Source organism: Bos grunniens, chromosome 29 (genome assembly GCF_055505025.1).
Source record: "Bos grunniens cultivar Pamir isolate PY7600 chromosome 29, Bosgru_T2T1.0, whole genome shotgun sequence".
NCBI lineage: Eukaryota > Metazoa > Chordata > Mammalia > Artiodactyla > Bovidae > Bos > Bos grunniens.
In genome coordinates, this window is record NC_141193.1 from 2,630,127 (window position 1) to 2,769,746 (window position 139,620).

The following is a 139,620-nucleotide window of genomic DNA, read 5'->3' on the forward strand; positions in this document are numbered from 1 at the left end:
TGATGGACATCTAGGTTGCTTCCATGTCCTGGCTATTATAAACAGTGCTGCGATGAACATTGGGGTACACGTGTCTCTTTCCCTTCTGGTTTCCTCAGTGTGTATGCCCAGCAGTGGGATTGCTGGATCATAAGGCAGTTCTATTTCCAGTTTTTTAAGGAATCTCCACACTGTTCTCCATAGTGGCTGTACTAGTTTGCATTCCCACCAACAGTGTAAGAGGGTTCCCTTTTCTCCACACCCTCTCCAGCATTTGTTATTTGTAGACTTTTGGATCGCAGCCATTCTGACTGGTGTGAAATGGTACCTCATAGTGGTTTTGATTTGCATTTCTCTGATGAGTGATGTTGAGCATCTTTTCACGTGTTTAAAAATTTTCAACTACTTTGTACACAATTGTCTATCTCACATAAAATGGGTATCCCTTATAATCCTCAACGTCAAAAAATTATTAAACGGACACATCAAACTCTCAAACATCAATTACAAAAACTAAAGAAGGGGGAATTGTATCTCAATACCCCCTCCAACTCTCTAAACCATGCTTTATTTGTTCTAAATTTTTTACAATTGGATATACGTGGCCGTTCAGCAGCACAGCGATTTTGGAACTTTGATGTGCAAACAATAAGACCTAAAGTCTTTTGGAAAGACCCACTTGTGGGAAAATGGTATGGACCAGATCCTGTAATAATTTGGGGACGAGGGCACGTTTGTGTTTTCCCACAGGATGCCGAAACGCCGCGCTGGCTGCCGGAAAGGTTGGTACGCACGGCAGAGACGATCTCTAGTAAACCAGATGAGGAGACTGACGATTCAAGAGCATGATGAATTACCATCTCGGCAACAACTCCAGGCATTGATGCGAGAGGCACAGAATCGTGTTGCTGTACAGGGTGATCCGATATCGCCTTTAAGCTTCCTGATAACCTTATTAATTATCTTAAATCAGATTAATACTACACATTCTGAAGAATATTCAAATGCTTACTGGGTTTATTTTCCCGACCCTCCCCTTCTCCAACCGGTGGGCTGGGAGGGTCGGTCCATTCCCATATACACTAACGATACTGTGGCTTCGGGGGGTTTTTCAGAAAAACATATTATTCCTAATCAAGTTAATTTCTCTTATCATGGAGTGTTTGATCGTTTACCTATCTGTCTGTCTAGATATTTTAATTCAACAGGATGCCTTTTTGTTGGGGAGGCAAGATATGCCAATTCTGACAGTAGTTAGAACCTGGACGTTCCTGGAGTAACAAAAAAATCTAGAACTCCTCAATGTCGTAATGGAACTGGTCCTTTAGATATCCCTTTCTGTGACCCTGAAACAAGGGGAAGAGCCACTGCTGCACCATGGAAACTGTGTCGAGATGGAACTGCTACGGTGTATAACATTTGGGACAAATGAGTCACTGTGGGATTGGTCTCTGGATTCGGACAAAAGCCCGGGAACTGGACAATAGAGACTTTGCTTCCTGTATTTGAAACTTGGGCAGCTCTAAAGTATTTCAAACAGAAATTTGGAAACTAGCTGCCGCCCTTGGGTGTGAAGGATCCTATCTTCAGGTGAGATCAAGAGAGAAATAGTCTTTTATGAAATCTTACCATGAGGTACCCTTGTGCATGTGTGCCTCACCCTTATGCTTTACTAGTAGGATCTATAAATATACAATCTAGGTTACGAAATTATAATATAACTTGTAACAATTGTACCTTAACTAACTGCCTTAGGAAAATTACTAATCAAACTAGGGTTCTAGTCTTAAGACAGCCTGCTTTTGTTATGATTCCTGTAAAGATCAATGGGTCTTGGTATGATGAAAAAACTCTTGAGCTTTGGAAAAAAGTAGAGGGTGCTTTAATGTGTTATCGCAGGGGAATAGGGTTAATAATTCTGGGATTTGTAGCTTTGGTAACCCTTATTGCCTCCTGGATTACTGCAGCCCTGTCCCTGGCACAATCAATGCAAACTGCAACTTTTGTTGATAATCTGACACAAAATGTATCCGTTACCCTGGGGACTCAAAAAGATACTGACAAAAAGCTAGAGGACCGATTGAATGCCCTTTATGATGTTGTAAAATTTTTAGGCAAAGAGGTTCAAGATATAAAGTTGAGATTACGGGTACAATGTCATGCCGATTTTCGATGGATCTGTGTTACCCCCAAAAAATATAATGATAGTATAACTGCTTGAGATAAGGTAAAAGCTCATTTAAAAGATATTTGACATAATAAAAATATTTCCTCAGATTTACTGCATCTACATCAAGAAATAATGAACATTGAAAATGCACCCAGACCTGATTTGGATGTTGCAAAAAGAGCTGAGTCTTTTGTTAAAAAACTTTTTCGACATGTACCTACCGCCAATAGTATTTGGCACTTGGAAGCAGCCATAGGAGGACTATTCTTAACAATTTTAACTGTTTTATTTCTTGCACCTTAATTAAAAAACTGATTGATGATCTATAGATGATAAAAGATTCCATTTATGGAAGTTGTCTGCAGTTAAAAGAATGTAAGCGTGCGCCTATATAAAAAGAAAGGGGGAGATGCGGGGAGCTGCCCGTGAGAACGGGGTCCTTTATCTAAAGGACACAGCCCTGGGAGCTGCCTCAGTCCTTGAGGGTTTGCTTGCAAATATAGCTCTCTGTCCCGCCACCCCAGAGATTAGGCGACTATTAACTGCAGACACCTGGAGTTCTGTGCAAACTTCTCACGCACAGGGAAATGTTATCTGGTGTAAGAAATAATAACAGGGTGCCATTCCCATGCTAGCAAAATTTCTTGTGACTTTTTGTAAGATGTATAGGTCAACCAAGAAAAATGTTAACTGTCTTGTTTTTCTCTTGCTCTCCTGTAAAAATATAAGATGCTGAATAAAGTTGTGCTCAGACCGCCTCCCTTTGTGGGGACGTGTCTGAGCCTCTCGACCCCGTATTTGCTGTAGTATTCTTTTGCTGTAGTATTCTTTCTCAGCCGCGTTGTGCACATTCTCGGGACCTGATCGAGTTTGCTGGCTGGCTCCGGCACACAAGTTCTTATTGATGGCTGTAAAAAAAAAAAAAAAAAAAAAGAAGAGTTTGTTTACATTCTTGGAAGACAAGAGTACCCAGTGACTCTGCCCTGGGAGAGTACTCCTAGAGGCGTTTCCACCTGCCCCAAGGGCTCGGCGTTGGGCTGCACACCACAGCCCATGACCTGGGAGGCCTTGTGCCAGCTCAGATGATCCTGAAGAAGGGACCAAGCCAAGAGGCCAGGAGGCCGTCTGGCTACAACCTGCCGTGTCTCCTTACATGTCCGTTGCTCATTCATTACTGGAGCCAGTGAGCTTAGGAGAAGGAGCCAAGGAAACTCAGGCAAGTCAGAAGCCTTGCGGATGCAGCATACGTGGGCACATGCCCTGCCCTGCCACCCAGAGATGTGCTGAGGGGCTTGGGATGGGGAGGCCTCCTGCTGTGCGTGCTGGGCCAGGTCAGGTCGTGAGAGCTCGGGCAAGTTTCGTAGCTTCTCTGAGCTTTGGGTGGTCATGTTTTAAATCTGTGTGATGGCATAGTCTCCCAGGGCTGTGAGAATAAGATTATAAAAAGCACCCGGCAGGAAGTATGTGCTCAATAAATCTCAACTCTTGTGGATTCCTGTGCCAGTGAGCACACAGCAACCCAGCCAACGGGGACCTGATAATCTGCAGTTAGATACGAATTGCGATCATGACTCATGTTTTTTCTTAAAACCAAGAATGTAGGGACTTCCCAGGTGATCCAATAGTTGGGGCTTCTTAATGCAGGGGTGCAGGTTCGACATCTGATGGGGAACTAAGAGCCCACATACCGTGTGGCCAAAAAGTCAAACATAAAACAAAGGTAATATTGTAAGAAATTCAAAAGACTTTAGAAACGGTCCACACTAAAAAAAAAAAACTTAAAAAAACCCCCACAAATGTATAATAAAATAAAACCAACATCTACCTTTTCCTGATGAACCTCACAGAAGTTCTATTTGACAAATAAGTGTTGCTCCAATGTCACTGGTGAATGTGAAAAGGTGGATCTTCAGACAAGAAAGCTCCCTAAGCTTCTCCTTTCTCAAACGGTGGCATTCTGCCCACCCTGACCATCCCAGTGTGCCCCACAGACACCAGCTGGGGGTCCCAACTTCTGCATTTTATTTGTCTCAGGCCCCTTGGAGAATCGGAGAAGGGGTCAGGCTGGCTCCCTGAGACGATGCGTAAGGGTGCCCGACTCACGGACTCCACTCCAGTCCTCTCTTGTGTTGTTGGAAGAGGGTGTTTGCTATGACCAGTGCATTCTCTTGGCAAAACTCTATTAGCCTTTGCCCTGCTTCATTCTGTACTCCAAGGCCAAATTTGCCTGTTACCCCAGGTGTTTCTTGACTTCCTACTTTTGCATTCCAGTCCCCTAAAATGAAAAGGACATCTTTTGGGTGTTAGTTCTAGAAGGTCTTGCATGTCTTCACAGAACCGCCCAACTTCAGCTTCGTCAGCGTTTCTGGTCGCGGCACAGACTTGGATTACCACGATATTGAACATTTGCCTTGGAAACGAACAGAGATCATTCTGCTGTTTTTAGATTGTACCCAAGTACTCCATTTCAGACTCTTGTTGACTATGAGGGCTACTCCATTTCTTCTAAGGGATTCTTGCCCACAGTAGTAGATATAATGGTCATCTGAGTTAATCACCCATTCCAGGCCATTTTAGTTCGCTGATTCCTAAAATGTCAATGTTCACTCTTGCCATCTCCTGTGTGACCACTTCCAATCTGCCTTCATCCATGGACCTAACATCCCAGGTTCCTGTGCGATATGGCTCTTTACAGCATCGGACTTTACTTCCACCACCAGGCACATCCACAACTGGGTGTTGTTTTTGCTTTGGCTCTGTCTCTTCACTCTTTCTGGAGTTATTTCTCCACTGATTTCCAGTAGCATATTGGGCACCCTACCAAACTGGGGAGTTCATCTTTCAGTGTCCTATCTTTTTGCCTTTTCATACTATTCATGGGGCTCTCAAGGAAAGAATACTGAAGTGGTTTGCCATTCCCTTCTCCAGTGGACCATGTTTTGTCAGAACTCTCCACCATGACCCATGCGTCTTGGGTGGCCATACACGGCATGGCTCCTAGTTTCATTGAGTTAGACAAGGCTGTGGTCCATGCGATCAGATTGGTTAGTTTTCTGTGCTTGTGGTTTTCAGTCTGTCTGCCCTCTGATGGAGAAGGATAAGAGGCTTATGGAAGCTTCCTGATGGGAGAGACTGACTGAGGGGGAAACTGGGTCTTGTTCTGATGGGCGGGGCCATGCTCTGTAAATCTTTAATCCAATTTTCTGTTGATGGGCGGGGCTGTGTTCCCTCCCTGTTATTTGACCTGAGACCATGGACTGCAGCACGCCAGGCTTCCCTGTCCCTCACCAACTCCCAGGGCTTGCTCACTCATGTCCATCACATCGGTGATCCAATCCAGCCATCTCATCCTCTGTTGTCCCCTTCTCCTCCTGCCTTCAATCTTTCCCAGCATCAGGGTCTTTTCCAATGAGTCAGTTCTTCACATCAGGTGGCCAAAGTTTTAGAGTTTCAGCTTCAGCATCAGTCCTTGCAATGAATATTCAAGGTTGATTTCCTTTAGGATGGACCGATTGGATCTCCTTGCTGTTCAAGGGACGCTAAAGAGTCTTCTCCAGCACCACAGTTCGAAAGCATGAATTCTTCCCAACTCTGTCTTCTTTTTATGGTCCAACTCTCATATCTGTACATAACTACTGGAAAAATCATAGCTTTTACTATACTGACCTTTGTTGGCAAAGTGATGTGTCTGCTTTTTAGCATGCTGTCTAGGTTTGCTTTTCTTCCAAGGAGCAAGCGTCTTTTAATTTCGTGGCTGCTGCCACTGTCCACAGAGATACTAGAGCCCAGGCAAATAAAGTCGGTCACTGTTTCCCTTGTCTCCCCTTCTATTTGCCACAAAGTGAGACCAGATGCCATGATCTTAGTTTTCTGAATGTTGAGTTTTAAGCCAACTCTTTCACTCTCCTCTATCACCGCCCTCAAGAGGCTTTTTAGTTCCTCTTCACTGTCTACCATTAGAGTGGTATCATCTGCATATCTAAGGTTGTTGACATTTGTCCCTGAACTCTTGATTTCAGCCTGTGATTTATCCGGTCCAGCATTCTGCATAACGTTAAACTCTGCACAGAAGTTAAATAAGCAGGGTGAGACTACAGAGCCTTCACATATCTCTTTCCCAGTTTTGAAACAGTTCGTTGCTCCTTGTCTAGTTCTAACTGGTGCTTCTTGCGCTGCATACAGGTTTCTCAGGAGGCAGGTAAGGCGGTCTGGTATTCCCATGCAGGACCATGAGACACTACAATCTGTGTTTGAACACCCACTCCCTGCCCGGGTGTGGGGTGGTTACAGCAGCCCAGGAGACTGAGGCGGGAACTCGGCAGGAGCCCCCCATACAGGCCTGCCTCAGAGAGCGCTCTGCCGCATGGCGGGGCCCTGGTTCACACTCACCGGACAGTCCAGGCACCTGCTCCTAGCCATCAGTGGAGGTGGATGGCTCTGCCTGGCCCGGTGGTCTCGAGCATTCGGGTCTGCTCTCCTGCTCCCCTGGCACTGCTAGACCTCCGTTGGCCCCCTGCAGCAGCTCAGCACCTCCAGGGCCCGTGGAGACCAGCAGGGCTGAGCTCCCCACCGACTCTAGGCTGATGTCCTCACTGGGGGTTGGTGGGCCCCTCTCAAGGTCGCTGGACTGGCTGATTCCTTGGGACTAAAGGATAAAGAAATTCCTTCTGTTGACAGGAGCCTGCAGGCCAAGCCCTTCTCAAGCCGCTTTAGGGAATAAATGGCAGGTAAGCGAGCGTGTGCAATTTTAGAAAGGAATACTGCCGGAGGTCAGGTTCCTCTGTGCCACCAGCTTCTGGGGGTCCCAGGTCAACCTGTGGGGGGCTGGATGGTGGTCCCCAAAGATACATTCACATCCTCACCCCTAGAACTTGTGAGAGGGCCTATGTAGAAATAGCGTCTGTGAAGCTGAGGTTCCACTGCATAAGACTGGGACCTACATTCCGAGACCAGTGTCCTCACAAGGAGAGACTCAGAGACACAGGCTCACAGCGGGAGAGGCCGAGGGAAGATGGCCGGAAGCAGAGCGATCACCCACCAACCGAGGAGCGCCAGGCACGTCCAGCCGCCACGAGGAGCAGCAGGGAAGAGCCCTCCCCCAGGGCACCCAGGGGACCACCCCGCCAACCCGTGCTTTCAGACTTCTGGCTTCCAGAGCTGTGGGAACGGTCCTGAGGGCCGCACGTTCTAAGTCCCCCTCTATCGGGGTCTGTCTGCAGCCCCAGGCACCCACAGGGCGCCCCCTGCCCCCTTTGCTTCAGCAGAATTCAAGTCATCCAGAACAGATGTCCCCGGGCCCAGACTCCACCGCACAGGCCTGGTGTGGATGCAGGAGGGAAGGCCTGGGGCTGTCCCGCCCACCTGGGATGTCTCCTGGGGCTCCCCTGGACAAATCCCGGGGCAATACTTACAGAGTCTCTTAGATTATCCCGACTTCCTGCAGATCAAAAAGGAGAGAGAAATGAAAACAAATCATATAAACTATTATAGTGACATCTGTGGGCGAGAGGAAGTACTTTAAATTTACAATAAAGAAAGTGTATTTACAGTTACAGCAAAAAAAGAAATTGACTGGAACACCTGTGCAGCTGGGAAAACAGGAGGGGCACTCACTCGGTAAGCCTCCCCAGCACGCAGGGCTGCCTTCCCCAGGACCCCCTTGGCTGGAGAAGCACCAGTTTCTCTCTGCTTCCAGGCCCAGGGCGCCCAGGACACCCTGTGTCCAGCAGCTGACCTGGGATTCTGGCCTCAAGCCTTGCGTGTCAGGAGGCACACAGCACGTGGCTCTGAGCTCACACACGTGAGGCCCCGTTAGAATGTGAACTGATCTGTATTTTATACCAGAGGCTCCTGCTCAGTAACACCGACCCCAGACCCCTTCTCTGAGCTCCTGATGCTCTTGTTGACCTAGCTTCCTCCAGGTCAACACAACTCGGACCAACCTTTTCTTCCAAGGTAGACAACAAAATAATACACAGCAGCAATGACGATGAGCACGATGAGGACGATGATCAGGATGAAAATGATGAAAATGTAAACCTCCACTCTCACACCCAGGTAGGCGCCGCGTGATGACCCCGAGTTTCCTGGAAGGAGGCAAAACAGAGGACATGGTCACAGGGTCAGGCACACTTTCCTCACCCAAGTGACCTGCTATCTCAGGAGTGGGGGCAGCACCGATGCGCTCCAAACCACCACGCACTCCTTCCCTGCCGCTGACGGTTGCCAGGACCTCCCCAGTGGGAGGCAGCCAGGCTCATCCTTCCTGCTCTCACGGAACCCTGGGCTCAGAGGCCGTGGGGTATCTCGCTCTGGTCCCTCAAAGCAGCAGCAGATCTGACCTGCCAGCAGGGCAGCAAGAGGCTCAGGGGAGAGTGGGGGCAGCTGCAGGTACACCCCTGGGCCAGCAGGTGGCAGAGCCTGGAGGAGCCTGGGAGAGCAGATGGCCCGTCTTCCTGGCACCCAGGCTGGGCCGCGCTGGCCCAAAGGGCAGGGCAGGGCCCGCCCTGGGGAGACGCGTGGCATGAGCACTCGGGTGTCTCCTCACCCTGCTGAGCTCCAAGCACCCACAGGAGCTGCGGTCACGCAGACACTGGGTGCAGTGCAGGCCCGTCAGAGCTCGGAATGCTTGGCCGCGATGATGTGGTCTGTCACCAAGGACCGAGCAGGAGGGAGCAAGTCGTCCACGCAGCACCCTCACTCTGCTTAAAGGCTTTTCTTTATTCTCAGAGTAGCCCTTCCTCATTCTGCCTTAGTTCTGCTGTTAAGAGAGCCTTTAAAAGTGTTTGCAGGTTATAGAGGGAACCTACCTCAAGATGATAATGTCACTGCAACAAACTCACAGCAAACATCACACTCACTGTGAAAAGACGAACGATTTCCTCTAAGATCAGGAACAGACAAGGGTACCCACTCTCACCGCTAATATTCAACATCGTCTTAGAAGGCCTCACCACAGCAAACAGAGAAGAAAAAGAAATAAATGGAATCAAACTGGAGAAGAGGTGAAACTGTCCTTGTTTACAGAGGACATGAGACTATACATAGAAAACCCTAAAGATGCTACAGAAAACTAACAGAGCTCATCCATGAATCTGGTGAAGGTGCAGGATACAAAATTAATACACTGAAATCTCTTGCATTCCAACACACCTACAATGAAAGAATGGAAAAAGAAATCAAGGAAACAATCCCATTTACCACCACATTAAAAAGAATACAATACCGAAGAATAAACCTACCTAAGGAGGCAAAAGACCTATACTCTGGAAACTATAATATACTGATGAAAGAAAAAGAAGATGACAAAAACAGATGTAGAGATATCCCATGTTCTTGGACTGGAAGACTGAACATTGTGAACACGACTGTATTCCTCAAAGCAGTCTACAAATTCAATGCAAGCCCTATCAAATTATCAATGGCAGTTTTCACAGAATCAGGACAAGAAATTCTACAATTTGTATGGAAACACAAAAGACTCCAAATTGCCAAAGCAATCTTGAGAAAGAAAAATGGAGCTGGAGGAATAAGGTCCCTGAGTTAGACTACACTACAAAGCGATGGTCATCAAAACAGTACGGTACTCACACAAAAACAGAAACAAAGGCTAATGGAGCAGCACAGAAAGTCCAGAGAAAACCCAGCACCTGTGGTCCCCTGCTGCTGCTGCTAAGTCGCTTCAGTCGTGTCCGACTCTGTGCGACCCCAGAGACGGCAGCCCACCAGGCTCCCCCGTCCCTGGCATTCTCCAGGAAGAACACTGGAGTGGGCTGCCATTTCCTTCTCCAGTGCATGAAAGTGAAAAGTGAAAGTGAAGTTGCTCAGTCGTGTCCGACTCCTAGCGACCCCATGGACTGCAGCCCACCAGGCTCCTCCATCCATGGGATTTTCCAGGCAAGAGTATTGGAGTGAGGTGCCTTTGCCTTTTCCTATGGTCACCTAACCTCTGACAAAAAAGGCAAAAATACACAATGGAGAAAAGACAATCTCTTTAAAAAGTGGTGAAGGGAAAACTGGACAGGTAAACACAAAAGAATGAGCAGAACACTCTAACGCTGTACACAGCAATAAACTCAAAATGGATAAAGACCAAAATGTAAGGCTGAGTGCTATGAAATCCTTATGGGAAACAGAGGCAGAAGAGGCGTTGATAAACCTCAGAGTAAGATCTTTTCTGATCCACCTCCTAGAATAAAAACAAAAACAAATGGGACCCAGTTAAACTTACAAGCTTTTCACAGCAAAGGAAACTATAGGCAAAATGAAAAAACAGCCTTCAGAATGAAAGAAAATATTTGCAAAGAAAGTAACAGACAAGGGATTACTCTCCAAAATACACAAGTAGCTTATGCAGTTTGCACCAAAAAAAACCAAACAAAGCAATCAAAAAATGGGTCGAAGATCTAAATAGACATTTCTCTGTGGAAGACATACAGATGGCTAAAAGGTACACGAAAAGATGCTCGACATCACTACTTAGTAGAGAAATAAAAATCAAAACTACAATCAACTATCATTTCACACCATTCAGAACGGTCATCATCAAAAACTACAAACAATAAATGCAGCAGAGGGCACGGACAAGTGGGAACCGTCTACACTCGTCTTGGGAATGTGTATCCGCGGATGCAGCCACTGTGGAGAAGAGTGTAGAGGTTCCTCAGAAAACTATAAATAGAACTCTATATGATCCAGTAATCCCATTTCTGGGCACATATCCAGAGAAAACTCTTAATTTGAAAAGATGCACGCACCCCAATGCTCATAGCATGACTATTCACAATAGCCTGGACATGAAGGCAACATCAATGTCCATCAACAGGTGAATGCATACAGAAAACGGGGTACATGCTTAAAATGGAGTATTACTCAGCCACTACAAAGAACAAAATAATGCTATTTACAGGAATTTGGATGGACCTACAGACTGTCACACTGAGTGAAGTCAGTCAGACAGAGAAGGAGAAATATTGTATGACATCCCTTACATATGGAATCTAAAAAGAAATGATACAAATGAACCTATTTACAACACAAACAGATTCACAGGATGAACTTACGGTTGCTAGTGGTGGGGGAGGACAGAAGAGAAGGGACAGTTAGGGAGTTTGGGATCAACATGCATATGCTGCTATAATTTAAAATGGATAACCAACAGGTCCTACTGAACAGCACAGAGAAATGTGCTCAGTATTACAAGGCAGCCTGGATGGGAGGGGACTTTGGGAGAGAATCTGTTAGTCCCTCAGTCGTGTCCAACTCTTTGTGACCCCACGGACTGTAGCCCATCAGGCTCCTCTGTCCACAGAATTCTCCAGGCAAGGATACTGGAGTGGGATGCCATTCCTTCTCCACTGGGAGAGAATGGATACATGTGTATGTATAGCTGAGTCCCTCTGCTGTCCACCTGAAATTGTAATGCCAAAACAGGCCCGTCTAGTCAAAGCTGTGGTTTTTCCAGTAGTCATGTCTGGACGTGAGAGCTGGACCATAAACCAAGTCGTGCACTGAAGAACTGATGCTTCTGAACGGTGGTGTTGGAGAAGCCTCCTGAGAGTCCCTTGGGCTGCAAGGAGATTCAACCAGTCCATCCTAAAGGAGATCAGTCCTGAATAGTCACTGGAAGGACTGATGCTGACACTGATGCTCCAAAATTTTGGCCACCTGATGTGAAGAACTGACTCCTTAGAAAATACCCTGATGCTGGAAAAGACTGAAGGCAGCAGGAGAAGGGGAAAACAGAGGATGAGATGGTTGAATGGCATCGCCAACTCAATGGACATGAGTTTGAGCAAGCTCCAGGAGTTGGTGATGGACAGGGAAGCCTGGCGTGATGCAGTCCATGGGGCTGCAAACAGTCAGACACAACTGAGCAAATGAACTGAACTGAACTGAAAACGATAATCGGCTATACTCCAACATGGGTTCCCAGGTGACACAGAGGTAAGGAATCCACCTGCCAAAGTAAGAGATCTGGGTTCGATCCCTCAGTCGGGAAGATCCCAGGGAGAAGGAAATGGCAACCCACTCCGGTATTCTTGCCTGGGAAATCCCATGGACAGAGGAGCTTGGTGGACTGCAGTCCATGGGGTCGCAAAGCATCAGCCATGACTTAGTAACTGAGCACGCACGCATGCATACTCCAATATAAAATGAAAAGTTATAAAAACAAACGAGGAATGGATAACAAAGATGTGCCACATATATACTATGGAATATTACTCAGCCATAACAAGAACAAAATAATGCCATTTACAACAACATGGATGGATAGAGAGATTGTCATACTGAGTGACGTAAGTAAGAAAGAGAAAGACAATTATATGTTATCACCTGTATGTGAAATCTAAAAGATGGTTATAGATGAACTTATCTACAAAACAGAAGCAAAATCAAGCTGCTAGTTACCAGTATCTGTGTGTTTGTGTGTGTGTGTTTGCGGGGGGGGGGGGGGCCAGCGGGCAGTGATAAACTGGGAGATTGGGAATGACACATACACATTACTATATATACAACAGGTGACTAATAAGGACCTACCGTGTAACACAAGGAACTCTACTCAGTGCTCTGTAATGATCTATGTGGGAAAATAATCTACAAAAGAGTGGATACAGGATTTCCCTGGTGGTACACTGGATAAGAACTAAGTCTGCAAACGAATGGGACACAGGTTCAATCCTGGCCCGGGAAGATCCCACACGCCCTGGGATAACTAAGCCCGTGTAGCACAACTTCTGAAGCCCGTGTGCCCTAGAGCCTGTGCTCGGCAAGAAGAGACACGACGGCGATGAGAAGCCCGCACTCCACATCTAGAGAGTAGCCCCGCTCTCTGCAACTAGAGAAAGCCCGCGTGCAGCAAAGACGACGCAGCACAACCAAAAAATTAAATAAATGATCTTTAAAAAAAAGAGTGGATATACGTGTAACCGATTCACTTTGGTGTACCCCTGAAACTAACACAATATGGTAATTCAACTGTACTCCAATAAAAAGTAAAACAAACACTTTTAGGTTATTCAAATCCGAGGGAAATTAAGAAGCTTATTTTAAAATGTAAACGTCTATGCTGAGTCCAAGGACGGCCTGATGACCTTGGAGAAGGAGACAACGGGTACTCCGGCCCCAAGGAGAAGGCCAGCAGGAGGGCGGCACGAACCCTGGAACAGAGAGACGCCCGGGGGCCGCGGTGCTCACGACAACCCAGTAACACTCAGGGCGGGGAACACTGGATCCAAAGAACGATGCGGTGTGGTCCGTGTGTGCAGCGGGAAAAACGCCTCCCTCACACCACACGGACACCACTGCGGTCCTGTAAGTGATAAAGAGGAGCTTCTGGCAGCTCATGAGACAGAACACCCTCTCCAGCTGAGCAAAGCTTCTCACTCAGGACAGGAGGAACACCAACCCTGGCAGAAAACAGCCACAAACCTGACTTGTTAAAATGAAGGACCTTTGTCCACAAGAGGCCCAGATACTCGACACAAAGAGCTTGTGTCCCACGTTTATAAACAATTATCAGTGTTTCTAGATAAGCATCACAAATGAGAAAATAAAAACCCAGACAGCCAATATAAAAATGGGCAAGACTTCAGCAGAGACCTGGATGAACCCAGAGATGGTCACACAAAGTGATGTCAGCGAGACAGACAAACACCCCGTGAAATCACTTATCCAAGGATCTAAACTGTGACACAAATGAGCTGACTTTGGAAACAAAGGCAGACCCACAGACTCAAAAACAAACTTATGGTTACCAAAGAAGTGGTGGTGAGAGAAGGATAAATTAGGAGTTAGAGATGAACAGATACACACCACCGCACACAAAACAGAAAAACAACAAGGTCTCACTGTATAGCACAAGGAACTACATTTAGTATCCTGTGATAATAACCACAATGGAAAGGGATATGAAAAAGAATATGTATGTATTTGTTGTTGTTGTTTAGTCGCTCAGTCGTGTCCAACTCTTCAGACCTGTGGACTGCAGCACGCTAGGCTTCCCTGTCCTTCACCATCTCCTGCAACTTGCTCAAACTCGTGTCCATCGAGTCCGCGATGCCATCCAGCCATCTCGTCCTCTGTCCTCCCCTTATTCTCCTGCCCTCAATCTTTCCCAGCATCAGGGTCTTTTCCAAGGAGTCAGGTCTTCTCATCAGGTGGCCAAAGTATTGGGGCTTCAGCTTCAACATCAGTCCTTCCAATGAATATTCAGGACTGATCTCCTTTAGGATTGACTGGTTTGATCTCCTTGCAGACCAGGGGACTCTCAAGAGTCTTCTCCAACACCACAGTTCAAAAGCATCAATTCTTGGGCTCAGCCTTCTTTACGGTCCAACTTTCACATCCATACATGACTATTAGGAAAACCACAGCTTTGACTATATATGTGTATACATATATTTATGGCGCTTCCCAGGTGGAGCTGAGTGAGCGAAAGTCGCTCAGTTGTGTCCACCTATGGACTATAAAGTCCACGGAATTCTCTAGGCCAGAATACTGGAGTCGGTAGCCTTTCCCTTCTCCAGTGGATCTTCCTGACCCAGGAATGGAACCGAGGTCTCCTGCGTTGCAGGCGGATTCTTTACCAACTGAGCTATGAGGAAGTAGGTGGTAAAGAACCTGCCTGCCAGTGTAGGAGAGATAAGAGACACGGGTTCAATCCCTTGGTTTGGAAGATCCCCTGGAGGAGGGCATGGCAACCGACTCCAATATTCTTGCCTGGGAGAATCCCATGGACAGAGTGGCCTTCAAGCTGCAGTCCATGTGCTCGCAAAGAGTCGGACACAACTGAAGTGACTTAGCATACACACACATGTACATATCTGTGTGTGTGTAACAGAACCACTTTGCACCAATGTAAATCACCAAGACTTCAATTTAAAAAAAGAAAAGGAAAATAGTCTTGCACAGATTTGCACAGATACTCAGTAGTGGAGCATCAATTCTGTTGGGGGTGTGCACCGAACTCACATTCCTAAGTCCCATCTGAGGTCCCGCCAAGCAGGAACGTGGCCAGGTGTTGGGATGTCAGGAAGGACAGGTCTCACAGGGCGGTCAGTCCCTTCCACCTGCTACCTGGTCAGCCTGGTGGGCTCACACTGAGCCCACACAGCCAGAACTCACGGGACAAGGACAGGGAAGCCATAACTTGTCCACAAGGATTCTGTTTACTCAACACAGGAGTCTATGAAGGATGACCCATGGCCCACAGCCCACTTTTACAAATAAAGTTTACTGACACGTAGCCAAGCACCTCTGATCACAGCCTCTGGCTTCTTTCATTACAGCAGCAGAGATGAGTTGTGACAACAGGGACTTTGGGACCCCCAGAGCCTCAATCTTTGGCCTTTATGAATTTAAGAGATGGAATCAGCCCCTTACCTGACTGTGGATTTATGGCACAAATGGTATTGCTTGTGGCATTGCAGGGCTGAAGGACGGCACTGTCTCCTTCACACCTGAGAGAAGAACAAAGAAACTGTGAGCATCCTTTCCCCTCGCTCGGGCCGACCCAAAGAATCTTACTCACCACCCCACCGGTCAGGGGTTAGAAGGACCAACCCAACCTCCTCAGCAGGCCCATGAGGTTTCAGGTCACCAGTGTCTGGCATGTGCCGGGCTATCTGGCCCACACTGAGTCAATGAGAAGAAAACTTAGGAATCTCTGATAGATGGGGGAAGTGCCCCCGTCTCTGTCCCCGATAGAGCTGTGTGTGGCCACGGGGACTGGTCCTGACGTGGCCGTACCTCTACTGGGAGGGAAAGCAGCCTGAGATGCAGCTCGTGGAGAAGGGGACCAGCCAGAGCTGACCGACCCAGACCTGGGGGCAGTCCTTCCTTTGAACTTGGCAGGTTCCTCAGCCAACAGCGCAAGCTGGCCGGGGTTGTATTTAAGAATCTACAAAGGCAGGTGATTTTACAAGTGGCTTTACCACTGTGAGTGTCTTCCTCAAAGTCTGCCCCAAATCTAAGCCCACCGGAAACCACAGAATGCAACCTGATGTGGAAACAGGGTCTCTGCAGATGTAATCCTTTAAGAGGAGGTCACACCGGATCAGGGTGGGCCTCAGTCAGTGAGCAGCGTCCTCACAAGAGGGAAGATGTACGCAGACAGAGAGAAGGCCATGTGAAGATGCTGAGGCAGAGCACACGGGAGAACATCCCTGGAAGGCGGAAGCAGAGACGGAAGGGATGCGTCCACAAGCCGAGGAGCGCCAAGGAGTGCCGGCAAAGCTGAGGAAGCGAGAGATTCCTCCCGAGAGCCTATGGAGGGAGCCTGGCCCTGCTGACACCTCGATTTCCGACTTCCGGTCTCCAGAACTGTGAAAGAATACATTCTTCTTGTTTTTCAAAAGCCTCCCGGTCGAGGTGATTTGTAACATCAGGGGCAGAAAACACGCACTGGCCATCCCACCCGGGCCCGGAGCCTGGGGGGCGCCCCCTGCCTACAGCGCCTCCCCCTGGACGTCCTGCGGCTCCACCCTGCGTCCCGCCCTCCCTGCCTCCGCTCTAGGGCCCTGTCTCCTGCAGCCTCTCTGTCCCTCGTGAGCCCATCACTGCATACATGTTGGGGGCTCTCCACCACTGCTGGGGCCCAGGCCTGCAATACGACCCCGCAGACCACAGCAGGGCTCACAGTCACGCATGAATGAGTGAATGAGAGGAGGAAGAAATGGATGAGCAATGACTCCAGTTCACCCCCACACGGAAACTTCCGGGTGACTCGTCTGCCTTAATCCTCAGGGCTCCTCACTGGGGCTGGTGTTACCATTAGCCCCATTACACAGATGGGAAAACAGAGGCTCCGGCCAGGGGGTGGCTGAGCAAGTGACCCGAAACCAAACAGGTGAATGGAGAAGAGAACCCCCGCCCGGGCCTGTTGGCCGGCTCCCACCGCTAGGTGGCACCTTGTACACCGGAAGCAGCTCTCTCTGCAGTCCACGGAGTCGCAGTAGAACTTGCCCCGCTGGCACTGGCACTCCTGGTCGCTGGTGGCGGAGCAGCGCTTCACCACTTCCTGATCTGCTGGAGGCGGGCCGAGGGTCAGTCACCGGGGCCTGGACTCTGTCCTGCCCCCGGGCCACGTCCAGGCTCAGTCAAAGGCTCAGCACGTGCGCCCACCTCCAGACCTCACCCCTGCCGTCTGGGTGTCTGCAGAGGAGCTGTGGGTGCCCCGGCAATCTGGGCTGGAGGCAGAGGGCCACCTGCTCAGACACACCCCAAATCAACGTGTCCACTCGTTTCCCCAGGAAGGTCACAACAGCCCTACTCGGTGTGGACGGAACACGGTCTCTCCGAGCATCGCTGGAGGGTTCCGCCCTTCCACCTGCGAAGGGCTGGGTCCTGGGGCTGCACCCACACCTCACGTCTATGCAGCTGTTTCCACGGGGCCAACTCTCTGCCCCCACGTGAATGTCACTCCGCCTCACTGTCTCTGCTGAGTCAAAGACGAGGGGCAGCTAGGGTGCTATCTCGTTTTTTCATCTTCCAAGAAGGAAGCTGTTCCAGCAGGCGTCAGGACAGCAAGTTCATGACGACTCCTGCTGGGATGTGTTTACCTTTTTTTTTTCTAATGCATTTGTTTCTGGCCGTGCGGCTCTGCCTGCTGTGTGCACACTCCCTAGTTGTGGCGAGCGGGTGCTACTCTCTGTTGTGGCTTCTCACTCTGGTGACTTCTCTTCCTGCAGGGCACGGGCCCTAGGGTGCGTGGGCACAGTGGTTGTGGCCCACGGGAGTCGCCGCTCGGTGGCATGTGTGATCTTCGAAAAGCAGGGGATGAACCTGCGTGCCCTGCATCAGCAGGTGATTGTTAACCACTGGACCGCCAGGGAAGTCTCTTATTTTTACCTCTTAAAAATAAAACCGTATCAGTTTAAAGTCTATGGCAAGATGAATTGATTTATTACACTGATACACTGAAATTTTCATTGGGAATGCACAAAATCTAAGCACCATTCCAGGAAAAACTGATCCTTACACAACACCAAATGAGTTCCCTGCTGGTCCAGTGGTTAGGAAGCTTTCACTTCCAGGGCCCAAGTTCAACTCCTGGTCGGGAACTAAGATGTTGCAAGCCACACACCACGGCCACAGCACAAGAAAGCAAAACGCTGAGCCTTCTGGTTTCCTATATTGTGGTATTTCTCTCTGTATTTATATTTCATTAAAGGTAGTTTTTTCACATATATATTTATACATGCTTTGCTAGATTTATTCCAAAAATCTTTTTTTTTTGCCAACGCAAGTGGGTATTTTTAAATTACATTTCAAGGGTCGGGGCGGGGAGGCTGAAGAGGAAGGGGATATAAACATACACTTAGCTGATTTACATTTTTGTGCAGCAGAAACCAATGCAACGTTACGAAGCAATTACACTCCAATTAAAGATAAATAAATTGGAAAATTACCTATTTAAACAATGTCATCGATACACAGAGATAGAAGAACTTCTGTGTACCATACTGATACTCAGCAAGTCTGAAACCCTAATGACTTGCAGCTGCTTCTTCAGGCAACACACACCGCATCGTGACCAACAAGCGCTCCCTGACGACGGCTCCCGCCGCGCTCCTCTGGGACCGTTCACTGCCCTTGGGGAGGTTCCCATGGGCCGGGCCAACGGGGCACGTGAGCGGGACTGCCACCACTCACCCTCTCTGCACTGGGCACACGGCGTGCATTGTGTCTGCTCGTTGGGATGAGCTCTGAAAGTTCCAGACTCGCACTGCGAGCAGGCTCCGATGTGGTGGTCCTGGTTTATGGGTCTGCTTACGTAGTAGCCTGCGTGAGACGGGACACGGAGGGCAGGTGGGGACCCCGCCCAGTCTCTGAGGCCTTGGCTGGAGGAGGTCCCGAGTCACCTGGAGACCAGACCCCCCGCACAGTACCCCCAACCCACCCCGGCCTCCTGGGAACAGCTGGACTGATCCCAGGCCACAGGTGTCCGTCCCAGAGACCAGGGACCCACATCACCCCCCAGCTTGTCCCGATGCCCTGCAATGCGTGGGCGCTGGAGCAAGGTCACAAGACTTCACTTTGCTCCCTACACGTGGTTCCTGCAGGAGTGCGTGTGAATGCAGAGACGTGTGCATATGAACGTCTATAGTGTGTGCACAGGTGGGCGGGCTGGGGAGTGTGGGGAGGGTATGGGGCTACGGGTCCAGGTACCAGGTGCTTGGGCTCTGAACCACGGGCCCCTGGAAGGCACGGCATGTGTGCAGGTGTGTGTGGGGGTTGGGGCGGGATGCCCGTGGTGACGGGCCAGCTGCCCCTCACAGAGGGGGCTGGGGAGGGACTTCACTGATCACATGGGCGTGTGTCTGTGTGTCTGGGCGGGGTTCAGGGTGCTGGTGGCTGCCAAGGACAGACTCTCCCCCATCCCAGACAGGCAGGTTCTTCCCGCAGGCTGCCCCCAGCTCAGCTCAACGTGTCCCCGACCTCCCCTCTCCCAAGCAGAAGTCTTCCCTGGAAAGCTCTGGAAATCACCCCAGACTCACCAGCCGGGCAGAATCTGCTACAGGAAAGGTCGCCTGGAACCTCATATCCGCCTGGGTTACAGGAGGTCTGCCCTGCTGCCACAGCCACCTTCAATGAGAGAGGGGACACGGGCATTCCAGATGTCTCCGCTCCTGACGGGAGCAGACACCGACACCCCTGAGCAGGGAGTGTCAGCTCCCCCGGGGTACGGCCTCCCTCGGGAGGGGACGTCGTCGGGCAGGCTCAGGCCGGGGACTTTCCTCGGGCTCCCTGCTGCCCCACTCGCAGTACAGAGCAGGGTTGTGTGGGGAATACGCTCTTTCATCCTCAGATGCGTGTGCATCTGTTGATACCTCCGTGGCTAACGTCTATTCCCTGTGCCTGGTCAGAAGTAGACCTTTTGTGGTCGTGAGCCTTTGGAATTTAGTGAGTCTTTGATTTTCTTCTAGCATACAGTTCATGTTTTCAGCAGGTGCACAAGAGTTTGTCAAGAGAGGACACCGTCTGTGTTGGGAATGGGGATCTGAGCGTCTGTATCTCAATGTGTGCATCATTGTGCCCATGAATGTGCACACGCGCGGACACACCGGAGCCCATCGATCACAAGGTCCCAGTAACTGCAAATCCGCACCGATTTCCTATCCTGCTTGACTTCTGGCTTTGAGGTATACTAAGCTCTCGTACCACGTCTGTGGGCTCTAGACTTCACCGTGTAATTACATCATTCTTTGCTTTCTGTACTTTGAGGTGTTACTGTTTACATACGGTTTCACGTCTGTTTCTCTAGGACAGTTGAGCCTCAATTGTTTGCTGAATTCTGTGTTTTTGAACTTGCCTACATGCTGAAATGTGTTCATTACCCCAATGTCAAGACCCCTGATGCCTTCCTGGACGTGCCCAGAAGGGCAAGAGTCTGTGCTCAACACATCCTGGAAACACAGGTCCAGTTCAGGCGCTGCTGCCTTCCTCTGCCAGCTCTCAGTGTAAACTGTAGAATTTCTGCACCTGGTTTTCATGTCTTTGGTTGGTGATTTTGACGTTTAAAATGGTCCCCTAGGGTCCAACGGTTAAGACTTTGCGTTTCCACTACAGGGGGTGGCGCGTGTACTATCCCTGGCCGAGGAACTAAGATCAAGCATGCCGTGTGGCTTGGCAAAAAGGAAAGAAAAGCAAGGTCTCCTGGCCAGTCTCACCTGGTGTTCTGAAGGACAGAAGGCTGGATGTGTCTACATATGTAGACAAAAGGCATCTTAAACTTTGTATAGGCAGCCTATACAGTGCCACTGGCTGTGAGTTCCCAGTTAGTGAATTAAGTATATATTAAATCAGATGTCTTTAAACAGAGACACACGTAAAGCAAGATTATATATTGACAGGTTGGTGAAAATGTGCTGACAGAGGCTCACAGGGACTGGACCGCGGTTTCCTTTCCGCGTGTGGTCAGTGTGGTTAATTCTGTACTAGAGCGATCCTATCACAGGGGAGGAGTAGAATGCAGGATCCGCGGTTATTTCCTCTGAGGCTTCTCCCTCTGGTCACTGAGTCATGGACGCTTTCTAGCCTGCACGCTCTCCAATCTGACTGTGACAAGGCTGTGAGTGAGAATACCCCTGGCCCATACCTCTGTCTGTCCGCCTGCACTGCAGGAGGCTGTGTTTCTGCTGTAAGACTGTCTCTTAGGTATAGCTCTGAACAACGCCGCATCGCTAGACTTTTCTAATTCATCCTGATAATTCATAAATGAGTTTAGCCTATTTATATGCACTGGCTTCGTACTCTCAGTCAATTTCTACCATCTACTTTTCTGTTCCTGATATCACATTTTCTCTGTGTGATTTCTTTTCTCCCTTTCTTTTCCGACTTCTGCTTCCCTTATGCCCTGTCTTCCCAGATCCATTTTTTTTTTTTTTTTTTGCCCCCAATGGCAAAGACTCTATTTGTATTTTTTTTCTGATTTATTTTTCACCTTAGTAAAAATGAAGCAAAAAGTCACAGAGAAAAAGTATTTGGATAGCTTTTTATCATATATGAAACGAGTTGCCAGTCCAGGTTCGATGCACGATACTGGATGCTTGGGGCTGGTGCACTGGGACGACCCAGAGGGATGGTACGGGGAGGGAGGAGGGAGGAGGGTTCAGGATGTGGAACACACGTATACCTGTGGCGGATTCATGTTGATATATGGCAAAACCAATACAATATTGTAAATTTTAAAAATAATAAAAAATAAATAAAATAAAGAAGAAAATCTACTTTACAAAAAAAGTAAACGATGATTCTTCTCTCAGGCAAGAATCATCAATAAATGCTAACATTCATAAATGAAAGTATGAGAGGAAAGAATAGTTCCATGATTTCAAAGCAACTCCACATAAGATACTTGGTAACAACACAGGGAAGACAGTGACCTCACAGCGAAGAAGCCTGGCGACCACCGCCTGAACTAAGCCGCTAGAGCACAGCACACCACCACCGGGGCAGTATGTTCACTGTAAATGAGAAGCCATGAGATGAACCCCAATTGAGAAACACGCTATTATACGATCGGTCCGTGCCGTTTGACCGTGCTAAGGCTACAGAATAAAGAGCTAGTTCCACAGAGGTTAAATATGAGCTCATTCATCTTTTGAAAAATTCAACTCATGCAACGAGCAACTGAACAGAGGGTGCTTTCGGTAAGGACGCACCACTAAACGAGCCAGCGGAGCCTCTCACCAGCTTGGTCACGCAAATTCTCCTGCTGAGGTAGACTCTGCAGTAATGACCCCGCAACAGCGACAGGTCAAGGGAGTCAGAGACAGGACTTCCTCGGCACTCCCAGGCTAAGAGTTGAGCTGCCAATGCGGGCGAGGGGAGTCTGACCCTAGTAGGGGAACTAATCCCACAGGCTGGGAAAGAAAAGAGAGAGAGAGAGGAATAAACAGCCCAAAGGCAGTTAGGACAGGATGCGAAGAAACGCAATCAAGATGAGGAGTGTGTCAAGACGAAGGTTCTCACAAAAGTGAAATTTTACTTTCTGAAGAAATATACTTCGGACTGCTTCAGAGGATAAACCAATTATTTTGAAATTTTTAAGAGATAAATAATCTATGCCTGTTACTCTCAGGGTGGAGGACAAACAAATGGATGTGAGACTTGGACCATAACGAAGAACTAACGCTGTCACGCTGTGGGGCTGGAGACGACTCTTGAGAGGCCCTTGGACAAAAGAGAGAAACCAGTCAATCCTAAAGGAAATCAACCCTGACCACCCTTTGGAAGGACTGTTGTTGAAGCTGAAGATCCAGTACTTTGGCCACCTGACAGCAAGGGCTGATTCACTGGAAAAGACCCCGATGCTGGGAAAGATGGAGGAGAAGGGGACGACAGAGGATGAGATGGTTGGATGGCATCACTGACTCAGTGGCCATGAGTTTGAGCAAACTCCGGGAGATAGTGAAGGACAGGGGAAGCCTCGTGTGCTGCAGTCTGCGGGGTTGCAAAGACTTGGACACGACTTAGCGCCTGAACAACAAGGACCGAAACTGCTGGAACTGCCAGCGAGGGGGAGCGGACCATTACGTACAGGGGAAGAAATGGATACAGCGGTTTCTTTTCATCTACAGTTCTACCTACAGATTTGTTTAAAAGTTACACAAAATGGGATAAATCCATACAATGGAATACTATGGATGAGCCTTGAAAAACATGAATGACTCTTGAAAATCTCATGCCAAGTAAAAGAAGTCAGTCATAAAGCTCGTGTATTATGTGATTTCATTCGTGTGAACCATTTAGAATCGGGAAACTAGGGACAAAGAGTAGATTAGTGGTTGCTTAGGGCGGAGGGGAGATGGGGAGATGTGGTCAGTCGCTCAGTCGTGCTGGACTCTTTGCGACCCCAAGGACTGTAGCCCGCCAGGCTCCTCTGTCCATGGGATTTACCAGGCAAGGATATTGGAGTGGGTTTCCACTTAGGAACTTGCATAAGACAAATATCTGGAATAGAACAGAGTCCAAAACAAGCCCTCACGTATGTGGTCAAGTGATTTTTGACAAGAGCACCAAGACCATTTCATGGGGAAAGAACAGTCTTTCGAAGAAACGGTATTGAGAAAACTAGACATCTGCGTGCAAAAAAAATGCAGCTAGACCCTTGTTGTTATTGTTCAGTTGCTCAGTCAGGCCCGACTCTCTGTGACCCCATGGACTGCAGCACGCCAGGCTTCCCTGTCCTTCACCATCTCCTGGAGCTTGCTCAAATTCATGTTCATTGAGTCAGTGATGCGACCCCATGGACTATACAGCCCATGGAATTCTCCAGGTCAGAATACTGGAGTGGGTAGTCTTTCCCTTCTCCAGGGGACCTTCCCAACTCAAGAATCAAACCCAGGTCTCCCACCTTGCAGGCAGATTCTTTACCAGCTGAGCCACAAGGGGGAGCACAACCAAAAATAAAATAAAAATTTTAAAAATAAAAGATATCACTATAACAACTGCTGGGAGAAAACCTAGGAGAAAACAGGAGGCTAAACGCACAGTCACCGAGGGACAAAGTGATCAACTGGATTTCATCAAAACAGAAAATTTCTACAAAAGATACGGTTAGGAGAATGACGAGACCAGCCACAAATTTGGACAAAACCTTCTAAAAGGGTCTATCTGATCAAAGATTTATATCCAAAGCACATGAAGAATACTTAAAACTGAAAAATCAGAAGAAAAAAAAAAAACTTAATGAGCAAAAGATTAAAACAGATACTTCACCAAGAAAGATTTATGCCTGGCCAAGAGGCAGAAGAAAAGGCACCGAAGCATCTTCCCTGGGGCCAAAGCACAATGACGTCAGCGTGAGCTTTTAAAACTTAAAACGACTTGGACCGCGTCCAGTGCTGAGGCCGCGGCTGGCAGGCAAGGTGCGGTCAGTTTCCGCTGCCTCACCGCCGCCCGCCCCCACCTCCTCACCCACCGCACCTGCGCGCTCATCTCCGCCGGGCTCCCCTCCCCGCGCCGCCCCCTTCTCCTCCAGCTCCCCCGTTCCCATCTCCGCCGGTCTCCTGCGCGCCGTTCGTCGCCCCACCGCCCCGCGCCCACTCGCCGGCCCCCACCCCGCCCTTTCTCCGCCAGCCCCCGCAGCGCTCCCCGGCAGGCAGAGGGGGTGCAGCAGGCTGGACCCCGCATGGGGCTCAGGATGGGGAAGATTCCCCGCTGGGTACTGGGTTTCCTTTATGAGGAAACTCACGCTTCGTCCAAGTTTTTCCTCTAGGGTCCCCCTGCCGGTGCCAGCCTCACTTGGGCGCGCGCCCCGGCACACCGTCCTCCCCGCATCCCCGGGTCTCCCCACCCCGAGCCCCGCCGCGCAGGCCCCGGGCCCCGCCATTGCCGTCCCACCTCAATCAGGATCCAGCACAAGAACACAGCGCGCATCCCGGGCATTGTGACGCTGCCGAGGCAGTGCGCGACCAATTGAAGGCAGACCTGGGCACCGCCCCCTCCGGCGCGTGACACCGCCGCGCCCAATCGCGAGCGGTTTGAGGAGTTGGTTCTAGAGAACCGTCCGGAGAAGGAAATGGCAACCCACTCCAGTGTTCTTGCCTGGAGAATCCCAGGGACGGGGGAGCCTGGTGGACTTCCATTTCTGGGGTAGCACAGAGTCGGAGACGACTGAGGCGACTTAGCAGCAGCAGCAGCAGCAGCAGCAGCAGCAGCAGCAGCAGCAGCAGCAGCAGCAGCAGAGAACTGCCCTTTCTGCTTCTCGCCAAGCCCAGCGAAAGCGACGCGGGGGTGGGATGAGGGGCGCCCGGGTGGGGTGAGGGTCACGTACATCGGCCCTTCTCTTCCCTGCCCGCGCCACCAATCCCGCTTGCACGCCCCGGGGACCCAGGCCCCAGCCCCCAGCCCCGCCCAGGCGGTCCCCGCGGCGCGCGCGCCCTCGGGCCCAGATGCCCCAGGGGCTCCGGCGAGTGCTCGGAGGCTGCTGCAAACCTCACGTGTCTCCCCTCCCTCCTCGACCCCCCGGATTCTCTGAGCTGCAGGTTAGAGCCACGTGGGTGGGATGCCCTCCAATGGATGAGAGGATTCGAGGGGGTGAGCCCCCTCCTTCCTGCGGAGAGCAGGGTAGAGCCCAGCACATCAACAGGGGGCGTCAGGCCCCTTCACTCCTGCACCTCCTCCAGCGTCCCGCGCCCCACCCCCGCCTAGAATCCCATGCTCTAGGAGGGGCCGGCCAGCTGTTGAGCCTCTGAGCCCTGAACGGACCGGATCGCGTCTGCTAGAAAGTCTTTCTACTAGAAGTTGCTGTCACTTCCCCAAAGGTGACAAGGTGAGGCGACAGTCACAGTGTAAGTTCCTCCTGCTGCTCTGGGGAACCTAGAGGGCAGGGTGTGGCCCTGGCCCCAGGCCCTCCTGAGTTTCCACCCTCCCTGACCAGACCGCCATTCCATCCTCTTCCTGCCCAGCTGCCCTGGGAGGCAGGCCAGCCACTGTCAATGGGCCAGGAAGGGGGTGCTGAGTGGGGTGGGGGGTGCAAAGCACAGCTCTGAACCCCACATCATTCTAGATTTTTCACCACCAGCATCTAGATGCCCAAGAGTTGACCTGATGGACCCAGAGACCAAGTCCAGGTCCTCACCGCTTGGAGGAGCTGCCTGACACAGGAGCGTGTCGTAACCATCTGTCTGGGCACTGGCCACCTGCTCCCCTGGGACTATGCCCACCCAGCTTTCTTGTCATTGTTGATTTAGACGAATTCTCCATTTACCAAAGATATGAAGAGAACTGTGGAGGAGACTCCGAGGCTGCAGGGGGCAGGGGGTGGAGGGGCTGGTGGGTCAGGCTGCACTTGGGTGACCCAGTCTGCCCTGAAAGGTCCAGGGTGCAAGACAGGTGGCCCAGGGCGTCGGGTCCAGAGTAGCCTGTCCCAGTGGCAAGGTGCAGACCACTTCAACCTGGAGAGTACCCCCCCTGCCCCCCGCAGGGAGTGGAGCCATGTAGTGGAGCCATCAGTGCCAGTGCGGACAGTGCTCTCAGCGAGTACTGGGAGTCCCCTGTGACTGGTGCAGGCGGGAGGGCGGGGATGGCAGGAGGGCGGGACGGCAGGGCACACCTGCCCCTTCCTCGGCCCCAGCCCTCCTTCATCCTGTCCCGCGGCCTCTCGCTTGTATCCTTCCTGTCCGTCGGGGCCGGGCTGCAGTCTCCCTGTACTGTGGGGTGTGGTTTTCAGCAGCTGCCCCCACCTGCCCCTTCAGGGGCATCCTGGGCTGTCCCAGCAAAGGCCAGCCCACTCCCCTGGGACCTGGTGGCCAGGAGTACTGGGAACGGTGGCCACAGTGGAACTGAGGGGCTGCCTGGGGGCAGCTGGAGAGGGGGGGAGTGGGTCGTGATTGTGGGGAAGGGATCAGACCAAATGCCCCCTGGAGTGCCCCGTGGGCAGCGGCCCCGTGTCCTGAGCCGGCTCATCGGCTGCTGGACGGGTCCCCGGCCTCCTGCATTGGCTCCCCAGAGGTGGGGCGGGGGACGGCAGACTGCTTCTCTCTGCTTCCTGCAAACTGCACGCCCCTCCACGCCAGACCTCTTCCCTCCATCCTCAAGGCCTCGACCCTTCCCTGGGCCCCTCCAGCCCCAAACAGCTTCTGCTGGCATCGAATCTCTCCCCTGAGACACCCTAACCCTATTGGTTTCCAGAATTTCCCCAAGAAGGCAGCACACACGTGCGTCTGTTTATTTCATGCATGGAGACGTGTCCCCAAACTGGAGGAGGGGCAAGAACACGGGTACAAAACTGGTCAGCTCAGGTGGCACCACCACAGCTTAATTTACGGCCCCGTCGGTGTCTGCATGTGCAGAGCTTCACACACACACACACACACACACACACACACTCACACGGCATTTGACACAGGAACAGAGGCCAGTTGACAGACACTGTTTGCAGCCTGCCTACAATATTGCAATTGCGTTTATTAAAAACGTGTGTGAAGGGAAGATCGTGCATCCGTCTGAATAAAGTGTCCCCCCTCGGGCCCAGGCGGGGATGCCCCCCAGGCACGCCACGCTCACCTGTGCCCGCCCCAGCTTGGCATGTCCCCGCTGAGGGAGATGGGCCGGGCCTGTGAAGTGTATGAACTGGGCCCCACCGTGCGGACAGCACAGGGGGCAGAAGGAAGCCCCATCGCAGCCCAGCCGGCGCCCGGAGCCCACCTGCAGCCCGTCCAGGACAGCGTGGGCGGGGACTCGGGAAGGAGCGCTCTGTGTGTTGGGCCCCCAAGAGGACCTGGGGTGCCGGCTTGCTCCTCAGAGCCTCCCACTCACCCCTGCCGAGGGGCAACACCTGGAGCCCGGGGGCCCTCCTGCCCCTCCACCATCAGCCCCCCTGCAGCTGCCTGGGGAGGGGGTGATGAGGCAAGGCTGCCAGAGGGCGTGGCCCAGGGTGAGAGTGGCATTTGGCTTCAGCATTAAGGCCAGCGTGGGGGGAGGGCCCTGTGGGAAAGGCCAGCGCCTCGCCAGGGGTATCCCATGCGGCAACCCCCCCAGGTCCCTCCTGCTGTCCTGCGGCCGTGGGTCCCTCTGTCCACGGGGGCCGTGCTCACGGAGTCTCTGCCTCCATGGTGCTGGCTTAAAGTGCTAGGTGCCTGGGAGGGATGCTCGGCCTCCCCTGCCCCCTAGTCCTGCAGACAATGCCCACGCCGTCCCCACCAGGCTCTTATTTGAGGATGTAGTTAATGAGCAGCTGACACGCCAGGAACACGCAGAGCAGGAACCAAGAGCGAGGGCTGTGCAGGGGGCCCAGGGCTGGGGCCTGCCTGGTGCGGGCCATGGAGCTCAGCATGGCCGAGAGGTGCCTGGAACGAGAGGGCGTGGCGGTTCAGCCTAGGCCAGCCAAGCAGCACGGTGAGCAGTCTGGCCCTCGGGTGAAAACGGAGCCGGGGGGCTCGCGTAGGGGAGGGCCCCAGGGCACAGTGGCTGCCTGGGGCTCCCTGGGCACACCCTCCAGGACGAGGGGTCAGGGCTAGTGGAGCTGGGGCTCTCACATCCCCCCTCCCACCTCCACTGCTGTGGGCTGAACAGAGTCTGCAAAGTCCTGTGTTGGAGTCCTGACCCCCAGCAGCCAGAACACAACTGTTTGGAGGTGTGACCCCTACAGAGGTAAATAAAGTAATGGGGTCACTAGGCTGGGCCCTCATCCCACAGGACTGGGGGTCCTTTAAGAAGAGGAGGTCAGGACACAGACACACACAGAGGGACAACCCTGTGAGGACGCAGGGAGGAGACGGCCGTCGTCTGCACGCCTAGGAGAGCAGCCTCGGGAGGACCAGCCCTGCTCTGATCTGGGATTTCCAGCCTCCAAGCCGGGGAGGGGCAAATGTCTGTATCTGAAGCTGCCGGTATGGGGCTTGGTTGGCAGCCCAGGAAAGCTGCAGCCCTGTCCTGGCCTCTTGACATCACTGTGTCTGGACCAAAAGCCGAAGCTATTGGCTGTTTTCCCTCCACCTCCGTCACAGCAAAGCAGCAAATCTCCTTCTATGCTGCCCCAAGCCCCCTCCAGGTTCCCACGGCCTCCAGGCCGGGCTCCTCCGTCTTGGCCTCTCACCTCAACTCCCCCTCCTCCTGGCAGCGGCCATCCTGTGGTGCCCGCCACTCTGGACTGACCTCTGCATTCCCCATTTCCAGCTCCGCCCTGCCCAAATGCATCCTCCTCCAGGAAGTGCTCCCTGATCATGGAGACCACGTTCCTCCCCCACTCTTACAAGGTGTCGAGTCTCCGTTTCCCTTGGCCCTGCACAGCATCGCGATGGAGCTGGTACCGAACGGTGAGAAACACCTCTGGGGCCCCCTGGGTGAGTCGCAGGGGAGTAGGGCTGGCCTCGTTACAGACCTTCCTCCGGCCCCAGGGGCACTGCTGTCAACCCCAGTCCACACATTGGGAGACTGAGGCCCAGACAGCCCAAGGTTTTGCAGTTCAGAGACTTGCAGCCTTGACTGGAGCCTGGCTCTGGGGCAGGGCTGGCGAGCAGGGCTCTGTCTCCCCGCGGGGGGCGAAACCGAACATGTTCCCAGGCCTCCCAACGTGACTCGCTGTTTCTGAGGTCCTACTGGTCTTGGGGCTGGGGGGCCACTGCCGCCAGCACCTCCTTCCAGCTTCCATCTAGCTCCGCCCCTCATCAGCCCCGGCTGTCCTGCACTCTGACCCCGTGCCCCCCAGCTGCTCCTTCGAGGGCGGCCCACCTGTGCAGCTCCTGCTGGGCCTCCCGAATGGACAGGATCGCCTCGTGCAGCACCTGCAGCCGCCGCGCCTCCTTCCCACACCGAGGGCACGGGCTCTCGCAGCCTACAGGCGTCAGGAAGGAGTGGGGAGGGGTGAGGATGGGCGGGTGGGGGCCTGGGGCCACGGCCCGCCTCCTTGCAGCCACTGCCACAAGAGGAAGGTGGTGCCCACCCCGGAGGGAACTCCCAGGCTCAGCCAGCCTCTGATAAGTCCAGGGGGGTCAAACGGGGAGACAGGCAGTCCCTGAAGACAGGGGACCAGGAAGCTAGAGCCCACCTGGAGAGTCACAGACAGGCAAGCCCCGCCCCTCGCCGGGCGCCCCGCCCCTCGCCGGGCGCCCCGCCCCTCGCCGGGCGCCCCGCCCCTCGCCGGGCGCCCCGCCCCTCGCCGGGCGCCCCGCCCCTCGCCAAGGGCTGACTCAGAGCCCGGCCCCCTCCCCCGCCCCCGCCGGCTTCACTGGCCAGAGGGGCCGGCCCACAGGTCTCACCCGGAACAATGTCCCCGTCCTCCTCCTCCTCCTCGTCAGAGAGCTCGGGGCAGGACTCGGGCGTGGAGCCGCTGCTCTCGGTGACCTGGCTGTGGCCGGAAGGCTGGTCGCTGGGCTTGCGGAGCCGGGGGTTGGGGGTGGACCCCTGGGGGGAGACGGAGCGGCTGAGCCGGAGCCCACCCACACCCACCGCACCCGCGGGGCCACCTGTGCCGTAGAAGAGGCGGCCGGCAGCGGCGGAGGCTGCTGGCTCTGGGCGGGTGACAGGCCTGGCCCTGACCTGACGCAGCACCCACCACCACCCCCCGACCCCCAATACAGGGGGAGACGACGGGGTCGGGGCCGTCGGACTCCGGAGCCGGCAGGGCTGACCCTCTCAGCCGGCTGACGGCCGGGGCTTCCCCAGCGTGGACGCAGGGACCCCCGGGCTGGCCAGCCTCAGAGCAGCCTCCAGAGGACAGGGGTGGCCTCGTGACCGCAGGCCGTCCCCGCGAGGGCCCGGGGGGTGCCCGACACCCTGCATGGGAGCCCTCGGCCCCGATGAGTGTGGTCAGAGCCGGGGCAGGGGGGCTTCCCACACAGGCAGGTTTTGGGGTGTGGTGGGGCCGGCGCTGACCAGAGAGGCTGAGGAGAGGGAGGAGGGTGAAGAGGCCTGCCCAGGGGGACTTGTGCGGGAGGGACCGGGCTATCCGCCTCGGCTGAGGGGCTGCGGCATGTGGGGGAAGGGCTGGGACACACACAGCTCAGGAGGTACCTCGGTCCCCGTTTGCTGGGGAAATTGGGGCCACTGGGCAAAATGGGGGAGCCCACCCCTCCCTGCCCAGGGGGGAGTGTCCCCCAGTTGTATGCACAGTGGGCGCCCAGTGGGCGCTGTTCCACACGTGGGGCCACCCTGGGCTCCCCCAGAAATGGCACTTCTGCCAGAGTGCTCCTCCCTTGTGCTCCCCAGGGCCTCTTGCTGTCCTCCCCACCTCACCCCCACCCCCTGCCTCTCCCACCCTCCTCACCCACCCACAGAGGCCCAGGAGTCTGTGCAAATGCCACCTCCTCCTTCTCCTGCTACTTGGGCAAGCCCATGGGCTGCCTGAGGCTCAGTGTTTCATCTGTACAATGGGATACCGCCTGGCCGACACCACGGAGGGCGGTTCTGGGGAGCGATGGGGCAGGGCCAGTGCACCCCAGCACAGTGCCCTGAACATCGGGGTGTCCCAGGAACTGCGTGTCCTGCAAGTCCAGGGGTCTTGGCCCCTTGCTGGGTGGGAAACAGGGACCCAGGGGGACACCAGGGGAGACCCTGCTGGGATGTGTGTGGGTCAGAGTGTGATGGGGACCCAGAAGAGGAGGGCCAGGTTAGTTGGGTGTGAGGTGGGGGCGGAGGAGCCCAGGCCGGGCCCGGGGTGGTTCTGACCTGGTGCCTGGGCCCCGGGCTGCCCAGGAAGGCGGTCTGGCCAGCCATGGTCTCCCGCTGCAGGGTGTGCAGGACCCCATCTTGCTCAAACTGGGCGATGTCCTTCAGGGGGTCCCAGGGGCTGTGGCTGGGGGCGTCCAGAGAGTGTGGGTTGGCAGGGGCGGTGGCCCCCACACTGAGGGGCCCCCTCCCGGCCCAGCCCTCAGCCTCTCATCAGGGATGGAGCCCCCAGAGTGACCACAGCCTGCCCCCACGAGCAGCCCCCGCGTGGACCTCCCTCCCCATCAGTCAGGGCCAGGACAGTGGGGGTCTGCCAGCAGCCCGCCGCGCAGCCCAGGCCCAGCCCGCTGGCACTCACTTCTCATATCGGTAGCGCCACTCCTGGGTGGCAGGGTCCAGGTGGAAGAGCTGGGGTGCCCAGGGCACCAGGCTCTGCTGGCGCTCTCGGGCCCGCTGCCGCTGCGCCTCCTCCAGGGAAAACTTCTCCTGTGTGGCTTTGTGCTGGTCACCCTCACTGATGGCCCTGGTGACGTGCTGCCAGAGCCTGCGAGTGGAGCACCTGCTCTGAGCCAAGGGGACCTGGGCAGCCTTGTCCCTTCATACTAGAGGGGAGGCTCGGAGCAACCTCCACTTGACTGCCTCCAGTGACAGGGAGCTTACTACATAATCAGGGTGCCCATTTCTCCTGGGCACTGTTTATTTACCATGAAATGGTTCCTTCCTATGCTGGGCGCACACTTGGCATCAGCAGGGCCCTCCCTACAGAGCTCGCTCTTCCCCAGGCCTCCCTTTCTCTCCCTGCAGCTTCCCACAGCCGGACGTGTCCTCTGCCACCAGGGATCCCCTCGGGTCTGTCCTCGTGCCAGGGACATCCAGGGCATCGCAGCTGCCAGCCTGGCCGCTCCGGCTGGGGTCGGGGGCCCTGCAGCGCCCAGGCCTCACCTCTCCGACTCCAGCTCCGTCTGCTCTTCCAGCAGCACCGTGTACCGTTTCAGCCGCTGCCTGCGCACCTCCTCGCTGGGGTTCCAGAAGAGCTCCGGGCCTCCTCTGCCCTCCTCCTTGATGAACACTTCCCTGTCCTGCCCCAGATGGCCGGGCGGGTCAGAGGTGCCGGCCGTGGCCTCCGGAGCCGGGCCCGCCCGCCTGCCCGCGCCTGCCCGGAGGCGGGTCTCACCCAGTGTCCCGTGAGCCGTGCCAGGACCTCCTCGCCCGAGGTGATCTTCCCCGAGATCTGGTTGATGCTCGTGCTGCCCCCAAAGAAGGGCTGTGGGGACATGCCCGAGATGGATGCGGGTGAGGGCACTGAGCTGGGGAGCAGGAGGGGCTCCTTCCTCGTGGGCGTGCGAGCTCCCAGCCCTGGTGCACAGCAGGGGCGGCCACACTCGCCCGCAGCCCAGCCGGAGGTCCAGGGTGCAGGTCCCAGACAGACCTTGGTGCCCCGTGGTGGGGACGGGCCTTGGCCTCTCCTGGCTCTGCTGTGTGGTCTGCGGGCAGCCCCTTCCCCTCTCTGCACCCCTCACAGCCCCGGCTGTGCTACAGGAAGGCCAGGAGCTGCTCACCGTATGCCCCTGCTCAGGAAACCATCCCTGGGCACAGAGAGGGTGGTGGGGGACCCCCCCAGGCCTTGCCTCTCCCCTGCCCGAGCCCCACACCCCCCAAAGCCCTGGGGTGGCTGAGCTGCCTGCGCTACCTTGAGCTTGAACTCCAGCTCAGCCTGCAAGCTGTTCTTCTCACACTCGATGGTCACCCTGCCGCCCAGCTCCATGGTCATCGTGCCGTAGAGGATCCCTGCAATAAAGCCATGGCGGGGGTCAGGGCTGCCCCGGGGCCCGCTGAGCCCCAGGCCTCGGTGGAGTCCCAGCAGCACTGAGACCGGCATGAGTGTGTCAGGCCCCGAGGGTGAGAAGGGAGCAGGGATGACAGGTGCTCCCGGGGGCCAGCGCTGCCAGGAGGGTGAAGATCGGAGCTGGCTCCTCACGGGCCTGCTCCCCCGGCAGACCTGGCTCCTCACGGGCCTGCTCCCCTGGCGGACAGGTCTTGGCCCCAGTGCCTTTGCTCGTGTGAGTTGCGAAGTCTCAGAGACACCCTCACTCTTACTGGGTCACCGCCTCCAGGAAGCCCCTGTTCCAGGCTCCCAGGAGCCCCACTGTCCCCTAGGAGCCCCTCATCACTGTGGGTCACTTGGCTGCATAGTCCCTGCCCTGCGTGGGTCTGTTTTAACTTAATACGTCAATGTTTTAATTAGCAAAGGAAAGCATGAGTCTTCTATTTCTGGTCAGATGGAAGGCTTACTCTGAAAGAAAGAAATGAGGAAGGAAGGGGAGAAGAGAAGGAAGAAAGGAAGGATCACTGTCACCCTAAGACACTTAGTGATGTGGGATAAAATATGTCTTTCGAAACTTCTTAAAAAACGTAAGCTAATTGAAGTAGCAGCATGGCGGGAATCACCCCCAAATCCTCCAGGCACCCAATGGAAAAGCTACACTGAAGGGAGGGGCCTCCGAACTGCTCAGGCGCTTTTCCAGGACAGGGCGGCGTGGGGTCAGAGAAGCAGGGGCAGGGCCCTGTGTGTGGGGTGAGGCATCAGAGGCCCTAGAATTGTCTATAGCCGGCTTTGCAGTTTTGACTTTGGAACCAGGCACCTGTTTTCATTTACAAAATTATTTTAAAGATGAAATAGCAATTCCTAAAAATCCAAAGTGCAATGAAACCAAAGCCCAGAATGAGTGTCCCTTGGTGGCATGACCTGAGTGGGGAGCATTCAGTGAACTTACAGATCCCAGTGGGACCTACTGAGGATGGGAAGGAGTGCAAAAACCACAGCCCATGCTGCCTTCATGGCCTTCCCTGGGGCCTCAGATGGCAAAGAATCTGCCTGCAGTGCAGGAGACCCGGGTTCAGTCCCTGCACTGGGAAGATCCCCTGGAGAAGGGAATGGCTACCCACTCCAGTATTCTTGCCTGGAGAATCCCATGGACAGAGGAGCCTGGCAGGCTATATAGTCCATGGGCTCGCAGTGACTCAGATAAGACTGAGCAACTTTCATCCTGCTGGCGGGCGGGGCTGTGTTGTGAGTGCTGTAGGTGGGGTGTGAATAAGATAGAAAGTGATCGTGGTGGGCTCATGGAAATGGGCTGTCTTGTATGGGAGAAAGACATTTCACATGTGCTAAATGGGGCGGACAAAAACCCACTGTCTTGAATCTGGATTGGAAACGTAAGTGTGAACACATCTGTTTTAATCTTAAAAAAACAAAACATTCTATGTTCAGCTCAGTGGAAAGCCCTAGGGAAACAGAGACCAGACCACTCATAGGAAGCAGACCTCACCTCCAGACAATGGTGCCTAAGTCTAAAATAGCTCTTCCTAGTTGGAGAAGGCAATGGCACCCCACTCCAGTACTCTTACCTGGAAAATCCCATGGACCGAGGAGCCTGGTGGGCTGCAGTCCATGGGGTCGCTAAGAGTCAGACACGACTGAACGACTTCACTTTCACTTTTCACTTTCATGCATTGGAGAAGGAAATGGCAACCCACTCCAGAGTTCTTGCCTGGAGAATCCCAGGGACGGGGAAGCCTGGTGGGCTGCCATCTATGGGGTTGCACAGAGTTGGACACGACTGAAAAGACTCAGCAGCAGCAGCAGTGGAAAGAACCAGAGACTCCCTGGAGAAATGGCTGATTCATGGGCTAGAGCAGGAAACGCCCGAGTCTCCTGGGATCACGGCAGGAGGAAGCAGGCTGCTCGGGCTGGGTGTACCAAGGTCCCAGGGCCAATCTGAGGGCGCCTGCCTGCCGGCCAACATGACACAAGGAGCAGCCAGCATGATTCCAGCTGGAATACTCTTTATGATTATGCATGTTCTGATCAAACCATGCTCAAAGCAACATGACCTCACCCAGGACCACCTTTGGAGGAGTTCAGGAGGAAAACTCATTACTGTTTTGAAAATGCCAGGCTGGATGAATCCTAAGTTGGAATCAAGATTGCTGGGAGAAACAGTATATCAACCATCTCAGATATGCAGATGATACCACTCTAATGGCAGAAAGTGAAGAGGAATTGAAGAGCCTCTTGATGAGGGTGAAGAGGAGACTGAAAGAAACTCAACACAGAAAACTAAGATCATGGCATCTTGTCCCATCATTTCACACAAGGCAAATAGAAGGGAAAAAATGGAAGCAGTCACAGATTTTATTATCTTGGGCTCCAAAAATCAATGTGGACAGTAACGACATCCAAGAAATTAAAAGACACTTGCTCCTTAGAAGGAAAGCTATGAGGACCCTGGACAGTGTATTAAAAAACAGAGACATCACTTTGCTGACAAAGGTCTGTATAGTTAGTCTAAGCTATGGTTTTTCCAGCAGGCATGTACGGATGTGAGAGTTGGTCCATAAAGAAGGTTGAGTGCTGAAGAATTAATGCTTTCGAATTGTGGTAGTGGTAAAGACCCTTGAGATCTCTGCTGCTACCACCACAGAGATGGAGGCAACTCGACATCGTGAACCTTGTGGCGGGGAGGCGGGAACCACCTGCTGGTGTCTTGTTGGAAGAACTGTGCCTGAAAGTGATCAAGCCTCCAGGGATGAAGTCAGCCTCCAGATTATAGAGAGTACGTTCAGCTACACCACAGACACAGCCAGTAAATCCAGACCGGAGGAAACCCCACACGAAAATGATCTTATTCCTTCAAGAAATACATTGTGAGGGGAAAAAAAGGTGCAGGGTCATACCGAGCACCAAGTGTGACCCTCACCTGGAATCCTCTTCAAACAAATGAACTGCGACACATGTGTGTGCGTATCTACACACACCTCGGCTTCCCTGGCGGCTCAGAGGGTAAAGAATCTGCCTGCAATGCAGGACACGGGCGTCTGACCCCTGGGTCGGGAAGGTCCCCTGGAGGAGCGAATGGCTGCCCACTGCAGTACTCTTGCCAGGAGCATCCCATGGACAGAGGAGCCTGGCAGGCTGCAGTCCATGGGGTTGCCAAGAGTCAGATTTGACCGAGCAACTAACACTTTCATGTATATAAACATACGTGCATTTATGACAATTAGGGGTCTTTGAACACTGACTGTGTCGCTGATGATTTTAAGGAAAGAGTCTTGGTTACTTTTTCTGTGTACATAATGACAGTCTTGTGGTTCTGGCTAAGAAGGGGAACCCTTACCTCGTAGTGAGTGAGTCACTACCGTGTAGTGAGACAAAATGAAGCGCAGATGATGTGATATCTAGACTCTACTTCAAACGAATGCGGTGAGGGGTGTGTGAGAACAAAGGAAGCAAGATAGCCACGACACAGTGCTGTGGGTGCTGGGGTGTGGCTGGGAGGCGACCCCTGTCCTTTCACATGTGTTTGATGTTTCCCGTAACAGAAAGTTGGTGAAAAACAAATGCACTGATGAACGGGTAAGCATGCAAATAAATAAATAAGAGTAATCCTCTGGGAGAAAAAGATAAGAAGAGGAGGGGAGGAGGAGAAGCATCTGTCCTCTGAGCAGCGAGGCCTTTGCTGACCTGACCCTTGGTGTCCTGTGGGAAGCAGGACAGAGGGGCTGCCCCAGAGTAGCCAGGAAAGTGTGTTCTGAGCCATTTCCATAAAACTGGGGCTCTCACCTCCCTACACCCTCGGCAAAAGGAGAGTAAAGGAAACAGTGGTATTGGGCATGGTTCTCGGGGTTAAAGGGCCTCAGCTGGGAAAGAATCCGCCTGTAATGTAAGACCGGGGTTCAATCCCTGGGTTGGGAAGATCCCCTGGAGAAGGGAAAGGCTACCCACTCCAGTATTCTGGCCTGGATCATCCCATGGACAGAGGAGCCTGGCGAGCCACAGTCCACGGGGTTGCCGAGAGTCACATACAACTGAGCGACTAACACTTTCACATACATAAACATACATGTATTTATGACAATTAAGGGACTTTGCAGCCATGAAATTAAAAGACGCTTACTCCTTGGAAGGAAAGTTATGACCAACCTAGATAGCATATTCGAAAGCAGAGACGTTACTTTGCCAACAAAGGTCTGTCTAGTCAAGGCTATGGTTTTTCCAGTGGTCATGTATGGATGTGATAGTTGCACTGTGAAGAAAGCTGAGCGCCGAAGGATTGATGCTTTTGAACTGTGGTGTTGGAGAAGACTCTTGAGAGTCCCTTGGACTGCAAGGAGATCCAACCAGTCCATTCTGAAGGAGATCAGCCCTGGGATTTCTTTGGAAGGAATGATGCTAAAGCTGAAACTCCAGTACTTTGGCCACCTCATGCGAAGAGTTGACTCATTGGAAAAGACTCTGATGCTGGGAGGGATTGGGGGCAGGAAGAGAAGGGGACAACAGAGGATGAGATGGCTGGATGGCATCACCGACTCAATGGACGGGAGTTTGGGTGAGCTCCAAGAGTCGGTGATGGACAGGGAGGCCTGGCGTGCTGCGATTCATGGGGTCACAAAGAGTCGGACATGACTGAGCGACTGAACTCAACTAAACTAGTCAAAGACACTGATTTGAAAATGCTACCTACCCTATGATTCCAGCTCTTTGACCTCCTGAAAAGAGCAAACCTGTGTAGACAGTGAAAAGACCAGTGGTTGCCAGGGGTTTGGGGGAGGGGGAGGGAGGAAGAGGTGAATTCATCTATTCATGTGTAACCATCATAAGAAATCTTAGGGTGGTGAAACTATCCTGTGATCTTGTAATGACAGAAACAGTTATTTGTCCCAGTCCATATAATTACACAACAAAGTGTGAACCCTAATGTAAACTACAGACTTAAGTTGATATTCAATAATAATGTGTCAATACCAGCTAACCAACCGTAACACTGTAGCACACTCATAAAAGATGTTTACAGTAGGGAATTCCTGTGTGTGTGTGAGTATACTCGTGTGTGTGTGTGTACTCCTATGTGTCTGTGTATGAGACAGAGCATACTCGTGTGTGTGAGTATACTCGTGTGTGTATGTGTATACTCATGAGTGTGTGAGTATGCTCCTGTGTGTCTATGTGCGGGTATGTGTGTGAGTATTCTTGTGTGTGAGTATACTTGTGTGTGTGTGTGTGTGTGTGTGTGTGTGTATACTCATGCATGCATGCACATGTGTTGGGACAGAGGGGGATATGGAGCACTCTGCATTTTCCGCTCAAATTTTTCGAAACCTAAAACTACTGTAAAAAAACCCTATTAATTAAAAAATAAAAGAAATCCTATAACTGAATCACTTTGCTGTATACCAGAAATTGACACAACATTGCAGGAAAAAAAAGGAATTCTAAACCTTGAACTACTACAGTGAGACTGCAGAACACCAGAAACAAGAGAAGATCCTAAAAGCAGCTACAGAGAAAAGCAGATCATGTAACAAGCAGGCTGGCACTGACTGATCACCAACCAGGATGGAAGCTGGAAGGTGGAAACAAGCTTTCAAAGCAGTGACAGGCCATCTGCCCAGAATTTCATACCCCGCTAAACAGTCACATAAGAGGGAGTGTGAAACAGATCCCTTCAGCAGACAAGAACCAGGCTGTTCCCCCGAGGGTGACAGCCTGGGCTCTGCCCCCTGGGGCAGGGGCACCACAGCCTCTCACCTTTGCAGTGGGCATAGGGCATGGTGAGGCTGTAATCCTCTGCCCGGTTCAGGAAGGTGAGGGTGGCCTTGCCATCCAGCAGAGCTGACAGTGAATTCCCTGCAGAGAGACACGGGGTGGTAAGGACAGTGCGTGGAGCCAGATCCTGGGGACCTCAGCCCCCACCCCCACCCCAAGTCACAGGACCTGAGCTCCCTTCCAACAGGTGGGGAGAGCCCCGGGCACCTTGAGCTGTGTGACTGTGGGTGGGTCACTTAACCTCTCTGAGCCTCAGGTTCTGTGAAAGCCCCATCCAAGTTGCACAAGGCGTTCATCCTGAGGAGTTACTTCAGCTGCCATGTGTTAGGGTTTATTTCAGTTACTAAAGCAGGGATTCTTAAGGGGGAGGCTTTGACCCTTTCCAAACCAGGGCCTCTGCTCTGATTTTAAATACCTCTGGAGAGAGGGTCTGGCCCACTCAAGGGTACACAGTCAGTGACAGGGCACAGGGATTGAAAAGGTGGGCAGAGCCTGTGCAGTCAGCTGGGTACACAGAGCACTTGGGCCACCTCTCCACCAGTGAGAGCCATGACAAGGCCAACCAGATGGAGAGATGCAGAGAAACCCGCAGTGCCAGGCTCTCGAGGCCTGCTGGACGGAACGTCCTGTGATGGCGAAGCTGCTCTACCCTGTGCCGTGGGACACGGCGGCCACCTGTGGCTACCTGCGCCGTGGCCAGAGTGACTGAGCGGCCACCCAGTACGTTTCATCTCATCTGAATTACTTTAAATAGCCACGTGCGGCCAGCGGTGCTGGACGGCAGGCCGGCCCCGGAGGCCCCTTTGCACGTGCTCCTTTCTCACTATCCTCCCAGCACCCCTGTGAACCCTAAGGCTGAGGGAGGGATGGGAGAAGCCGCCTGGGGGCCTCTGCAGACCCCAGGTTCTAAGCACTTTACCCTGCGTGGTCCCTGCTAGGAGAGGTGGGGAGGGACACGAAACGGCCCCCGTGGGAGGTCTTGGTAACCCCTGAATCTGAGCTCAGTCCTGCCCCCCACCCTGTTTCCCCGAGGCCCTGGGGAGACCCCAGGGAGCCGCTCCCCTCTCACCGTAGAACCGGGACTTGGCGGTGATGCTGCCACTGATGCAGAAGCCGTCCTTCCGGTTGCTGACGTGGAAGGCAGACACGGGTGGGTGGTGGGAGACCTGTGGGTGGAGAGGCGGCTCATGCGACGGCCCCAGCAGTGGGCAGCCCTGCCCACCCCCAACCCTCTGGGCCCCGCCCACCCCCCATCCCTCCAGGCCCCAGCAGCGGGCAGCAACCTCCACCCCCCATCCCTCCAGCCCCAGCAGCGGGCGTGAGGGCAGTCTCGTCTTGGGACTCGGCCCAGGAGCTGCCTGCCATCCCCGTGTCCCACCCAGGCCCCCCACCCCCACCCCGCAACCCCAAGGACACACGGCTGTCACAGCCACGGTGGGGTCTGCAGCCCCTGGCAGAATCCCCCTGGCGGCAGTGAGGCCAGAGCCCTTCCACCGGTCCAAGGCGGGGCTGCCCAGAAACAGGCCCGGGCTGAGACACTCCCCACCTGCCACCAGTGCCCGCCCACCGGGGTGGCCCTTGCCTGCTCGGCGATGTAGAAGGTGTGGCTGTTGGTCTGGGGGTGGAACCAGCAACAGCGGAAGGTCTCCCCCAGGATGGGGTTGTAGGGCTTCTTGATGCCCTGCAGGCAACGAACAAGAGGCTGGCTGGGACACTGCGGGCGGGGGCGGCCAGGGACGCCAGCTGGGCTGGGCTGAGGACCGAGGGGCGGTGAGGGGGCTGCCCCTGCCCACGGCCCCGGCAGGCAGGTCTCTACAAGGGACGCCCGGTTTGCAGCCAGCGTCCGGGAACAACAGCCCACTCCTGCTCCGAGGAGACTGTGCTTTGCCCATGATTTCCATTCGGGGGCGGGGGGAACAGCCTACAAAGTGGCATGTCCACATCTCGGCTCTGAGGGGCTCTCAAGACCCTGACCGCCGCACACTCTCCCGGGACGCCCGGGAAGCCACTGCGCCGCCCACTCAAAGCCCCCAGTGGCTTCTACTGATCTTTCAAGTGGGGACCCAAGTCCTCCCGCACATCCTGCCCCCAGCTCTGCTTCGGCCACACTCACGTCCTTTCTGCTCCCCAAACAGTCCAAGTTCATCGGGGAACAATCTCCCTGTCTGGAGAGCCCTCCTCCCGGGTCTCCTGTAGCCCAGCTCAGACTCCCCTCTCCCCATCTGATGTCCGTCAACTGCAGCTGTGTGTGCACACTCGCGTCTCACCCTGGAGACCGGGGCTCTGTGACGGTCTGCAGAGCCTCCAGAGGTGTGCCTGCGCGTCCACAGCTCCACACTCTGCCCATCAGTCCTTCTCTGACCCAAGCTTCCTAGAGCCAGCTCTGAGCCGACTCTGCAGCAGCCAGTGTGCTGTCCTGGGTAGGTAACCTGGCACACGGGCCCCCTCCTCGGAGAAGTCCTCCGGAGTGCGCCCACTGTCCCAATGGCCGCTGAGCGCGCGCACACCTGGCTTTGCCCAGGGTCTGCGTCAGAATGCAGAAAGCCCCAGGAAGAGTGGGGAGACCTGGTCCCATTTGCAAACTGCTGTGTGACTCTGGGCCTTCCCCTCCCCTCTCTGAGCCTCAGTTTCCCCTCCTGCACAGTGGAACTAGAATCCTGGGTCCCATGGGACCCCAGGCCCCTCCCATCACTACAGCCAGAGGAGCCCTGCTCTCATCAGAGACCCGGATTTGGTTCTCAAGAGACGCTTCATGCCCAAAACCCTTGGGTCCCCAGGGTTCCTTGAGGTTCGGGGTCCAGAGTCCTCGTCTTGGCACTGCTGTGTGGCAGCTGTTTCTCTGAGGTGCGGAGGGCCCAGCTCGGGCCTTTCAGGGATCGGGACGACCCCGTGGACCAGGCCCACCAGCGGGTCCCTCGGTGGGAAGTCCGGGCCCGGCCCCCCATCTCTGAGGACCTACGGGGACAATCCTGGGGTGGAGGATGCCCCTCACCCCCGACTGCAGGCAGGGGTGGGTGCCGGGGGCGGGGCTGAGTGGACCTCCCGCTGGCCGCCCCCCATGCCTCCCCAGAAGGTGCTCTCACCTTGGGCTTCTTGTAGAAGCCAGACAGGTACCATCGCAGCACGAGCTTGATGCGGCTGTAGGCGTCCTCCTCCAGCGCAGCCCTGCAACCACACCACGGGCGGGGGAGTCCTCACTCCAGGTCGGGGACCTGGGCCTCTCTCCTCCCTTTCCCCGGGCTCCTCCCTCCTTCTGTTTCAATCTCCATCGGCTTGTTGGAAACCCAGGCCCTTCCCAAGCTGCCCTGTCCCGATGATGGGAAGTGTGTGTGTGTGTGTGTGTGTGTGTGTGTGTGTGTTGGTGGTGGCGGGGGCAGCTCCACCACCGGGGCAGCGAGGGTGCGGCTGGCTCGAGGCTGGCAAGGTGCCGCCTCCAGGAAACCGCCGGGATCCTCTCCCCTTCACCTAGCTCCCTGTGCATGGGCTCCTGAGCCTTCAGGCCCCTTTCCAACCTCAGCCTCGTTCAGCCTGAGGGCACAGTGCCAGGGCTCAGGTGCAGAGGGTGCTAGGCTCCCCTGAGACAGGGGCCCTGATGGACATGGGGCGGCCCTGCCCTCCCGGCCCAGCAGCCCCTCCCCGGAGTCGGGGCCCCTCGGAGGCAGAGCGTGCAGGGGCCGGGACGCTCTGCATCCTCGGGGCGGGTGCCGGGCCCTCCCCATGGCACACCTGGAGAGCAGGTCGGCGTGGCAGTAGTAGTCGGAGAGCTTGTTGAGGAACGAGCGTGGCTCGAGCACGAAGGTGGGCAGTGCCACGCGAGACAGGTCCATGCCCGGCCGCAGCTGCTTCAGCAGGACCCACACCAGGCTCTTATTCTCCTCCGACACCGTCTCCACCTGTGATGCCTCGCCCCGCTGAGGGCAGAGGGGCCGGGTCAGGCCAGAGCCGGACGGGCGGGGAGCCTCGGCGCCCAGGGGAGCCGCGAGGGGCGCACTGCCACCTCATCCGGGGTCCCCCCAGCCCCGCCCCCATGCCCAGTGAGCCTGTCCGGGCCCCACCTGACCCCTGCCTACTCCGGCATGTGTCCCCTGGGCCCAGAGGGGCGCCTGCTGGCCCCGGCCAGCTGCCCTGTGCCTCGGTTCCTGGCCAGCCCAGACTACCTGGGCGCCCTCTGTGCCTCCAGTCTGTGCCCCGCCTGACACCTGTCTCTGCACACTTCTGTGCCACAGCAGCAGGGGGCACGTGCTCACAGACACCTCGTCCCGCCCCCAGCCCGTCTCCACCCAGGGACACGACAGCAGTGCTTCGGTCCGGCACCCGCTTCAGAAGGGGGCCTTCACTCCCCCAGGACCACATGGGGGCCCCCTCTCTTCCCTGAGACATCTCACCCTCCCCATAGCTCCAAACACTTGCCAGGGAGAGACCTAGCCCTGGAGCTTCGGGCTTTGTCTGCGCAGGGGGTTGAGGGCGTGGGGGACAGGGAAGCTGGGGACCGGGTGGGGGGCTCTGTCTCCCAGAACACGCCCACCACAGGCCCTCAGGTGGGCAGAACAATCTCAGAAAGGGTCATGTGGGTGTCTGAGGATGGCTGGCTGGTGGGACGGGTGATCCCAGTCAGGGCTGGGACCCTCACCCTTGGGGAACCGAAGCCCCTGGGTGATGCCAAGCCCCTCTCCCCTCCCTGTGGACCCCCAGGACCTATGGATCCAAGGTATTGGTCCTGGGGTGTATGTAGCTGGACCTGACTCCCCGGGAGGCAGCAGCACGGGGGTGCCCACAGCCTGCCCTGCATCAGGATCCGCCCCCTCCTCCTCCTGCCCTCAACTCTTCCCGGCGTCAGGGTCTTTTCCAACAAGTGGGCCCTTCGCATCCCTCCCAGGACTCTCCCCGAGTCCCGCCACCCTGGCCCACCGGTCCCGGGCCCTCCGGGTGCAGCAGAGCCGACGAGCTCTCCCGGAGGCGACGGCCAGGCCTTGCCTCCACGGCTCCAGGGGTGGGGGCTCTGGACAGGGCGGGCTCTCACCTCCCCCAGCTCCTCGTGGTCCTGCACCACGTAGGTGGTCCCTCTGCGCCCGGGGCCCACCGGGGCCTCGGACTGGTCGCTCCCGCTCTCGGTCTTCCGGCTGTGGTCGTGGGTCTCGTTATCCGACTCCTCGGCGTTCTCCCTCTCCGACTTGTCCGAGAAAGCGTCGTTTTCCAGGGAGGACCCGTTCAGTCTGGAAGGTGGATGGGGCCCGTGGGCGGCTGGTCACGGTGAGGCCAGGCACCCCCACCTCGGGCGCACACCCAGCACGCCCACCAGGGGCGCCCCTCCCTGCTGGGTGCCTCACCCCCATCCCCGTGTTTAAAAGCCTCGGCGATGGGCACTGGACACTGTTAGTCCCAGTTCACAGATGAACACACTGAGGCTCCAGGGCCCACCTGGAGTGGAGGAGGCCTGCCTTTTGGGCCGGGGCGTGGGTGGCCAGACCTCTACGGCGTTTGCTCCCCATCCCCTCCCCACGTACAAGGAGACCCCGCGTGCTGCTGCCAGGAGTCCCCAGCAGGCAGGAGACCCAGGCTCCTGGGAGGGGCTGGCCCCTGCCCCCCGCACCCCTGCTCACGGGAACAGGTCCTGGTCATGGATGGCACCCGAGGCGGGCAGCCCGCAGAGCGAGGAGGGCGACCCGTCTGGCGAGGACCCGGGCTCCCCGTCACGGCCCTGCTTGCAGGTGCTGAGTCGCAGGAGACTGGAGCACCGCAGCGCCAGTTCCAGGGCGTCCAACCAGCAGCGGCCTGCGGGCAAGGGTGGGGTGAGCGGCCCCGAGCTCGCTGCACACGGGCGAGCCCCCTGCCCCGCTGCCTGGGAGCTGGCCCACGCCCACCCTGCCCTTCCTCAACGAGGCGCCCCCACAGGACCCCCTACTCCTGGCACGTGGTTATTCACCTGCTTACAGAGGACTGAGGCCAGGATGGGTGAGTGACTGCCTCAAGGTCACACGCTAAGCAGGACCCCGTGTGCTAAGTCGCTTCAGTCATATTTGACTCTTGGTGCCCCCATGGACTGTAGACCACCTGGATCCTCTGTCCCTTGGGTTCTCCAAGCAAGAATACTGGAGGGGGTTGCCAGGCCCTTCTCCAGGGGATCTTCCCGACCCAGGGATGGAACCCGCATCTCTGGCGTCTCCCGCACTGGCAGGCGGGTTCCTTACCACTAGTGCCCCCTGAGACGTCCTCTGTACCCAGAGGCCCTGCAAGTTCCCACCTACGGAGTCGGGGCCAAGGCCCTCCCAGATGGAAACCACTCCCACAGGTCAGGGCAGGGCCCGGCCTCTGCGGCTGAGGGCCTTAGCAGGCCTGGAGCTCAGGGCAGGAGGGTGGGTGGCAGGCTGGGGAGGGGCCTGCTGAACCAAGGCTGAGGAGGCAGCTCCTGGTGCTGGAAGAGCCCTGGGAGACGAGGGGAGGGCCGACCTGAAGGGCAGAGCGGTGGAGGATGGAGCCAGCCGCCTCCAGTCCCAGCCCTTGTCCCCAGCCTCCTGCTGCCTTCCTGGTGGAGGCTGCCAGCAGGTTAGACCTGGGGTTCAAGCACTTTGAACTCATTTCTTTACTTCTCCGAGCCTTTAAAGTATGACCCTCCTGGAGAAAGAAAGTTTCCTTCCCTAACTCTCCTCCTCCAGGAAGCCCACCCTGATACGCTCAGGGCCTGTTGACGTCCCTCCTCCCTGACCATGGCCCCCAGCCCCATCAGGGACTCGGCTCACGCCTCAGCCCAGCTGGCCTTGTCTGAAGGTTCTCTGCTTGCCTCCCCCAGAAGGTAGTAGGCTCCATGGGAGCCCAGGCCGCCCTGTCCATCCCAGGGCCCAGGAGGGGCGTGGCACCGAGGAGGGGGGCTGGGGACAGAGGGTGGCATTCGAGAGACTCAGGAGTGTCGATGCGGCGTCTGGCCACCAGGGGGCAGCCGGGAGGCCCAGAGTCGCGTGGTCAGGCCAGGCTACCTTGGGCAGCGCCTCCCCCGCCCCGGACCACTGGAGGGAGCCTTGCGGCGGCTCCCCGGGGCAGGAGACAGCGGCGTTTATTCAGGGAGGCCGCGAGAGGGAGCCCCAAGCACGCGCGGATTCAGGAAGGCGCATCCCTCTGTCACGGGCAGTTCAGCCAGCCTGTCTCCCCAGGTCTCCCCAGGTGGTTGGTAAAAGCAGCACCTGGTGATTCAATGGTGCCTGGCACTCAGCCATTGTTATCTGCTAAATAAGGTCATCGGATTCTCATAGCAGCTAAGGATAGGGTGTTACTGCTTTCCCTTTTGTCCATGAGGGAGACTGAGGCTCAGAGAAGGAACAGGTGATTGATGGGCTTGTCCCAACACCAGGCTGCCCCCTTGGATGGCTTCAGGAGGGTCTGAACCGGGGTCCCCTGAACCTGGCTGATCCCTCCACCAAGGGGCGGGGGTGCTTCACATGGGGTCACCGTGGAGACCGGCAGGGCAGGTGGGACTCACCGTCAGACTCGGAGGCAGCCCTGAAGATCAGGTAGCTGCTGGGCAGGGGCTGCGTGATGGAGCCCACGCTCTCGCCTTTGGGGCCCTGGAGAGGCAGAGAGGCGGTGTCACCCGAGGAATCATGCAGGGACGGGGGGAGGCACAGGTCAGGCGGCCATGGGGACCCACACTCACACATGCACAGATGCTTCTGGGGCCTCGGGACCCCCAGGTGGGGTCAGGCCATGTAGACGCAGCAGGTAGCAAGAGCGGTGAGTGGGCGCTCCCTGACCCCCTTCTCAGCTGGAGGCCCCACCCTGGGTTTTTCTCCCTAAGACCCCATTTAGGTGGCCAGAATCAGCACGTGCAAATCCAGGACACTTGGTTAAATTTGAATCTCAGAAAAATTACACATACACAGTTTAAATATATCCCATACACTATTTGGGACATACTTATACTAAAAAAAGAGCCGACTCACTGGGAAAGACCCTGATGCAGGGAAAGATTGGAGGCAAAAGGAGAAGAGGGCGGCAGAAGATGAAATGGTCAGACAGCATCACTGACTCAACAGAAGTGAGTCTGAGTGAACTCGGGGAGATAGTGAAGGACAGGGGAGCCTGGTAGGCTGCAGTCCACGGGGTTGCAAATCGGACATGACTTAGCCACTGAACAACAACATACTAAAAAAACCCTTCTTGATTGCCCTCTGAAATCCGAACGCACCCAGGCATTCTGGACTTCATCTGGCAACCTGACCCGCTCTGGTCCCGGGCTGGGCTGCCCCCGGGTTCCAAAGGGGGACGTCTGGGCCTGGAGCAGCCGCCCTCACATGGCCCCATTCCCCAGCCTCTGGACAGGGCTCGACGTGTGATCTGAACCCATCAGGCCCCCAGGTCCCGAGCAGCCCCCACCCCAACGTGTGTCCCACATGGAAGACCATTGACCACATCAGATCCCCCGGCCGCTGAGTGACTAACCCTTAACTGTCAGCCCAGCTTTGGACCCCTGCTCCTGGGGCCCCAGCACGAGGCTCCTGACTGCCGGCCATGCTCTCCTCCTGCCCAGCACCGCACCCCCCGCCCCGTGGGGCTCTCTCCTCGCCTGGCCCCCCGAGCCCCGGGGCTCGCACTGCGGTACCTTCACAGCCCAGACGGACTGGTCCAGCGGGTGGAAGAGCTTGAAGCAGAAGCCGTCCTTCTTGGAGGGCCTCTCAATGAGCTCACAGCAGTGCAGCAGGACCGTGCCCACCCACTGGCCCACCTTGGGCGTCTTGTAGATGAGCAGCACTCCCGGCTTCAGCACGCACCACAGTTTGGTCCAGCTCTTCAGGGTCCCTCGGATCTGGGGGGAAGGGTGCTGACGTCAACGCCGGCTGGGGACCCCGGGGGCATCTGAACTGCCGTCAACGCTGGGACCCTGGGGGCATCTGAACTGCCGTCAACGCCGGCTGGGGACCCCGGGGCATCTGAACTGCCGTGGAGGGGCAGAAGGACGGGGCCCCAGGCTCTGGGTAGGGTTTTCTTTTAGTTTTTAACAGAAGCTCTAAAAGATGGTGAATCCAAAGAAAGATGCTGCAGCCAGATTTACTGAAGTTCATGGAGCTCAAGTTCAAGTTCCACCTCAAGTTCAACGCCCTGCCCCAGTCCTGAGAGGAACTGGCAATAAGCGGTGACTGCTGTAATTATCAGCCTTGTGATTTTGAACTTTGTGATCATTTCTTTTTTCATTCTAAATTAATATTCACTTTTGTACCTAATTTTTATCCATAATTTTATAGAACAAAAAGAAAAAAGAGCCCACAAAGGCCCAGAGCTCTGCAGACGCCCAGGCTCCCCAGTCTGCTTTCTCCTCTGCCCCTGGCGGGAGCCCCAGAGATTCCACAGCTTTATCCCTACTCTATGGAGGGGGAAACTGAGGCTTGGGGCTGAGGGAGTTGCTCGCAGCCTCAGTGAGGTCTGAACACAGGCCTCTGACCACAGCCCAGGCCTGTCCCCAGAAGCCAGCCCTTCGCCTCCTTCCTGTGTCCCCAGCAGGGGACTCCACCGGACTCTGGGCCCCTCGCAGGTCAGGGGTTTCCCCCACAACCTTAAACAGAAATAGGGTTTCTGTAGGCATGACCGAGCAAAGATGAGGTGCTCCTGGAGCAGGGGCCCTGGTCCAATGACCATGTCCTTGTAAGAGGAGAACAGGACACAGAGACCCAGGAGGAGGCCAGGTGACCACAGAGGCAAAGGCTGGAGGGAGGCGGCCACAAGTCCGGGGACACCCAGGGCCTGCAGAGGCGGGGAGACGCAGGAAGAGCCCTCCTTCTGAGCCTTGGGAAGGAGCCTGTCCCGTCAGGACCTTGATTTGGGGCTTCCGCCTCTGGACCTGGGGGTCCGCTTTGGTTGCTGTAAGCCACCAGCTTGTGGTCCTTGGTCAGGGCTGCCCCAGGACGTGGCCACAGCCTGCAGCGGCCCCCACGCCCAGCCGTCTCCCGAGGGGCTGGTGACTCTGCACCATCCCTGGGGACAGCCCCCTGATGCAGCCGTGAGGTGGGGGCCCGCGCTCACCTTCAGGCTGTCGGCCATGATGACCACACTGGGGTCCGTCAGGGCGCTGAGCAGCTGCCTGGTGGCGCGCTTCTTCTCCTGGCGGTAGCTCTCCTTTTGCGCCTGGGCCCGGGGCACAGCAGGGGTCAGGGGAGAAGGCCCCGGACTGGCCCTTCCCCGGGGCTCCCACCCACAGGTGTCCAGCTAGGGGACAAGGACGGGTCCCGGGAGAGGACAGGAAACGGGGGCGTGGGGGGGCCAGGGTGCCATCTGCCCCCCTCCCCTCATCAGGCTGGGGGTGGGGGCTGGCCGCACTGTCCCAGGCGCCCCTTCATCAAGCAAATGAGGCCCGCGGCCCCTCCCCGGGCCCAGGCCCACCTTGAGAGCTTCCTTCTTGCTGACCTTGGCTGTCGGGGACACACACTCCCGGTCGGACCCATTGCACAGCCTGTATTCTGCCTGTAGGAGAGACTCAGGTTGGGGCGTGCAGTCCAGGAGGGGAGGTGCTAGGGGTGCAGGCAGCAGGAGGTGGGAGCCCGCTGCTCCCCCCGCCCCACTCCCGGCCAGGGGGAGATGAACGGGAGCTGGGGGGTGGCCCCGGGGGCCGACACTGGGCAAACGGCAGTGACCCTCCCCGCGGTGCCCAGGAGGCGCCCGTCTCAGCTACCGTCGTGCACCCAGCCTCTGGGCAGGGAGGGCTCGTGTGTGTGCAGGGGGACCCCTGTCCCTGGAGCCCTGACAGCAGCTGCTGGTCGGGGGGCAACACCCAGGCCCCCTCCAGCCGTCCAAGGCTGTGGGGTGGGGGGAGGGTGGAGCTGCGTCCATAGACGCGGAAGTGACGGGCCCTCAGTCCTTTTACAGATGGGGAAACTGAGGCCGGAGTTGGGGTGTGGGGAGGAAACGTCAGGACTAAAGGCTACGGGTTCCTGCCTGCTTGCAGGTGAGGCCTGCAAGCCCAGGATGGCTGTTACCGTTTCTGGGGGGCAGCATTTGTGGGATCTTAGTTCCCAATCAGGGATCGAACCCGGGCCGCCTGCAGTGAAAACACGGAGTCCTAACCACTGGACCACCAGGGACGTCCTGGGTTTCACATTTTTAAGGGATTGGGGGAAAGAAAAAAAATCAAGGTGAGATGTGGAAATCACGCAGTCCAGATTTCTGCATCCACCAGGGAGGCTCTCCTGGCGCCGGCCATGCCCGTTCCTTCCGCACCGTCCGCGGCTGCGTGAGATCGAGGAGCCGAGTCAGGCCCCGGGCACAGAGTCCTGCAGCCGCCGAGATGGAGACGCTCCCTCTCTGCTCCCCTGCAGAGGCGTCCTGCCCTGCGCTGTCCGCTGGACTGCGTGCCCCCACCCCGAGCCGCCAAGCCAGGGAGCAGGGCCCGGAGGCTGGCCGGCCCTGGCTCTCTCCCTGCAGAGGGTGAGGGGCGTGGACCCCTTGGCTGCCCCATCCTCTGAGGCCGCAGCCACCCTCGTTCACCTAGTTCTGGCCACCACCCGGGGGCGGGCCCGGCCATGCTGTGTGCTAAGTCGCTTCAGTCGTGTACGACTCTGTGTGACCCCGTGGCCTGTGGCCCACCAGGCTCCTCTGTCCGTGGGATTCTCCAGGCAGGAATCCTGGAGCGGGCTGCCGTGCCCTCCTCCACCCCCATCGTCACTGGGCATCTCAGTGCCCACCGAGGCTGCGGAGCCGGTGGCGGGGCTCTGATCAGAGCTGTCCAGTGGGCCAGCTGTGCCCATGGCACCGCATGCTGGGCAGGGCCTCCAGTGCGGGGTTAGGACGGAGGTAAGGAGGGGTGAGAGCCACGCTGGAGACGACGGATGTGTGTGTGAATCACGGCAGCTCTGCCCACACTCCCAGCCACACCCTGCGGCACAGAGGCTCAGAACCTGCCCGCCGTCACACAGCTCCGAAGGGGGCTGGACCCGGGCATCGTCACTCTGCGCTCACTCTCTGAGACCAGTCAGGACATTCGAGAGCCTGGGAAGCCAGGGGCATGGTCAGGGCACCTGGGGGATGCTGTCCCAGAGGAAACCTCTGGACTGAAGCAGGAGTGATGGCAAGGAGCCAGGTGGCAGGCTCTGGGGTCTGGGCTGACGCTCCAGCTCCTGGAGTGCTGGGGCTCATGTGCCCAGAGCCCCGGTTTCCTGAGCACATGCCATGCTATTGCCCCCGCCCGAATGCTCTTCCCTGTTCCCTCCTCAGGCCTCGCGGAGCTGCCTCCCCAGGAGGAAGATGGCTCGGACCACCCTGCTGGCATCAGACCCTGGATACACCACCCACCCCGGCCGGCCCAGCTTCTCCTGCCGTCCCGGCACACGCACGTTTCGGTGACCTGCCAGGAGCTCCACTGTGGACGGCTTCCGCCCAGCACCCCGGCACCAGGAGCTGGGAGCCTGGGGAGTACATCAGGCGAACGCAAGCAGGAACGAACACACCCTCCCCTGCCACTTTCCGGCCACCTGCTTTCCGCCAGATGCAGCTAGAAGGGGCTTGTTTGGGGCGACGGAGGAAGAGAAGGGGACAGTGTGGGGGCCGTGGGGCTGGGAGGAGTGGACGGGGTGGGGTGTCCGTGCCCCTCACCCTCTCCTCCTGGGCCCTGCGAGGCTGCTGGGCTGGGTCACAGCAGCCCTGGGCTGGGGCAGTGCCCTCCACTCCTCCGTCATAAGGGCCAGGCTGGGGACCCTGCCAGGCCCGCCTGCTGGCTCCTGAGGCCGCAGCACGTGTAGGCACAGCAGGGCAAGGACCGGCGCCCTCAGGGGCAAGAGACAGAACCATGAACATGGGGGTCTGACCACTAAAGTGCAGCCGTGGAAAACTCGTTTAAAAAAGTGCTTTACAGAGGCCTACAGGACGTGATGAAGCAACTGCAATCATGTATCTAACAAAGCTCTAGTGTCCAGACATAGGAAGAACTCTTATTAACTCAACACAGTTGGAAGGACTGATGTTGAAGCTGAAATTCCAATCCTCTGGCCACCTGATGTGAAGAACTGCTGCTGCTAAGTCACTTCAGTCGTGTCCGACTCTTCGACCCCATAGATGGCAGCCCACCAGGCTCCCCCGTCCCTGGGATTCTCCAGACAAGAACACCGGGGTGGGGAGGGGACAAACCAGACAAGAACACCGGGGAGAAGAAGGGGACGACAGAGGAGATGGTTGGATGGCATGACCGACTCAACGGACATGAGTTTGGGTAGACTCCGGGAGTTGGTGATGGACAGGGAGGCCTGGCGTGCTGCAGTCCATGGGGTCGCAAAAAGCCCGACACGACTGAATGACTGAGCTGAACTGGGTGGGTGTGTACTCAGTCGCTCGCGACCCCATGGACTGCAGCCCGCCAGGCTCCTGTGTCCATGGGATTCTCCAGGCAGGAATCCTGGAGCAGGTTGCCATTTCCTCCTCCAGGGGATCTTCCCCACCCAGGGATCGAACCCAAGGCTGTGGTGTCTCCTGCACTGGCAGGCAGGCTCTTGACCCCGAGCGCCACCTGGGCAGCTGGCAAAAGACAAGAGCCTGATGCAGAGGTGGACAGAGGGCTTGAAGAGAAGGTTCTCGGGCGGTCGACAAGACAGTGAGAGAACGCCCGTCCCCCTTGGTCCTCAGCGAAGTGCTCACCCGACCACGGTGAGACAACGCTTCACACCCACGGGCACGGCCACGGGGACGACTCCAGACAGAACCGGAGCCGCCGCGTCGGTGCGGGTGTGAGACACGGGTGCCCGCCTTCCCCCCAGCAGGACTGTAACGCGGGGCAGCCGCTGAGGAAGACCGCTCAGCGCTTTCTCCAAGAGGCCAAATACAGAATCTTCTAGAAAGCCATCTTGCCACAGAATTGCCATCTGGCCCAGCAATTCCACTCTGAGGTACAAACTCAAAGAATGAAAGCAGGGACTCAGACACCTGCACGCGTGTGTTCACGGGGAAACGGCCCACGTGTGCCCTGTTGACGAGCGGACAACCGCCGGCTCCATCCAGCCCGTAGACCATGGCTCAGCCCTGACACCCGGCACAGCCTGGACGGAGCTTGGTGGAAGCAGCTCGTCACAGAGCCCCGCACGTGGCACGGCCCTGCTGCCACGCCGTGTCCAGCACAGGCAAGTCCGTACACACGCAAAGCAGAGTGGAGGCTGCGGGGCTGTGGGTGGTGGAGGAAGAAATGCTGCTGAATTATTCACTCAAAATGGTTGACTTCATATTACTTGAATTTATATCCTGCAAAACCACATAATATATATTTATTTTTATTTTAATTTTTAAAAAATTTATGAAGTATCTAGGGCTTGAGGCTCAGACAGTAAAGAGTCTGCCTGCAATGCAGGAGAGGCAGGTCTGAGCCCTGGGTAGGGAAGATCCCCTGGAGAAGGAAATGGCAACCCACTCCAGTATTCCTGCCTGGAGAATCTCATGGACTGAGGAGCCTGGAGGGCTATGGTCCATGGGGTCGCAGAGAGTCGGACACAACTGAGCGACTAGCACTACACTATGAATGTATGTTAACACATTTACAGGATACCTGGAAAATACAGAACAAGGTGACATATGGTTCCACTATATATTACAATTATTTTTCATATAATATATGTATTATATGTGTGTGTGTGTGTGTACGTATATATGGGTTTCTCAGGTGGGGCAGTGGTAAAGAATCTGCCTGCCGATGCAGGAGACACGGGTTTGATCTCTGAGTTGGAAAGACCAACCACCACCCCTCCACCCCCGGAGGAGGAAATGGCAACCCACTCCAGTACTCTTGCCTGGGAAATCACATGGACAGAGGAGCTTGGTTGGCTACTGTCCATGGGGGCACAGAGTTGGACACGACTGAGTAACTGTGCACACACCCGTGCACGTGTGTATATATACATAAAGACCTACACACTAAATATTTAATATGCTACTAAATATTACATATTATATTAAGCTTATATAGAACATAATACCTACTATTAATGTATTAAAAATGTGTCCATATTAAAAATGGACTGAGCGAGTGGACAACAACAAACGTTCTGTTTATCATCATACATATATTAGAGTTTGTGTCTCTCCCAGAACTGCGCCCTCTATAGCAGCCCCGAGTCTCTCTTAAGTACCTGGGGCTTCCAGAGCTGTCCTTTCCTTCCTCCCACGGCCCTGGCCGTGTCCAGGCTCACTTGTTTTGTCTGGAGCCTATCTCCCCTCTGGAACGTAAGCTCCGGGAGAGGGGGACTTCGTTTCTTTTTTTGTGGGGGGTGATTTTCTTTATTTTAAAATTTATTTATTTATTTATTTTAATTGGAGGCTAATTACTTCACAATATTGTGGTGGTTTTTGCCAGACATTGACATGAATCAGCCACAGGTGTACATGTGTTCCCCATCCTAAGCCCCTCTCCCACCGCTCTCCCCATCCCATCCCTCAGGGTCATCCCAGTGCACCAGCCCTGAGCGCCCTGTCTCATGCATCAAACCTGGACTGGCGATCTGTTTCACATATGGTAATATACATGTTTCAATGTTATTCTCTCAAATCATCCCACCCTCGACTTCTCTCATGGAGTCCAAAAGTCTGTTCTTTAGACCTGTGTCTCTTTTGCTGTCTCGCATATAGGGTCATCGTTACCATCTTTCTAAATTCCATATATATGCGTTAATATACTGTATTGGTGTTTTTCTTTCTGACTTCGCTCTGTATAATAGACTCCAGTTTCATCCACCTCATTAGAACTGATTCAAGTGCATTCTTTTTAATGGTTGAGTAATACTCCACTGCGTGTTTGCACCACAGCTTTCTCGTCCATTCGTCTGCCGATGGACACCCAGGTTGCTTCCACGGGACTTCATTTCATCCATGACTGTGTCCCTGGCACCTGCAGGTCTTGCCTGGACAGGATGCCCGGATGTCTTGACTGAGGGAGTGAGATCTGACACTTGAACCCAGTGCTCCTGACTGCATTTAAAGTGCTTTCACTGGGTTTCGTGTTTCACTGGGTTGTAGAAGGAGTAACTGCCGGGAGCAGGAGCTCCGCCCCTGGCAAAGGTCATGAGGAAGGAGGCTCGGCATACGCAAAGGCGGGATCGAGCCTCAGGAGTCCCCCTGGAAATTCTCGAGCATCTGCCCCCAAAACCAGAGTCTGCCTACTTTCTGCTTTGTGCTCTCACCTACATCTCTGACTTTACGGGGGGCTGTCCCCCACTACCTCTCTCTGAAAAAAGAGTTAGCTTACAGCTCCAGTTAATAATTCCTGGGTGTGACAGTGTTTCAACCTACAAACTCCTTTGCAAGTCCTCTAGCCTGCCTGAATAGGTTTTTCCCGCCACACGTGATTGTTCAGAGCCTCATGCCTCATGTGAGAGGCATGAGATGTTCTAAACTGTCTGAATACAGATTCCTTTGAGCAGTTAAAAGATTGATTAGAAATTGTATTGGTGAAGGGTTTTTCACTTGTTGGGCCATGTTTGCTGCTAAGTTTCCATATCCCTTACCTGCTGTGTCCCTGGCAGTGTATCTATTAATATAATTGGTGTAAGTAGTAGCTTTAATGTTTGTAACCTTGGACCCTTGAGTTAATTCTTTTCTTGATTGAGCCCACCACACCTTTGCCCTATAGGAATGCAACTTTATCTAATGCTTTTGGAGGGTGGCGCCTGACTTTAGAATAATCACCTTTAGAGAAAAATAAGTTTCTTAAAATGTTAACAGGCTTCCAGGCCAGAAGATGATGCAAATCACCTAAGCTTTTGCATATGGTAAGTTTGCAGGAAGAAAGCCTGGCTTGCTGCCTGACTCTACCCCTTCCCCCATTATCCTCTATGCATAACTTAAGGTATAGAAACTACTTTGGAAACTAAAGTGCGGGCCTTGTTCACCGAAACTTGGTCTCCCCATGTCGTTCTTTCTCTCACCTTCTGGCTGAATTATTCAGCCTCTTTTCTCCACTGAATTTCCTCACTGAACTATCCTTATTTCAGCCTCTTTTCTCCACTGAATTTCTTCATTGAGCTATCCTTATTTAACCACTCTTTATATCCTTAATTAACGTTTAATTAAGCAATTGTTTTCTGATCCTCGCCGCCGCCGTCCCGCTTGGAATTCCCTGGATCCACCAGGGCTGGACCCCGGCAAGTAACCATGTTTTCACGGTTTTTATGAATCTACATCTAAACTAATAAATGTGTCCGTTGACAGATGGTTGGAGAAACAGAACATAGGCCAACCACACGATGGAACATTACTCGGCCGTAAAAAGGCAGAGAATTCTGACACAGCTACAAGCTGGACGAGCCTTGAGGACACGATGCTCAGTGAAATAAGCCAGACACAAAGAAGGCGATCACAAATCCGCCGGGAATCCACCCACATGAGGTCCCTAAAGTCGTCAAGTTCACAGTGAAAGAGACTGCGGAGGGGGCGGGGAGCGAGTGCTGGGGGGGAGCGAGTGCTGGAGGGGGCGGGGAGCGAGTGCTGGTGGGGCGGAGGCGAGGGCATCTGCTTTCTAAGATGCTAGGGTTCTCAGGAGGGATGGTGGTGACAGTGCGGGTGTGCTTAGCGCCCCTGAGCCGTGCGCCTGACATGGTTAGGATGGTGCGTTTCGCTACATATATTTCACTGTAATCAAAACAAGTTTTTAAATTAAACAAATTCCACACGAATGCAGCACACATTCCCAGTGTGCTCTTAGCAGTGGGCAGCCCTGGAGGCTGAGGTGGGGGACACTGGCTGTGTCCCCCACGAACCCCTTGTCTGGCAGAGTGGGGCATGCGGTCCCAGAGGAGCCAGGCTGCAGTCACGGGGTCCTATGGGTGGCCAGAGTGGGGAGAACTGGCCTCTGTGTGCCCCCAGCCCCACAGCCAGAACTCCAAGCCAGGGGCCACAGCTCCCTTGACCTGAGACCCTCTGCGGGGAGGAAGCGCATGTCTAACACCCCACACCTGTGCCTGGGCCCCCGCACCCTCCCTGGATTGAAGCTTCTGCCTGGAGGGGTACGGCTGGGTCCCCCTGAGAGGCACTGGGCTGTGGAGCATGTGGGGTGTGTGTGCGTGTGTCTGTGTGTATATGTTCATCTGTGCATAGTGTATGTGTCTGTATGTGTGTGCACGCAGGCATCCACATGCATGTGTGTATGTGTGTGTGCAGGTGTATCTCTGTGTGCATGTGTTTATCTGTGCATAGTACACGTATCTGTATGTGTGTGTATGTGTATCTGTGTGTGCAGGAATATCTCTGTGCGTATCTGTGTGTACGTTTATCTGTGCATAGTACACGTATCTGTATGTGTGTGTATCTGTGTGTGGATGCGTATCTGTGTATCTGTGTGTATATGTTTATTTGTGTGTGGTATATGTATCTGTATGTATGTGTATTTGTGAGTATCTGTGTATGTATGCATGAAGTGAAGTCGCTCAGTCGTGTCCAACTCTTTGCGACCCCATGGACTGTAGCCTACCACGCTCTTCCATCCAGGGGTTTTCCAGGCAATAGTACTGGAGTGGATTGCCATTTCCTTCTCCAGGGGATCTTCCCGACCCAGGGATCGAACCCAGGTCTCCCTCATTGTAGACAGACGCTTTACCGTCTGAGCCACAAGGGAAGATAATTATGCATATCTGTGTGCATATTTGTGTGTGTATGTTTATCTGTGCATAGTACACGTATCTGTATGTGTGCGTATCTGTGTGTGGAGGCACATCCGTGTGTATCTGTGTGTATGTTTATTTGTGTGTAGTATATGTATTTCTATGTACGTGCATCTGTGTGTATCTGTGTGTGTGTGCCCATGTGTGTGCTTTTCCAGATCATTGCATGGCCCTGAGAGGGGGCAGGTGCGGGCAGAGTGCAGGCAAAGCCAGAGGCGGAAGTGCTGAGCCCCGGGCGGGTTCCTTATGACAGCAGGCCCGGCCCCCTGGTGCCGTAACTCTCTGTCCCCAAGCCCTCTCTGGGCCCCATCTCCCGTCCTGTGTCACTCCAAAAAGGCAGCTTGGAGAAGGCAGCTCACACGCTGTGACTCTGGCTCCAGGAGCCTCCATGATTCAGAGCAGAGAGCTGGGGTGGCAGCTGGGCCAGGCGCCTGCTGCCCATGCCTCGGGCACTTCCTGCCGCCCTCGGGCAGGCCCCCTGTCCCGGAACCCCCCACAGCCGGGCTCTTACCGGTGGCACCTTCGTGGCAGAGCCTGGGGTTGGGGGCCCTTCATCCCGGGTCGGTGATGGGCCATGGGGCTCCATGTCCTTCCCTGCAAGAGAGCGGCCAGTGTGAGGCCCGGGGCAGGGCTGCCCAGTGCACGGCAGGCAGGGCTCGGGCACCAGTAGCCTGGGCAGGGCAGGAAGCCAGCCCGGGAGGTGGTTGCGGAACCAGAGATCTAATAACCACCAGCCAGCCACACAGGGTGTCACCACAGGGAGGGGGGGTCACTGCTGGGAGGGGGGTCACTGCTGGGAGGGGGGGTCACCGCAGGGAGGGGTGTGTACTGCTGGGAGGGGGTATCACCACTGGGAGGGGGGTGTCACTGCTGGGAGGAAGGGGGGGTCACTGCTGGGAGGGGGTATCACCACTGGGATGGGAGTCACTGCAGGGAGGGGGGGTCACTGCTGGGTGGGAATCCCAGGCCAGGGTGGCCTGGCCTTTGGGGTTCTGCGAGGCAAGCCCCAGTTTGCAGGTCCAGGGCACCCAGACTACAGCTGACCCCCTCCCACAGCCCAGTCCTCCGGCTGGAGCCCCAGTGCCCCCAGTGCCGGCCTCTCGGAGAGGGGTGGGTGGATACTGTCCCCATGCCCTTTCCCAGCAGGAGTCCTCTCCGGGTTGACTGAAAGGTGGGAGAGGGGCCTGAGGTGCCCGGATTCGATCCTGGGGGGAGTGGCTGCCCCACCCGCCGCTCGTTTCTAAAGCCCAGGTTTACAGGCAGGAAGAAGCGGGCGACACTCCCGCCTGCTTCCTGCGGCTGGTGGCTGATTGCCTGGTCCCTGCACGGGAGCGGACATGGCAATGACCAGGGGAGAACCACGCTGACTGGGAAGCGAGAAGAGGGCCCACAGAGGGCAATGTCTGCAGACCCCCTTCCCCGCAGCCCTGGCCTGAGAGCCTCGCTCTGCAGAAAAGCCAGCGTGGAGACGGGGAGTGGTGAGCCCGTCCTGCAGCCAGGCGCGCTGGGGCAGAGAGGTCACCAAGGAGCACGCGCCCCTGCACTCGGCCCTGCGTCCCCTCCCCTGACCACAGCCCGGGGCTGGCTGCTGACGGGGGCCCCCTCCATGCCCCAGGGGCCCTGTCATCCAGGCGCACTGGATTCAGGAGCTGTTGTGGGGGACCCGGCCTGGGGCTGTCGGGGGCAGCCTCCCAGAGTGGATGCTACCACCTGAGCTGGGCGGATGCAGGGGCCCCGTGGGAGCGGGGAGCGGGCCGCCCCACAGTCAGAGGCTGGCACCGGCTCCTCTCTCTGCCTGTCCATGCCCACCTCCGTGCCCTGCCCATCACACCTGCCACCCGGGCCTGTGCTTCTTCCAGGGGCTGGAGGGGCTGGGGTCCCTTCCTCGGCTCCAAAGCAGGTGATGGGAGCAGGGTAGGTGGGCGGCACCAGAGGGGGCCCCTCTCCCACCCCCTCGGGGCCACCAGAAGGACACGCTGGGCTCTGTGGGGGCGGCGGTGGGGCGTTGGGATGGGGGTGGGTGGTCAAGGCCCGGAGCTGTGAGAGCGGCGGCCGGCTCAGGTGGCCTGCGCGCTTTATCTCCAAGCACGACAGCAGCGGGTCTGAACTGGCCCCACCCAGGGCCCAGGACTCTGCTGCAGCTAGCGCGAGTCCTAATATTCCCCGACTTCATAGATGAGGAAACCGAGGCCCTGCCGCTGGACCGGGGTCCCCCAGCCTGAGGGTGGGGGCTGCGGTCAGGGTGCCTGACCACCGCACCGCACTGCCTCTGCAGGGACAAGGATCTGCCTCCAGGCCTGGACGGGGAGCCCCCTGCTCGACCTCCACAGCCAAGTGGGCGAAACCTGGCCTCCTAGGTCACGGAGTTCTCCGGCCCTACGAGCCTTCTGTTCATTAACCCCGCATGGTGGACGCCCTCCCTCCCTGACCAGGACAGCACAGAGAGGGCAAGGGACCTGTCCGAGGTCACACGGTCCGGGATGACCCCGCCCCTCCCGCGGCCTCCAGGTGACCGCATCCCCCCATGGGCACTGACCTGGACCCACATCGACCTCATGTTCTCCACCCACGAGCAGGTTCCGGCTGAGCTTCTGCGGGGTGGACGAGGGCGGACACAGCGAGAAGCGTCGTCGCAGGAAGGCCTCCTCCTTCATGGCGTGGGCGCAGGGCGGCTTCTGAAAGGAAGGAGGGGGCGCTGGTCACACCTTACGCCGAGCCCGGGACAGCCTGTGGCCTGGAGGCCGCGGGCATCCGCCACCCGCCCGGCAAGGGGACCAGAGACACCAGAGTCAGGGCCCCATCATACAGTCAGGTCCAAAACGGGACGTGAGGGGCCCCAGGGGCCTGCGGAGCGGTCACCCAGGGAGGCCGCACAAGAGAGTGCAGGCTTTTCAGGGCCCGAGTCGGAAGCCAGGCCCCGACCAGCCAGTTTGGCCATCACAGCTATGGCAGGACCCTCTGCCCTCCACCCAAGGGCTGGCACTAAAGCGGCCCTGTCGGACCCTGGACACGGCGAAGCGTGGGCCACCCGCCGTCCCCTCCCTGGGGATGGAGCTCCGGGTTGGGGGTCAGCGTTGATGCACAAGGGGAGGGCGGAGCGCTGCCCGAGAGGGGGCCGCAGGAGGGCGAGACAGGCGGCCCAGGGCGCCAGGGGCCGCGGGTGAGGGCTGGGGCTGGCCCTGACTCCGGCCTGCCCAGCCCACCTAAGGACGCCGTGAGACCACCCCCCAGCCCTCCCCTGCTTCAGCTCCTTGGTTGGGTTTCCGACACCTGCACCCAAAGCGCCTGGAGAGAAAGTGCAGGTGAATTTAGGGCGAGGTCGGCCCAAGTCACTTGCCTGCCTCCCAGCTCCCCTGCGATGCCGGCCACGAGCTCCCGGTCCGACGGGCCACGCCCTCCCGGCTCTGCCCCCACCACGCCTTCCCGGCTCCGCCCCCATCTCGCCCGCGCCCCTCGCAGCCCCACCTTGAGCAGGGCCAGGGCCAGCCGGTGGACGTCAGCCCGATTTACAGAAGAGAAAATCATGGCCCCCAGAGCCCTGTGGTCGCAGCCGCCAGGTACTGGCAGAGCGGGGACTCGGGCCCGATGCTGCACTCTATCCTCTCCCTGAGGACGTGCTGCACGGAGGCTGGCTGACCAACCTCTCTTCCAAGCCTGGGGGTGCCCCCTGCCGCCTCCCCGGGTGGGCGATGGCTTCCTGCCAAGCCCAGAACAAAGGCCCCACTTTCTCCCACGGCCCTGGGCCTTCCTGGGGTGGGAGCAGCAGATAGCAGCCTTTCCTGCTGGGACAGTGGGTGCCTGGGTGGGGCTTCTGGAGGGGCAGGGTGGCCCAGGGCTCCATCCGCAGCCCCAGGACCTTCTCTGTGCTTCCTGCCCAGGGGTCCTGGGGCCCCCGAGGTGCAGCTGGGCCTAGTGGCCTCCCCTTCCTCACCACTGCGGTGTCACCTGGCCAAGCTGGTTACCTGTGCCGTTTTACAGATGGGGATACTGGTTTCAGAGAGGTTGGGTATTTTTTTCTGAGAATCATCTCAAACCTGGCTCCTGAGTTCCCACCCCCACCCCCATCGGTTCAGCCAGGTTTCTAGCAAACCCACTGCCGGGGAAGGTGAGGGTGGGCGTCTGGGGTCCAGCCCCTGCTGGTCGGAGTCCTGGTGAACACTCACTGCTTGCCCAGGTGCGTCTCAGGCCAGGGAGCCAGCACCTGAGAGGCGGCGCTGCCTTCCCACTCCTGCAGCCGGGCTCTCGCAAGCACTGGGCTGGCAGCCAAGGTGAGTCCGACGTGGTCCTGCCCGGGGGCCCAGGGTGTGCGATGAGGGATGACACGGGTAGGCTGCCCTCACCAGGAGCCTCTCGTCTCTCAGGGGCTGAGTCTTGCAAACTGGGGGCGGGCAGAGGGGCTCCTGCCCTCAGCTCCCTAATCTGGTCACGGGCCCTGGCTCCACTGGGGGGCGGGCACAGAGGCCCCTGGCTGCCTCTCTCCTCAGGTCCTAAGGCATGTCTTCCCCCGGAGCAGATAACAACCGGGGACCAGTGGCCTCACTGGTCTGGGAGCACCCCATCTGCTTGTCCACAGCATCTTCCCTCCCACCTTCCCTCTCTCCCTTACATCCACCCATTATTCCACCCATCCATCCAGTCACCTTCCCACCTGTCCATCCATTTAACCAACTTCCTAGCCATCCATTTATCCAGTCATCTATCCATCCATCCATCCATCCGTTCATTAATTCACTCATCCATCTACCCACCCATCCATCCATCCACCCATCTACCCATCCATCCATCCATCCATCCAGTCTCTCCCCTCCACCACCCCCGGTGAATCTCTCTAGATAGTCAGTGAGCAGCCTCATTTCCTTTCTTCCCTTCCTTCCTGCTACTGCTAAGTCACTTCAGTCATGTCCAACTCTGTGTGACCCCATAGACGGCAGCCCACCAGGCTCCCCTGTCCCTGGGATTCTCCAGGCAAGAACACCGGAGTGGGTTGCCATTTCCTTCTCCAATGCATGAAAGTGCAAAGTGAAAGTGAAGTCGCTCAGCCGTGTCCGACCCTCAGCGACCCCATGGACTGCAGCCTCCCAGGCTCCTCCGCCCATGGGATTTTCCAGGCAAGAGCACTGGAATGGGGTGCCATTGCCTTCTCCATCAGACACATCAGTGGTGACATCTCCATGGCTGAACTGCTGGCCCAGAGCAGACAGCCCCAATCCGAGGGCAGTGCCAGGACGCACCTGTGGATACCCGCTCTGTGTCCTGACTCCCCAGACCAGGCGCAGGCCTCCGCAGGCCCCCTCTGACCTGCTTGGATGGCAGGGGTGGCTCCTCTCCAGCAGGGCCTCAGGGGCTGCCCAGTGCCCACCCCTGGCTGCCATCCATGGTCTCCTTTAAGGCCATGGAGGCGGAGACGCTGCTCTGTTCATTTCAGAGGTACATCCAGGCCTGCTCTCCCCAGGGCTCCTCTGTGCCTTTGGAGCACAGTCCGGCCTCTGTCTCCTGGTCCCTGTTTTCCAGACCATCAGGTCCCCGGCCTGCTCCTCCCACCTCATTCCCTGCCTGGCTCCATCACCCACTCTGCCCCAGCCACACTGGTCCCCTTTATGCTCCTCAAACATGCCCGTGCCCGCTGGGGCTTCTGCTTGGACGCGGCCCCCCCCGAACGCCCTCACCCACATCTCCGTCTGTCTGGGTGGCCGGGTCCTTCTCGAATTCCACCCTTGGATCAAATGTCACTTCCCAGAAGGCTGCCACCCGCCCCCCGCCCCTGTCTCACACGACTCCACGTCCCCGCGGCGCAGTCCAAGTTGCTGCCGTGTCACTCCGCGTTCCTTCGTCTGTTAGCTCTCCTCCCCCACAGGACACAAGCTCCAGGGAGGGGACAGCGCTGTCCCTCCTGTCTGCTGTGTCTCCATAGAGCCAGGCCCAGGGACTGGCAGGGGGCACGAGGGCAAGGAGACCCTGGGACCTGGGGTGAAGAAGGCAGCCCAGTTGCCCCTGGGCTTAGGGCCTCCTCCTCCTCCGTGGGTCCAGGGAGGGGGGACCTCAGAGAGGCGGTCAGGGTCGGTCTGGGGCCGATTTCCACGGGAACCCTGGTGAAGTTCCTCCTGCCACGCCTGGTGCAGATGAGGCCCTGCCCTCCACGCACCGCCAGGAGGCAGGAGGAATCCGGCTGCGCCTGGAGGATCTGCAGACCCTCGGAGGCTCCGAGCCGGGAGGACCGCCGGCCTGATGCTGGGCTGACTGAGCCCTGGGCGGCGGTTCCCCTTGTCCTGGGGAAAGCTGAAGGCTTGCAGCGCTGGAAGGGGAGACCCCTATGGGAGCCAGTCCGTGACGATGGAGATAAGGATGGAGGAAGGAAGAACGGATGGGTGAGGAAACAGACTTCCCAGCTGGGCCAGCGGCAGTCAGGACCGCACCCACGGTGGGCAGCCCTCTCCCTCTGTCCTGGCCTGGGCGCCAGCTGCCCAAGCACTCAGGGCACTCTCTCTGGAGGGCACACTCTCTCTGGCCCCGCCGTGGGCACTTGGAGCCTTGATTCCTCCCACCTGGGCTGTCCGAGGCCACTGTGCACCTTCCTCTCGTTGGCCTCTCTGGCCTCTGAGGGCCGGGCTGAGCTCTTGTGATAGTAACAGCCTCCCGTTGCCCTTGGTCACTGGGACGACTCTCATCTGCCCAGCTGGCCCTCGGTCGATGGCCCTCAAGTCCTTCCCCAGGGGCCGTGAAGGACGCCGATCCCACCATCCGGCTGTGGCTTCGTCTGGTGCTTATGATCACGGAGTCCAAGGGTCTGAGTGGACACTGTGGGGCCTGGAGGGATGGTCCCCAGCACAGCCCGTGTGTGGGGCCCTGATACCCCGGTGAGGAGCCTCGGGCATTTCTTCAAGAGGGGAGCCACAGTCCAGAGACCCCGGGGCCCCCAAGGGGGGCTCACTGTGGAGGCCAGGAGGCGGGGTGGAGGTGGGGAGGGGAGCCCATCCCTGCCGAGCGCAGAGGAGGGGTCTGCAGACCGGGAGCCCCCAGGGAAGCCACTACACTGCCGGCTTGGACCCACGGCCTGGGAAGGCACGAGCTGCAAAGCTGAGGGCGCAGGTGCGGCAGGCTTCCACCTCACCTCCACGGTGGGCGGAGGGGGTGCTGCTGGGGGCCCACCCAGCGGGCAGGAACCCCAGCCCTGGGGTGCAGGTGGGGGACATTAGTGGAGCCCAGGAGGGGAGGCAGCCCTGACTCCTGGCTCGGCCCCTTCTCCCCGCCCTACCTGCCCTGGTCTGAGCAGGCTCCTCAGTTCCGTGTCCCCCCAGGGCCTGAAAGCTCCCCAATGTCGGGGGCAGCTGGGTCCCACGCAGTGCCGGCCCAGAGACAGACTACAGGTCAGGCTCTGAGCTGCCTGGCCCAGCCCCGTGTCTCTGAGCTCCAGCACCGGCTCGGGCACCTGGCAGGTGACAAGCTCTCTGTCTTGAGCCAAGGCCGAGTGGCCAACAGCTAGGCGGGGAGAGCAGGCACAGCGCCCACAGTGTCCCACTTGGGGGCCCATACACTGCCTGTGCTGACCTGCTGGAAGCTGCCTTCCGAGCAGTCTGTGCCTCTAAACGCTGTCCCCTCCCTCCACCCTCCGACGCCCACTTTCCAGCCAGAACAACGCGATCCTCATGACGAAAGGTCGCTGGGGCGTTGGCGGCTACACTGGAAGGACGCGCAGCCCGCTTCTCCGGGGCTGGAATCCGCAGGGCCACAGTGGCCTGGGCAGGTGGGAAGGGCTGAGGCTCTGGGAAGGAATCCCACAGAACCCCGGGCTTGCTGCACATCCCGCTTTGCGGCGTGGAAGTGGGTGGGGGGCATCCCGCCTTGCCTGCAATGTCTGCGTGGCCTCTGTTAGGTCCCTATTTGTGAAGGTGGGGGTTGCTCTGAATGGAGGTGACAAAGTCCCCTGCAGAGGCTGACGGGCCAACCCAGGGTGCCCACGGCTGCCTGGTTAGCGTTCCCACCGCTGGCCCAGGGTCACACCGGCCCAGTTGTGCTGGCGGAAGCAGGGGAGGTGTTCCTGGGCAGTGGAGGGGCGGTGCTGGGCTGCTGGGGGCTCTCCATGAATCAATGGAGGTGGGAGAAGCAGGCACGTACAGCCTGGCCCCCACACCACCAACGTGCCCACACTCACAGTGCATCCACTTCTGCTTGAACGGAATGATTATGAAAGGCGAGGGGCGAAATGCCCCCAAATCACAGATGAGCTCGAGGATGAAGCCTGCTTGCTTGGCTCTCTGTCTGCACACCCAACGGAGGGTCAGCAGAGCCCAGGGAAGGATGGCAGTTGTCAGGGAAAGGACCCCGGCCGCCGTGTCCACACCAATCTGCATTCCAGAAATTTGCTGGGGCCCCAAGGCTGGCGACCATGGGGTCCCTGCCCAGAGGAGCCTCATAAAGGTCCAGAAACACACCCTGCCTACTGTCGCCTGGCTGGTCCCAGCATTTGGGGCTCAAACTGGGCAGCCTGAGCAGCCCCCATGGGAACACGGGGGAGCACCCCGACACGGCACACCACCGTTCAGAACTCTGGACCTGGGGCTCCTGCGGGCTCTGTGCTGAGGACAGGCCCCCCGAGGGCCCTGGGGTCCTTTCACACACTGTCCCACGTGATGCGATTCTCATGGCACCTGAGGGATGAGGGGAGCAGATCTCATGACCCGATTTTAAAGGCGCAGAAACCAACGTCCCAGGAGGGGAAAGCGCCATGTGAAGTCCGAGGGCTCAGACTGGGCCAAGGTCCCATCAAGGCGGCACAGCTTCAAGCCCCCTGCCCCCCTGTACCTCGGAGACGGCTGAGGGCAGGGATAGAAACCAGGAGGGGAGGCAGGATCCCAAGGGACAGGGTGGGAGCCCAGCCTCCCCCAGGGAGACGTTTCCCGGACAGGCCACCTCAGAGCGGCTGAGCCCCGGGGAGAGGGGCCGGAAGTGGCCTGCCCTTCCTTGCCTGGGTGTTAGGCTGACTCAGCCGGGTCACGTGGCCACGGGCAGGGCCAGGCCCTGGCACCGCCCACCTGGCCTCCTGACCAGCACCGGGCCAACTGGCACAGCCAGTGCCGCCTATGTGCACGTCCCCTGCGGCAGAGCCAACCCGCCCAGCTCCAGAGAGTGGGGCCACCGTGGCCTGTTCCGACGTGGGCCCCGCGGCAGGCCTGATCCCAGGCCGTCCCGCCCCGACCCTGCCTGCCGGTCCCACCGAGAGCTTGATTTTCAGATGCAAACTGCATCCTGGGGATGGGGCTCTGGGGTGGGGTGGAGAGGGCCAAGGGCACGACGTCCGCTGAGGTCCGGCCTGCCCGCTCTCAGTCCAGCGTTGGAAGCAGCAGGTGGACGTGGGCCCCCAGGTGACCTCATGCCTGAGTCTGGCTGCTGACCTGAAGCGCTGGACACACCAGGGGCTGGGAGGCGGGACCCCGACGGAGCTGGGAGGAACCAGAGTGACTGTGGACGCCACCACGCCACGGAACAGGAACGTGAGTCAGACACGCACACGTGGGCCACAGCCGGCACCTCAGCTGGTCTGCACGACGGCCCTGAGCATCCGGAGGGATGGACGCCGTGCAGTAATTATGCTCCAGTTTTTCCCAGAACTAGCCACGGCCACACTGCAGGCAGAAGCGCCCTGCCCGATGTGCAGGAAAGCCAGGCATCGGGTCACACGATGTGCAGGAAAGCCGGGCATCAGGTCACACGATGTGCAGGAAAGCCGGGCATCGGTTCTTGACGATCCCCCTCCCTGCCTCCCATGCTCTGTCGGGCGCGCAGCCTGGCATACAGAGAAGGCATGCAGCCCTTTCTATTTGGTGTGGCCCCGGAGGGCGGAGACAGAGAAGCGTGATCAGAGGTCTGGGTTAAAAAAACTGAGCTTACGCCAAGAACCAACTATGTACTTCTCTTGTGACTCAGCTGGTAAAGAATCCGCCTGCAACGCGGGAGACCTGGGTTCAGTCCCTGGGTTGGGAAGAGCCCCTGGATAAAGGAAAGGCGACCCACTCCAGTATTCTTGCCTGGAGAATCCCATGGACTGGACTGTATAGTTAGTCCATGGGGTCGCAAAAAAGTCGGACACAATTGAGCAACTTTCACTTTCACTGTGCTAAGAACCAGCTACGTACCACACACACTATAACTCACAGACAGAAAGCAAGCCTATGGTTACCAAGGGGAAATGGGGAGGGAGAAATGAGAAGTTTGGGATTAACAGATACAAACTACTATATATAAGGCAAATAAACAACAAGGACCTACTGTGTGGCACAGGGAACCACGCTCAGCATCTTAGAATGACCTATAATGCAGAAGAATCTGTAGAAAAACATATGTGTATGGATAACCATCATTTTGATGTACCTTGAAACTAACACAACATTGTAAATTAACCGTATTTCAAGTTTTAAAAGCTGAAATTAAAAAAACCAACAAACACTACAGGAGCCACCTTTTGCCTTTAAGAACGTGACAGCGCCGAAGAACTGATGCTTCTGAACTGGGGTGCTAGAGAAGACTCTTGAGAGTCCCTTGGACTGCAAGGAGATCCAACCAGTCCATTCTAAAGGAGATCAGTCCTTAATATTCACTGGAACGACTGATGCTAAAGCTGAAGCTCCAACACTTTGGCCACCTGATAGGAAGAGGCAACTCATTGGAAAAGACCCTGATGCTGGGAAAGACTGAGGGCAAGAGGAGAAGGGGATGACAGAGGATGAGATGGTTGGATGGCATCACTGACTCAATGGACATGAGTTTGAGCAAGCTCCGGGAGATGGTGAAGGGCAAGGAAGCCTGGCTTGCCGCAGTCCATGGGGTCACAGAGAGTCGGACACGACGGAGTGACTTAACGACAATGTAGAAGCCACACGTCCGAGGGCACCCACTTAACATGCAATCCTACAGCCTCCTCTTTAATGCCCAACTGGCTTTGGACTCCATAAAACCCCTCCCTGGCCTTGTCCAGGTCGGGGTGAAGCCTCCTTCCCCAGCTGTGCCCCCTGAATCGCTCTTCTTTAGGGAACAAGGCTCCAGATCCGAGGCTGGAGCCCCCTGTCCACCCTGGACGCAGCTGCTGGCCCTGCCCTCAGCGCCTCGAGGCTGGAGGAGAGACAGAGCCTCATTCGGATGACCACCTCCTGGGACCCTGAAGAGCCCTGGTCCCACCCCTGCTTACGGAGGTGGCACTGGCGTCCTCTGAGGCCTTCAAGTGAGCAGTCCCCCCATCACTGAGAGTCCCGGGGACTCACTAAGCAGGAGGGCGCGGTCCACGTCACGACTGCTCCTGGCAGGGAAGGATGTTGCTCTGGGGACCCAAGTTCTGGAGGGCAATGCCCCTGGGCTTCCTGCTCCCCTGGGATCAGCCGTCGCCTGCTTCCTTCAGGACGTTCTGCACCGGGTGTGGGCCCCCGACACCCTCCCGCCCAGCACCGTGGCCCCTCACCGTGGGGTTTCCCGTAGGGCTGGAGCCCAGTCTACCTAGCCCTGGGGTGCAGGACTCACCGAGGTTTCCAGGAGTTGGGTTTGGGGGGGTTTCATCACAACTTGAGTGCAAGAAGAGGACAGGAGGGGGCCTGGCTTCTCTAACATCAGGGGCGAATCCTTGTGTAAACTGAAAACTCCCTCTTGCCGGACAGTCCTAATACCCCCACAGCGGCAGCCCCCCCAGGGCGCATGCACGCCTGCATCACCCCCTGCCCCATACCAGAGGAGCTGGCGGGTGGGCAGCAGGCACCACGCCCCTCCCCATCCTGTCTGCCTGACACCCCCGCAGGGGCTGGGAGGATGCTAGCTCTTGGAAGCAACAAAGACCCAAAGCTCCAGTTCCCTGCCTTCTCTCCACTTTACAGATGCAGTAACTGAGGTCAGGAGGGTGAGCTGGCTCGCCCAGGACCATGCGGCCGGCTGGCACCAGCCCCGACTCCCAGGTCACCCGGGGCAGGCGTGCTGGGCCACCCTGGGGGTCACCCCACCGTGGCGGAGCTGCCCTGACAGCCAGGAGAGGAGCTCTGGAGAACGTTTACGAGGCTGTGATCTGTCCTTGCCCCTGCCTGGACCCTCTGGGTGAACGGGTCGCCCTTCTCGCCTCCGGTCCTGGGCTGGGGTGGCCGCTCCTCTGCAGCCCGATCCGTGAACACCCACTGTGTGCTGTGCGTGGCCCTGGTCCTCCCACAGCCCAGGGGCTGTCTGCACTTCTGCAGGGAGCCCACAGGCTCTTCCTGCATGGCTCCTCGCCCCATCCAGCCTCCGGTTCAAGGGCCTTATTCACTGCTGACTGCCTGGGCAGGAACGGGAGCCCCGCCTTCCAGGCCCATTTGGGATAACCAAGGGGGCAGCCCCTGGGGAACCCTCGTCAGGTTGCGGGCCACCCAGTCACAGCTCCACCTGTCCGTCCCTGTGGTTTCTGGGGAAACCAGTTCTGTCGGCCGCGTGGAGAAAGAGGCCCCGCCAGCTGGGTGGGACCAGGCCAGCACTGGGCCCAGGGTGCCCACAGATCCTGCCGCGGTAGGGATGGTCCAGGAAGGTGACCTGACATCTCGGGGGTGTGGCCCCCACCTCTGCAGGCCCTCTGGTCTCACCTCCAGCCCCTTCGCTCACCGGACCCTCCGACGGACCCCACCGTCTGGCCCCAAGCAAACCCCCCTCGAAAGCACCCAGCTTCCTGGGGCCAACGTGTCAGCGTGACATTGGCCTGACCCACAAAACATGGCGGGGGGCACGCCAAGGGCCCCCAGCGAGACTAAAAGAAAAACGGGAAAGAAATGAAAACCTACGTCCACAAGCAACGTGTGCACACACACGCCCACGGCGGCCAGCACGTGGAGGCAGCCCAGACGTCCGTCAGCTGACCCGTGGCTAGCCCATCTGCGGTCCACGCGCACTGTGGAGAGTTCGTGGATGTGGAAAGGAGTGGAGCGCCGAGAGGAGCTGCCTAGACGGCCCGATGCAGAAGCGATGATGGATGCTATTTCTTTTAAAAAAAACAACTCAAATTTTCAAGATTTTCATCGATCACAATCACGGGGGCCGCTGGCCCCTCCAGCCTCTGGCCAATCTCAAGCTCCGGGGCATGGACCCACGGCCCCCTCACCAGGCCTGTGGTCTGCAGACCCCACTGGCGGCCGCCCAAGTCAAGTCCCACCACCGTGTCTTGTCCAGTGGAGACACTCAAAGTGTTAGTTGCTCAGCTGTGTCCGACTCTTTGCGACCCATGGACTGTAGCCCACCAGGCTCTTCTGTCCAAGAGATTCTCCAGGCAAGAATACTGGAGTGTGTAGCCATTCCCTTCTCCAGGGGATCTTCCCAACGCAGGGATCAAATGTGGGTCTCCTGCATTGCAGGCAGATTCTTTATCATCTGAGCCCCCAGTGAGGTTTGGAGAAAGGTCCTGAGACCCCTGACAACCCCCCCTGGGGTTGAGAAATGCCCCCACTAAACCCAGGGGAGGAGACAGGGCAGGGCATGTCCTTAGGTTCCGAGACCGGAATCTGGGTCTGTCCCCAACACGCTGGTCACACCATGAAATGACAAGTTCTGAGGCGTGCAGGCGCCTCGTGAGCAGCAAGTGACAGCTGGAAACGAGAGCAAGAGCGGTGGGGGACACAGGGACCGCTTGGAGGCCGGCTCAGGGTCAAGCACGTCCCTCTGGTGGGGCTGAGCTTTACGGATACCTGCTTGCTGGGCCGCGGCCAGACAGCCCGCTGCCCCTTCGTCTACGCCTGCCTTTCGGGGACACCTCAGGGTCCCCAGCCTGCCAGTCGGTGCTCTCTGGGCGCTCATTCACCCTAAAACGCTGTCCCTTGGTTTCAAGGGGCAGCCCCAACCCAGACCCCACGGGCAGCGCCCTTCCTGGTCTCAGGAGGGGTCAGAGCCCTGGATTATCTGATGTGTGGGGGGCCCACGTGCCGAGACTGCAGGGCCACCCCCTCCAGGCTGTGCTTTCCGATGGGGCAGGAGGCTCGACAATCCCCCTCCCCGGGGCAGTGAAGGCCAGTGGGAGGAGCCAGAGGCCGGGTGGCTCCACCCAGCAGGGCCTTCCTCCATCCGCAGGCTGGGGGCCACAGCAGCCAGGGTCCCCTGTCCCCCGCTGACGGTAGAGGTGGCTGTGACAGTGGTGGCTTCTGGATCCTGAGGCTTTTGGGGGAGAACTGGCAAGTTTCCTCTAAGAGGGGCTGTATCGGAGTCCTGGGGCGGCTGCAACAGAGGACCTCAGGTGGGCAGTGTAAACACAGAAACGGATTCTCTCCCAGGGTCCGAAATCAAGGTCTGGGCAGGGCTGCGTCCTTGGAGGCTCCTTCCTGCCGCTTCCGGCATCTGGGGCCCCAGGTGCCCCAGGACTTGCGGGAACTTCCCTCCAGTCTCTGCCTCCCCTGCAGGTCTCACACCTCCCTCGTCTTCCCCTTTTCTCCTAAATCACTGGACTCAAGACTCCAGCACATAGTCTGGGATGACCTTGGCCGAGACCCTGCACTGAACCACACCTGTGAATTCCTAATTCCAAGGAAGCTCACGTTCACAGGTTCCGGGTTTAGGACTCAGACCCCAAAAGCGGGGCCACCATCCAACTCACTGCAGGAGTTTCCGGGGGACCCAGCCCAGCAGAGACCCAGGGTGGGGTGAGGGGGACCGCCGCCCACGCCTGGCCTGCAGGTGCCCCGGGGGCCCTTGTCCCTCCGCCCACACCCGGGCAGGCCCTTCCTGCGCGCCCGGGTCAGGCCAGCGCCCACCAGAACCCACCCGTCCCCATCCCCCTCAGCCTTGTCACCTGTACCCCGTCAGCCCTTTGATTAACCTCCTAGGGCTCCAGCCCCAGATGCCCCCGGCCCTGCCCCTGACATGGAGTGCCCCCCAACCTCCCCTCGCAAGCCCCTGGGAGGTGTCAGCTTTCCCACTGAGCCAGTGGCCCCGGCCCCGGGTCCCAGATGTCAGGCAGCCTCACACGTCCCTGCCCTGGTCTCCTGGATCCTGGGCCGGCACTGGGTGTCCCCTCCTTCCACTCCCCTCCAGACCTGGTGCTGGCCGCAGCACGCAGCTCGGCGTCACCCCGTTTCACCCCCCACCCCCGCATATACACGCACTAAAGCTTTCAGCAAGCCAGCCCTGCCCCCAAGCCCAGCACTGGCTGGGGACCCTGAGGCTGGGAGGGGCCGTGTCCCGGGAGCCTGCACATCCCAGGGCCGTGTTCTTGGGGGCCTGAGAGTCACAGATGAGATATATGGGAGGTATCACACTCTCAAGTTCCCCCCAACCCTGACCCATCAAGAGCTGAGGGGCATTTTACAGGTGAGTCGGGCTTCCCTTATAGCTCAGTCGGTAAAGAATCTGCCTGCAATGCAGGAGACCAAGGTTAGATCCCTGGGATGGGAAGATCCCCTGGAGAAGGGAATGGCAACCCACTCCAGTACCCTTGCCTGAAAAATCTCACGGACAGAGGAGCCTAGTGGGCTGCAGTCCATGGGGTCACAAAGAGTTGGGCACAGTTGAGCGACTAACACTTACTTACATACTTACAGGTGGGTCAGGCAGGGAGGGGGCCCAAGGCTGACCCAGAACCCAGGCTGGACGGAACCTGGGCCTGTGGGCCTCCTGGGACGAGGGGAAAGTCGCATCACCCAGAAGCGCCCCTGGACGGTTTGGGTGGGCTGAGGGCCGTCCAGGCGTCCCAGCTAGAGTGCGGTGGAGGAGACCGCCCGCCCCTGCCCGGGCCCCACCAGCCCAGGAGCCTCGGCCCCAGGCACCCAGAGCAACGGACGGTCGTTTCTGGCTGATGCTCACGTCGGGGAGACCCCTGGACAGTCATCTGGAGCTCGCGGGGGGCAGGGGATGAGCGGTGCGCTCTGTGGGAGGGTGGAGAGGGGGTCGCTAAAGACCTGGGGGCCACTGGGAGGGAGGGGGAGAGAATGAATGTGAGACCCCAGCGTGAGAGGGCACTGGGCTGTGGCAACGGGCACGGCTCTGGACCTGGGGATGAGCGCCTGGCTGGTTCCGACCGCCTGCCTGTTTCAGGCCCTGGGTCACTTGGTTTCTATAGAGCCTGTGAGCCACCAGCGTGTGGTCATGGGAAGCGGGTGGGTCTCCCCTGGGGAGAGGGGTGATCCTGGGACCGCCAGAGGGTGGCGTTGGCCTCCGCAGGGCCTGGCCCAGAGCAGCAGGGACCCCGAGAGGATTGGGGCGTAGGGCCCACTTACCAAGGGGGCCCGGCGCCTCTACTGCTCATGTGACCCTGAAGCCCTGCCTGCCCATCCCTGCCCTGTGCGTGGGTTGGGGCGGGGAGTTGAGACACGGCTTGGCTGAGCTCAGAGAGGTCTCGGTGCTCCGGTGCCCCCTCAACGCCCAGAGATGAACACGGGTCCTTCTCCAGGGGGCAAGGGTGTGCACAGGGGACCCAGGCTGGGGACACCAGCGGGTGGGGGCGGGTCCAGGCCCCAGCTCTGCCTCCGGGGGTCCTGCCCAAGCTTTATTTTCCAGAACCAAGACCAGGGAGACGGATACGAGGGCTCAGTCCTCCCCCAGCTCCAGAGTGAGAAGGACAGACCGCGGGTCACAGGGAAGGTGATTTCTGTGCAGACGCCGGGTGCAGGACCAGCCGGACAGCTCATCAGGTCCCCAGGACACCAGGGTGGTGTCGTCCTGCAGCTGAGCCCCGGGCCACCTGCCCTCCGTGTGGCCTCAGGAAGCCTTCTCGAGTGGCAGAGGCCTATCTGGTCCGGCCAGGCCCTGTCTGGGGACTGGGGCTGGACCGGGGCCTGCAGGGCCCAGGTGACCCTCGTGGAGGCCTGGGGGGAGGGGACACTTGTCTGCAGCCCTCGGGGTGGGATGCCATGTCCCCAGATGGCTGACAGAGCCTCGGACTCTGCTGGTCAACCTGACTTGACCTTGAGTGTCCCAGGATGATAGATTGTGGCCTGCCGGTAGGCAGGAATCACCCCTTTGTGCCCCATGGGTCAGCCCGACAGAAACCCTGTGGGCACACGGCCCTGAGATAGACGGACAGAGGGAAGGAGGACAAGGTGTGACCTCTGGAAGGTAGTTTGTGAGTGTGAATCAAACGTGAATCACCCCTCAAGGGTGATTCTGGAAATTTAGTACAGGGCGTGAGATCCGTACAGTCGATATCTGTGGCAGGAGCCATGCAGGAGGATTCGCTCTGCAGGCATATTTTCAGGAGTGAAAACACCCATCGGCAGGTAGGAGGCGAGAAAACCAAGGGTGATGCAGCAGATGCTAAACACGGCCACGGAGACCACGCCACGGCCACGGAGACCACGCCACGGCCACGGAGACCCGCGCCACGGACACGGAGACCGTGCCATGGACACGGAGACCACGCCATGGACACGGAGACCATGCCACTGGCACGGAGACCGCGCCATGGACACGGAGACCGCGCCATGGACACGGAGACCATGCCACTGGCACGGAGACCGTGCCATGGACACGGAGACCGCGCCACTGGCACGGAGACCACGCCATGGACACGGAGACCATGCCACGGGCAAAGAGACCATGCCACAGACACGGAGACCATGGCACGGGCACAGAGACCACGCCACGGACACGGAGGCCACGCCACGGGCAAAGAGACCACGCCACAGCCACAGCATGGAGGAGGGGGCCATGACACGGCGACTCCAGGGCAGGGTGACATAAACGGTAGACAGCCCACTTGACCTTCTCAGTCTTGTATGCGTTCCCACGACAAGCATGCGCCCTGTTTACTGCAGAGCATGCCCCCAGCAGAGCTGGCACCTGGCCGAAAATAAATGAGAAGCCAAAGATGCTGGGCCTGGAGCTGGGCTTGGGGGAGATGGTCTTTGCATGGGCAGGTGGCCAAGGGTCCTAGAGGAGTGTGGATTGGCCTGGGGCCCCTCCATCGGGTCCACCTGGACCCCCTCTTCAGCAGCCAACAACCCCCAAGCTGCCCCACGTGCAGGTCTCCTACCTCCAGGCTGGAGTGGATCAGGACCTGTTTTCCAGGTGCCCGTGGCTACGCCAGCCCCACTGAGAGGCCGTCAGCTCCTGGCACCCCATCTGGCAGCCCAGGACTGCTCCCCCATCCCGCCCTTCACATGCCTCCCCTCCCCGACATCTCAGAATCTCTGCTGCAGAACCTCCTCTGTTCCTGGGGGCAGGGCGCCCGTGTGGGGTCCCTGGCTTGTCCCTGCAGCCCCAGTGCCAGGGAGCGTTCGGTGTGTAGCAGATTCTACCGATGACGTTCGTTGGGTGGGAGGGGGTATCTAACCCAGAGGGATATGCATACAGCAGGCACCCAGGAACCAGACTCGGCTGACTGAGGCTGTGACCCCTTCTCCACCTTCGGAGCTGCTCCAAGGGGCCAAGAAGAGACTGCAGGGGGTGGGGAGGACACGGGGGACACTGCAAAGGCAGAGGCTGGGGACGCATGGCCCAGAGGCCCATGCAGGGCTCCAACAGGTGTGGAGAAGACAGTGCTGGAGTCTCTCCTGGGGGTCTCTGGGGAGGGTGGGCTCAACCCCTCCAGGAGCTCCTCAAGGTCACGGAGGTGTCCAGAGTGAGACTTTCTAGAACCTTCCCTGCTGCCTTCTGCTCTCCAGGGCCGTGTGTAGATGGCCAGGGGCCCTTGTCCCAGGACCCCGCCCAGAGAGCCGGACCCCCCACCACAAACACGGGCTTTGAGGGCAGCTACAAAGGCCGGCAACGAAAGCAGGAGGAAGCAGGGGCGCCAGGCAGGAGGTGAAGACGAAGGTCTATTTTAAACCAGAATTCAGGGAGATGAGAGGCAGCCACACCCGGGGGCGGCAGTGGGGACCACGGGGTGTCGCGGGAGCCTCAGTTACACTGACCTCTCTGCTTCGATATTTCACATTTTCCATGCTGCCAAGTCAAAAGGGATGGCCTTAAAGCTCGCGCTTGAAGGCTTCAGGGGAGAAGTCATAAAAGCCTTGAGGCGAGAGAAGAAATACACGCAAGATTACAGCCCCATCCTCCCCCGCAACAAGCCAGGTGCCTCTGAGGACACCAAACGGATGACATCGGTGGATTGGAGGCCGCACGCCCCCCGAGACGAGGACGGCCAGAGACACAGTGATGCAGGCTCAGCGTCAGCAGTGATACGAGAGGGAAGAGGAGCCGGGGGCGTCACCTGGGGTCCACAGTGTCTGGCCCCCGGTGGGCTGCAGACCCACACGAAAGCGTGGACCCCCCGGAGCTGGGCCCCGGCCTGGCCCACTGCAGAGTGGCCTGGGGCCTCCAGCCCCGCCCTGGGCCTTTGGGAGGCTCCAGCCTGATGACCTGGCTTTCCCAGGGGTCCAAGATATGCCCCCTGATTCACAATGGCTCCCCAAGGTCAACCACACCATGCCAGACACCCCGAGCTGGGAAGCTGGCGAAGACTGGGAGCCGGGGTCCGGGTGCTGCCCTCGGCTCCTAGAGGCCTGGGCTGGGGGTGGTCACCCCTGGGAGACCACTGGTCCAGCGTGTCTCCTGCCGGGCAGCCTGGAGAGGGCCATGATGTGAGCTGGGGCAGAGGGTGCTGGCTGCCAGCCCCCCGTCACCTTCTCCCCACCACCGTGATCACCCCCAGAACTCCGCTGGGCTGCCACGTGGCCGGTCACCAGCTCGGAGCCCTGGCAGCCCACGGGGAAGCTTCACAACTGAACAGCACACTTGTGCCCGCTTTTGCTGGGTGCCCACAGCAGCCTCTCTCGGGCTCCGGGTTGTACAACCTCTGGGGCCTCCTAGGAGGTGGCCCCACCAGCGAGACCTGAAGCCAGGAGCTGCCTGGAGGTGACGCCGGTGGGTCGGTGGCCTGAGCCCTCAGCCCCTGCGCACACACATGCCCTCCCCAGGGTGAAGGCCACCCCCTACTCCCTTCCTTCCTCTTTGGTCACGACCTAGCTCTCAATGACGTGGCAATGGGCAGTCACTGCCCTGGCCAGCCACTGGGCAGCTTGGGGCACCACCAGCCTGGACACTGGGCACTGCCGAGTGTGCCCCGAGTGCCAGGGGCTGGCACTTGACTGTGCGAGGCCCTTGTCTCCCTTTCCCACCCTGAGTGCTCACCATACACACACACACACAAACACACACACAAGCAAATCAGGGACGAAGCAGTTCCCCCAGGAGTGTCACCCCAGCCTCGGGGTGCCAGCGCCCCAAGTCTTGGCAGAAAGGCCTGTGGGACTACAGGCAGTGCGCTCAGGGCAGCTGCAAGTCACCCTCAGGAACCAGAGTCCCAGGGCTCCAGGGAGGGGCTGGCACTTTCCCCCTCTGAGACGGCTCTTTTGAGAGAGTGTTGCTCGGTTCCCAGGTAAGCATGGGTGATGCAAGCGCAGCGGTTCTCCCCGGGCTCACTCCCCAGGCCTGGGCCCACCGGGAGCCTGGCAGCCGGGCAGGGACGGGCGGAGCGATGTGTGTGGCAGCGGGCACGCCTGGTGTGCCCAGGTCTCCCAGCTGAGCAGGACGCAGGACGCAGGCAGCAGAGAGCCCAGAGGGGCGCACGTCAGCGGCCAGAGGCCAAGGACCACAGTGTCCCACCTGCAGACACTGGTCAGCAGCCTGTGTCCAGCGAGCTTGGGCGCCGTGAGACGCACGCTGGCCCAGGGAAGCCAAACACGCCCCCTCCCTGGTGGGGAGGTCCCCCCAGCGGTCAGGCCCGGCGCTCAGCCAGGCACCTGAGGGGTCTGTGCCTCTCTGGAGGCCCCGAGAGGTGGCCACATCTGTATACAGGTTATCTCATCTGTATAGTAAGGCAGCCCTCTGACCCCACCTCCAGGATCGCTGGGTCCTGGGATGTCACCCCATGTCCCCAGAACGCCATCCCCTTCCCACCCAGCAGTCAGCCCGAGCCCAGCTCCTAACCATTGCTTCTCCAGGAGTCTCCGCAAGCTCCCGGCCCCTGCCCACTGTGGCCACCCTCTCCTGGGTGCGGCGGGCTGGAGGATGGCACCCCGGAAAAGATATGTGGACATCCCAACCTCACGGGCTGCGGAGGCGACCTCCTTAGGAAATAGGGTTTCTGTAGACATGACCGAGTGAAGATGAGGCTGTCCTGGAGCAGGTGCCCTGGTCCAACGACCGTGTCCTTATAAGAGGAGAACAGGACACAGAGACCCAGGAGGAGGCCAGGTGACCACAGAGACAGAGGCTGGAGGGAGGCGGCCACAAGTCCAGGGACACCCGGGGCCCCCAGAGGCGGGGAGACGCAGGAAGAGCCCTCCTTCAGAGCCTTGGGAAGGAGCCTGTCCCGTCAGGGCCTTGATTTGGGGCTTCTGCCTCTGGAACTGGGGGTCCGTTTTGGTTGCTGTAAGCTACCAGCTTGCAGTCCTGGGTCAGGGCCGCCCCAGGCTCTCACACTAGGAGCTCAAAGCTGCCCTGAACCAAAGGTGAGTGTGGACGCTCCGAGGATGTGCCTGGGACACCCTGTGCCCCCAGGCCCCCTGCTGAGATGGCAGGAAGGGGACCTCTCCACGCAGCAGAGCGCACAGACCTCAGACGGAGCTGACCGGGCGCCTCTCCCCTGTCCCCACCTGGGACACATCCACACCGGCCCTGCCTGGTCTGTTCCCACGAGAAGCAAGACTGAAGGCGAGCACACCACTCCGGCCCAAACCAAGCAGAGAAAGCTGGTGCTCCCTGGAGAACGGCCTGCTGTCGCTGGGGAGGGTCTCCAGGCAACAGGGATGCTGTGTTGGGGTCACCTCCCAGGCTCCGAGCAGGAGGCTCTCCGTCCCACCCCGCCCACTCCTAGGGAAGAGCCGGTGCTCAGAAGCCCCTGGAATCGGCCGTTGAAGCCCCCTCTGCCTCCCGAGCCAGACCCGAAAGAGCACATCACACTTTGCTACGACGTGGGCAGACGCCGGATGCAGCCGGGTGACACGGGGACTGTGAGTCATCACGGGTCTCAGTGGGAAAGCGCCTCTCTCTCCAGTTCACTTTCCAGCCTCCTGACGGTGTCAGGGGAGAGAAGTCTGGGTCTTTACGCAGCGACGTCTCCACGAATCTCTCTACTTAACGAAGCAGGGCAGCCTCGGGCGCAAAGCTGCAGCAGACAAAACGGGGCAGCGTGACCCACGGTATAATTTGGTGTTTCGAGCTCACTGCATTTTTAGATTACCTGCTATTCATTACAGGTGAGGGTGATTCTCCAGTTGCAGTGACAATCTAAGGTTTCTCATAGATGCACATGTACTTAAGTAAAAATAAATGAGTGGACTTAGCCATGTTCTAAAAACACTGCAAATAGATGGGGAGAAAGTGGAAACGGTAACACATTCTATTTTCTTGGGCTCCAAAATTACTGCGGATGGTGACTGCAGCCACAAAATTAAAAGATGCTTGCTCCTTGGAAAGAAAGCTATGACAAACCCAGACAAAGCATTAAAAATCAAAGACATCATTTTGCCAACAAAGGTCTGTATAGTCAAGGCTATGGTTCTTTTCCAGTAGTCATGTGAGAGCTGGACCATAAGGAAGGCTGGGCACCAAAGAATTGATGTTTTCAAATTGAGGTGCTGGAGGACTCTTGAGAGTCCCTAGGACTGCAAGGAGATGAAACCAGTCAACCCTAAAGGAAATCAACCCTGAATATTCATTGGAAGGACTGATGCTGAAGCTGAAGCTCCAATCCTTTGACCACCTGATGCAAAGAGCCGACTCATTGGAAAGGACACTGATGCTGGGAAAGACTGAGGGCAGGAGGAGAAGGGGGCGACAGAGGATGAGATGGGTGGATGGCATCACCAACTCAATGGACATGAGTTTGAGCAAACTCAGGAAGATGGTAAAAGACGGGTAATCCTGGTGTAACGCAGTCCATGGGGTTGCAAAGAGTCAGACACGACTTAGAGACTGAATGACAACAATGACCCAAGTCTCCAGAAAAGGGTTAAATTATTTCTCGTTTATACCCAAGGCTGCAAGGCATTGTGTGCAAAGCATTTTAGAAAGATTTTCCTTGAACGTGGGAAGGCTTTTAAAGGTCTGGCGCTGAGCAGGGGATGCTGCTCTGGCCGGGGAAAGGCCCCCATGGCCTGAAGGAGTGGGTTCCTGGGGGCACAGTTTCCACAGGGTTATTCCTGCCTGGCAGGCCAACTGGGGCCTGACCAGAGGCGGGATGCTCCGGACTGGACTGGGAAGTGATGAATGGCCACGTCGGGCAGAAGAGGCTCGCCAGAGATAAACAGCATGTTCTTTATGCTTTCGAGATTTAAAAATAAACTGGAAAACGACACAGTTTAAAAATAATGAACAGGCGGGAGAACAGTCATTTGCCTGTGTGTCTTCCTCCCAGCATTTGTTAAACCGCAGTTTAAAAAACAATCTGCAGCTCTGCTGGACGGCAGGGACACGAGCTGGTGGGAACACGAGCTGTGGGGGCCGGAGGCGGCCCCACGTGGGAGAAGCCCCTCAAGGGCCCACTCGGCACGGAAGAAGCCTCTTTTCCCTCTGCACTGGGAGCTCTCGGTAGGAAGCCCATAAGGTCAGACCTATTAGGTGCGCCCGGGGCCACTCCCTGAAACAGCGTCTGCTACTCCCAGCTAAGGGTCTGCTCCCCTCCTGGGCTCTGGGTGGAGGTCTCCATGGGCCTCCCTTTGCATCCTCCAGGAGCCCATCAGGTCTGGTAACAGGGAGGAGCAGGGGACCCCGGGGAAGACCCCCACCAGCATGGTAGGGAGCACGCACTCCGCCCTCAGGACTCTGCACACGGCCGCGGGCACAGAAAGGTCTGCGAGCGTCGGGACGAATGGCCCGGTGGCTCAGCGTCCGCTTGGCCACCCAGCCCGCCAGAAAGGCCACGTTTGGTTCCACATGGAGGGTGTCTGCTGGACTGGACGGCAGGCAGTGGGGAGGGGAAGCCCAGATGCTGAGGCTGGCAGGGGGTGCTGTCCGGCAGGCGGGAGGCCAGGGAGCAGTAGGACCTGGTGGCCGCAGCCGTGCTGACCCCACAGACGCCCACGACTCCCTGCCCACAGGTGGAGCTCAGACGCGGATAAGCGTGACTGGGTGTTTGTGTGAGAACCTCATATGGTGTGGGCTTCTGCCTCCATTCCAAGTCCAGGCACTGGAAATGCTGGCCAAGGGATCCCGGGCAGATATAAGACCATCAGGATCCAAAGGAGCGAAGTCTGAAAACATTTCCAGACATTTATGGGTGGAAGAGGCTCTGATCACCACAAAATCTTACTCCCTACAAACATTTGGGCCTCGCAGGAAATAAAAATAGAAACACAGCCCAAGAACCCACTGATGAGTCCTCCCCCTGTGCTGGGGGCCCAAGGTCATGGTCATGGCTGAACTGCACTGGCCAAAGCCCTGTGTTGGGGTCCTGACCCCCAGGACCTCAGAATGTGGCTGTATGTGGAGACGGGGTCTTCAAAAATGTGGTTAAGGTAAAATGAGGTCACTAGGGTGGGCTCCTAATCCCACAGGACTGGGGTCCTTACAGGAAGAGGAGGTCAGGACACAAACACACTCAGAGAGATGACCCTGTGAGGACACGGGGAGGAGACGGCTGTCTGCACACCCAGGGGGAGGCCTCAGGAGGACCAGCCCTGCCCACCACTGGGTCTGGGATTCCAGCCTCCAGGACTGGAGACGACGAGCATCTGTAGCGTCCGTTACAGCAGCCAGAGCTGACTAATATGCCCACACGAGCAGGCTTCCCCGAGACAGATGGATCAGCACCCAGCACCCGGGGAACAGGGGCATCTCCCTGGCCACACCCGGGGAGTGCAGGAGAGGAGGTTTCTCTCCCAGGGTGAATGCCCAGCACAGGGGCCCGAGTCCTGCCGGGGACACTTCCCAGCTGGTGGCCGTGGCCCAGGGTGTCCCCCAGCTCCCAGAGGCCTGGGGTACCAGCATCACCAATGGCCCTCTGCACCCAGGCCCCAGGAGACCAGACGACTGGGCAGCTGCCTTCCACCAGCAATCTGCTTCCACGGAACAGCCGCGTGGAAATACCGTGGTCTCGGTCTTGGCCGCCATCTGGGTCCCAGGTTTGGCGTGGGGCGGGGGTGTGTTTCAGCCTGGGCCCCTCCTTGCTCCACCCAGCTCCAGGCAGAACCTGCAGACCCTCAGCCAGCCACCCTCCCTGGACCATTGACGTCACAGGTTCAGTCTATGCTTTTCAGCTTAACTGAAGTATAATCAGCAAATAGAACAGCGAGACATTTAAAGACCTGTAGGTCATGCTGATCCGATACATGTCTCAGTGAGAGAGAATTCTTCCAGTCTAGTTAATTAGCACATCCGTCGGCTCACATATTGGTATTTATTTTTTTCTTAATGAGAACAGTTACGTTCCAGTCTCCCAGTGAATTTCAATTCTACAACAGTGTATCAACTACAGTCATCACTTTACATGTAGTTCTTGCTTTTAATTAACAGAATGACTGGTCACTGAGCGACCCCTCGGGGGACCCTGGCTGACATCTGTGTGTGCACTTGGGAGCTGATTGTCAGCCTGCAGCCCACGCAGAGGTGGAAGAAAGACCTCCCTCCAGAGGGATTCAAGGCGACAGACAGTCCTGGCGGGTCTCCAAGGCCAGGAACGCCAGGGGATGCGCTAGGAAAGGGCATCTTGAACCCAGACGGCACAGTGAGCTGAGGACCTCATCCACCAGGAGACGCATCCCCAACCTACCCACCCGGGCTGGGTCCCCACGCCCACCCCATGACTCTTCAGCACCACCCGTGGCTGGGTGTCCTTCTCCAGGGGAAAGGCTGGCTCCCCTCTACGTGCGCTGGGGTGTCCATGGCAGCCACGTGGCCCCATCCAGTTGCGCTGCTTATGTGCTCCCCCTGGGACCCCGAGACCTCACCCCAGGCCCATACCCCAGAGGAGCGCCTGCCTACGTGCCCCAGGAGACCCAGCGTAAGACGGGATCAGATGGAACTGACCCAAGGCCTCTCGACAGAACAGTGGGCCTATGAAAAGTGTTAGTCGCTCAGTCGTGTCCAACTCTTTAAGACCCCATGGACTGTGTAGCTCGCCAGGCTCCTCCGTTCACGGAATTGCCCAGGCAAGAATACTGGAGTGGGTTGCTGTTCCCTTCTCCAGGGGATCCTCCTGACCCAGGGATGGAACCCAGGTCTCCTGCATCGCAGGCGGGTTCTTTATGGTCTGAGCCACCAGAGGCCCAAGAGCTCCCTCAATGATGGAAAATAAGGAAAGTCAACGGGGCACGGGCACTCAAGACCACCATGGCCGAAAGAAGCTACAAAGGCTACGTTTTCGTGTTTTTGCACCTTCTCCATGACTCCGGGATTACGGGAAGCGAGAAGGGCGTGAAGTCAGCGTGACTGTCATGCGACAGTTGTCATGCAGCCACAGGCCCTGCGCTCGTCTCTGGACTCGCCCAAATACGGCAAAGGCGCAGGGGCCACGGGGGGCGTCAGCTCCGCGCCCCCGTGGGGGGACCGCGGAGGCGGGGGTCAGTTCCCACGCTGGAACTCTGGGCTCCCGGCCTGAAGCAAGCGGAGCCAGAGGTCAGGACCTCGATGAGGCGGGATCGGTTTTATTCTCGTGTGGTTTCTGTGTGTAAACCTTTCCCAGCCATTAATCATTAATCAGAACTGCAATCAAGGATAAGGAACGATCCCTCCCGGCTGGCAGAGCCTCGGCCGATGCGGGCCGGACGGCTGTGCCATCGGCGGGGGGCCAGCTCTGTGCTTCAGACGTGTCCTCCTCTCATCTCCAGGGCCAGTGCTGCCGTGCCCTTTTCACAGATGGGAAAACTGAGGCCTGGAGCTTACAGGACCCGCCCAGGGCCCCCTGGCTAGTGACGTGTCCGAGCTGGGGGCGCTCTCGCCTGGTTCTTGGACCACTGAGCCCACGATGCAACCATTGCACAGCTCGGCGTCCATGTGGTCGGACAGGAGGCTTCAGAACCCCCACGGCAAGTCAGGAGCCCCCTCTCCAGGGCGCTGCTCACAGTAGACTCAGGGCATCTGGGTTAATGAGCTCCCGTGACCCGCCTGCCACCGCCTAAAACAAAACACCCAAACCAAACAAACAGGAGCAGCGGCTCACTGACCCGTCAGGAAACAAGGGACAGTTTCCCAGTAAGCGGGCGGAGGCGAGGGCCTGGCCCGGGGTTCTGGCCCGGAGACCGGCCCCAGCCCCAGGGGAGAAGGGATGGTCTGGACCAAGAGGTGGTGTGTCCACAGTGGAACGCGGCTCAGCCACGAGAGAAGACCAACGCCTGCCGTTTGAGGCAACACAGATGGATCCCAGGGCATTACGCTTAAATGAAACAAGTCAGATGGAGAAGGATAAACCCTGCAGGGTCTGACTCGTATGTGGAATCTAAGCAACAAACAAAAAAGCCAGAACAAGTGAACAAGCCAAAAAGATACAGAGGGGCCGTGGTTGGGGGGCACGGGCGTGTGACATGGGTAAAGGGGTCATCGGTGCCGGATGGGGTGCAGACCACCCTGTGTGAGCACGCCACGGAGGATACGGAGCTCGAAGTACCACAGACACATCCTATACACACATGAAACCGACATCCTCTTGTAAATCAGCGTCACCTCGGTTTAAAAAATATTTATAAAACGTAATATAATATGTGCTAAGTCGCTTCAGTTGTGTCCGACTCTGTGTGACTCTATGGATTGCAGCCCACTAGGGTGCTCTGTCCATGGGATTCTCCAGGCAAAATCCTGGAGTGGGTTGCCACGCTCTCCTCCAGGGGATCTTTCTGACCCAGAGATCAAACCCATGTCTCATGACTCCTGCACTGGCAGGTGGGTTCTTTACCATGAGCGCCGCCTGGGAAGCCACCCTTAATATAGTATATTTCGGGCAAAAGAGAAGCGCAGATAAGGGGCGAGGTGGACCCATGCAGGGCCCGCAGACAAGGTGGTGGGCCGGGGCTGCGCTGCCCAGACGCCTGGTGTGTTCCCCGCAGGCCTGCTGGGTGCTGCCAGGCCAGCGGGAAGGGCGCTCCAGGCAGGGGTTCAGCACCTGCTAAGGCACAGAGGTGCCGATTACAACAGAGTGAGCGCCCAGCAACCTGGGAGAGCAGGGCGGGGCTGGGGGGTGGGGGCTGCCCCAGGCTGAGAGGGCACCGGCCCAGCGCCAGGCGGCTGGAAGGTTCTCCTGCAGGACAGGCCTCCGCTGCTGCTGGTGGGGGAGACACCCAGCCCAGGGAAGGTCTACGTGGGAAAAAAAGCGGGACTGCGTGGCCGAGGTCCCGGCGGCAGGCTGAGCACTGAAACTCCACTTCGGTGTGTGTGTGTGGGACGCCTTCCCCTCTCTCCAGGGGCCTCCAGAGCTCACTACTGACCAGCAAGGATGACCCACCCTGGCCACTGAAATGGACAAGCAACCGGGCCCCATTCCTGACTGTCCTCACCCTCCGGGCCACCCAGTGGGGCTGAATTCTGATGTTTCTGGGTCAACGTGTCGCCTCTGCTACTAAGTCGCTTCAGTCATGTCTGACTCTGTGCAACCCCACAGACAGCAGCCCACGAGGCTCCCCCGTCCCTGGGATTCTCCAGGCAAGAACACTGGAATGGGTTGCCATTTCCTTCTCCAATGCATGAAAGTGAAAGTGAAGTCGCTCAGTCGTGTCCGACTCTTAGAGACCCCAGGGACTGTAGCCCACCAGGCTCCTCCGTCCATGGTATTTTCCAGGCAAGAGTACTGGAGTGGGGTGCCATTGCCTTGGCAACCCCAAACTCTCCTAGCCTCTCAGGACCAAGGGCTGGGCCTCTTCCCATCCCCCTCTTTTTAAAAAGCTTGAGAGTATACTTATTAGAATAAATACATTGGTTAGACACCTAGATTAAAACGGTAAAAGGATTTTCATACGGTTTTTAGGCACGATACACACTGTTTACGACAGCATCAGTACTTGGATTTGGGATCTGGGGAAAGATAAAACTCACTCAACCTTCGGGTCCTGCCTGTGGGTCCTGCCCCCCAGGGGACCCGTCCCTAGGGCCGGGAGCTGAGTTCAGAGGCAGCGCGGAGAACTCAGAGCAGGGTCCCAAGCGGAAGCAGTGTGGGTGGGCTGGAGTGGGTCAGGGCTCTTCAAAGTGGGCTGCCGGCTTCGCTCCAGAAGCGGGTGGAGGATGCAGGAGGGGCACCAGGCCCCCCAAAGGGCTCACTCGGGGCGGCCCTCGTGGGCGACTAGCAAAGCCCCCTCCTGCCCTGCCCCAGGACTGCAGAGACTACGGGCAGCAGCAGGGATCCGCTTCAGTGACACCAAGTCCTGGGTGAACCCGAGGGGCTCGGGGAGAGATTTCCAACCCCAAGTCTTATGGCATTCACACTTTTGACAATGAGTGAACACTTTCTTCCACGTAAAACCTGCTGGAACCTTCAGCTATAAAGCAGTGGGAAGGGCAGGTGCTGGGGACCCAAGCCCTCTAGAGATGGGCCTCTGGATGCCCCCTCTCTCAAGCTCCTGCCCTGGGACTCCCCGTCTTGGCGGGCAGGAATGTGGGACACAGGATGGCAAAGATCTGGGGGTCTTAAGGGAGACCTACGGATAGGGCTTCCCCGGTGGCTCAGACAGTAGAGAATCTGCCTGCAATCCAGGAGACCTGGGTTTGGTCCCTGGGTGAGGAAGATCCCCTGGAGAAGCAAATGGCCACCCACTCCAGTATTCTTGCCTGGAAAATCCCACAGACAGAGGAGCCTGGGAGGCTACAGTCCATGGGGATCAAACACGACTGAGTGACTGACACTTTCACGGATGGGGAAACTGAGGCCTGGTGAGGACATGTGGTGATCTCTGCATTTTCAGGGCAATGGTTTCCTTGTCTCTTTAGTGGGAGTTGCATGGACCCTGTGAGCCCTAGGCCCTCAAGCCCAGCTTGGCTTGGGGAGGGGAGACGGAGGCCTCAGGTGAGTGTCTGCACTCACTCAGGACATCGGGACAAAGGCTGCTTCTGTGGGTCAGTTTGCACTCAGGAGATGCTAAATGCTAAAGGCCATCTAGGTGCAGGGAGCTGGAGCTCTCTATCTGTGGGCGGAGTCCTCTCCCCACCTGCGATCACCTTTGGGCTTTAAAATGAAGCCTCAGCCCCCCTGCCCTCCCCAGACCTCCAGGCCCTTCCATGTGCCTGGCCAACATCACCAACACATGGCCGATGGTCACCCACTTCCTGACTTCTCTTGGGACTGCGGAGGGCCCGGGTTACACAAGGGGAAACGGAGCTTTGGAGAGCAAAGAAACTGCTGGCCCCAAGGCCTGGGCTAGGAATCCCCGAGCCTCTTCCTTGGCTCAGCCCCCAAATCCACCATGATGCCTGGCGCTATCTACCCCAGGCCCACCTCCAACCCCAGGCCTGCACCAGGGCCCTGGGGGCCGGCCAGCTCAGCCCAGGCCAGCTGGCAGACGGGCTAACAGGGATCCAGACTCCCCGCAGGGACAGGGTTATGCAGGAGGGCCTGTCCTGTCCCTCTAGGTGGCTGAGCACTGATCCAGAGAAGGCCTCGGCCGGGGCACCGAGGATGTGGACATAGAGGCGTCCCGAGCGGGCAGGGGCTCGTCCGTGGCCACGTCTGGCCACACTCTCAGAGCCCTGCCCCAGATGCCACCCCAGGTCCCCCCTGGGAGGCGGGTCGGGGTGGGGGAAGGGGACTCCTCCCATTCCCTGTCCTCGGGGTTGGAGTGACGAGCCCCACAAGCTCAAGGTCCACAGGAGGATGTGCAAGGGCCCCGGACCTCTGGGTGTCCCCCCGAGGGTGAGTGAGGACTGGCTGTGACACCCGCCCCACACCCAGTCCAGCAGCAAAGCCATAAAAACACATTGAGCAAACGTGTCAATAAATAACAGCGGAGGCCTGTCCCTGGGCTCTCTGACCTGGAAGGTTCCGTGCTCAAGTCTGCAGACCTCAGGGGCCGGTCCCTCCCCAGCTCCGCCCCGCCCCACACGGTGACCCCTGAGTGGGGTGGGTGAGCGTCACCCTCCCCGACAGGCCAGGCAGGTCTTGTTCTCCCGCTCACCCTCCGGCCACTCCCTCTGGGCTCCTGGGGACGCGGCTCTCCCAGCAAGGGCAGGCTGGAGAGAGCCCCCGAGGAGCTGCCCCTGCAGCCAGCACAGCCCCAGTGACAAACCCCTGGGAGACCCCGGCCCATTAACGGGCTCTGCCGTAGGGCTCTCGCACAGGCGGGCACAGACTGCCCCACCGCCCCACCCTCCCCACGCCCTGCACAGGCCTGGCCCTTTAAGCCACTTCCCCTGTGCCGTATTCACCCCAATAGGCGGGCACATCAATACCGCCACCTGAACCCTCCCACAGCGAACGCACTTTTACTCAAGTGGAAGCTGCTGAAAATGGGCCCGCACTGGCTGTGACCCAGCCAGCAAGGGAAGGAACAAAGGCACTGCCCCTGCCCACTGTCTGTCAAGGACCGAAAGGCTCCCTCCCTCCTGGCTCAGAAGCAGGCCCTTGGCTTGGTTCATCTCCTCTGGGCCATCGCCCCTTCTGCCTTCCTGGGGACTTGTCTAATCCTGGTCCCCAATCCCACCCTGGCCTTGAAGAAAGGAAAGTGACCCCTAGCTGGTCACAACGGTCAGGCTGGCCAGCGGCCTGTGGGAGGGGGTGCCCCATAACCCCCGCTTCATGTGCTCGTTAACCTGTAAAGTAGTCCTTCACTGGGTTATGAGTGGCGCTGCCCAGCTGTGGGGCCTGGACACCCTTGCAGCTCCCCCCTCTCCATTTCAGCCAGGGTCAGAGAGGGCCTGGGCAGCCTAGGCCCCCTTCCATTCACCCAGTAAATATCAGGCATTCCCCCAGGTCAGCTACTCTGCACACAATACTTCCAATCCAGGAATGGCAGGACCCCTGGGAAGGGGGCAGGCTGGGTCCGTCCTTCCGAGGGCACAGGCCACTCAGGTGTCCCACTTGCCAATGCTGGTGAGGCCCACAGACCAGGAGGGAAAGGCAGGATGGGGTGTCCCTGGGCAAAGACGATTCTACTGCTTCATTTGAGCACCTACTGTGTGCCAGGCTGGTGGTCAGAGACCCGGGGATACCAGCACCTACTGTGTGCCAGGCTGGGGGGCAGAGCCCCAGGGAACACCAGCACCTACTGTGTGCCAGACTGAGGGTCAGAGCCCCAGGGGATACCAGCACCTACTGTGTGCCAGGCTGGGGGTCAGAGCCCCAGGGTACATCAGCACCTACTGTGTGCCAGACTGAGGGTCAGAGCCCCAGGGGATACCAGCAACTACTGTGTGCCAGACTGAGGGTCAGAGCCCCAGGGAACACCAGCACCTACTGTGTGCCAGACTGAGGGTCAGAGCCCCAGGGAACACCAGCACCTACTGTGTGCCAGACTGAGGGTCAGAGCCCCAGGGGATACCAGCACCTACTGTGTGCCAGGCCGGGGGGCAGAGCCCCAGGGAACACCAGCACCTACTGTGTGCCAGACTGAGGGTCAGAGCCCCAGGGTACATCAGCACCTACTGTGTGCCAGACTGTGGGTCAGAGCCCCAGGGGATACCAGCACCTACTGTGTGCCAGGCTGGGGGTCAGAGCCCCAGCGTACATCAGGCAACGAGTGAAGGATAACCCAAATGCCAACACGTTGCCTGCCGTGGGCCCAGCTGCTCTCTCTGTATCCATCCACTCAACTGAACGAGTGCAGGATGGAGGTGGTTTCAGAGACGATGGATCACGGTGCTGAGAAAACGAAGCCTCGCACCTTGGAAGGGAGGAGCAGAGGCCAGTCTGGAGACAGGAGTGGGTGGAGGGTGGACTTGAGAGGTGAGCACAGTGCTGGCTCTGAGGCTTTTGCCAAGGGCCCAGTGGGTCCCTTGGGGCTGGCCAACCAGGCTCGCTCGTGTCCTGCGCCGTGGGAACAGTCTCTCACTGGCTTCATGACCCAGATAACCTTGGCAATTCTCTGACGGCCCTGCGGCTTCCCGGGGCCCGGCCGGGTGGTTCCAGGGCCCCTCCCAACGGTCCTCGAGCCTCCCTCTCTGAATCCCAAGGGCCTGTGATGCGGGCGCAGGGATTCCCTCCTCGGGGACTCCCAGGGGCACTTCCAGGTGGCTCCATGTCTTGGGTGTGCAGCGCTTCTTACCTTGACGGCCGATTCCCCAGCTACCTCACTGGACAAAGAACTCGAAGCCAGAGTCCTTTTGTCCCAGACCCAAGTCGCATCTAAGCCCTGGCCTTCGATGGGGCCTGACTTCAATCCTGACCACAGAGCGGGTGCCCACTCCCCTTAGTGGGATACCAGGATATGACAACTCTACACCCACGGGCACACAGGAATCCTGGCTTGGAGCAGCTGCAATGCTGGAGGACACATAATCCAAAGTCTAAGTCCTTTGTCCTCAACACCACCATTCCCTGGACGAGTTCTATCTGCTCACACAGCTCCCCAGCCACTGAAGGTGACAAGCCACCAAGGCCAGCTGCAGGCCTGCACAGAGCTCATCCCCGGGGCTTTTCCCTCGACCCGAGGGCTCACAGGGCAAGTCCAGCCCCGACAGCAGCCCTCTGCTCCTCTGTGACGGCCTCGAACAGCACGCCCGGCCCTCGGAGGGGCCACTCAACCCTGCCCCCACTCCCTGACTGTGCCGCCCTGGCTCCCCACCACTCCTGAGAGCAGCCAGGCAGTTCTACCCGACCTGTGGACCCCTCCCTTCAAATCCAAAAGATGGGGATCCTTTTGACGCACGCCATGCGCCCCTGAACAGCCCCCAGCCCCAGGGTTCAGGCCTCACCCGGGTAACTCTTCCTAGCTACGGCTGCACACCTGTCCCTTGAGTGAACGGGAAGCGGGGCGGGCACGCTTCCATCACCTTGGGTGCGCTCTTGTCCACCTGTGCATTGTGTGGGTGTGCGCGTGTGCACCACCACACACGCGCATACTCTGGCTTAACCACGGCATCAGCGGGAAGCGCAAGTCCCCCAAACACCTGCTGAAAACACCCAACAACCTTGAAAGCACTGGCCTGTCACCCAGGTTTTCTCCCTCCTCCAAGTGCAGCGTGTCACCTGACTGCACAGTTCAGGAAGCTTCCAGGAAGACAGATTTCAGGAGAGAAACTGACCCCCGGACCTTCTGAGCACTGTAATGACCATCCTAGGGGGGAAGGACAGCGGCCGGCATTCTGGAAAGAGCTGGAACAGACCTTTGGAGACTCAGCTGATCCCTTAGCCCGACTCAGGCCAGCCTGACCCCCAGGTCCAGGAATGAGGGGCTTTTCTCCGGTGTCCAGGATTCACTGCCCACATGGGTCCACGTCGGCACTGCGGCCTCCCCAGGAAGGGCCCAGGACTCCCGGCAGCTGGCGGGCCTCCGCCTGGCCCATCTGCTTTGTCACCATCTCTAAACACAGCTGGCAAGACAGACCACACAGACGCACCGAGTGCCTGCCCTCCTGGCAGCCGGGCCCTGCCCTGCATGGGTGCAGGCAGACAATGGGACCACAGACCTGGAGCCCGAGGGGAGCTGTCCAGACGCACCCGCCAACTGCAGGTGGCCCACAAAGCCCGTCAAGTTCAAGGAGTGGCGTGGCCTCACACAGCCAGGGAAATGGGTAAAAGCCACAGGCCAACCACTCTGCCTGCCATTGTTGAGGGCAGGGCTCTGACGTCTGGGACCCGGCCCACCCGGCCCACACAGGTCCCCACCCTGGCTGTGACCAGACTGCGGCTGGACCCGGCCTGGGGGCGTCCCTGGGGCAGGGGGAACCACAGAGGTCAGCCTGTAAAAGGCACCTTGAAGGGGCTCCGGCAGATTATCTCTGGTGCAGACCGAGTAGCGAGTTGCAAAAACCTCCAAATGGTGAGACAGAGGAAACCCAACCAGCTGCTTGGCCGGGGCCTGGCCCATGATGACTGGGGGCAGAGAAGCCCACCTCCCCATGGCGGGGCCTGTCCACACCCCCCGGGGGCCACTCAGAACCCCGATTCCAGGGTCTTCCACAGCAGACTGCCGAGCTGGGCGGGGGTGGGGGGTGGGTGGAGGGTTGGTCCAGGCTGTCCCTGGGGGTCCCAGGGGGCAGTGGCTGCCCCCCAGGGCTGCTGGCACCCCGACCTCACATCCCACCCTTCCCCGACACCCAGGCATCCTCAGGTGCACAGGACCCTCATGCAGACTCATGTCACGGGAACAATGTTGGAGGCTCCGAGTCTTCAGGGGCTCAGTGGTCTAGAGAAGGAGGGGGGTGGGGACAGCAAAGGTCCCCCCCCACTCCCGAGCTCAGGCATCCTCACTGGGAACACAGACCAAGCCCGGAGCTGGAAGGCCAGACCCCAATCCAGACCCCAATCCAGACCCCAAGCAAAGGTAGCACGCGTCCTCCCCGCAGTCCCTGCCCCTTCAAGACTCCCTGGGTCTGGGCTGAGCGGGGACACAGAAGCGGCTCCTCCAGGCTGCCTCTTTCAAGCCCCCCAAACTGGGAGCCCGGTTACCCGACGCACCTCACGTTCAGCACCACCCGCCCCCCAAAGCCGCCCGCGTCTGCGATCGTCCCCGCGTCACCCCGGGCTCCCCAGGGCCGGTCACTTTCGGGGGCTGCAGGGCTGCGCCCCTGTCCCCCGGGTCCGCAGACTTTGGCACGGGGTTCCCCCGACCCCGCAGCCCGCCCCCGCTCCAACCGGCGGCCGGCTGGACGCTCCCGACCCTCCGGGCCGCAGCCCCTCCGGCCCCCTTCCCGCCCGCTCCCCGGCGCCTCCGCAGCCCTGCCGCCCCCTCCCCGCCCGCGGCGCTCCTACCGTGAGAAGCGGGGCGCGCTGGGCCGGGCCGGGCCGGGCCGGGCCGGGCGCGCGGGGGCTCAGCTGGCGACGCGGCCCGGCTGCAGGAAATGCCAAAAGACTGATCCAACCGCGGGAGCGGAGGGAGGGAGCGCGGGGCGGAGGAGAGGAGGCAGGGCGGAGGGACGGAGGGCGCGGCGGCCGCAAAACCCGGGCGGGATCGCAGTGCGGAGCCGGCGCGCCTCGGACCCCCGCCCCTGCCGGGCTGCGCCCCGCTCACCCGTCCCGCTGCGGGGCTCCTCCCCTACCCCCAGCCCGCCCCGCGACGGGGGTGCGGACCCTCCTCCGGAAAAGGGGTGCTGGCGGTGACTGGGGTCAGCCTCCAGGGTGAGGGGTGTGGGAGGGCCCGTCGTGGTCACAGATGCTTGCAGGCCTCCAGCACCCCGCTCCCAGCCAGGGTGTGGGGAGACCCCTCTCTTTCTGAGCCCAAGACTCTTACCAATTCTCCCCCAGGTGGAAGCCACCAGAGCTTAAGAGGAAGCCCAGAACTCCGAGGCCATTGTCCCTGTCCCCCGTGTGTGGTTAGATGGACACTGCTTCACACTGGCGTTTCTAACAGCACCTCTTTCTCAGGATGTATATACATACACATACATATATATATTTATTTTCCTTTTTATTTTTTGCCAGGAGCCTGCCTTCCTGTGAATTTCCTCCTGTGTCCTCCTCACCCCTTCTGCCCTCAGAGACCGTTTTAGACCCTGAAACCTTCTTGTACACATAAGAGGCTCTAATTCTGCTAAACAACCCCAGGGGGAGTGGAGGAGGTCAGGGGTCTCCCCCAGCCCTTCCCGGGTGCCCCAGGACCTGCTGGGGTCTTCCTCTCACCCTGTCCCCCAGGGGCAGACCAGCTGGAGCCAGGCCCACCCACTTCCAGGCCTGGCAGACCAGATAGGGTTTCCAAAGTCTCAGTTGCTCCCTTCTAAGGGGCACGACTGACTTTCGGCTGAGCCCTGGCACCCCATGTTGCTGGAGCGTTTCCTGAGCCTGGTGGTCAGAAGGAAGCAGCTTGACCGCCAGGCGGAGCTGGGGGGCTGCCCAGAGAGGCCCCTTCCGGCCCCTTGAGTTGGAACAGGCTCGCAGGGGAGCGGCTGCAGGACTTCCTACCAGAGCTCTGCCCCAACCAGCCAGGTGGGTGGCCTCAGACCATGGCCATTTTCATGGCCACCCCGTTGGGCCAGGGGTGGTTCCCCCAGGGCATCAAAGCACGGTGGGTGAAGGGGTGCGGTGTGCGGGGTGGGTCTGGCCTCACCCCCGGGACTCGTCCCACCTCACCGTCACCTTGCGAGGCCTCTGGATGCAGAGCTGCTCAGACAAGATGCTCAGGGCCATGATGGGACCTCTCCGCTTCGTCGGGGTGGGATCTGCTCCGCACACACGGGCTGAGGAGACCAGCCTGGAGGCTCTTCACAGCTTCTGCCTGGGGCTGGGTGCGGCTGCCGGCAGCCTGGCCAATGGCTGGTTGTCAGGGCCAACCCACAGGGAATGGAGGAAGAAAACAAAGCCGCCGTCCCCTGGGGTGGAGGTCTCAGGGGCCTGAAGTAGGGAGAGTCTCCAGTCACTGTGATGCTGGCTGCTTGAAGCCAGCTCACGTTTATGAAACGACACCGCTGAGGTCAAAGGGGCACCTGGCCGAGTGTGGGGCAGAGAAGCCCGGGGGCTGGCCGCAGGGGCCGTGGGGCCGCACTGGGCGGGCTTCACGTCCAGGAGCTGCCGTGCAGCTCTGCGCCTCGGTCTCCTCACCTGTCTCAGGGGCCAGGACTCCGTGAGTCCCCGGGGAAGCAACAGACCCCTCAAGTGAACCCAGAGGAAGGGGCTGACAGGTCTCTGAAGAGCAGCCCTGGTTCTGAGTTTAGGACATCTCCCATGATCTGCCTGGGAGAGGTAAGATTTCTTTAAAGGCCCCCTGCAGGTACGGAGAAGGCAATGGCACCCCACTCCAGTACTCTTGCCTGGAAAATCCAGTCAACGGAGGAGCCTGGTAGGCTGCAGTCCATGGGTTCACTGACGGTCAGACACGACTGAGAGACTTCACTTTCACTTTTCACTTTCATGCATTGGAGAAGGAAATGGCAACCCACTCCAGTAATCTTGCCTGGAAAATCCCATGGACGGAGAAGCCTGGAAGGCTGCAGTCCATGGGTTCACTGACGGTCAGACACGACTGAGAGACTTCACTTTCACTTTTCACTTTTCACTTTCATGCATTGGAGAAGGAAATGGCAACCCACTCCAGTGTTCTTGCCTGGAGAATCCCAGGGATGGTGGTGCCTGGTAGGCTGCCGCCTATGGGGTCGCACAGAGTCGGACACAACTGAAGCGACTTAGCAGCAGCAGGTACGGAGGACTTAACTCTTTCTCAGGTGAACACAGTTTAAAGTTAAGACAGTTTCCACAGTTTCCACCAGTCTTCAGCTGGGCGCATTTTGCCTTCCTCCTCGAGGTGACCTCGGGTAGTGTCCGGAGACACCCTTGCTTGTCACAGCTGAGGGTGCTCCTGGACTCCAGTTGGGGGAGGCCAGAGTGGCCAGCAAACACCCATCACACCCAGGAGAGAGACCCACGGTGGGAACAGTCTGGCCCCAAATGTCAGCCGTTCCAAGGCCGAGACACCCTGCTCTCGAGGGGGTGTGCTTGTCACCCTTGGGGTCGCTTCTTAGTTCTGGGTGGTCCACCCATGGGGGTTGCAGGAGCCCCCACGGGTCTTGCAGGTAGACCGCCACCCTGTCCCCAGTGCCATGCCAAGGGGCTCTAAATGATGACTCCAATCCTCCCCCCAGTTCTAGAAGGCAGGTCCTAACAGGCTCCAGGTTACAGGCGGGGAGACAGAGGCACCGAGCCAGCAAAAGGTCTCCAGGCTCTTGCTCCCCCACAGCCTGGTCCAGAGCTGTCCCTGAGCCTCTGAGCTCTGCCCCTCCACCCTGCTGATGAAGAAGACCACAGGCTCAGAGGGAAACCCTTGGGGGCCCCTGTCCCCTCGCTGCATTGGCTGCCTCACCGGGCAGGGCAGAGCAGCCAGAACGCTTAGGAACAGGGGTGTCTGACAGGGTGCCTCCCAGGTGGGCTGCGGCGGGAGCTGGCTGGGCTGGCCCCCCGGAAGGGGCCTGAGCCAGGTGGGTGCTGGGTACTTTCATGCCTGCGGAGCGGCAGAGGCAGCAGTGACTATTTCCCCATTTCTCAGGTAAGGAAAATAAGGCCCAGGTATAAGGGGTGCAGCTGGGTCCCCGCCTCCTCACTGGGCCCAGGGCAGCAGCGGAGTGGCCCAGGGATCGGCCAGGACAGGCCAACCTGGGCCGGCTGTCTTCTGCTGGCTGCAGAGCAGATCCATCCCTAGCATGCGGCCTGTGGACTTTGCTGGACACTCAGGGGCAGCTCAGAGCCTCTTTGCTAGGAGACCCTCAGCTCCTGAGCCTTAGTTTCCTCGCTTGTGCAGCGGGGCTGAGGTGACGCCCCTGCGAGGGGTACATGAGGTCCCAGTGTGGTCTCCACAGCCCAGCAGTCCATCGTAAGAACACCTGCGGCATTGATCGCCAGCTTGCCAGGTGCCAGGCGCTGTGTCCTCACTTTCTGGGCATGCTAGGTTGCAACCTCTCCTCTGCCCGGAGACAAGGGTTACCATCCCCACCCTGTCGAGGTGAAGTGACCAGCTCCAGGCCAGGCAGCTTGGGAGTGGCCTGAAAGGGAAAGTCGCTCATGGACTGAAAGTTAGTTGCTCATGGACTGTAGCCCGCCAGGCTCCTCTGCCCATGGGATTCTCCAGACAAGAATACTGGGAGTGTGTAGCTGTTCCCTTCTCCAGGGGATCTTCCCAACCCAGGGATCAAACCTGGGTCTTCTGCATTGCAGGCAGAGTCTTTACCAGCTGAGCCACCAGGGAAGCCCGGGGAGAGGCTTAGGCAGGACTGAACGCCTGGAGATCTAGCTGAGGTGCGGGAGGCCAGCTGTCCGTGCCCCTCCTTGGGGCTGGGCGTGCCGAGAGGGGTCATCCTCCAGCCCCGTCCCTGCGGCCTCAGCTCCCGCAGGGAGGCACTGCACCCCTGTGCCTGTCCCTCCTGCTCCGTCCCAGGAGACACTGTCTTCCTGAGAGGGTGTCTTCATGGGCTGAGTCACTGAGCCAGGTGTAGGGGCTGGGAGGGGCTGCTCTCTGCTCTTTCTCAGGGAAACCTGTGAAATTCAGCTGGAGAAGCTCCCTTGGGCATTCTGAGTCATGTGGGCACCAGGCCCGGGCTTCCTGAGCCGTCCTGGCCTGGATGGCTCCCTCTCGGTCTCTCTGTTTCCCTCTCTGTGCCTCTGTCTCTCTCTCTCACATACGCACCCCTGTCCTTCAGGAGGACACATTCAAACCCCAGCACTTGTTCTACCTGGAGGGACAGGAAGGTGTTATTTACCAAGACACTCAGGGACCCCACAGGAACCACTGACGTGGGCTCCAGAGGCTGTGTGTGGGATGCGCGATGCTGGATGCTGCATGGACATGGCCATGTGCCCACGCTCAGACCTCCCTGTGGTCACAGGGGTGAAATCTGGGCCGGCAGACTCTGCCTCTGGCCCTCCTGTGTGGATGGAGGTGGGCACTGCTGTGAGGGGGGCGGGCACACGCCTGGGGAATGCCTGAGGTCCCCGAGCTGGACAGAGCCCACCGCATGCTTGCTGGTGTGGACAGAGAATGTCACCTGCCGTATCGGCAGACAAAGGATGTTGCAGCCACGAGGCCGCCCGCCACCGCAGCTGTCCTGACTGTCACCCCACGGGGACTCAGGATGGAGAAAAGCAGGATGCTGGCCCCAGACAGCCGAGGTTTAATCAAAGGAACGGCTCCAGTGAGCCCAGACTCTTGCACATTCCCACACACAGAAAACTGCTAAGTTCCTTAACTTGAGATGTCTAATTTTTTTTTAAATTAACAGCAATATTTTGATGTTCTGATTACCTGGTTTTTGTCACAAAACTCCTATATATCCTGGCTGCTCCCTTAACTCTTCGGAGCAGTTTCTCTGAGCAGTGTGAGAGGTTGTCCCCCAGGCTTAAGTCCTTAGCACGTCTGCATGTTCCAGTCTCCAATTCTCCTCTCCTTTATCCTATAAGCGTCCCTGGTCGCTCAGACGGTAAAGGATCCGCCTGCAGTGTGGGAGAGCCTGGTAAAGGATCCGCCTGCAATGTGGGAGAGCCAGGTTCAACCCCTGGGTCTGGTAGATCCCCTTGAGAAGGAAACGGCGACCCACTCCAGTATTCTTGCCTGAAGAATCCCATGAACAGAGGAACCTGGTGGATGACAGGCCGTGTGACACAAAGAGTCAGACAAGACTGAGCAACTAACACACCGCCTACTTTCGGGCTTCTCTGGTGACTCAGATGGTAAAGAATCTGCCTGCAATGCAGGAGACCTGGGTTCGATCCCTGGGTCTGGAAAACTCCCTTGGAGAAGGAAATGGCTACCCATTTCTCCAAGCATTTGTGCCTGGAGCATCCAAGGACAGAGGGGTCCATGGGGTTGCAGAGAGTAGGACATGACTGAGTGAGTAACGCTTTTACCTAAAAGGATACAGTCATTGGATTTAGGGCCTTCCAGGATAATCCAGGATTTCTTAGAGAAGTAACTTAATTACATCTGTCAAGGCCCAGTGCCAAATGAAACACAGTTCTTGGACCTCCCTGGTGCTCCAGTGGTTAAGCATCAGCTTGCCAGTACAGGCGACATGGGTTTGATCCCTGCTCCAGAAAGATTCCACGTGCCGCAGGACACCTAAGCCCGTGTGCCACAGCTACTGAGCCCACACCCTAGAGCCCACGCTCTGCAACGAGAGGCCACCGCAGTGAGAGGCCGGGGCCCCGTGACTAGAGAGTAGCCCCCCACTCACGGCAACGAGAGAGAACTCGCACACAGCAGGGAAGACCCAGCGCAGCCAAAAAATGTTTTTAACAAAACCCCAGTTCTCTGCTTTTACATCATGCTTTCTTTTTTTCAGTCTTCACTGGCTCCTTTCCATGCTCCTCTCACCCTCACATCCTTCCAGTCGCTGACACAGTCCTCTACTTCTGTGTGTCCCAGTCTCGAATTCTCCTCTCCTTTCTCCTGTAAGGATACAGTCATTGGATTTAGGGCCCTCCAGGATAATCCACGGAGAAGGCAATGGCACCCCACTCCAGTACTCTTGCCTGGAAAATCCCATGGACGGAGGAGCCTGATAGGCTGCAGTCCATGGGGTCGCTAAGAGTCAGACACGACTGAGCGACTTCACTTTCACTTTTCACTTTCGTGCATTGGAGAAGGAAATGGCAACTCACTCCAGTGTTCTTGCCTGGAGAATCCCAGGGACGGGGAAGCCTGGTGGGCTGCCATCTATGGGGTCGCACAGAGTCGGACACGAATGAAGCGACTTAGCAGCAGCAGCAGGATAATCTAGGATTTTGTACAAGTCCTCAATTTCACCTGCAAAGAACCTTTGTGCGGGTAAGCTCACACTCACAGGCACGGGTTTGGATATGAGACCACACTGAGACGGCTGGCCAGACCCAGCCCCGCAAGTCTGCAGGGCATCCCTCCTGGGCAAGTTTCCACGTCTTGAAAGGTCAGCATGGCTGGCTCCACGCACAGCTTCCTGCGGGCAGATCTTTTGCTTCTGTGGCGCCAGGCAGCAGCCCCAAGCCCTCCTCCAGACATCAGAAGGGAGGACGTGCCGCAGTCCTTGCGGTCCTCCCAAAGTCGGGCTGAAGAAAGCCAGCCCTCAGCCCCAGTGTGGATTTGGGAGGAATATCTTTGGGGGACGTGACTCACCCCTTGCAGCAGGGACCCCGGGCGTCCTGTATCTGCTTTCGTGTTGAAGGCCTGCATTCTGCTTCACTGAGCCAGCCCCAAGTTTGCTGAACTTCTTTCCTGTTCTAAATACTTTTGTTCTGAGTCTTCATTTGAGGACACAGCATCAGGGTCCTGAAAGCCATAGACTAGAGCTGATCCGGGCTTTGCCCTTTCTGGTCTCAGTCCCAAGTGAGAAGTCTGTCTTTGTTCTCAGTTACAGAGGATGGGAGGGCAGCAAGGGCTTCCCCCCCACCCCCACCGACACAGAAGCCCTGAGTCCTGGTGGAGAGCTGCCTCTGGGGCTGGTGATCTCCAGCCAGCCTGGAGTGTTCCGAAGGAGACGCGGGGTTCTGGCAAGCACATGCTGGGGCTGAGGGCTGGCTTTCTCCAGCCCGACTTTGGGAGGACTGCAAGGACTGCGGCACATCCTCCCTTCTGATGTCTGGAGGAGGGCTTGGGGCTGCTGCCTGGCGCCACGGAAGCAAAAGATCTGCCCGCAGGAAGCTGTGCGTGGAGCCAGCCACGTTGACCTTTCATTTCAAGACGTGGAAACCTGCCCAGCAGGGATGCCCTGCAGATTTGCAGGGCTGGGTCTGGCCAGTGGTCTCAGGCCCTGCTTCCACTCACTGGCCACTGCCAACCAGTCCCTCTCCTATGGGCTGGGTTGGGTCAGCAGGCAGAATTTGGAGAAGACGAGCGATATTATGTACAGGGGGCCGAGGACTGGAGGTGGGAAGGCCGTCACCCAGGTCACATGTGAGTCCGCACTGAAGCGAGCTGGGGCGCCAGGCATTTCTGTCGCCCCTGCAGGAATGCGGGGGCAACAGGAGCTGAGAACGTTCCACTAGATTTGGAGGACCTAGAGCAGCACTTCTCATGGTGTGAACTTGGTACGCTGGTGGGTCCCCAGACTGTTCTAGGGTCCAAGACATGAAAACCACTGTTCCCAAAATACGAGGATGCTGTTTTCATTTTTCACTTTATTCTTTCACAATTTAACAGTGGAACTTTCTGGAGGCTACGTCGTGTGAGACTGCGATAGAAGGAACACAGAAGCAGGCGTGAGACTCCAACTGGCTTCTGTTAAGCCAGACGCTAAAAAGACTGTCAAAAAAAATGTCAAATAATACTGCTTTTCTCACTCACTATTTATATTTTGGAATATATAGCTGGTTTTCATACATAATGTGGTATTTGTGTTATCAACATAATGCGTCTTTCATTTTTCTTTTTAAAGGGATAAGTATGAATATTTTTTAAAACTCAGAGTAAATATTGATAGACTAACCTACAGAAACAAATCACTGTGGTCCCCAATAATTTCTTTTTTAATGAAAAGAATCCTGAGACTAAAAGCTTTGAAAACCACTGACACAGAGGATCACAGAAGCTGGAGTCAAGATTCCAGGAAGAGCCTGGGCTTTGGAGTCAGAACAGGGTATCAATCCAGGTTTTGCCATCCTCATTCATTCATCCACGACCATCTTCATTGTCATCACCATGGCCACCAACGCCAACATCATCACCGTCACCACCACCATCACCACCATCATCACCACCACCACCACCACCATCATCACCACCATCATCACCACCATCACCACCATCATCACCACCACCATCATCACCATCATCACCACCATCACCACCATCATCACCACCATCACCACCATCATCACCATCATCACCACCACCACCACCATCACCACCATCACCACCGCCATCATCACCACCATCACCACCACGACCACCATCACCACCAACACCACCACCACCACCATCACCACCATCACCACCACCATCATCACCACGACCACCATCACCACCAACACCACCATGACCACCACCATCATCACCACCATCACCACCATCATCACCACCATCACCACCATCATCACCATCATCACTGCCACCATCAACACCACCACCACAACCACCACCATCACCACCATCATCACCACCATCACCACCATCACCACCACCACCATCACCACTATCATCACCATCACCACCACCATCACCACTACCATCACCACCATCACCACCATCATCACCACCATCACCACCATCATCACCATCACCACCATCATCACCATCACCACCACCATCACCACCACACCACCACCACCACCATCACCACCATCACCACCACCATCATCACCACGACCACCATCACCACGACCACCATCACCACCAACACCACCATGACCACCACCATCATCACCACCATCACCACCACCATCACCACCATCATCACCACCATCACCACCATCATCACTGCCACCATCAACACCACCACCACAACCACCACCATCACCACCATCATCACCACCATCACCACCATCACCACCACCACCATCACCACTATCATCACCATCACCACCACCATCACCACTACCATCACCACCATCACCACCATCATCACCACCATCACCACCATCATCACCATCACCACCACCATCACCACCATCATCACCACCACCACCACCATCACCACCATCATCACCACCACCACCATCACCACCATCATCACCACCATCATCACCATCATCACCACCATCACCACCATCATCACCACCACCATCACCACCATCATCACCACCACCACCACCATCACCATCACCACCACCATCACCACCATCATCACCATCACCACCACCATCACCACCATCACCACCACCACCACCACCATCACCACCATCATCACCACCACCACCACCATCACCACCATCATCACCACCATCACCACCATCACCACCATCACCACTATCATCACCACCACCACCACCATCACCACCATCATCACCACCATCACCACCATCACCACCACCACCATCACCACTATCATCACCACCATCACCACCACCACCATCACCACTATCATCACCACCACCACCACCATCACCACCATCATCACCATCACCACCACCATCACCACCATCATCACCACCATCATCACCACCACCACCATCATCACCACCACCACCATCACCACCATCATCACCACCATCACCACTATCATCACCACCATCACCACCATCACCATCACCACCATCACCACTGTCATTACCAGCACCACCACCACCATCACAGCATCATCATTGCCATGATTACCATCTACCCTTGGCTGAGCATCTACTATGTGCCAGACACTGTATTAAGTGGTTTATAGTCATCGTCTCCACTTGCCAGAGACCTTTATGAAGTAGGTGTTATTATCCATATTTACAAGTGAGAACACTGATGTTTTTGAAAAATTAAACAAAATCACCTGGCAGAGCGGGCTCTGAACTCCAGTCTGTTTGGCTCCACAGACACTCTGGGAAGTTGCTCAAGCTTGCTTAGTCTCCGTTTTCTAGCTGTTAGTTGGGAATGTTACTAATGATGGTTGCTGTTGCTGACGACCCACTAAGCCCCAGGCATGGGGACAGGTGTCTGCCCACATCATCTTCGTCCTGGCTGTCATGCAGAGCCGGCACTGAGGTAACATCCGTCCTGGTGCAGGTGAGTTGCAGATAAAAGCATTGGCCCAGTGCCTGCACGGGGGGGTATCACGTGAAGGTTCACCCCCAGCAGCATGGCCTCCCTTCACAGTGTGGGGCCAAGGTGCTGGGACTGGGACTTTGTGCAGGAGATGGCAGAGATGGGCACGGCCTCCATCACCGCTCAGCTCTGTCTCCTGGACTCGGGATGCTCCCGGGGCCCCCTCTATTCCTCCTCTCCCTCACTGAATATTGATGGCGCCTCTCTTAAGTGCTATAATAGTATTCCAGGCACAGGGGAGTCAATTGAGAACAGGAAAGCAAGGCTCCAGCCTGCATGTTGCTCACAATCAAAGACAGAAAACAAGTGTCTGAAGGCAGACCCTAGCAAGGCAGGCCCTGCTCTGACCCAGGCTGTGAAGGACAGGGGCGCTGCGTAAGGGGCTGGGAGGAGCCACAGCATGCTGGGCTCTTTGGAGACGGTGGCTAGGGAGAGCTTTCTGAGAACGGGGCTGACCTCTGAGCAGGAACCTGTGTGAAGTGAAGGGGCGAGCCCTGGCACCTCGGGGCTGACCATCTTCCAGGCAGAGGAACAGCAGGTGCCCAGGCATGGGCTTGGTGTGTTCACATGATGGCAGAGGTCAGTGGAGAAGGGGTACCAGGTGAGGCCATGGAGACTGGCGCCCTATCCCTCTACCCCATGCATGACTTTCTGTACCACGTGTGGAGTTCCATGTTCGTGGTGATGGAGACCAAATGGGGTGGGGCACGGTGGCGGGAGTTGCTGGTTTCTGAGAAAGGAATGTTGTGACCTTGTTAAAAAAAATATTTCTCTGGCTCCGGAGGTTCAAGAATGGAGACAGGGTGGGTTTTAGAAAGATTTCCTGTGGTCCAGACTTACTTTAGGATGGTAGAAGGGGAAGTTGGGAGCAGTGGGCAGATTCAGGTATATTTTGAAAATAAAAAAAACTGATATCCACCCAAGCCTATGTCTTAGCCAGCTCAGGCTGCGACAGCAAAATATCACAGGCGATGTGGCTGCTAAACAAATTTACTCATCACAGTCTGGAGGTTCGAAGATTGAGATTAGGGTACAAACGCAATGGGGGTCAAGGGAGAGCTGTCTTCCTGGGCTCCAGACTGCCGCCTTCTCTTTGCATCCTCACAAGGCCGAGAGAGAGAGACAGAGAGACAGAGAGAGAGAGAGAGAGAGAGCGAGAGCGAGAGAGAGGGAGAGAGAGCGAGAGGTGGGGGGAGAGAGCGAGAGAGAGGGAGAGAGAGAGAGATGGAGAGAGAGAGAGGGAGAGAGATGGAGAGGGAGAGAGAGAGAGAGAGGGAGAGAGAGAGAGGGAGAGAGAGAGAGAGCACGCTCTCTCTGAGGTCTTTTTTATAAAGACACTAATCTCACTCATATGGGCTCCACCCTCATGACTTAATCACCTCTCCTCCTTCTAAAACCACCACATGGGGATTAAGGTTTCAACACATGAACTCGGGAGGATATAAACATTCAGATCCCCTGGAGAAGGAAATGGCAACTCATTCCGATATTCTTGCCTGGAAAATTCCATGGACAGAGAAGCACTGTAGGCTACAGTCCATGGGGTTGCAAAGAGCTGGACACGACTGAGCACGCATGCACGCACGCATGCACGCACGCATGCACGCACACAAACATTCAGTTCACAACAGAGGTTTCCAAGCAACGGCAGTTAATCAGCAAGGGCTGGGATAGGAGTCGGGGTTCTAGCTGACTCTGCCCCAGGCTAGGTGATGTTGACCTTTTGGTGCTTCAGCATGCCCCCATCTTTAGATGATAACACACCTCCCAGCCCTCAAGAGAGTACCAAGACTCCAGAGAGGTAGCAGGGAAACACATTTTCCTTTTTGAACCACATCACCTTCTGCAGTGTGGTCAGACACCCGCATGGCCCTTGGGGTCAGACATGAGCTCTTTGAGGTCAGAGTTGACCTCCTCCCCAGTGGGTCTCCCTTCAGCTTGCTCACAGATGAGTGAAACCATGAACTCTCAAACACACAGATGCAATAATCCTCAACAAACTATTAGCAAATCCAGTGTAGCAATATATAACACTGTCAACTAGGAGTTATCACAGAAATGCAAGGCTGGTTCAACATTTGAAAATCAATCAGTGTAATTTACTATAGCAGCAGACCAAAGAAGCAAGACCATATGATCGTCTCAGTGGATGCAGGAAAAGCAACTTTATGGTGACAGACTTGAAGTTTCCTGGCTCAGATTGGGAACAAAGTAGAGACATCCACTCTCTCCAGGCCTATTTAACAGCATTCCAAAATCCCAGCCAATAAGATGATCAATACGTAGGTTGATTTTGAAACGCTAACAAGTTTCTACTGTTTAGCAGAGGGAACTAGATTCGATTTTCTATAAAAAACCACAATGGAAAAGAATATATATATAAATTTAACTAAATCTTGTTATTGTGCAGCAGAAATTAACACAATGTTGTAGATCAACCCTATTTCAATAAAACATTTAAAATAAATACATAAAAGACACAGGGACAGTCTTTTCCACGAATTGTGCTGGGAAACTGATCTCCACAAGGAAAGAGTGAAGCTGGACCCTAACCTCACACCAGGTACAAAATTAACGCAACGTGGATTAAAGACTTAAGCGGCATAGCCAAAGCTATAAAACTCTTGGAAGAAGGGAGGTGGGAGGGGGGTTCATGATGGGGGACACATGTACACCCATGGCTGATTCATGTCAATGTATGGTAAAAACCACTACAATATTGTAAAGTAATTAGCCTCCAATTAGATAAATAAATAAATAAAAACACTCAACCTAGGAAAATCCCCATTGTTTAGTTTTCAAGGGGAAATGAAATGTTTTCCATTATTCATGATACATCTACTGTGTGATGTAAGACGTGATTTCTGGGTGTGTCTGGGAAGTGTTTCTGGAAGACATTAGCATTTTAAGACATTTATTTATTTGGCTGCGCCCCGTCTTTGTTGAGGCACACAGGGATTTTCATAGAGGCATGCGGGATTTTTAATTGCAGGCACTTGGGATCTAATTCTCTGACCAGGGGTCAAACCCAGTGCCCCTGCATTGGAAACGCAGTCTTAGCCACTGGACCCCCCAGGGAAGTCCAAGAGACCAGCCTTTGACTCTACAGTGAGTGAAGACTTGTCATTCAGTTGCTCAGTCCTATCAGACTCTTTGTGACCCCAGGAACTGTAGCATGCCAGGCTTCCCTGTCCTTCACTGTCTCCTGGACTTTGCTCACACTCATGTCCATTGAGTCAGTGATGCCATCCAACCATCTCATCCTCTGTTGCCCCCTTCTCCTCCTGCCCTCAATCTTTCCCAGCACTGGGGTCTTGTCCAGTGATTCAGTTCTTCGCATCAGGTAGCCAGAGAACTGGAGCTTCAGCTTCAGCATCAGTCCTTCCAATGAATATTCAGGGTTGATTTCCTTTAGGATTGCCTGGTTTGATCTCCAATCCAAGGGACTCTCAAGAATCTTTCTGGGGCTATTTCTCTGCTCTTCCCCAGTAGCATGGCCCTCACCAATTTGGGCGGGCGTCATTCAATCCAAAGGTTGAGGGTAGGTGGATTCACTCTCTTCACAAGGTGGGATGTCCTCTTCTGCCCTCGGACATGGGACCCGCTGGTTCACTGGCCTTCAGACTCAGGCTGAACTGCATCACTGCAATGGACAGTGGAGGACTTGGCCTCCATGACCGTGTGAGCTGATTCCTAGTCCATCTCTTCTGTATGTGGATCTCCATACATTCTGCTGCTTCCGTTTCTCCAGGGAGTCCACAACTTAGCGAGGGTGCAGGAGAGCCTGCGGGGGAGCCAGCAGGGCCTTCCTGCTGGGCGACGGGGATGGCTCCCTGGGAGGCGGTCACCCAGAGCCATGGGCCTCCCTGCATGGATCTCAGTCCTGGGTGGGGCTGGGGGGCCTGGCAGGGTGTTTCTCCGCAAGGTCCTCCGAGGGCGCACGGAGGAGAGCGGAGCCGGGCTGGGCTCCGTCCCTGGCCTCCTCACAGCTGAGTCTGATGACACCCTGTGTGTCTGCCGTGGTCTCCTCTGCTGTCGCCCTGTCCAATCAATCGCATTTAGCTCCAGGGGGTCAGCGGTTCTGTCCTGTCACTGGACAAGGGCTGCTGAACTGGGCAGTGCCACTCATCTTGGTGGAGGTGGGGTGGGCTTCAAAATTCAATTAAAACGCTAACTACCTCTGGCCCCAGAGAGCCTGATGGCACAGTCCGAGGTCCCCAGTGCGTTCAGCTCCCGGAGGCCCCAGAGGCAACATCCACACCCAGGCTGCCTCTTAGGGTCTCTCCCTCTCGCATCCCCATCCCCACAGAGGTGCGGGCCATGGATGCCCCGGGCCGCTGGGCCATCCCTGGATTCCCATTGCTGTCCAGAGCTGATGGGTGATCGAGCCTATGGGAATGACACGGCCTGGGGGGCAGGAAGGACCGGCCTCTTACTGAGAGCATGCGTGCAGTGAAAGGCAAGTTTTGGAGTAGATGAGGATTTACAAAGTAATGGGCAGGAACTTCCCTGGTGGGTCAGTGGCTGGGACTCCACGCTCCCAATGCAGGGGGTTTGATCCCTGGTCTGGGAACTAGATCCCTCCTGCTGTTACTAAGACCCAGCACAGCCACACAAATACATAAATATTAAGCAAGTAACAGGCAAACCACACAGAAAATTAGCTCATCTGCTCCATAAGTGGTTGAAAACTGCTGGACATACTCATCAAAGAGCAGAGACAGGGCTGGGTTGGGCCAGGTGGGCAGGTTGGGGGTCCACCCTCTTGTTTTAACTTTAAGAGCTCCAATTTTAATCACTGTAAGTATTGGAAAATCTCCCCACCTTGTTAGATGTGATGCTTTATTACAAGCAACTGTGATCAGCCGTGGGGGCCTTACTGGGGGTCCTTGCACAGCCGTCTTGCTAAATATTTGCACACGGGCAGAGGGCTGGTGGGCAGCTGTGTCCATCCACTGGCATGGCTTCCTGGGGAGGGCTGATGACCACTGGTAACCAGATGGGCTCCCACGCGGGGTTGTAGGATCTGGGGGCCCACCAGCACAGAGCCACCAAATGCAGATTCCAGGGTCCCTGGGGGGAGCCACTGGCTTGTGGAGGGGATGTCAGCGCTTTGGGCCTCCAGGTCGTCCTTACATGTATTCAAACTAAGGTCCAGGGCGCCAGAGGGCAGCTGACCAGAAAGGGAAGGCCCTGGAAGGAGGCACCCTGCAGAGGGGTGGCTCCAAGAGAGGAAGGGAGCAGGCCTGGCCGGTGGGCAGGGCTGTTCAGGAACCAGCGACTTCTAGAAGGAAGCCAAGGTGTGTGAGTGTGCAGCTCCACGCCAGGGCTGGTTTGCGTGTGAGCCAAGCACATGCAGGAAAGAAGAATTAAAGGATGGAAGGGCATGTCCCTCAGCCTTGTGTGTGCCTGGCGCCCTCCCTCCACAGGGACACATGGCCCCCAGCCTGCACCGAGTCTATTAGGAAAGCCCGCTCCTGCAGCCCCCTTTGGCTCCAGCCTCGCCTCCTCCTAGAAGTCCTCCTGGACATCCCCTGGCTCAGCCAACTTCCCCTTAGCCTCCTTGGAGCTGAGCCCATGTGGCTGTGAGCCCCAGGGAGGCAGCTGCCTGTCTGTCTGGGTTTGTCCGTCAGGGTCCGGCAGACTCGGGAAGGTGGAGGGGACCCCGGTGTCCCAGGGTTTCTACCCTCCTTCTCTGGGTGGGGAGGTTTTGTTTCATATGTCCACACCTGCTGTGTAAATATCAATCTGCTCTCTGTTTCGGGGGGGTGGGCAGAGGAATGACGTGGGGTGGGGGGGCCTCTGCATGCCTGGCTGGGCTGCACGCCCCCAGCACCTGCCTCCTCGGGGGTCTCCCCTCCTCAGTCTGTAGCTCGGCAGCTGGTGGGGTCTTTGGACCTTAAGCAAGGGGGTGCGAGGAGTGGGACATGGCGGGGTGGTGGCCTGCGTGGGGACGGACCCAGCTGCTTCTTGCAGCCCCCCGACCCCCACGGCTGCTTCTGCCCCCTCCTCCTCATCTTTGGCTAGTTCTCCCAGCCGGGTCTTCAGTCTGCTGTGCTCTGGGAGATCCCACCTCCCTCCATACAGCCCCTCCCCTAACGGCCTCAGCCCTTCTTGGAAGCCCGGCCCAGACGGGCACACCCTGACTCCAAGGAGCCGAGGGAGAAGGTCTCCCTCCCACCCCCAAGGATTCCCGTTAAGTTGGTGGTGAGGCAAGTCGGATCCAGGCCTGGGGAGTTTACTCCCACCCCCAAGGATTCCCATTAAGTTGGTTGTGAGGCAAGTCGGGTCCAGGCCTGGGGAGTTTACAAGCATCCCAAGTGAGCCACTGAGTAGTGGGGTGGAGAACTTCAAGGAAGAACTGGGTCCCTTGGGGCAGTCCCTGAAGGAAAGTTATTACATGGCTCAAAATAGCCTGGAGTTAAAACTCCCCTCCAGGTCCTCCCCACCATTCTGTGCAAAACAAAGAACTCTCTCACCCGAAGGAAAAAAAAAATGGACATTAAGGTTGATTATGCCCAGCTCCCAGCCAGTCCAGCCTCTGGTGGATCTCCAGAATTCCTTGCCCCAGCCATTTAAGAGACAACTACTCCGAACAACCTTGGAGAAGAACAGGCCCCCTTCAGACAGTAGCTTTCCACATATATGTCTGTATATACTTACTCTTGCCTTGGGTTAGTGCAGCAGCTCACTAATCTGACTGCTGCCCCTTCTCGCCTCATTAAAGGTGATCTGCTCCTGTAAAGTGCCAGTCTCGTTCTTTTTATGAACCTCGCCTTCTCTAACTCCCTTACCCTACTGTCCCAACTCCCCAGACGTGGCGGGCAGCCAGCCCCCCTTCCTCATGTGGGCTCCTCTGCTTATCCAGGGCCGCAGGTTCTGGGGTGAGAAGGTCTCCCCGACCCTCTGATGAGTCAGGTCTCGAAATGGAAGGAAGAGGTCTGTCATTTCACAGAAGCAGGAAGTCAGCCCAGGGGGTGAGAGCAAGTGGCCCCCGCCCCCATCACACTCCCCAGCGCCTGCCTGTCTGTTGGGTAAATAGGTTATTCGGAGCAAAGCCCTTGAGTGGTAATGTCGCCACCCCTGGAGGCCCAGGGACTTCAGCTTCAGGCTTGAGCGGGGTCGGGGGGAGTTGGGGAGGAATTCCGGGAGGGGTCGGGGAGCCATCGAGGGTCCGTCGTCCCGGGAATCACGGCCCTGGAACGTCTGGGGCTCACTGTCGCAGTGCCACATGGACAAGGGGCCGTCGCGAGGCCCAGACCTGGCGACAGAGAGGGAGGCCTGGGCCTGCGGCCACCCCCGCTCCTTCCCGTGGTCCCTTGGGCTCTTTCCTGCACTTTCTGGTTCTTTCCGGCCAAGGTGGACCTGCAGGGGCCCTCAGTGAGGTCCTTCCTGAGCAGCAGGAGGCTGGAGAGAAGGTGGGCGAGGTCTTCCTGGGTCTGTTCGCCCTGCCTCCCCTACCCCAGGGCAGACCTCTGTGCTCCCGGGAGTGAGGCAGCAGCAGGGAGGGGCCCTCCAGCACAGACCCCGGGGCCCTGGGGGAGGGAGAGGGCTTCCCGGGGGGTGGGCGGGTCTGTGAGGCCCTGAGGGGACAGGAGTGTAGGGACCGCTGAGGGCAGAGCCAGAGGCCCAGGGCCGCGGCCGGTCCTGTGGTGGGGTGGGTGAGGGCAGAGTTTCCTCTTGGTGCAGGGCCAGCCACTTGGACTTTCACTTCTTTCCAGGCTCTCTTGCAGAGTATACCCCTTACCTAGAAAGCCCCCTGAAATCCAGGATGGGGTTTCCCTGCTTAGGCTTCATAGCCTCTGGATATCCACTGCTCTGAATCCTATTCTGCCGTGAACCGATCCTCACAGCGGACCCCACCCCACACACACTCCTAATTCATACTAGGGTGTGAGGGATTGCTGGTGGTTTATCTAAAGTCTTTCATTAAGAAGTTTTGCATTCTTACTGGGGAACAAAAACTGAATCGTTTTGATCCAAAAGGAATGTTTGATCATCTTCTTCTCTCACAAAGAGTAGCTGTTGAGAGCGGGGGTGGAGAGAGGCAGGACTGAGTCACAGAAAGCTCTCTCTGAAGCCAGTCTGGTAGACAATGCGGCGGGTTGTTCAGCCTTTCCGAGTCTCAGCCTCTCCCTTCTGCAGAGGTTTTAATCACAGCTTCTTATCAGGTGCTTCGGGAGGGTGGACAGAGGGAATGCTCCTGTGCCTGGCGTGTAGGAGGGGCTCCATGATTGCTCTGTTAACCCCCGTGGTCAGATGGGGGAGAGGTATCTGCGCTAGTCCTCCACTGCAATCCTCATTAACTCACTGGCGCGCTGAGTTGCTCCGCCCCCTGTCCACGGGCGGTCACATCGTGGGTGTGGCAGCCTCCGCTCCAGCTGGCACCTCTGGGGTCTCAGCTTCCCCACACCTGATCTCCTGTCCATCCATCTGTCCTCCCCTCCCCAAGCACGCTAAGTTGCTCAGTTCTGTCTGACTCTTTACGACCCCGTGGACTATAGCCCTCCAGGCTCCTCTGTCCTTGGGATTCTCCAGGAAAGAATACTCGAGTGGGCTGCCGTGCCCTCCTCCAGGGGATCTTCCCGACCCAGGGACTGAACCCAAGGTTCTTAGGTCTCCTGCACCAGCAGGCGGGTTCTTTATCACTAGAGCCACCTGGGGAGCCCACCTCTCCATGTGCCGGCCCCAAAAAGGTGGAGGTGCAGCAAAACCCTCGCCTCAGAGTGACCCCTGCCAGGAGGAAAAGAAGATGCTCTAGGGAGCGATGGGGAAGCCAGAGGAACTCGGGGCTCATCCCGAGGGGCAAGAACAAGCCAGGCGGGTCCTGCCCAGCTCTCCAGGGCCATGGAGGCCCGAGCCTAGACCTCGCCCAGAGTCCTCTCCAAGTGCCCCAGTCTTCTGGTTTTGTAACCACCGGCCGGAAGGCTCCACACATCCCCATGGGGGTGTGGCTCCGGGTCTGGCAGAGGGGAGCCCGGCTGAAAGACCAGGCTGCTGCTAGTACCTACGGGCTTGGCTCGGCTGCAGGACGCAGGAGCCTGGGACACCAGGTAGAGACCAGGTGGTGTCTCTGCAAACCGGCGACCCCCAGCAGGACCCCCAGCAAGCTGCGGGGAGCTGGGGCAGGAGCCTGGACCGCATTCTCCATCCCAGCCCATGGAGGAAACAACACCCAGATGCCTCCATCCTGAGCTTCCGGCCCCCAGAGTGAGAGGCTAGACGTTCATCGCTGAAGTCCCCGTGTGGGGCTTGGCCACCAGCAGCTCTAGGAGACTAACACACGTCCACCACGAAAGTGGGACGCACGAGGGCCCCCAGGGCTCTGACGGAGGCCTCAGCGGGAGAGCTGGCGCCCCCCAGCACTGATGCCCGGAGCACAGGAGTGACTCTGCCTTCTGATGGCGTGGCCTGTGACTGGCTGAACAGAAGCGGTCCTTCTCCATCTTGGAGCAAAGGGGACTGTTGTGGGCCGCCCCCCACTCCCCGCTACCTCCTCCAGGGAGGCCTCCTGGCAGCCTCCTGTGTGGCCCGCCTTCCACCCCTCCAGCTCTTTGCAGTTTTGCTGGTTTTCCATCTGGACAGGGAGCCCCTCCGGGCTGGCATGGTGCCCGTGCGCTTCTCCAGGCCTCTGCCCACTGCCTCGCAGTGTGGCCGCAAAGGCGGGTCAACCCCACGGTCAGTGCAGCATGTGGTGGGGAGCCCTTACGGGGGCCTGGCACACTCGCGGCTTCTGTGTTGACATGCTGGCCCCCACCTGGTGGGTGTTCCGCTCACCCGCCTGTGCTCGAGGAGGAGCAGGGGGCGCCCCACCCTTTGGGTCCTGTGCGCTCAGGCTGAGGCAGGGAACCCCTGCAGGGTGGAGGGGAATGAGGGAGAGTCTCTGCAGGAAGAGGAGGAGGCGGCAGGTCTCGCCGGCCAGGTGGGGTGAGCTGTAATTTAAGGCAGCTGACAGGCCCCATCTCTGCCAGGAGGCTGCCCGGCCCGCCTTCTCCTTCACACACCTGGCAAGGACGGCCGTGGCCGCAGCGGGCGGCTGGGCGCCGCGCCAGCAACAGGGCAGCTCCCCGGGCCCCGGGCAGGAGACGCTGCATCCTGTGGCTGCTGCCTCTGCTGCCCCAGGGCGCGGGGGCCGTGGGACCTGCAGGGGAGCGGCCCGTCTGCTGGCTTTCATCTGCCGTGGAGGGGTCCCTAGGAGCCCAGCCTGCTCTGCGGGCAGCTGCTGGGCGGCGGCCTGGCAGTTGGTCCATCCAGCAGGCTGTGTCTTTGACCGCGTCATCACCAGGCTGTCCCGGTGGACCTCCGGGAGCCCACAGTGAGCAAAGCAGAGGGTCCTACTGTCCAGGGTGCCCTCCAGGCTGAGAGACAGTAATCACGTGGATGGACAGGCAGCTCGTGGGAGTGCATGCCCCCCTGGAGACCCTCACTCTGCAGCCCCTGCCCTGCTCACCCCCAGACCTCGGCAACTGCCACTGTGGTCTTCCTGACCCCCTGACCTCCAGGGATCTGGCCCAGCCCCCGGGGCCATCTGGCCGGGCCCTCATCTGTGCAGCCTCATGGTGGGTCTGAGATGGGGTGAGGGGAAAGCATGGCGTGCCCCTCCTGTGATGCCCCCCACCCTCAGGGCGGGCCCCTCAGGCCCTCTCTCCTGTTGGCCCCCTGGGTTCTGTCAGGCATACCCCACAGCCCTGTCTCAGGTTCTCACTCCCCTGAGATGAGCCCTCCCCTCTCTGAAGGGCTGCGTCCCTGGAGTCAGACCCCCGGGGATGACCACAGCTCTGCCACTTACTAGCTGTTTGACCTTGAACATCGCTGAACCTCCGGGTGGGCAGGAATTGCAGATGGAATTGCAGGATGGCTCAATGCCCCCTCCCCACGATATCCTGCCCTTGAGATTGGGTGCCACCTGTGAATACCAGTGAGATGGTGCCTGTGATGACTTCACTCAACCTGGCAACGGGGATCTTTGCAGAGGTCACTGAGGCCGCTACTCAGTCGACTTTGGTTCATCAAACAGGAGATGAGTGGAGTGGGTCTGGCTACTGGATCTGGAGGCCAGAGACTGAGGAGGTTTTGACAGGAGGGAGGCTCTCCCCCCGAAGACAGAAGATGCCACGCAGCAGGGAACTCAGTGGCCCCACTGACAACCAGCGAGGAAACAGGGGCCTCAGTCCTATGGCTGCTAGAAATGGAGTCTGGCCAAGGGCCTGAGTGATCATGGGCGTAAGCTCTCTCCCAGGGGATGAAGAAAGAACTGGCCGGCAGCTGTCCTGATTTCTGTCTGTGAGGCTCTGAGCAGACACCCAAGCGAAGCCTGGACTGCTGGCCACGGGAATAATAGCGGTGGGGGTGGGGGTGGGGAGAAGCTCTTGGAGCTACTAAGTCTGTAGCAATTTGTTACCCAGCACTAGCTGACCGATACAACCTCCCATGCTCCAGTTTCCCCAGCAACAAGACAGTCCTTACTCAGGACAGCAATTGCTCACAGGTGGGTGCAGGGATAAGAGAGCTGGAACAGGAAGCCCCCAGGACAGCCACACTCAGCAAGTGGGGGCCAGGGGGCCATTTCGGCCTGTTTCGGTGACCTGCAGTCAGCTCCTGCCACCTTCCCTGCCCGCCTGGCTGCACCCTGGAGCTGGCGCACTTCGTCGCTCTGTTGATGATCGGCTCTGAGTCTGCCTCCTCCAGGCCCGTGGTGGGGGTGGGGGAGGGGTGAGGTTGGGGGTATCCTGGATCCCCAGGGAGGTTTCACAGAACGATGCCTGGAAATGTCTGGTGAGCATATTCGGGCTTGACCGATGAGCTGCTGGTCAGAGAAGGGATTTGGGTCTCTCTCGGGATCCGGGGCACCCTGTCTGCTAATGCTTGGCCCAAGCCTGGTAAGGACAGGGTGGATCTCAGATGGCTCTGTCACTGAGGTGGGGGCTCCTCCTCTGCCAAGGGAGCTGCCCTCCTGCTGAGTCAGTCCTCAGAGCTCCCCCAGGCCTGGAGGAGGAGCCGAGAGGACGTGGGTTCAGGGAGGCCTGAGGGGCTGGACGGGGGCCGTGGGTTCCCGGGGTGCACAGGGCTCCGGAGGACGGACAAGTATGTGACAAGGACAAATTGTGGGCCAGCCGAGGACTGCCAGCCAGAGGATGCTGGCTCCTGACTCAGCCAGCTGCGGTGTGACACTTGCTGGCTGGAGATGAAGGCCCAGAGGGCTGCAGGACACACCTGGTCACCCTGGGCCCCCGGGCACCGAGCGGGCCCCTCTGGCCAGCTGGCTCTGGGGCATCCTTGCCCCTGCCCTGGCCTTACCCAGGGGGAATGTGAGGAGGGGGGTGATCCCAGGTGGTGCTGCAGGGCGGGAAGGGTGGGAGCGGTAAGGGTCTGGTTTGGGGGAGGAGCACAGCAAGGCTGGTGAAGTCGAGGGATCAGGGACAGTGCACGAGGGCTGTCCAGCCCAGGGACCCACGTGGGCCTGGGGGCCCTGTGGGGGCTCCTTGAGAAGGACGGCAGAAACCCAGCCAAGAGGCTTGTTTGGAGCTGCCCAGCCCCCTCAGGGCCCCAACCCCTGGCAGCCATGCTCCGCCCCGACTCACCAGCCAGCTGCAGTCACCACCCTGTCCTGGCTCCTGGCAGCTCCCAGGCGCCCCCTCGCCACCCCATCACCTCGGGTTTCCTTTTAGGAAAAGAGGGTCTTTCACCCAAAATCACCAGCCAATGGCTTCAATCAGACCTCTGGAGGGGCGTCTCTTGTGGCCCTGGGGGCCCTCCTCGCAGGGAGAGGCCCAGCATGTGGGGGCCCCAGGGGAGCCTGCTCCCCTGCAACCCTGCCCAGGAGTGGGGTCCAGGGGCTGTGGGCTCAGCGTCTCCCTCCCCGCCTTCCTTGGCTGCAGGAGGAGAGCTTGAGGAGCGAATGTTTGGCTATTTCCTTTGGCCCAATTACTATTCCTCTCTTCACCCTCTCTGCCGCCTGGAGGAGTCAGCCTGAGAGTCAGCCGGAGGCAGTGGGACGTTGAGGAACCAGTTGCCAAGGGCCCCCGAGGGACAGAGGTCATGGCCAGCCTCCAGGACCGGCAGACGTCTCCTGGGAGGGCCCCAGCCCAGGGCTCCCTGCGGGGCACCTGGAGCTGAGCAGACCTGCGGTGGAGCTGGTCTGCGGCAGGTCTGAGTGCCTCCCCTACTGACCTGGGGCGGGGGGTCCCTGGGGGGTGGGAGGCTCAGACCCGGGGCTGGCTGCTGCAGGGCCGGTGGTCCCCACCCACGGGGACAGCCTCCCAGCCCCACTGCCCTCTGTTTATGGAGCTCGCTGCCCTCCCCCCACCCCTCCCACCCACGGCCCAAGCCACGGAACTTCTTGCTGCCAGACCTGTGGGCACAGCCTTTCAAGAGGTACATACTTATCTGAGACTAAAATGAATTTGTTGGCTCTCCAAAGATGAATAGGAAAATGCAACATCAAAATTAACAAACGTTCAGTTAAATTTTTAGTGGCAACAACCAACAACACACCTATGGCCTGGTGTGACACCATGCCAGCCACCCCACACCCGGGAGCTTATTTCATTCTCACCAAAGTGGTGGCGAGGCGGGCACGATTATTAACCTCTCAGATGGACAAAGGGAGGCCCTTGCCCAGGGACATGCAGCTGGGGAGAAGCAGGGACTTGAACCCAGGCTCCGTGACCATCACCTTTGCCTCCCTGAGTCCTCCACGCTGGCCAGTTCGGTCAGCTAGCCCGGTCTAGAGCGGCCCTGCATCCAACTCCGGGGCTCTCCTGGGGTCCCGAGCCAGCTGCTCCTGCCCCGCCACACCAACAGAGCCTTCCTCACCCAGGGTCTGGACCACAGGCCCTGGGCTGCCGCCTCCTTACATTATGTAAACACTGGAGGAGACAATGCCGCGGTGGCCAGGCCCCCCCTGACCTCGGAGCCCCCAGGGGCAAAGGCGCTGAGCTCCCCAGGTGCCTGGTGCACACACAGGCTGGGGACGGGGAGCCGAGCCCTGCCGACCCCACTTCTGCTGCAGGAACCCCGTCTGCACCCCAGGTTGCATCCGTGTCCTCCGTCACACCCTGAGCATCTCTCAGCTTTATCCTCCACCCTGCCAGCGTGACGTTAGCTCAGAAATTCACAGATACCCTCCTCTGAAGTCTGGTTTTTAAGAAAGAAACCGTGGTGGGGAAAGAAGCCAGAAGTCTGAGGCTCTGACGGGACACAGGGATCTTCAGAAGTGGCCCTACAGGGCTCACAAGTCCCAAAGCGCCCACCCTGTCTGGCTGCTCCTCCACGAGGCGCTGGCTGGAGCTGCCCCCAGGGGTGGGGTGGGGGGAAGGGACGCAGAGGCCCAGGCCTGGGTGCAATGCAGTACTGCCCGGGGTGCCCTGGGACCCACCTGCCCGGCTCCCACTGAGGGGCGTGTCTGGGGACGGGGCGGGGGGTGGGGGGGGGAGCGGGGGCAGAGCCAACCCCACCCGGCCGGTGTGTCAGCCCCCGGCCCGCCCCTGCCCCTTCCGGGGACCTGGGGGAAGTCAGAAAAACTGCTGCTCCCCGGCCCCTCCCCGAGTGCCCCAGACATTCCCTTCAGCCCCCAAAGCGCGGCGGCCCCCCCAGGCGGGCGGCCCTCACTCACCGTGCAGCAGGGCATCCGGGCACGGCGGGCTGGCTCCCTCCTCCAGGCTGGGCCCCTGGAGTTTCCACTGAGCTCTGCCGCGCCGCCCCTCGGGGGGAGGTGGGGTGGGCAGCGGGGCGGGGTGGTGCACTAGCCCAGCAGAGGGCTCAGCTGACCCCTCGGACCCTGGCCGCCCCCAGCACAGGCTCTTCTTGACGGGGACCCTGCAGGTCCGGAGTTGGCAGACTCTCCAGGGGAGTGTCCAAGCGGTGTCCGGAGGGGCCGTGGACAGGTGTGGCAGGCTGCCCAGTGAGGGCCGGCGGGCACTGCAGGACGGGCGCCCCCCGGGGGTGCGGAGAGGACCGGCCGTCCCGCATGCGCCTCTCCAGAGCCTGCAGGCGTCCCCTCCAGCCCCCAGCTGCCACCAGCAGGACCGGCTGCAGCAGCCGCCTCGGGCGCCAGGAGGATCTGGGTCCAGCCACTCGGCTGCGGTCTGAGGAGCAGGCTGGGGTGTTACCTAACACCCCGAGGCAGCCGCACCTCCCCGTTGGCAGGTTTGCTTCGAGATGACAGTGGGAGGTAGACGGGTCATCACACAACACCAGAAGATCCCCGCTGTGACCTCCTGTGGCTTCTTTCTCCAGGGCAGAAACTGAGGCACAGAGAGGCTGAGCAACAGCCTGGGGTCACACAGCAAGTGTGAGGCACAGCGAATTCAGTCCCAGCTCCCTATGTTCCAGTGTCATTCTCCACTCCCCCGAGTAGCCAGCTCCCTCCCAGCCCAGCCCTGCTCACCCTGCTTCCCCCACCCTGCCCTGCAGGTCCTGCTCACCCCGCCCCCTGCCTACAGCATTGCAGGAGCAAGTGCTGACAAGCCTGCTTTTGGAAGCTGGGTTGGGAGAGCTGCAGGTTCCCTACACACAGGAGATTCTTCGTGGGGGCCGGGGAGGAGGGCAGTGGGACACAGGTGACCCCTGGGGTCTGGGGAGGAGGGCAGTGGGACACAGGTGATCCCTGGGGCCTGGGGGGCAGGGCAGTGGGAGGTAAGTGACCCCTGGGGCCTGGGGGGCAGGGCAGTGGGATGCAGGTGACCCCTGGGGTCCTGGGAGAAGGGCAGTGGGACATAGGTGACCCCTGGGGCCTGGGGGGCAGGGCAGTGGGATGCAGGTGACCCCTGGGGTCCTGGGAGAAGGGCAGTGGGACATTGGTGACCCCTGGGGTCTGGGGGGAGGACAGGTGTCTCCTGGGAGGCCGGGGAGGAGGGCAGTGGGACAGACACTGGGATGTGTCAGCAAGGCCATCTTTAGCCCTGTCTGGCCTCTGCCACCGGGGTGCCAGCCTCTCCTTCACACGCTCAGCTCTGCTGCTAGCCCCAAGTGGCCTACAGCTGCAGGATTCAGGGCGTTAAGGGAGTAGGTTCAGAGGGGTGGCCTGGGCAGCCAGAATGCCCCTCTGACTCTGCCCTACAGGGACTTATACACATGACCCTTGGACCCTTTGCCCAACTTACCACTCAGAAATGGAGGGAGGCCGCCCTGCAGGTCCATGGCCTGGGCTTTGTCGATACACCCACCACCTGCCAGGTAGGTCCCTTAGCCTCTCTGTGCCTCTGGCTGCAAAGTGGCCTCTCAAGACCCAGGACAGACTCTGGTGAAGGCCCTCAGCCCCCAGACCTTGGCCTGCAGAAGCTTCTGTGGTTGGGGGTGGGATGCGAGGCTCCAGGCTGGTCTGCAGGACCCCTGGCATCACAGGACAGGTGGGTAGCCAGCCCTGCCCAGACCATGACAGCTGGTAGCATATACTAGGTAGCACTGTCCCCACCTCAGAGATGCTCACCTGTCCTGCCCATTTTCAGGTGTCACAGTCACCAGGTGGGGCATTTGGACCATCTCCAGTGCGCCTCCCCCCCCAGGGAGGAGGTGCAGTCCAAACAGGTCTGAGGAACGGGTTTGGCCCCCAGCTCCTGGGTTGGACAAGAGCAGAGCCACCACGTCTGGTCAGCAGCCCCGCTGACCGATGGAATTTTGCAAGTGGCCCAAGGCTTCCCCTGGGATCTAGTGAGAATTTGATCTGTTCTTCAGATGTCAGCCCCTCCCTCTCTCCCTCCCTGCTTCCTCCCCTCCCTCTTTCTCTTCTCTGGCAGCCCCTCCTCCATCTCTGCTATTCACTGTGCCCAACACAGCCAGCACCAACTTAGGAACAGAGCTCCTGAGCCCCACGCTCACCTGAGTTTGCAGACAGGTGTGCATACCTGCAGAGAAGGCTGGTGTCAGGGTACAATTTAGAGACTGCTGAGGTCAGCTCTGGGGAACCTGGGACCTGTCTGATGAAGGAGGCTGAGTGTGTGCATGAGGAGATGGAGGGAGCCAAGAGGCACGGAGGTGGGTGTAGGCTCTGTGAGCTGAGCTGGGAGCATGGAGGAGGTGTGGGGTGGCTCTCTTCCTTCTGCCTTCCTTTGTCTTTGGCAGGGAGTTGGGGATGTCTTGAGGAGGAGGATGAGGAATGATGATGATGAGCATGGTGGTGGTGGTAATGGTGATGGTGGTGGTGGTGGTGGTGATGGTGGTGGTGGTGGTGATGACGGTGATGGTGGTGATGATGGTGGTGGTGGTGATGGTGGTGATGATGGTAATGATGGTGATTATGGTGGTGGTAGTGGTGGTCATGATGGTGGTTATGATGGTGATGACGGTGGTGGTGGTGGTGGTGGTGGTGGTGGTGGTGGTGGTGATGGTGGTGATGGTGGTGGTGGCGGTGGTGACGGTGATTGTGGTGATGATGGTGGTGGTGGTGATAGTGGTGGTGGTGATGGTGGTGGTGATGGTGGTGGTGGTGGTGATGGTGGTGGTGGTGGTGGTGGTGACGGTGATTGTGGTGATGGTGGTGGTGGTGGTGATAGTGATGATGGTGGTGATGGTGGTGGTTATGATGGTGGTGGTGGTGATGGTGGTTATGGTGGTGGTTATGATGGTGATGACGGTGGTGATGACAGTGGTGGTGGTGATGGTGGTGGTGGTGGTGATGGTGGTGGTGGTGGTGGTGACGGTGATGGTGGTGGTGATGGTGGTGGTGGTGGTGGTGATGGTGGTGGTGGTGGTGGTGGTGGTGATGGTGGTGGTGACGGTGATGGTGGTGGTGGTGGTGGTGGTGATGGTGGTGGTGGTGGTGGTGGTGGTGATGGTGGTGGTGGTGGTGGTGGTGGTGATGGTGGTGGTGGTGGTGATGGTGGTGGTGATTGTGGTGGTGGTGGTGGTGGTGATGATGGTAATGATGGTGAGGGTGATGACGGTGATGGTGGTGGTGATCATGGTGATGGTGGTGGTGGTGGTGGTGGTGGTGGTAATGATGATATTTTAAAACAATAGAAAGAAATGCTGTGCAGGCACCTGGCATGAGGTGGTGCCTCTGGCCCTGGAGGCCTACTGGTTCCCCACTTCCTCCTAGCCTGGCCATATATAATCAGGGGCCATATAGAATCCTGAAAACCTGCTCACTCCATTCCATGTTTTCTGGCCAACCCTGGTCGCACCCTGGCAGTGGGAGCCAGCTCCACTCTGCTATTTCCCTCCCTAATTAGACAAGTCAATATGTATGTCCCTTCACCCCCAAAGTGTGATGTTAATGGTGGAAATTCAGGCCCCATGGAGAAGGCGGAGGCAATGTTTTTGAGCCTGGAGTGAACCCCGTCCTCCAATTTGATCCCGAAAGGCTGCTCTGGGAGGGGTTGGCCTTCTCCCAGTGCACAGGTGCTGAGAGACCTCCTACTGAGCTGCTAACGAGGGGCAAGCCCCAGACTGGCCTTGCTCGCTGCTCCTCAATGCATGAGGCACAGAGACCTCTCCGTCTGTCTGCTCCCTGCTCCCTGCTCCCTGCCTCTCTGAAGAGGCTGGGGAGTCCCCGCTGGAAGCCGCAGAACGCCCTTCATCAGCGTCTCTGCAGCCGCCTCCCCTCCACCTGCAGCCCATCTTTCCAGGCCACTTGGCCGGTGCAGACCACCTGCCGCCCGCTTGCTGGAGGGCAGGGAAGCCTCTTTCACCGGCTGGGGCTGCAGGGCTAAGACACCAGCGTCCTCATCGCGGCCCCCAGGGTCTGGGCCAGCACTGCACAGGTGCCCACACAGATGTCCGAGGGGCTGGGCTCTGCTGCGGCCCAGCAGAGGGACCGGCGGAACCCCTACTTTGTCTGGCCCTCCATCTCTCCATCAGCAAGATGAAGGGGTCCCATCTGTGGCGGGGTTGGGTGGGGGTGCGCGGGCGGTGGGAACCTTACCCTTGCAGAGTTCAATGTCTCACATGTTTTTTTGCACATTATACATAAAGGAATGTTCATCCTACTTACAAAGAAACAAGCTCTCCTTTTTTTTCTCATGGCGAGGGGGTCCCTTGGGTCTGTTTTCCCCTACTTTTCACCAAAAAAGGGGGCAAAGAAGACCCACTCACTTTCCTCTTCAATCCAGGAAATGACAGAGGGATGCAATAGAGTGGCCAGGGCGCAGGGTGACAGTGGAGAAGGGGGCCCTCTGGGGGGCGGTGAGGAACCCCCACAAGGAGGCTGCCCCGCCCTTCCTGTGTGGGCAGAGGGCAAAGCGAGTGAACTCTGCCAGCCTCTGACGTTCAGGAGAGGCCGGAAATACGAAGTTTGAAGGGAAATTTCCCAACTGTAACTGCCGTTAACTAATTAAGGTTTAACTGCTGTGAACGCCCAAAAGGTACCTGACTGCAGGCTCGCAGGCCCCCAGCGGCTGACCTCTGGCCCAGCGTGACTGGCCGAGGGCCTGCCCTGGGTGGTTGCTGATGAGCTCTCAGGGCGAGCAGGGTCCCTGATGCCCATTCGGGATGCCAGGCAGTCTCCAGGCCGTGAAGCACCTCTGTCAGGAGTTCCACACAGAGTGTGGTCTCTTCTCAAAGGCCCCCTTTGACGCCTGGGGCTGCTGGAGGGTGACCAAATGCAGACTGGTGAGCCCCCGGAAGCTCTGGCTGGCAAAGATTAACCAGCAAGTGGGATGCCAGGGCTCCGCACAAGGGCAGAGAGGGAGGGCAGACAGGCCGAGGGCCTCCCTGGACCGCAGAGCAGTTTTCCGGCAGGTCCAGGAAGCAGGCATTCACTCTGCAAGAGCTCAGCTCCTGCAGGCTGGGAGGGGGCCCAGAGCCGAGGGCTGTGTACTCCTCCTCCCTGCTGGGAGGGCCCCGTGCCAGCCCCGGGAGGCCCCTTCTCTGGGAGGGGAGTGTGCTCACCTACAGGCGTCCCATGGGAGGAAGACACAGACACAGACACGATAGCTTTGTTTAGTCTATTCTAAGACCTGCTGACTCAGCCGTGGTCACAGGCCCCGGTCCTGCTGCTTTTCATTCTTCTGAAAACAGGGAGTTCTCCAGGCTGAAGAGAAGTCCTTCAAATTTGAAAGTAAAAATGAAGAGAGCTAGAAATGATATGCGTGTGCAGGTAATCATAAAGGGATATTTTGTTCTTAATTTCTACAAAGCAAGAGTAGTAAAGATATACGTAACATTTGTAGAAATTAAATATATAAAAATAGTCCAAAGAGCTGGAGGAGGAAAAAGGGCCTCATCCGTTGGAGGGTCCTTAGGTTGTATGTCGAGTGGTTTACTATTCACTGTGATAAGTTAAAAGGGCATATTCTCATCTCTGGAGAAACCCGCCAGAATATAAAACAAAGAGCTGTAGCTAAAAAGCCAATAGAGAAGATAAAATGGAGCACTAAAAATGATTTGATTAACCAAAAAGAAGACAGGAAATGAAGCTCAACAGGACAATGAACATAAGTGAGAAATGGAAAGCAGGTACGAAGATGGTAGATTACACGCAGTCACGTCAATAATTATAGTACGTGTGATGCTGCCAAGTCGCTTCAGTCGTGTCCGACTCTGTGCGACCCCATAGACGGCAGCCCACCAGGCTCCCCCGTCCCTGGGATTCTCCAGGCAAGAACACTGGAGTGGGTTGCCATTTCCTCCTCCAATGCATGAAAGTGAAAAGTGAAAGTGAATTCGCTCAGTCGTGTCCGACTTTTAGGGACCCCATGGACTGCAGCCTACCAGGCTCCTCTGTCCATGGAATTTTCCAGGCAAGAGTACTTGAGTGGGGTGCCATTGCCTTCTCCAACAGTATGTGTAAATGGACTAAATACTCTGGATAAAAAGCAGAGATTTTCACACTGGAGTAAAAAATGCTACCCAATAATGTGCTCTTTATAAGAGCCACAGATGCAGAAAAATTGAAAGAAAGCAATGAAAAAATATGCCATTCAGACAATAATGACAAGCTAGCCAGGGCAGCTAGCTTATTTCAGATAAAGTAGACCCTAAGCTGGGCTTCCCAGTGGGCACTAATGGTAAAGAACCACCTGCCTATTTAGGAGACATAAGAGATGTGGGTTCAATCCCTGGGTTGGGAAGATTCCCTGGAGGAGGGCAGGCTAACTCACTCCAGTATTCTTGCCTGGAGAATCCCATGGACAGAGGAGCCTGGCAGGCTACGGCCGATAGGATTGCAAAGAGTCAGACACGATGGAAGGATATTACTGGAGATAAAGAGGAATGTGTCATAATTGCATTAGTAATCTATGGCTTTGTAACAACTCTAAACTTTAGCAGCCTAAAACGATAAGCTTTGATTCTCTCATCACTTCTCTGAGTCAAGAATTGGGGAGTGACCTATCTAGGACCGTTCTGGCTCAGGGTCTTGTAATGACCAGGCATCTGTGGTCATTACATCTGAAGTCCTGACTGGGGTTGGAGGGTCCACCTCCAAGGTGGCTCATTCACATTTATGCTCAATTCAAACGATGAAAGGGAAAAATTCCCTGAAAAACAAGACTCTCTAAAACTGATGCAAGAAGGAAAAGAAAATCCGGGTAGCCTTGTATTTGTTAAAGAAACTGAAATTGCATTTGACACTCCTTCCACGAAAGATGGCTTCTCTGGTGAAATAGTACTGGTCTTACCCAGATTCTTACAGCGTAGAAGGGGATAACTGATACTCCAGGCATTATGAGAAAAAAAGCCAGAGGCAGCATCTCCCATGAAAGTAAATGCAAATGCCCTTATCAAATGTTTAGCAAGTCAAACTCACTGATATGTAAAACGGACTATATATTCTGGCCAAGTGGGGTTTATCTAGGGACTATGAGGTCAGCATTGGAAAATGAATCAATGACGTTCACCAAAGTAACAGACTAAAGGAGAAAAGCCGTGTGTGTGTGTGTGTGTGTGTGTGCGCGCGCGCGCTTAGTCCCTCAGTCGTGTCCGACCCTTTGCAAGCCCATGAACTGCAGCCAGCCCGGCTCCTCTGTCTGTAGGATTTTCTAGGCAAGAATACTGGAGCGGGTTGCCATTTCCTCCTCCAGGTGATCTTCCCAACCCAGGGATCGAAGCTGCATGTGTCTCCTGCATTGCAGGCAGATTCTTTGCCCACTGAGCCATCGGGGAAGCCCCAAAGGAGAAAAACCATAAGGTCATCTCAATAAATGAAGAAAAAGGTGCAGTAAAGTTCAATACTCATTCATGATTAAAAAAAAAAAAAAAACACGCAACTTTTGGAAAATTAGGAATAGATGGCAATTGTATCAGTATGACAAAGGGTGTATACAAAAAACTTATATTTAACATCATATTTAGTAGCGAAATACTGAGCACTTTCCCTGTAAGACTGAGAATAAGGCAGGGATGCCATTTTTACCATTTCCATTCAACACTGAAGGGAAGTCTTAGCCGGTGCAAAAAAAGAAGAAAAGGAAATAAAAGGAAAAAGTAAAATGATCTCTATTTGCAAATGACATGATCGTGTACATAGGAAACCCTAAAGCAGACTTCAAAAAGATGACTATGGTCCAGGGACTATGATTCCACACTCCCAATGCAGGGCGCCTGGGATTCACTCCTGGTCAGGGGACTAGATCCTGGTCAGGGAGCCAGACCACACAGGCTGCCACTAAGGGTTTAAATGCCGTGATGCAGGATGAAGGTCCTGAGAACTATAACTAAGAACGGACACAGGCAAATAAATAAAAAAATAAACAAAAATTTTGAAAGACTCAGAACTAATTTAGAAAGTTGGCAGGAGAGTTATTCAATCGTATAAAAAGTCAAGATGAAACAATTGGAAAATGAAATTAAAAGATAATTCTGCATAGCATCAAAGCTTCAAATACCTAGGGATAAATTTCCCAAAATATGAGCAAGATACTTATGCTGAAAACTACAAACTTATGTGACAGAAGTCAAAGACTGAATTAAATGAGAGGAGGCGGGGTTTAAAACATGCTTTCCTGGTGGCTCAGCAGTAACGAATTTGCCTGCAATGCAAGAGACTGCCTTCAGTGCAAGAGATGTGGGTTCAATCCCAGGGTCAGGAGGATCCCCTGGAGAAGGAAATAGCAACTCACTTCAGTATTCTTGTCTACAGAATCCCATGGACAGAGGAGCCTGGGGGCGGGGGGCTACAAGCCACGGTATCACAAAGAGTTGGACATGACTTAGCAACTGAACATGCTTATTAATCGAGAAACTCCACAGTGCTAAGGTGTCAGTTACCCATGATGTGTTTCTGGCCATGGCTTGTGCAGCAGAAGCAAGTCCCCTGACCAGGGATGGAAACTTCGACCCCGCAGTGGAAGCATGGAGTCTTAACCACCGGACCCCCAGGGAAGCCCCTCCATGAGTTTTCATAGAATAATTGAATAGATTCAGTGCCATCCCGGTCCCTTTTTCAGTAGATTTTTGAAGAAATTGTCAGGTTTATTCTAAACCATAAGGGAAATGTAAATTTTGAAGAAGAAATATAATATTGTAGACCACCTGATTTCATGACTTATTTTTAATGCTGGTAGTTAAGACAGTGTGATGCTGGCATAAGGAAAAACAGACCAACACAGAACAGAGTCCAGAAATAAAGCCTCCCTGTACAATCAACGGATTTACAGCAAAGGCGCCCATGTAATTCATAGAAGGGAAGCCTTTTCAACAAATGTTATTAGAATGGCTGGTTATCCACATGGAAAAAAAAGAAAACAAAAACCAGCTGAAACTTGACCTGTTTCACAGCATCCACACCTGCTCTGAGTGGAACCGCAGGAAAGGCCGGCCCGGGAGGAGGGTCGCGTGGCTGGTCTCGCCCACTGTCCCCGGCGGACCGCTGTCCCATGTCTAGGGCACGCCCGTCCCATCCCAGGATCCAGCGCCTTCAGCCTCCTCTGGGGCCCCCTTCTTTCTTTCTCTTCTTCTCTGCTTGTGTTTGGGGGCCTCTCAGACTGTCCCCCACGGGTGGTAGTCCCTTCCTGACACAGGCAGTCCCGGGATCAGCACTGGCACACCCTCCTCCTGGAAGCCCCCTCTGCTTTATGAGTTGGGGGGGGCACGTGACCCTTTTCCTTGCATCTGGAACACTAGGGGGGCTGGGTGGTTTGTCATCCACAGCAGGACACGCACGACTAGAAAGGGGCGGACACGCTGATGGTTGTCAAGGTCAAGCTGGGACACACGGGGCCTCTCTCAGCCTCTTCACATGCCGTCCTTGGATGGAGCGGACGTGTCTATCACTTCTCCAGACGCTGAGCTCTTGCGGAAGCGGCCACACCTTGCCATGACCCTCCCCCGAGCTCCCACCCCACCTCTGGCCCTGAGTTGCCTCCGCTGGTGTTTGCTGGCTGAAAGCGGAGAGTTGAGTGGCAAGCTGGTGATGGGCTGGGGCGGCCCTGAGCACCTGGGTCCCTCGCGTCTCCCATCTCCTGCTCAGGTGTCAGGTCGGTGGTCAGGCCTCGGCTGACCCAGAAGTTCCCAGAACTAGCCTGAGCTGATCCCGCTGAGTGGCGCTGCATTTCAGCCACATCCTTGACTCACTGGATCCCACGTTTGTGCCATCACCCGCTGACCCATCTACCAGTCCGCCCACCCCACGAATGCCTGTCAGGCTGCTCCTCCCAGCCATCCAGGTCTCAGCCCAGGGAGACGGCCCCCACCCCGCCCCCTAGGAGCTCGCCTTCCGATGAGACACGCGGACACTGAGGCTCAAGCACGAGCACAGGTAGCCCAGCATGAGGGGGGAGGAGTCCCCCCAGATGCTCAGCTGGGCGGACAGGCACCAGGAGAGCTGAGAGCAGGGCGCCCGCTGCCAGGAAGCTCCCAGTGTCACAGGACAGAGAGACAGGAGGACAGGCCCCGGGGGCTGGGCGGGGTGCCAGCCGTCAGCGAGGTTTCTGTGCTAAGGTCAGGGAGGGCTGGGGACACACGGAGCTCTGCCCAGAGACGGAGTTGGAAATGGCAGAGGCAACGCGGCTGACCGTGAAGGTCAGGAAGGAAGGTCACGGTCCGCCCTCCACCAGCCTGGCCTCCTGCCTCCTTCCTCGGAGTCCAGGTCGGAGATGCTACTCTGCTTTTCCTTCTGCAGACGAGGCTCCCGCAGTCAGGAGACTCGCCGGAGGTCACCCGGCTGGAGAGACGCCAGAGGGCCAGGAGCCCAGTCCTGCCTTTGCAGGCCCCTCTCGGTGGCGTCACGTCTCCGGGACTGGGGACGCGCTGGCTCTACAGGGCCCAGGCTGGCATCCGTTCCCCAGCAGCGTGTTCTGGGACAGAGGTCCGGCTCTGCCCATCTGTCCAGACGGGGCTGCTCATCACGCACCCCAGACACTGCCAGCTGCCCGGCTGCCTATCTGTCTCTGCCGGCGGCACGCAGATGGACGGCCCCTCAGGGGGCCCCGCAGCTATTTCCCGGGGCTGGGAGAGGTGGAGGCTGGTGTTGGCGCATCTCTGAGGCTGCCCCCCCCCCATCGCATTTCCAGGGACTCTAGGAAGGAGGCCACACCCCTCCTTGGGTCCAGCGTGAAGTGGTCCCAAGAATGGACGGCCTCTCCCCATCTTACCCCCAAAGCCAAGGCTGAGGTCGCTGACCCTCCTTCCTGAGCCTGCTAGGCTGTCAGAGCCATGGCCTCCCTTGGCTGGAATCATCCAGTCCTCAGGGCACTGTCTGGGGAGACCAGGTGGGAGGACCTGGGGTGGCCACAGTCCTGTCCACCCCAGGAAGGATGGACAACCTGCAGAAGTGTCTCTGGGCCGGGAAGGGGTCCAGGTAAGTCTTCTTTCCTTTCCTTAGCGTTCTCCAAAGTCCCAAGGATGAGCAGCACATGCCTTTTCTAGTGGAAAAGGGACAACTTTTAAAAAACAATTCTCCTGGTGTTGTAACAGGCATTGTTGTAACAGGTTTCATGTAGCAAGTATAGAACGTCTTCATCTTTGGTAAAATTTGAAATTTCTGTGGGTCTCCATCACAAAAATGAACACGGCTGGAGGGTTCTATGCCTCATGTGCCTCCCTCTAAGTCCAAAAGGTTTGGTGACTTAGCTTTTCAATGTTTTCTGTAGGACTTGAAAGTCTTGACAATGACCATGAAGTATCATTTTAAAATATCATCAGAAACACATACAAGGATCTCCACTTTGGAAGCTGCAAGGAGTGGCGTCAGCTGTCTTCCTCCTCCCTCCCATTCCCTCTTCCACATCACCATCCGTCCATCCACTCATGGACCGGTCCGTCCACCATCAGTCTCCCTCCCTCCCTCCCCTTCTTCACCAGGGAAGCCCTAGGGTGGGGTGCTGGCAGGGGAAGGGGCATGGTCTGCGGCCGGTGGGCAGGGACGGGCGGGGAGTGATGGAGCAGAGGATTCCCTGGAGGAGGGGAAGCTGAAGATGGGGGTGGGGGGCAAGGGCACCCTCCAGGCAGCAGGTGTCGAGGACCCCCGGGGCTGGGAGGGGCAGGGGAGGGCTGAGGGGGCACCTGGCTCTGCAGTGACCCCCGCTTTGCCCACGGGCTTTGTGCGCACTTGGTGGGGAAGCCGCGCCATCTGGTGGCCAGTGGGGAGACTGCAGGGAAGGTTCTGGGAGGGGTCCCCTGGGGGGCTGGGCCTCAGTGAGGACAATCCCTCACTCAGCCAGTGTCCCGGCTCCCCTCTGCCCAGCTCCCCATGTAGGCCTTGGGGGGGCCGTGTCCTCTTCACTCCTGCCTCAGCTGGTGGCAAGGTGGGAAGGAGGCGGGAGCTGGGGTGCCCCTCCTCACCCCAGTCTGGGGGCTCCCCGCCTCCTTGCTATGTCTCTGGCCTGGTCCTCGGGCTGCCCTTGTCCCCTGCAGGCCTGGGGCGGGGAGTCAAGACCACGGCTCTCACCTGGCACCCAGCCGTTGGGTCCCCAAACTGAGTGAGCTGGGCAATGACATGGAGTCCTGGAGGGTCTGGCAAAGGATGGGGGGTGGGGGGCAGCCAGGGCGGCCCCCACACGCGGCCCAGGGGCAGGGAGACCCCGCCGGCCCCCAGCTGGGCGCCCTCCCCCAGGGAGCGCTGGAGGACCACCCGCAGAGGCTCCCGCCGGCCCGGCTGCCGGCCCACCATGAAGTAGATGAGGGGCCTGCCGCTGCAGTGGACACGGGCCAGGAGGGTGGCCAGCGGGAAGAAGGTGGACAGCAGGAAGCTCGGGAGGTACGGGCGCAGTGTCCAGCAGAGGAGGTAGGGGAGGCCGCAGACGAGCAGCAGGAGCCCGGAGCCCAGCACGGCGCCGTAGAACCGCGGGCGCTGGCGCTGGGAGCAGCAGGCCCCCCAGACGAGGAGGACCAGGCCAGCTGCGAAGGCCGCGCAGGCCAGGGCCAGCAGCCCGGCGACGCTGGCCGCGTGGTAGCGCAGGCAGGCCAGCAGGCTCATGCTCTCACGCAGCAGGCCGCAGGCATCGGCGGTCAGCAGCACAGCCGGCGGGGCCAGGGCCCAGCTGAGGCCGCAGACGACGCCCGACGTGTGTCTGGGGCGGCAGCCCTGGTAGCAGGCAGGGAAGAGGTCGGAGAGGCAGCATTCAGCGCTGAAGGCCGCCAGCAGCCAGAGGCCCACGGAGAAGGCCATGAAGGTGACCGCAAAGTAGAGGCTGTGCTCGGAGCCCAGGGCCGCCTGCACGGCCGAAAAGGCGAGCTGGCAGCCCAGGAACAGGAAGTCCGCGGCGGCCAGGTGGAGCACGTAGACGGCGAAGGGGCCCTTCTTGATGTGGAAGCTGAGGTGCCAGAGCACCAGCGCGTTCCCCAGCAGTCCCCCGAGGCCCACGGCCAGGGTGAGGTAGAAAACCACGCTGCTGAAGGTCCCCCAGATCCCGAGCATGCTGGCTGGCTGGCTGGCTGGGTGGCCGGCGGGCAGGACCCTGGAGGGAAGTGCCAGATGTTGAGTTGTCGGCACGCAGGCGCATCCCGAGGCCGCCGGACGGCCCCTTCCAGGCCAGCGCCCAGCCCTGCAGGCCCCCCGACCTCTTGGTAAAAGGAGGATTCCGTAAGACACGCCTGATCCGGGGAGAAGAGAATTCCGACCAGGTGGGTGGTCCTGCCCCCGGCTGGATGGTTAGACTAAACGCACAAACAGCCGCGTACCAATGTCGCTGCAGAGGTCGGCATCGACTGGACAGGACTCGAGGCAAAGGGGGCGCCCATGTGGACACGACTCAGGGACTCCATGTGGGGAGAGGCTGGACTACGCTCCTGCTGAACCCCAGCCCCAGAGGGTCAGCCAGGCGCAGACCAGCGGTCGCCATGAGCACACTCAGTCCTGTGCTGGCCATGGAGGGTGGGCAGCGGGGCCGGGGGTGGGAGCTGTACTGTGGGGGCGGTGGGAGGCTGGGAGGATGAAAGAAGGCTGAGGGCACCCCCAGCCTCCCTGACTCTCCGGACCGGGCAGGAGTTCAGCCGGCTCCTCCCGCTGCAGGCGGGTTGGCCACGTGCAGCTCCGAAGCCTCAGCAACCTTGGGGATGTGGTGATGCCCCGGGTCCTCAGGAGAAACCAGTGCAAGCATCTGCTTCCAGCCCCTTAGGGGCAGCAAGGGGGCGAGTCCTATTCCCGTCCCAGGGGAGAGACTCCATCCTGGAACAGGGGAGGTAGACCCCGATGGCGGGGTCTCAGAGGTGCCCTTCCCTCTGCCCCCTCCCCGCAGAGTCCACGCTGGCCTTTGATCTCAGCCTCGCAGCGGCTGTCAGCCTAGGGTGAGGAGTCAGGGAGCCATGCGGGGAGAGACAGACACACACCCAGAGAGTGAAAGAGACACGAAGAGAGAGACAGAGACACCCAGAGACACGGGGGGGGGGTGGACAGCCTGCCTCCCAACCTCGGGGTCTCCCCTAGGTGCCCCCCGGCCAGGCTGTGCCTCTGCCTGGACCATCCTCACCGCCCCTGTTACCCAGGTCTGCCTCCTTTAGGACCCTGGAAACTTCCGCAGCCCCCTGGGACCCTCCCAGCCTCCCAGCCCGGGGTCCTCGCCTGCTCCTTCTGTGTGGCTCTCCTTGCAACCGGGAGCGGGGCTTAGCGGAGTGGGTCGGGGTCTCTTGGCTTTACCCTCCGCAGGATCTCCATGAGCGGGGAACGGGCATGCTTGGTGGTGTCAGGGGACGCAGAGAGCCGGGCTGGACTCTGGGGTCGTGGGGGGGACTGTGCTGAGCCCCTCTCGGGGCCTTGGTCTCCCCGAGGGACCCCAGGGGCTGAGCCAGGTGGAGGGTGAGGGCCAGCGCTGGGAGGGGGGGCTCTGGCCCCGGCAGGCGGTGAGGAGTGGAGGGGCTACCTGGACAGCTGTCCTGCCGGCTCTCAGAACGGGTACACCTGCCCGGTACATACAAATGAGGGCACAGGGTCCTGGCTTGTAAATGACGCGTCCGCCGTCTGCTTCCCCATCCTCACCCCAGCTCCCAGGCCCGAAAGTCCTCAGGGGAGTCCAGAGCCGGCAGGGGAGAGTAGGTGGGCTGGGTGCAGGGGCCCCAAGGCTTCTTACCAGCTGACTGGGCGCTTCTCAGCTGCTCACCGTCGCCTGGGGCTCCTCCCAGGCCCTAAATCCTCCTGTGTCCCCGGGGCCCAACTGGCTGGACCCAGGCTCCCGGCCAGTTTCTTGGAAGTGAGAGGGCCCCTCCCTCCCGTCCACAGGATGAGCTCAGACAGCGATGTACTCGTGTGGGCCAGCCCTGCCCTTCCTCCTCAGCATATGAGGTGCGTGGACGGCAGGAAGTGGCCTCCTGGGGCCCCTGGTCCAGTGGGGGCTGGACCTCACATCTGGGGGGGTGCTCCTCAGGCCGAGCTGGCTCCTCGGTCCCCTGGTGTGTGGGAGACCGGCAGTGAGGCAGGAGCCTGGCCGTGTGGCCTGGGCGGAAGGACCTAACCCCCCAGGCCTCAGCGTCCCTCTCTGTGGCCTGACCATTCCCCGACAGCTCGTGCCCGGCCTAGGGCTGGACCCCACGGTGGGCCCTGGGCAGTCCTGCTCTGGGCGGTCGGGCCTGCAGATGTTGGCCCCTTTCTTGAGGACCCATCCCGACTGTCCACTTGCCAGCCTCACACCCGCGGGTCCCAGCTGCTCACTGACCCTTAGGGGTTAAAACACTTGTCCAAGCTTCGTGTCCTGAGCTGGTCCTGCCAAAGACTCGCCTTTTCCGTGGGCTGTTCTGCGGCCCTGGGGACTCAGAGCGCAAGTCAGAAGTCATGTGTAGAGATGCTGTTTGTCAGCATTTTTTTTTCTTCTTTTAAAAAATAATTTTTTAATGGGGTATAGTTGCTTTATGGTGGCTCAGACAGTAAAGGATCTGCCTGCAGTGCGGGAGACCCAGGTTCAGTCCCTGGATTGGGAAGATCCCCTGGAGAAGGAAACGGCTACCCACTCTAGTATTCCTGCCTGGGGAATGCCGTGGACAGAGGAGCTACCGTCCACGGGGTCGCAGAATCAAACGTGACTGAGTGGCCGACATGTTCTCTTTGTCGCTTCACGGTGCTGTGGTAGTCTCTGTTGCACAGCAAGGCGAATCAGCCACATGTTTCTATGCACATCCCCTCTCTTAAAAAAAAACAATTGTATTTATTTTTTTACTTTTGGCTGCTCTGGGTCTTTGCTGCTGCGAGAGCATTCTCCCAGTCTCAGCGAGAGGGGCTACTCTCTGGTTGCGGAGCTGCTACAGCACGAATTTCAGGAGCTGCGGCTTCAGGAGCTGCGGCTTCAGGAGCCGAGGCTTCAGGACCTGAGGCTTCAGGAGCTGCGGCGCACGGCTCAGCTGCTCTGTAGCACGTGGGATCTTCCCCGACCGCGGATCAAACCCCTACCCTCTGCACTGGCAGGCGGATTCTTAGCCCCTGGAGCCCCAGGGAAGTCCTGTCCCCTTATTTTGTACGTCTTCCCATTCAGATCACCACAGAGCAGTGAGTAGGGCTCCCTGTGCTGGACAATAGGTTCTCGCTAGTTACCTGTTTTATACAGTGTGGATCCTGGTCTCCCAGTTCATGTCCTAATATTTCCAGTTCACAGGTTTGGCTCTGAACTCGTTTCTGTAGCAGAGGCGCGGCCTGTGGAGCGAGGGTTCCGGCCTGTGACCCCTGGCAGGGGCTCGGTCCCCAGCCCCTGCGAAAGTTTCTGCTTGTGGCTGTAAGGTGTGAATCACTGCGTGGGGAGACCCAGGAAGCAGGGCCCGGCCCCGCCCCTCCCAGTGTGCCCCCAGGTCTCAGGATGCTCTCCGCTGCCCCTCCCCTTTGCTCAGGTCGCCTTCTCCCATGAGCCGTCCCAACCTTGGTACCGGAGGCCTCACCCCAGCCTGCCACGTCCTTGGTACCCGAGGCCTCACCCCAGCCCTCCCTGTCCTCCTGTCCCCCGCCTCTTCTCTGCAGCGCTGGCCCCATGTCCCACTGCCGCCCCCGTGGTCTCTGCCCGAGGCAGCTGGGGGGCCTGGTGCACACCAAGCTCTCAGCGCAGCCTCGGGAGGCGCGTCCGCTCTCGGCGTGTTGGCGGCAACGGCAGCACACACCTGTGCGGGGCGTGTCCTGGGCCTGACGGGGCCCCCGGAGACACGACCTGTCGGTCCCTGGAACCTCACTGGGAAGAAGGGAGGGCTTTGAGATGAGGTCATTCCGGATCACCCAGGTGGACCCTGAACGCAGTAGGTGTCCTTATAAGAGACAGGACAGGAAAGACACATGGAGGAAGGGCCACGTGCCCACGGAGGCAGAGGCTGGAGAGCTGCAGCCACAAGCCCAGGGGCGCCTGGAGCCCCCGGAGGCTGGAAGGGCAGGAAGGCCCCGCCCTGGAGCCCTGGGCCACCTAGACTTCAGACTCTGCCCTGCGGACAGTGAGAGAAGACATCTGTCGTCATTAGCTGCCCCGACTGGGGGCCTTGGCCCCGGCCACTCCTGCGACGCGCGTCACACGCTGTCTGCTCTCCACGGAGCAGCTCGTTTATGACACAAGTGTCTCTGAGATGCCGCCGGCCCTGCTTGCAGATGGGGAAACCGAGGCCCGGCGCTGAGAGCAGCAGACCTCAGCGGGTGGGAAGGGATTCGAGCCAGCCCCTCCCCCGCTCTCCCCGAAGCACACAGCAGTTCTCAGAGCTGCAGGCTATTCCTGGACGCTGGAGGCCAGCGGCTTGTGCCGTCGCCCAAACACCAGTGTGCCTGTTTGGACTTGTGTCTCCTGAGCCTGTTCACAGCCGGTGGCCTGTGTCCAGGCTGTCTGATGCTGGGAAAGATGGAGGGCAGGAGGAGAAGGGGACAACAGAGGATGAGATGGTTGGATGGCATCACCGACTCAATGGACATGAGTTTGAGCAAGCTCCGGGAGACGGTGAAGGACAGGGAAGCCTGGCGTGCTGCCGTTCGTGGGGTCTCAAAGAGTCAGAGGTGACTTAGCAATTGAATAGCAACAGCAAGAGGTTAGAGTGCTATTCAAGTTCTTCAGGGGACGGGGGGCCACCAGGGACCCCCACCTGGGGAAGCGTGATCAGGCCAGGCGGCAGAGGGAGAGGACTGTGTGGGCCAGAGGCTTTGCTGTGGTTTCCGTGGGAAGGAAAGGGTGAGTCAGGGTGAGTGGGCTCAGGATTGGCTGGTTTGAATCACCCCTGGGGGCTCTGGGGCACAGGGTCTGTCCCTGGCTGTCTGGACCTGCCCCCTCTGCAGCTGATGGTGTGTGGCGGGTGTGGGCTGTGGCTGGTCGGTTTCACTCGCGAAGCTGTGGGCAGCGGTTTGCTGTCTATGAAGCTGCTCACTGAGGGAGGCGCAGCCCCTGTGGGGTCAGGAGGCAGTGTGGGAAACCCAGAGAACAGAAGATGCGGTTGGGGCGGGTGGGAGCTGAGAACCGCGGGATGGAGCGAGCAGGCCGTCTGCACCCTGAAGCCGACTCGTTCCGACCTGGGGTCTCGCATGCCAAGGGGCTCCTGTGTGAATGTACTTAGTTGCTCAGCCGTGTCCGACTCTTTCCGATCCCATGGACGGTAGCCCGCCAGGCTCCTCTGTCCATGGGATTCTCCAGGCAAGGATACTGGAGTGGGTTGCCATGCCCTCCTCCAGGGGATCTTCCTGACCCAGGGATCGAACCCCGGTCTCCTGCATTGCAGGCGGATTCTTTACCTCTTAGGCCATTTGATCAAGGGGCTTCTAAGGGGCTGCTTAACTCCTCCTGCCCTGGGAAAGGGGGCAGAGGACTCTGGATTGGGAGCTCGGCCCCCTCCTTGGGAAACCAGACCCCCTCGGCCAGCACTCAGCTCTCTGTCCCGAAGGGGTGTCCCTTCCGGACGTTTACATGATGTCACGCATGTTACATGTTCGACCCCGTGACCAGCATAGTACAGACTTGGCATTCATTGGCTTTTCTTATCTTTATTATGACTCCGGTGACTGCCAAAAGGGTTTTAAAGAATTAGGCCTTTTCTCTCAAAGCACCAGTTCACAAAATCACCAAGCCCAGGACCACTCTGCAGAAGCCTTGTCGTCCACAGAGCTAAGAGCGGCGGCTCCAGCTGAGCCCCCACCCCACATCCCAGACAGGGCAGCGGGGGTCGGGGTGGGGTGTTTTTCAGACACCAAAGGGTCCAGGGGTTCTGGAAGAATTGTGCAATTCATAAAAAAGATAAAACTCAGCAGGATTTCATATTTTAGGTTGACTATTTTTGTTGTTCTCCAACTGCTGAGATAATTAAATACCTGAGCAGTGAGTGTGGCCCCACACAATAAAAACAAATGATGACTTAGAACCTTCATGCAGGCTGGGGATGGGGTGGGGGGTGCCGGGTTACCTCCTTCAGTTCCTGGTTCACAGGCTGCCTCGTGCCCTGAGCAGCCTCCCCTCCGGTCCCTGAGGAAGGTCAGTGTCCAAACCCTTCCCAGGAATGTCTCTCTGCCTGCTCAAGCAGTGACATACCTGTTCCTGGGAACTCTGTCCTGGCCAGAACAGTTCTGGGGTCCTGGGGTGGGAGATCGGTGGTCACTGCCTTTGGCCCTGGGACCCCGGCCTCCTGGGACCTGGGGCTGTCTCCCCTCCCAGCCTGACTCAGGACACGGGCTGAGTTCAGGCTTTTCCTGAGGTCAGAGAGGTGTGGGCAGGGTGGGGCGATGAGATATTAAGGTGTACTTGCCTGGGGGAGCCTGCAGGTTCCAGGGTCCAGGCTCTAGCAGTCTGGGTCCAGAGTCCTGGGGTCCCACAGATTACAAGACAGGGGCTAAGCAGTGAGATCCCGGCAGAGAGAATGCCTCGCAGCCACTCAGGCCATTGGGCCACACGTCTGCTGTGTGACCTGCTTCCACACCCACGACCAGGGGTCCAGAGAGACCCCAGAGAATGCTGCAGTTCTGGGGCTCCTTGCGGAAGGAGCCCCTGCTTCATGGAGCCCAATAAGGAGGAATTGAGAACCCCCCAAACCCTGGGGTGCTGGGGGTGGGCCCTCCAGGAGGGAGGGAGAGTCTGAAAGCCGCTGAGCTGTGTCTGCCCCAGACACGGCAGGGGGTGCTGGGGCCTCTTGAGGTCACTTTTGGCTCTGCCTCCCTGGTGGGGGCCCAGCAGCGACTCAGCCTCAGTGTGGGGTCCCATCCGTAAGGTGGGAGGACTTTCCCACATTATTAAAAGGATCCCCAAGGCGACTTCTCTGGTGGTCTGGTGGTTAGGACTCTGCCTTGCAATGCAGAGACGCAGGTTCGATCCCTGGTCCGGGAACTAAGACCCTGTGTGCCGTGGGACAACCAGGCCCACACGCCCCAACCGCTGAGCTCACGCACGGCAACTAGAGTCCGTGGGCTGCAACGAAAGGTCCCACGAGAAGTGATGAAGAGCGCGGGTGTCGCAACAAAGACTCGACACAGCCAAACACATTGGTGACTCTGCTGAAAGTGGATTTCCTGGGGGGCCGTCCACGGGAGGGGACGGCCGGTTCCTGCTTTTCTCCTGGGTTCTCCCCTGCCTCCGGGGGAGGTTTGTATCTGGAGGCTGAAGGTGGTACTTGAGGCCACTTCCTCTTCTGAGCCTCGTTTCCCCAAGTGGATTGAGGTTGACAGTCACGTTCTGGAGGCGGGGCGAGGAGCTCTGCCACCCTGAGGGCTGTGCCATGCCATGCCCGTCGGCCCCGAGAGGTGGGAAAGCCCCAAGCGGGGGCTACACAGTGCTCCTGGAGCAGTGGCCCTAGCCTCGGGGGCTCCCACCTCACAGGATCCCTGGACCCAAACTGCCTGGGACACTTGGGAGGCTGGGGTGAAGGCACCCTGCCGGCCAGGATACAGGCTCCAGCACAGTCCTCGTGGGGTGATGACCAGGGGGAGGGCGCCTCTGAGATCAGGACACCATGGTTCTGGGCAAGAGTCTGGACCCTCACCCCGACTAGGGAGGGATAGGGTCAATCATGGCGGAGATCAATGTCCTTCCATCCCTGAGGCTTAGGGGCTAGGGGTCAGAGTTATATTCATGTGTAGAATTTGGAGAAAATGCTCCTTCAGTTCAGTTCAGTTGCTCAGTCATGTCAGACTCTGCGACCCTATGGACTGCAGCATGCCAGGCCTCCCTGTCCATCACCAACTCCCAGAGCTTGCTCAAACTCATGTCCATTGAGTCGGTGATGCCATCCAACCATCTCAGTCTCTGTTGTCCCTTTCTCCTCCTGCCCTCAATCTTTTCCAGCATCAGGGTCTTTTCCAGTGAGTCAGTTCTTTGCATCAGGTGGCTAAAGTATTGTAGTTTCAGCTTCAGCATCAGTCCT

At 57.9% G+C, this 139,620-nt stretch overlaps 3 protein-coding genes and 1 long non-coding RNA gene across 9 annotated transcripts; 1 reads left to right on the forward strand and 3 right to left on the reverse strand.

The window, feature by feature from the left end:
• Nucleotides 1-1,838: 1,838 nt before the first annotated feature.
• On the reverse strand, nt 1,839-25,507 carry LOC147341707 (uncharacterized). Of its 2 annotated transcripts, XR_015157628.1 has the most exons (10): nt 24,998-25,507; nt 19,648-19,735; nt 18,803-18,931; nt 17,059-17,173; nt 16,149-16,471; nt 15,533-15,609; nt 8,092-8,235; nt 7,561-7,586; nt 6,539-6,794; nt 2,049-3,057 (listed from the first exon to the last, which is right to left on the reverse strand). XR_015157628.1 is itself a non-coding variant. In XM_086383902.1 (9 exons), exons 1-8 carry the CDS (start codon nt 25,430-25,432, stop codon nt 6,561-6,563), a joined length of 1,248 nt encoding a protein of 415 aa, XP_086240028.1. In that variant the 5' UTR covers nt 25,433-25,507; the 3' UTR covers nt 1,839-3,057; nt 6,539-6,560. The 2 variants fall into 2 exon arrangements, 1 of the variants encoding a protein (XP_086240028.1); XM_086383902.1 differs by lacking the exon at nt 16,149-16,471 and having other exon boundaries at nt 1,839-3,057.
• LOC147341708 (uncharacterized) lies at nt 25,140-27,589 on the forward strand. The gene is made up of 2 exons (XR_015157629.1): nt 25,140-25,928; nt 26,181-27,589. It is a non-coding gene; the product is annotated as an uncharacterized LOC147341708 (long non-coding RNA).
• Nucleotides 27,533-95,116, reverse strand: OSBPL5 (oxysterol binding protein like 5). 5 transcript variants are annotated; one of them, XM_086383899.1, is made up of 22 exons: nt 94,971-95,116; nt 60,510-60,648; nt 58,485-58,567; nt 49,758-49,814; nt 49,377-49,478; nt 47,962-48,165; nt 46,843-46,927; nt 44,972-45,143; nt 44,392-44,584; nt 43,098-43,282; nt 42,455-42,536; nt 40,954-41,052; nt 40,441-40,537; nt 39,354-39,452; nt 33,456-33,553; nt 32,940-33,029; nt 32,708-32,844; nt 32,124-32,309; nt 31,766-31,892; nt 30,358-30,502; nt 29,831-29,933; nt 27,533-28,446 (listed from the first exon to the last, which is right to left on the reverse strand). In XM_086383899.1, exons 1-22 carry the CDS (start codon nt 95,019-95,021, stop codon nt 28,308-28,310), a joined length of 2,673 nt encoding a protein of 890 aa, XP_086240025.1. In that variant the 5' UTR covers nt 95,022-95,116; the 3' UTR covers nt 27,533-28,307. The 5 variants fall into 5 exon arrangements, 4 of the variants coding, with proteins under 4 accessions (XP_086240025.1, XP_086240024.1, XP_086240027.1 ...); XM_086383898.1 differs by having other exon boundaries at nt 49,734-49,814; nt 94,971-95,106; XM_086383901.1 differs by lacking the exon at nt 94,971-95,116 and adding an exon at nt 93,651-93,752.
• A 33,489-nt stretch (nt 95,117-128,605) lies between these two features.
• Nucleotides 128,606-131,767, reverse strand: MRGPRG (MAS related GPR family member G). Its single transcript, XM_086382940.1, has 2 exons — nt 130,793-131,767; nt 128,606-128,704 (listed from the first exon to the last, which is right to left on the reverse strand). Exons 1-2 carry the CDS (start codon nt 131,759-131,761, stop codon nt 128,606-128,608), a joined length of 1,068 nt encoding a protein of 355 aa, XP_086239066.1. The 5' UTR covers nt 131,762-131,767.
• Between the last annotated feature and the right edge of the window lie 7,853 nt (nt 131,768-139,620).

Bases quoted from the DNA above. Each gene is read 5' to 3' on its own strand.
- LOC147341707 (XM_086383902.1), bottom strand. From the start codon at position 25,432: ATGTACGTGACCCTCACCCCACCCGGGCGCCCCTCATCCCACCCCCGC. The intron at 19,736-24,997 runs GTGGGACGGCAA...CTCTCATTGAAG, and splicing joins TGTGCTGGATCCTGATTGAG to GTGGCTGTGGCAGCAGGGCA. The intron at 15,610-17,058 runs GTGCCACCTAGC...TTCTTCTCTCAG, and splicing joins AGCTGCTTCCGGTGTACAAG to GTGTGAAGGAGACAGTGCCG.
- OSBPL5 (XM_086383898.1), bottom strand. From the start codon at position 95,021: ATGGCCCTGAGCATCTTGTCTGAGCAGCTCTGCATCCAGAGGCCTCGC. The intron at 49,815-58,484 runs GTAAGAGCCCGG...TCTCTCCTACAG, and splicing joins CTGCCACGAAGGTGCCACCG to GCAGAATACAGGCTGTGCAA. The intron at 45,144-46,842 runs GTGAGTCCCACC...CCTTGCCCGCAG, and splicing joins GGCTGCCTCCGAGTCTGACG to GCCGCTGCTGGTTGGACGCC.
- MRGPRG (XM_086382940.1), bottom strand. From the start codon at position 131,761: ATGCTCGGGATCTGGGGGACCTTCAGCAGCGTGGTTTTCTACCTCACC. The intron at 128,705-130,792 runs GTGAGAGCCGTG...CTGTCCGCCCAG, and splicing joins ACCCAACGGCTGGGTGCCAG to CTGAGCATCTGGGGGGACTC.